Here is a 105,370-nt window from a genome sequence, read left to right as displayed (position 1 = left end):
AAAATCGTCCTCTCACTCCCAGCATGGGCGACACCTGGGCAGGGTGGCTGTTCGAAAAGGCTTCACATGGAGGGTGAGGAGGGTATGGTTTGAAATTCCCTGACTTTTTTCAGAATCGTGTCAGAGTAAACTGGCACCTAAGCTTTGGGTAGCAGAGCTGCCCTTCAGTTATGCTGCCCGAGTGGCAGGGCGTCCTCAGCTGCCGATGGAGGCTTTCCTTCTCCGCCCCTGAAAACACACAGAGAGCCCAGCTTTAATGGGCCATCGCTCCTTTTGGGAATGTGCGTCCCTTCGGGGAAAGAAACAGAATAATTCTCTTTCGAGTCTAGCAGTGTCAGCATTCAGTGAAAAAAAGGTAGTTTCCCAGAAATTACAGTGACACAGACTAGAATACTATGTTAATCTACTGTCTATACGAGTGCATCATAGTCCCTCACACGTTTATATGTTTTATAAATAGAACTTTGGTGAAATTCCTCGAGGAAGTGTAAGGCACGGCACTTCGCGGCCAGGTGTCAGGGACGCCCCAGCAGCGAGCTCCCTGCCCCGGAGTCCACGGCCGCGCCGTCCAGGATCCCTTCACGTTGCACAGATGCAGTTAGCTTTGGAGGGAGGGCTGCGTCCCGACGTCTGTGGACCACATCATGGGACACGATGAAGCCTGTGCCGCGGCTGCCAGTCGAGCTGCAGCAGCGAGTGGAGGAGACCGGGGCACAGCTCTTAGAAGGTGGTCGTTTCACACCAGGAAGCAGGTGTTGGCCCAGGCCCAGGTCCTGAATGGCTTTGAGAGATGGAGTTTGGACATGGGACCTGCCCGCAAGGAAGGAAGACAACTTTACCTTCAGGGCAGCCTCATTGCGGACGCCTTATTTATATGATTAGTGACGCTGTTTTAAGTGTTATCCCTTTATTGTATTTTATTTATAAAAATGCCTTTATATATGGAGATATATAAATATAAATATAACTATATATATAATTGCCTGTATGTTTAGGAGTTCTGAGTCCTCCCTGACCATGAGCTGTTCTGAACTGCCGTGCCCCGCGCAGTCCCCAAAGCTGGTTCTGCCTGGTGTCACTTCTCCAGGAAGCCCAGGGACACGGCCCACAGCGGGAGGTGGCATCCCCATCTGTGGGCACCGGGCACCGGGCTGGAGCTCATTACCGCTGTCTCGCCACCCTCACAGCAAACCCACAAAGTAGGTGTTGAAGCCCACAGGCCTCGCAGCGCCTGCCCGCACGTGAGCCCGGTGAGGTGGAGCCGTAACCCGAACCCCTTCCACTTTTCCACGCCGCGTTCCAAAGCACTGTGGTTCCCTCATCAATGGAACCCGTCCAATCCACGTGCTCCCGTCCGCCTGCCGCCGCTCTCACAGCCAGGGAAGCTGCCTCTGCCCACGTGGGGCGTGGGGCCCAGCTCCCAGAGTCCACTCTCTCCCTCTGGTCCCCCCACCCCCCACCTCCCCTGTCCCCCACCAGAATCTGATCTTCGCTTGGCTTAGTGACACTAGTGGTTCAGGCTTCTTCCTGTTCCTTCGCCTTAGAATTCTCTGTGATTCTTCGTTTTAGCATTAAACTTCCCCATTTCTGTTACATCATTTCACTCTCTCCTTTCCCCCCCTTTTCTCGATCAGGCACTGGTAGTCTGGTGACAGGTGACAGGCTGGTGGTGTACGGGGTGTAAGTTAAATTGCAAGGTTTTGTACCTTGTGACGTGGTCTTTTCAAACATTTCTCCCCGCCTATTGTTTCTGTTGAACGAGTCTGGAGGCCGGAGCGTCCGGGACAGCGAGCGGATCGGGTCTGTGCCGGGCCACCTTCCAGCTGCGGAGCAGCTAAGAGGTTCCCGTTATGGTGGGACCCCCCTGCGTTGCTGTCTGCTAGAGCATTGACTTGGAGGTGCCTGTGTTTGTATCCTGTTGGAAAGTATGTTCTGTTTCCCTGAAAAGCTGTAACAGCCTGTCTGAGATTGTACATATTTTGAAGGATGTAGCTTGGACAGGTTCTATTGGTGGACATGATTTTATATTAAAAGAGAATGCTGCTTCCATAGAGACCGTGGTGCAGGGGCCTCAGCTGCTCCCTGTGTGTATAAAGCTGTTGTAGCTGTGATTGCGGGCGTGGGGGGGGTGGGGTGGGGAGCTCTTACTCTGAAATTCTTTGCAATCTCCACCCTGCCCTCCCTGGAACCACCACCCACCCCCTGCACACGTCCAAGAGCCCAGTGAATTCATCCCTTCTGTTCTGAAGGAACAGGATCTAGGACAAATGGGAGGGGAGGGAAGCTGGGAAAATACCTGAGCCTCGCAGCTGTGTGGAGGCAGGCAGGCCCCCTTAGGGGATGCAGTGTTCCTTCCCAAGGCAGGGCAGAGAGTGGGAGGGGAGCATGAGGAAGGGAGGCAGGGCAGAGAGTGGGAGGGGAGCATGAGAAGGGGAAGGTAGGGTAGAGGGTGGGAGAGGGGCATGAAGAGGGGGAGGCAGGTCAGAGAGTGGGAGAGGGGCATGAAGAGGGGGCGTGGATGGTCCCTCCTCATGGTACTGTGAGCTCTGGGCTAGAAGCAGGTGGTTCCTGCCCTACAAAATCAGGGTCTGTGCTGCTGACCCAAAAGCCAACAGGGTCCTTTGCATGGAGTGGGGCCCTGTCCTATCTATTCCCTGTGGCGAGCCGGCACGGCCATGGCATACTCAGCCCCACATCGGGCGCCTTATGTGCCGAGTCAGCTCAGCCAGGTTCGGTGAGCCCGAGTGGGGGCGGTGAAGGATTGAGAAAAGACAGACAAGAGAATGAGCCGGGTCTGGGTGGGACGCTGTCCTCTCTGATGGAGAGAGACAGTGCCACGGACTACAAGCTGTGTCTTTATTTTATAGCCAAATTCCACGAGGCAAAGTAAGGGCGTGGTCAAGATGTTTACAACATTCTCCTGGGTTTTGATCCTACTCAACTGCATGCACCTGAACTCTATCAAGCCCACATCACTCAGACACCTGGGGCCACGTGTTCGGACCACAGGCTCAAGCTTACAACTCTAGCTGTTGGCTATCATTGTGCTGGGAGGGCTCTGCCCTCCAAGCTGGGACTTGCATGTGGCCATGAGAGGACTGTGCCCTCTCATCAGTCCAAGGCTTGAACCTGTCCAAACACTGTAGCCGCTCTCCCCAATCCCCCACATTTAAATAAGGCTTCCCTAAACCGGAGCCCTGTCCTGAGGGCTCGGAGGGGACCCAACACCCCTTTTCTAATAAAGCCTGAATCTGTGAGAACCTCTGAGGCAGCTTCAGTTCCTGTCCCATCCCCACTCCTCTGGGCGCCACTTGCCTTCCTCCTGGCAGCTGGCTAGGCCCTGGCTGCTCCTCCACATCCCCTGCAGGGCCAGCCCCAAACAAGCATCGGTTTGTGTTTCTCAGTGTTTCAGACACACACACACTTGGAGCCAGTGAGTCACGCTGGCGGCTGGCAGAGAGGGACTTTGGAACAGCCTGGGTCCCCTCTCAGCCAGCGCCCCCGCCTGGGGCAGGAGTGGCCTCTGCTCCCCTTATGGGCACAGACCCGGGGGCCTGGCACCTGCGTCCTGTCCCTCTTCACCACCTGCAGGCCTGGGGCCACTCCTCCCCCACAGGGAGGAGACGGAGCCCTGGCCCTGGCCCTGCTCTGCCACCAGCGCTGACGGCTGGTCCTGTAACCGGGTGTGTCCTCGGGAGGGATTTGAGGCGTGGAGAGTAAAGAGCCAGAAGACCGTGTCGCTGCAGGTGAATGAAGGGGACTCGTGCCTCCACATCCTGCACCCCATCTCCCAGCCTCCTCCCGGCGGGAGAACTGGGGCCCACCTGAGCCTGGGGCGGCCTTTCCCTCTGGGAGTTGCAGTGGAACAACCCCCGCTGGTGAGAGTGTCAGCAGGTTTATTAGGGATTGCTCGGCGCCCGGCCTGCTCGGGGCACCAGGCTGTGCCTCCAGCACCGCGTCTCGCTGCCCACAGGCACCTGCTGGCCCATGTCCTGTCTGTCTCACCGCGGGGCCAGGGCTTCCCTTCTCGCTGAGTCCTTGGCGGCCATGGGCTGGCCTCGCACCGGGTGTAAGGCTGGGCGTGAAGCGGGGAGGGGGCATTGGTGTCACCTTGCTTTTAGGACCAAGTGTGACAGTGGGGACCCCCTCCCTGTCCCCCGCTTCCTCCTGGGCCTCAAGGTGTTGCGGTCACTGTGATGGTGACGTTCACTGGCGCATCCATGGACTCCTGTGCCGGATCCGAAGCTGGGGTGGCAGGTGGCGTTTCAGTGCCTGCGGAGCAGAATGAACAGACAGAGAGGTGCCTGGGGGGGGGGTGGTGGAGGGTGGGGGGGGAGGAGTCCGAGGTGGTCCTTAGAGGACAAGAGACATCGTGCATCACACATGAGACCCGGGACCGGCCCCCTTTAACATGAGTCGCCTTTGGGATAAGATGCCGCGTACCTGCCTGCGCCTCGGGGCCCTCCGCCGAGCCCCTGTGTGGGTGGCTCTGCTCCCTGAGGGCGAAGTGGGACAGCGAGGTTAGTGACAGCCACACCGTCCCAGCCTCGCTTCCTCCCGAGCCCCGAATGGGGTCCGCACTCACGTGGGAATGAGCAGCTGCCCGAGGCCTGCAGACAAGGGGGAGGGGCGCCTTCATGAGCAGCAGCCCAGGTCGCAGGAGAGCCCTCCTCCCCAGAGGCTCCCGCAGAGACCAGGAGCCCAAGGGGGTGCCTGAGGCCGGGGTTGGCCCCAGGAGCATCTCACATTGTCCTACCCCAGGGATGGGGGGGACGGTCCTGCATCTCCCTGGGGTCATGGAGACCTGGCTGCCTTCTGGGGTCAAGCAACCACACCCTTCAGTTTCCCACTCACAGGGGAAGGCCTCCGGGTGCCGGGCCACGTACTGGAACACCAGCAGAGAGGCCACCGTCGCCACCACCATGCCTGTGCCCGCGGCGCCCAGCACAGCTGGGTAGGCGCTGAAGGGCGGGTCCGCTGGGAGGGAGAGCAGTGGATGCACAGGGTAGGTTAGAGCCACGGCTGAACCTGGCAGCAGTGGCTCAGAGGGTGCCAGCTCCCCCTGCACCCCCGGTGGGTGATCAGGGGCGAGGCTGGCCCCAGAGCGCCTGTGTGCCCCGTGCTCTTGAGTTGGATCCCCAGCCAACTCCCTGTGCTTGGCACCGGGGGCAGCGGGCCAGTTATCTCGGCAGCTGCCGTGTCATGAGGAGTCCCCAGGACGGGGAGAGCATGGGAGGCCGGGGGCCCACCGTGTGCCCCCGGGATGAGACTGAGGCACAGAGGCGGTCCTCCCTCCATCTCCCCTTCCCTGCTTCTGATTCGAGCTGAACTATGGCTCCTACCCCTCGGCTGACACCTCGGGTCTCCCCGGGAGGGAAGGCGGGGGAGAGGACAGAGATGGGGCGGGAGGGATCCAGCAGGAGGGAGCAGAGGGATGGAGTCGGGGGGGCCCTGTGAGGAGGAAGATGGGCAGGGCTCAGCTTTGGGGGGCAAGGCGAGCCTCGCAAGGCGCTAGCCCAGCACCTGGTATCTTCCCCTCAGAGGGATGTCCCGCCGTGCGGTGGTTCAGAGCCAGGATGCGGAAGGCGTAGAGCACCCCGGGGTCCAAGCCCCCCAGCCGTCGGGCTCTGCTCTCCGGCTCGATGTCGCCGGCCGCTGTCTCCCAGGCCGCAGCTCCCGGGCCCGGAGCGCCCGCCCTGCGCTGCACCAGGAAGCCGGTCAGGTTGCCGGGGCCCGCGACCGCCCACTGCAGCTGCACGTCTCTGCGGTGCCTCCCGTAGGTCAGGCGGCTGATGGTGACGTTGGGGGGAGCTGGGTACCCTGGGGGCGAGGGTGGGACACATGCAGGCATGTGCACCACCACGCGTGTGCATGTGTGAGTGCGTGTGTGTGTCCATGTGCGCCCAGGTGCGCATATGCTTCTGCGCCCCATCTGCTCCAGTTGCATCGGGAGCTGGCAAAGGTGCAGACGTGCTCAGTTCTGGCGTGGGGCCAGTGCTGCCCTGGCTTCCCTTTCTAGGCCCAATTCCTCGCCTATGAACTGAGGAAAAGGAGATGATTCTGCCCGTCTGGGGCTGTTGGCCTGTGTCCTAGAGTGCGTGTGCCTCGCGGCCAGTAGCCCTGGAGGGTCGTGTTTGTGAGGGGCTGTCTGCCTGCGGGAGCTAACGGCCCACATGCTAAAAGGAATTCCAGTGCCTCCCACCTGCAGGGCCACATGGGGCTGGAGGCTTCCCACCTCCCTGGACACACAAATGCCCCACCAACACACACACACACACGCACACACACACACGCACACACACACACACACACGTGCACACACACGCACACACTCACACACACACATGCACACACACACACACACGCACACACACACACGCACACACACACACACGTGCACACACACGCACACACTCACACACACACATGCACACACACGCACACACACGCACACACACACGTGCACACACACACGCACACACACACGTGCACACATGCACACACACGCACACACACACGCACACATGCGCACACACACACACACACACGCACACACACACACACTTGCACACATGCGCACACACTCACGGAGGACCTCCAGCAGGATGCTGCCACTGCTGTTGCCCACGGCGTTGCGAGCCACACACTGGTAGGTGCCCCCGTGGCGAGCTGGGTCTGCACCGCGGATGCTAAGGTGGAGCTGGGAGCCCTCGGGGTGCAGCATGAATCCGGAATCGCCCGGTTCCAAGAGCTGCCGCTGGGGTCCCAGCCAGAGGAGGTGGGCAGGTGGTGTGCCCCCCAGGAGGACACACCGCAGCCAGGCTTCTTGCCCCTCCAGCACCGACACCCGGGCCGTAGCCACTGCCAGCTGTGGGACTTCTGCAGGGACAGAGAGCAAGGCTGGAGCTGTCCCCTGAGCCAGGGGTGTGGAAGGCCCAGGGGAAGGTGCTGGCCAGCGGTGGGGGAGGGGAGAGAGAGGAGAGGGGTGGGGGCAGTCCTGGGCCGGTCCGTCTCCTCTGAAATTCTATGCAGATTCCTATCGCCACCTGCTCCAAAGTTAGGTGATGATAGATAGCGGTGTTCCTCCTGCCAACCCCAGGCTCTGCGCCTGCCTCCCTCACCTGGGCATCCACCTCCTCCCTCTCCACACCTGGCGCAGGGCTTCCTTCCCCCAGGGGCCCCCCAGGGGCTGCCACCTCCCGCCCTGCCCAGGCAGGGCTCATAGCAGGTGCTTGGTTTTTAGGGGAGGATTCCTACGACCCAGAGGTCAGGTGTCAGGGAGCCCAGTCCCGAGACTGAGTAACAAGGGAGGGAAATATTCGGGTTGAGGAATTTCTCAGAGCCCCTGAGGCAGGCTGCTCACCGAGCCTTGGGGACTAAGATGTAACTCATTTTGTGAGAATGATTATAGATAACGGCTCCTCTGCTTGCTTTTCTCGCATTTTTTACTCTAATGTATAGCTTCTTTAAACAGTAAATGGGACTGGCAGGGACAGGAGACAGAGAAAGGAAGCTGAGTGAGAGGGAGTGAGAGAGGTAAAGACCTCTGGCACCTGAAACATGAATTCAAGTCGGGAATACAATCGGGCACCTCTCATGCAAATTGATGCAAATGAGGCAGACAGTCAGAGCCCCTCATTGGCTAGATGGGAGCTGCCCAGCCACACGTGACTGCTGCTGTAAATACATACACCAGATTTTGAAGACAGTCCAAAAAACAATGTAAAATACCTCCTTAGTAATTTGCACATTGAAAGAATCTTATATTGGATATATTGAGTTGAATAAAATGTTCCACCTATTTCTTTTTGCTTCTTTTAATGTGGCTACTAGAAAATTCAAAATTCTATATATGGCCCTGGCTGGTGTTGCTAAGTGGTTAGAGCGTCGGCGCATGCACCAAAGGGTTGCAGGTTTGATTCCTGGTCAAGGGCACACACCTGGGTTGCAGGTTTGCTCCCCTCCCCCAGTTGGGGCAGGTGTAAGAGGCAACCAACTGATGTGTCTCTCTCACATCAATGGTTCTCTCTCCCTCTCTCTCTCTCTCTCTCTCTCTCTCTCTCTCTCTCTCTTTTTCCCTCTCCCTCCCTCCCTCCTTTCCTTCCACTCTTTCTAAAAATCAGTGGAAAAAAATATCCTCAGGTGAGGATTAACAACAAAAATAAATAAATAAAAGTATATATATGGCTCACATTATATTTTTTTGGTCAACACACACATAGACTAAACCCCCTGATTTTATGGATCAAAAATACTTGAGTCCCTGGGAGGTGAGTTGACCAGTCTCTGGACTCACTTTGCGCCCCAGCACAGCTGCCCCCAGCCCCTTGGCCCCATTCCGAAGGGCTGCTCCTCCCACCCCGTCCCAGCACCCAGTCCCTAGCCTCCACTCACCCAGCTGGAGCCGGCAGTGGGGACCGGGGACCCTGAGCGGGTGAGTGCCCTGGCAGGTGAACGCCCTGCCAGCCAGGTCGCCCCGGGCCGGCAGGAGGTGGACCGCCAGCGAGGCGCTGCTGCTGCCCAGCGGCTGCTGCTGCCCATCCAGCCAGCTCAGCAGGGCGGGGGGCTCGCCGCCAGCCCACTCGCAGCTCAGCATGATGAACTGCTCCCCCGATGTGGCCATGGTCCAGCACGCAGGGTTCTGGCGGGGTTCCCCTGAGGAGGGAATACAGCTCAGCATAACCCTCCAGGGGGAAGGAGACCCAACAGGCCCCGCCCGTCCCTCCCTCCTTCATTATTGGTTCACTCGCCCATTCCTCCCTTTCCTCAGTCAACTCATCTATTTTTTCATTTATTATTTGTTGAAGGCTGACCATGTGCCAGAGAAATAGTGGCAACAAACGCTAGCAAAGAGTTACAATACAGCCTGATGAATGCTGGGGTGCAGGTGGAAAGACAGCTATCTGTGGCCTCAGGGAGAAGGACTTGGTAAACAAGATGACGTTGAACTTGGTCTTTGGTAGATGGACAGGAGTTTCCAAGTTGGAGAGAAAGTTCCAGGCACAGTTCAAGAACAGCATGCAGTAGAGCCGTAGAGTTGTATGTGGGGTTTGGGGGGGGCAGTCGGGGGGGGGGAGGCAGGAGGTGGGGGGTGAGAGCCTGCTGACCCTGGAGGCTGGGAGACAGTTAGGAGGGGGGGGGAGGGTCACAGGCTCCCAAGCCTGAGATGAGGAGGACGGGCCTCAGTGCAGGGGGAGACCAGCCGGGGTGGAGAGAAGTTGGGAGGTGGGGTCTGGGCTGAGTACTGCCACCTCCCTGTTGTGTGGAAAGTCTCAGAGTTTGTGGTCAGAGTCCCACCCAGACCCAGGGCCCCTCCATCCTCCCCCCTGACCCTCCTCTCTCCTCTGCCTGGGGTGTCAGAGCCCGGCTATCTCCGTGTCCACTCACACAGCGCGGTCCTGCAGGGGGCGGGCAGCGCCAGGGCGGGGTGCTGGCCGGTGCAGGTGAAGACGCTGCCGTTGGGCAGCTGGGTGGCTGCGTAGCTCCAGGTGACATTGCTGAGGGCGGCAGGGCCCGTTCCCTGGGGCCCTTCCCACTGCAGCTGGGCAGCTGGAAGCCCCCCAGGCCAGGCGCAGACCAAAGTCACAGCCCCGGGGGCGGGGAAAGCTGCACAGGAGGGCTGCCCCTCGGGGGGATCTGGGGGACAAGTGGGCTCCGATGGGGCTGGACCAGGCCACACTGCCCATGCGCCAGCTCCCCTGGGGCCAGAGGCGTCCTGGTAGGTGATGGACGTGGGGAGAAGTGGGTGAGCAGGGAAGACCGACCCCTCTGAGGGGCTGGTGAGCAAAAGGCTGAGCTCTCAGGTCAAGGGGCATGGCTTGGGGGCTGGGCGGGAGGTCAGAATCCCTGGGGAAGCCCCAGCAGGAAGTGTTCCCATGCCCCACTGCCATCCTCACCTGGGCACCGAGTCTCACTGTCCTCACTCTGCCCCTCTCTGTGCCGCAGCTCAGTCCGGGGACAGTGGGGACAACCCCTCAGAAGGGCTGTCTGCACAGGGCGGGGGGCTGTCCCTCTCCCTGCCCTCCCCAAGGTTTGTTAGCCTCTCCCCCTGCTCTGCACCTCCAGTTGGTCCCCCAGACCTGCCTCCCCCCAACATCTGCCCCACTCCCCAAGGCCGTCTGCAGTTTGCAGAAGCACAGGGTGTCGGGGGTGGGGGGTGGGGTTGGCACACACTCACAGTAGATGCTGAGCTGGATGGCAGTCTGCGTGCGGGTGTCCAGGCGGCTGTTGTGGGCCAGGCAGGTGTACAGGCCAGTGTGGGAGCGGCTGGCGCTGGCGATGGTGTAGGTCGGCCCGGTGTGGACCTGCGTGTGGTCCCGGAGCCACACATAGTGACTAGGGGGGTTGGACGCAGCCAGGCAGCTCAGAGTCACTTCTTCCTTCTCGCTGGCCCAGAAACCCTCCTCGGTGAAGCCCGGCGGCTCCATGGTGACCACAGGCTTGTCCGGACCATCTGGGGGGCAGGGGAGGCCGTCACACCTGTCCAGTCTGCATTCCTGCATCCGCTCATGTGACCACCGCCACACCTACTCGCCATCCAGCCACCACATCTTACGCACCAATGGCATCAACCACTCTGCCAGGCCCCTGAGGAGCCAGAGTCCAGGGGCCACAGGCACAGCGCAGTGTGGGAGACGGGGGTCTGTGGAGTGAGCCCCAGGCTGGGGCTGGGCTGGGCTGGGCTGGACTGAGGTAGGGGACAGGCCCGAGTTGGGTGGGCACGTTGCCTGGCGTTGAGGAACTGGCCCAGCTGGTCCCTCGAGACGAGCGGGAAGGGAACAGGGTGGGCAGTGCCCGGGCATGATCCCAGCAGCCGGCTCTCTCCAGTTCTTTGGGGTCTCCGCCTTCCCCTCTCCCCTGTGTCCTTTCTCCCTGACTCCTGGCAAGGACGGAATTATCTTCCCGCTTCTATTCTGCCTCTGCATCGTTCCCAGGAACTGTTCGGCTGTCTCCTCCACAGTCCTCACCCTACAGTTCCCGCAAGCCCGTGGTCGGCAAACCGCGGCTCGAGAGCCACATGCGGCTCTTTGGCCCCTTCGGTGTGGCTCTTCCACAAAATACCACGTGCGGGCCCGCACGGCACGTACAGTGCGATTGAAACTCCGTGGCCCGTGCGCAGAAGTCGGTATTTTGTGGAAGAGCCACACTCAAGGGGCCAAAGAGCCGCATGTGGCTCGCGAGCCGCGGTCTGCCCAGCCGCAGTTTGCCGACCACTGCCACAAGCCACCTCAAACAAGACCGACGAGACCCCGTCAGTCCCTGCTCCTTAAAGCCTCCGGGCCAGCACTGGCCAGCAGCCATGTGAGCCACAGATGCTTAAATCCCCAGTAGCCAGATCTTCGAAAGGAAAAGCACCTGAACTCAGCCACGCAGAAAACATCAGTGGGTGTTAATAACTTTAAATTTTTTTATTTAACCAAATACATGCAGAATATTCTCGTGTTAGTGTATAATCAATATAAAAATTACTGACGAGCTATTTTATATTCTTTCTTTAGCGACACCATCCTGTGTGCACCTGACACTCCAAGCTCATCTGTTTGGTTCGGCCACGTGTGCGTGCTCAGGGCCACGCGTGGCCGCCACGCTGGGCAGCGCTGCTCTGGACCGTCTGGTCCTCATCTTTCCCACTTCCCATCCCTTTCAGAAGCTCATTCCTGTTCCGTGTTCTCCTCGTTCCTGAACCAACTCTCCTGGTCTTGCCTCCACTTTGCATAGTTGGCTACTTCCTCCTCGCTGGCTGCGTTGGAGTTCTTGGTTCTGCAATTAACCCCTCCTTTGCTCTCAGAAGTCCCTGTAGGGACCCACCGGTGCCCTCTTTACCCACAATGCCCCCTGCTTCCTCGGGTTCCGGTGGTCCCTAAGAGTCCTTCCGGCTTAACCCAAAGGCAGGCTTTCGGGGCCACCCCTGAACGGTGGGTAAACTTGTGACTGCGAATCTAGGCGCATTTTCCTGGGAAGAGGGGCCCGTGACCTTGACAAGGTTACAACCCCGTGTCCTGGAGCCATATTTGGCACCAGTGGGTGCAGCACCCCGAGGCTGGGGCACTCCCGGGGGCCCGGAGTGTGTCAGGAGGCCGAGTGAAGTGGGTAGCTGGGTGCTGGCCCTGCCCACCTGCCCCCACACCCATCGGACTCACAGATGACGTCCAGGAAGGCCCCGTCGCTGCTCAGCTGGTTGACGGCGTTGTGGGCGCTGCACACGTACCAGCCCAGGTGTGTCCGGTTGACTGGGTCCAGCAGGAGCACTCGCTCCCTAACCCCCAGCGGGGCCTCCCCGTGGCCTCTGGGTGCCTGATGCTTCCAGGCAAAGGTCACGGGCTCCGTGCCCTCTCGCACTGTGCACGTGGCCACCACCGATGTCCCCTCCACGGGGGACGGCTCGCTCAGCCGAACCTGAGGCTTCGACACAGGCACTGCCAGGAAAGAAGAGGCCCTGTGTTGGTCATCGCAGACCCAGGCCGTGCCCGCTGTGCCCGGTGGCCCAGCCCTCGCTGGCTGGGGGCCGGCCGGCCCACAGTCTCCCGAACACCCCAGGCTTCCTCCTCCCCGGGCGTGGCCTTGCAGCGCCTGGGCCCCGCAGCACCCAGCGGGCAGCGCATGCAAAGGGGCGCACGCCGTGTGCACAGCACCCAAGCCCAGGCCCCTGCCGTGCCCTCACCCAGCACGGCCAGGCTGAAGTGGGAGTAGGCGGTGTGCAGCCGGCCTCCGGTGGCGTGCAGGGCCTGGCACAGGAAGTGGCCGCGGGCAGCCTCCCGCAGCTCCCCCAGCACCAGGCTGCTGTTCCGCAGGCTCACGGTCCCCAGAGCCGAGGCCCCGGCCTCCACCTTGAACTCGGCTCCACTGGTGACAGCCACCGGCCGGGGGATCCGCGAGCCCAGGGGCGTGAAGCTCCAGAAGACCACCACGGGGGCGGGCGGGGAGCCACAGGCCAGCTCCACAGAGCCGCCCCGCACTCCCTGGACGGACGCCACCTCCTCGTCGGGCTGCCCTGGGGACAGTGACACGCGGGACACTTGAGCTGCCGAGCTCTCCTGCCCCCTCCTTGCCCAGAGCCTGCTCTGCAGCCGGGACAGACGGGGCAGGTTGGATCCGACCGCACAAGCCCTTGGGGAGTTGGGGCAGAGACGGTTTCCGGGGGAGCCTGCAGCCTCCGGCCCGGCTGTGCCGTAGGAGCAGAAGGCTGGGGACCGGCCAGGTGACGACTCGAGAGTCAGGGGAGCTGTGTGGCCACTGGCCATCCGGGCTCCGGGGACCTCAGGGAAGGGCGCCAAGGGGTTTCAGACCCAGCGGCAAAGGGAAGGCACTGCCTGCCTGCCATCGGCCCATCCAGCATCCACTCACGTGTCAGCTGTTTACACCATCAAGTGCCTGCCTCGTGCCAGGCACCAGGGTGGCAGTGACAAATGAGCCACCCCACGGGGACTCCCATGGAGTCCATCAGAGAGTCAGACATCAGCTCATTGTCACGGGGCGAGGCTGCCCAGGCCTGGCACGGACCCCCGCATCCGCCCGGGGAACCGGGGTGTCTGCCCCTGCTGCCAGGCGGCTCCAACGTGCTGACAGCCCCAGCGCGCGGGACTGACATAAGGGCCGCAGGGAAACCGAGCCACAGGAGCAAATCACGCCAGCTTGCCTTTGCTGAGTGCGAGGCTCTGTCCTGCACGCTCCCCTCGGGACCCGCTGCCCCTAATTGTTACAATAATTACATCCCGAGACTCTGAAACACGAAATCACGTGTCCAAAGCCACACGGGAGGCGGTGGGGCTGCAGCAGAGCGCCGTCGGACACCCAGGCTGAGACTCTCCGTGGCTGTCGGCTCCTCCAGAGAGAGGAGAAGACAGGCCTGGAGTCGGAGGGGGGGATCGAAGGCAGAATTCTGAGGTTCAGTTAACCAAGAAGGATGAGAACCCAGAAACGGATTCTCTCCCGTCCCACCAGCTGTCTGTGCCCTGACGACCACCAGGCTTGGAAGAAAGAATGAAACCAGGTCACTCGCATGCTCACAGCTGGGCAGTGGTCCTCGGGATGCCCCCCCTGCCCCCCGCGCTTCTAGGGTGATGCAGAGCCCTGTTTGGGCCCCGCCTCCCCCACCCGACAGGCAGAAGCCGCTCAGAGCACGCTGGCTGATGGCTAGCAGGTCAATGACACGCATGGACTTGATGGCTACGTGAGTGCGAAAGAAGGATCCCGAGGAAGAAAGGGGAGGAAATGCCCGGCCGGCGTGGCTCAGTGGTTGAGCATCGACCTATGAACCAGGAGGTCAATGGTTCGATTCCCAGTCAGGGCACTTGCCTGGGCTTTGGCTCGATTCCCCAGTGTGGGGTGTGCAGGAGGCAGGCAATCAATGATTCTCTCTCATCATTGACATTTCTCTCTCCCTCTCCCTTCCTCTCTGAAATCAATAAACATATTTTTTTAAAAAAATACAAAAGAAAGAAAGGGGAGGAAATAATGGGACGTGAGTGGGAATGGGATCCTGTGGGGGTGGTTTGAGTATCGCTCACCTGAGGCCCCGAGACACAGCAGGCAGAGGGGTGGCAGCAGCAGGAAGCTGGGTGGTCTGCGCAGGGCCCGCCGGCTGCCCACGGCCCCCATCGCCTGCGTGGCCGCCCGTCTGGCGCGGAGCCTGCCCGACTCGCGGGCTCCGTCTCCCCAGGCAAAGCCCGCCGGAAAGATGGGGTCCTGGCTCGGGTTGCCAACCTCAGCCCTTGGCACCTTCACCCCTGCTCTCCTGTTACCTCCCTGCCCCGATTACGGGTGAATTATTTACCAGGTGATTCACTCCATCCATAATGCAGGAGGTACGCCCGCCCCCCCCCCCCCCCCCGTGCAGCACTCCTGACCGGGGATCTGAGGTTCAGACTCCCCCTTCTGTGGCCTTTGCGCCCTCCGCTCGCCTCACGTCTTGTTAGGAGCACGTGGACCCTGGCGGGAGCTCTGGAGTCCGGTTTGGGGTTGACCGGTGAACTGTGGAACTTTGGGGTAGTTTTGAGCCTCTTCCAGCTTTCGTTTTTTTCACAGAGAAATGGAGGGAAAACTTTCTAGTAAAGATGATTGTGAATATTAAATGAAAATCTTATATTAGCATAAGGGGGCTTCTTGGGTGTTAGTAAGTCCTATTTCTTGGCTTGAGCAGGGGTTACTGTTCATCAAGCTGTACGTTCATTTGTATATACTGTTACATATGCTTGATAACACACACACACACACACACACACACACACTCCACACCACACCACGCCTGAGCAGCACCAGTGTGTAGTTGGTGCACCATCAGGCCTGCTCTATCTGGATTTGACCTACGAAGTCTGGACCCTGAAGCTGGCATCTTCCTAACCTGGGCCCTGAATCCCAGCTCTCCCCTCCTCCTCCTCCTCCTCCTCCTCCTCCTCCTCCTCCTCCTCCTCCTCCTCCTCCTCCTCCTCTTCCTCCTCTTCGTCCTCCTCTTTCTCTTCTTTCCCCTCCTCCTCCTCCTCTTGATATCCTGCTGCCCTAGCACTCTTTGCGTGACAACTTGAGATGAGGTCAGAGTTTTCCATCCTCTGGCGGCAGGTAGGGAGGTAGGGAGGTAGGGAGGTAGGGAGGTAGGGAGGTAGGGAGGTAGGGCGGTAGGGAGGTAGGGCGGTAGGGTGGTAGGGAGGTAGGGAGGTAGGGAGGTAGGCAGGTAGGGAGGTAGGGAGGTAGGGAGGTAGGGAGGTAGGCAGGTAGGGAGGTAGGGAGGTAGGGAGGTAGGGCGGTAGGCAGGTAGGGAGGTAGGGAGGTAGGGAGGTAGGGCGGTAGGCAGGTAGGGAGGTAGGGCGGTAGGCAGGTAGGGAGGTAGGGAGGTAGGGAGGTAGGGCGGTAGGCAGGTAGGGAGGTAGGGAGGTAGGGAGGTAGGGAGGTAGGGAGGTAGGGAGGTAGGGAGGTAGGGCGGTAGGCAGGTAGGGAGGTAGGGAGGTAGGGAGGTAGGGAGGTAGGGAGGTAGGGAGGTAGGGAGGTAGGAGGGTGAGAATCCTAGGCCCCACTGAGGCTGGGGATCCGGTGTCAGGTGTCAGGTTCATGGGGCTGAGCAGGGTCAGGACACGTCAGAGCTCAGTGCCAGGCAGGCCCCTCCCGCGCCCGGGGGTGCTCGCGAGGGCACTCCGGCCTCTCACTTGCCCTAAGACTGTGGACAGACCTCTGTGCCACTCTCACTCAACCCACGGCCAAGGTCCCTCCACGCCACCCTTGTTGGGGTCTTGAGCCCCTGTTCGGCGTTAAGCAGAAGGGCAGGTGGTCCCTGGGAGTCAGGCTCCCGTGACGTGGGGCTGACACATGTCTGACTGGCCCTGTTGTCCAGGCCGTGTGGCCCCCTTGTTTGATGCCCCACCCTAAACTGGGACGATCTTCCGATGTTCCCCTGGGAGCAAGGAATGGGGTTTGACTGCCGTCTGCCTCAGGGTGGGTAGCAGCTCTGTCTCCAGCCAGAGGCTCGGGCTGGTGAATTGGCGGAAGGTTGACCTTTTCGTTCCCTCCAGGCCTTCCACTGATTGGACGCGGCCCACCCACACGGGGTGGGGGCCATCTGCTTGACCCGGTCCCCCGATTCAAACGTTACTCTCATCCGGAAGCACCTTCAAAGACACACCTGGGATCAGGTTTGACCAAATCTCCGGGCCCCGCGGCCTCGTGAAGTGACACGTAACCTAACCATCATAGAGGCGAGTGAGTGGGTCCCCGATCCTGCAGCCGGCTCTGCCAGGCTGGACTGCGGCCCCGTCCGAAAGGAGAGGAAGCCGGACAGGAACGGGAGAGCAGGCCCACGGCCAGGAGAGCCCAGGGGAGCGCCCTTCATGTGTGAGAGGCAAGAGAGGGCAGGGGTCAGGACGCAGCTGCCCTGGTTATTGCTGTGTCACCCAGCCTGTTGCCTACCCCCTCTGAGCTTCAGTTTCTTCACTTATACGGCATTTTTCTTAGGATGAGTGAGTGAGGTTATGCATCTCTGGCACCTGCCTATCAAAATCACTTATACCCCTGACCTGCGGAATGTAAACCACGAGTTCAGCAATCATTTCCTTGAGCACCTACTAACTGCAAAGCACGGCGCTGTATGCGGTTGGGCGCCCCCCTTCCTCCCCTCCCCTCTTCCCCAAGGAGCATCGTCAGCCAAGACGGGCAACCCAGTACTGCCCTTTGCTCTGGGCATGCTCCGCGCTTCTCATCCGCCGCCCTGCCCAGGCCCTGTGAGCGCCTGCATCCACAGCCTGCCTGGGTCCCACGGGCTCCCATCAGCACCCGCACTCATTGCTTTGCGAGAACCTGGGAAGAGGGAGAGGAGATGGTGAGGAATCAGGAGCCGTGGGGGGACTCCCAGCGGAACTCAGGAAAGTGAGGTTATAAGATGGACTTGGGGGCCCAGTTTCTGGAATAGTTGGAGCTGACATTTGGAGAACCAGGCTGAGGGCTCTGAGTGGGTCCGAGGAACCTCCCTTGCGGCCCAGGAAGGCCCCCCTGCAACCTGGAGAGATGGCCCTTCACCTTCCCCATGGACCTACGTGGCGGGCGCTGCACCAGCCACACCAGCCGGACAAGCAGCGTCCCTTCTCTATGCCTCACCGCCCTTGTCTTTAATGACGACCTCGTCACACTCTTGGACGGGTAGGATGCAACCACACACATCCAGCGCCTCGTAAGCACCTGGCGCGTGGCACACGTTGGATGAATGTGCACTCCTGACCGCTCTCTGTTTAGGGTGGACTGGGACCTGCTTCCCTAACACGCCCACCCTGGGGTTGCGTGCTTCTCCAGGAGCTTTAGGAAACCATTCGCACCTCCCTTGCGAACGAAGCTCGTCCCATACGTCCCACAGCATAGCCAGCGCCCTCTCTACACCTAATGGTGACTGACCACTTCCTGCCGGCCTGGGCTCCGAGGGCCAGGTGTTCCCAATACTCCTCGGACGGCCCTGCCTCAGCTCAGCTTCTCTGCACGGTCCCCCGGTGACTTGACTACCCGGGCCCCAGGCGCCCCTCCACCCACCCCGTCACTCTCTAGCTGTCCCCGTCCGCCTGAGGCTGTGCTCACTGGGCTGGCCAGCGCCTGTGGACTGCTCAGTACCTTCTCTCTGACAAGAAAGCTCAGAGCCCAGCTGGTGTGGCTCGGCGGTTGAGCATCACCCCATGAACCAACAGGTCACCAGTTTGAGTCCCGGTCAGGACACATGCCTGGGTTGTGGGCTTGATTCCCAGTAGGGGGCATGCAGGAGGCAGCTGATCAATGATGTTTCTCTCATCCATGTTTCTATCTCTCTATCCCTCTCCCTTCCTCTCTCTCTAAAATAAAATTTTAATAAAAAAAGAAGGCTCAGAACCTTTCTCAGTTGCATGTTATGTTAACCAGCTAGTTACATTTCTTTCCTGGCCCCTGGGTGTGGTCACCCTGCCTCCCAGAGGCCGTGAGGAGGCTGGGCCGGAGGCCCAGGCGGCGGTGAGGCTGCCACGGCACCCAGACACCTGGGCACCTTGTGCTTGGCATGGGCAGCAGCATGTCTGACTGCGTGGAGCTTGGGGCCATGTGACTCTGGTCCTGGCCTCTTCCTGCCTGCACTCCCATCCGCGCCCCCGAGCCGACCCCCGGGACCCTCCCTCCTCCCTCCCTGCTGTGGGGGTCACCCAGCTCTCCTGCCAGCTGTGACCATTCGAGTCCTGATTCTGGAGCCCGGGCTCTGGAGAAGCAGAACGTGGAAGGGGGGATGGCTGGGCCGGAGCGGAGGAAGCGACGCTCCTGGAAGTAAATGGCTTTTCCATGTGTGTCCACGCTGCCTGTTGGAGGCCAGCCATAGGCCCTCGGGACCCGGTGGGAGACGAGCCGAGGGCTGGAGAGGAAATGGGAAGGCTCGCAGTCCAGGCGACAGGGCTCCTGCTGGCTGAGAGGAGGAGGGAGGAGGCCGGAGGGCCAGAGGGCCCGCAGGGGTCACTGCTCAGTCACTGCTCCTTGGAGGAAGTGAGGAAATGAACAAGGTCCTAGAAGGAGAGTGAGGGAAGGGAGAACGAAGATCAGGAGGGGAAGGAAGGGGAGGGGAGGCCGGGGAGGAGGAGGCCAAGGTACTATGTGGAGGCTGGAGCCCCCTGGGGACCCCGGGGCAGGAGGCCGGCTTCTGCACCAGCTCTGCCCGGTAACTGCCCTCCTTCCATCTGCTTGAACGTCCTGGGAGCCCTTTCACAACCAGTCCTTCCCGGGCCTCCATGGGCAAGACACTCCACTGGGCCTCCAGTCTCCTGGTCAGTTCCACATGTGATTGCAATGCCTGCGCGGCCGCTCTCAGAGCTGGAGGGTGGGAGAGTGGGAGAGGACAGTGAGAAGTGCACCACTGGCCAGCGGCTGTGGCTCAGTGGTTGAGTGTTGACCCAGGAACCAAGAGGTCACGGTTCGATTCCCAGTCAGGACACATGCCCGCGTTCTGAAAGAGAGGGAAGGGGCTGGAGGGGGGAGGCGGTGGGAGAGAAACATCCATGTGAGAGAGACACATCCCCTAGGTGCCTCCCACACTTGCCCTGACCAGGACTGGGGATTAAACCTGCAAACCAGGTACATGCCCCTGACTGGGAATCAACCTGTGACCCTTCGGTCCACGGGCCGACGCTCCGACCACTGAGCCAAACCAGCCAGGGCACTGTCATGATTTTTAGGAAGCAGCTGGTGCTGGGGCCGCAGCACAGGTTTGGGGCGAGGAATGCAGCCTCCAGGAGAGGAATGCTCGAGGAGGCCCCTCCCTGCTCCAGCTGGCACTGCGGCCTCCACTGTGTGCGGAGGGTCAGCTCTAGGACTGTTTTCTGTGGGTGAGGGTCTGGAGGAGCACTCGGCCTTGGCTGGACCCAATGGGTGTCTGTGCACCGGGCTGAAGGAGCCAGACCGGGCACCTGAGGTCGGAGGAGGAATCCGGGGCCCAAGGAAACCTCTGGCCTTCCTCTCCATCTTCCCGCCTGGTCAGCTTCCCTCTCCCCGACCCTCTCCCAATGCTTTGCTCCCCCCACCCCCAGCCTGGCTCGATTCTCCAAGTTCCCTGGCTGGGGAGCAGGAAGGAGTAGGGAGTTTCTGGAATGTCTCCGCAGAGCTCCAGGGGGAGGCCTGGCAACTGGAAATTGTCAGCAGTCTCCTTGGCGACTAGCAGCCAAATAGTTCTGGGAACGGAGGCTGGAGGGGAGCTCTGTGCAGGGCGGCCAAGAGGAGCAGCCCTGGGCCCCCAGTTCCTTATCACCTGGGTCAGTCTGGGCCCATCAGGAGACAGAAACCACTCCCGTGATTTGGAAAGAAAGAATTTAATCTAAAGAATCGACAACTAGGTACAAAGTTGTTAATTAGGTGACGGAAGGGGAGCTGCAGCTGCAGGGAGGGGGCGGACAGAGCAAGAGGGTGGACTGACTCAGCCTCGTACAGGACATTCCCAGGAGGGACCCGGAGCCTGGAACCCAGGCCTCGGAGGAGAAGCTCTGAGCAAGAAGGCGGGCAGCTCCTGCATTGAGCGGAATTGAGTGGCTTGTTCCCAGGGTCCCTGCCAGCTAGTGCTGGGGTCTCTGGGGCGGGGTGTGGGGTGGGTGGTGATGATGAAGCTGCTGCAATTGTTGGAAAGAGTGCAAACTGGATTTGGACGGGCCCGCTGCTGTGGGGTGATGCTCACTTGCAGGGAACACAAGGGACAAAGGACGAAAGTAGGAAAGAGCGTGTCCCCCTCCCTCCTGCCGCAGCCTCCCTCTAGGGCCCCCTATCGGGAGAATCTAATAGAAAGCAGATGGCAACGCAGAAATGGGGGCCACTCCATCACAAAGCCGCGCAGAGAGGACAGGCCTGGAGCTGAAAAGCAAGAACCTTCAAGGGTTAGTCACTATCTTCCAGCCCAGCTCTAGTGGAAAGAGCAGTGGCAGGCGCAGAGTAGGTGCTCATCTAATATCGTCGTCTGGCCTCGGCCTTGGTTGGTTCCTGCAAGGGCATATGGGCAGGCCTTCTGGAACTTTCTCTGGCTTTTCTTGAAGAGTGACTGACGTTCCCAAGCTCTGAGAGCAGGAAGGCTTTCGTATCTCAGTCGTAATGAAAACAGCAGTGAAGAAATATGTAGGTAAGCCCTGGCCGGTGTGGGTCAGTGGTTGAGCATTGACCTGTGAACCAAGAGGTCACCGGTTCAATTCCTGGTCAGGGCACATTCTTCGGTTTCGGGTTCCATCCCAAATAGGGGGCATGCAGGAGGCAGCGGATCAATGTTTCTCTCTCATTGATGTTTCTCTCCCTCCCTCTCTCTCTCTCTCTTTCTCTCTCTCAAATCAATAAAAAACATTTAAAAAAGAGAAATATGTAGGTAAGAGTGGCCTTAGGAAAACTATACATCACTGTGATTGAGTCATATATTAAGGCTAAAGGACTAGATAAAGAGATCTATGGGACAGAATTGGAACCAAGCCCGGGAATACATCCCAGGACATCGGATTGTAGTATAGCATACAATAAAAGCGGTATTGCAAGCCACCGGGGAATAGGATAGTTTATTTAACAACCTGTATAGGCACGGCTGGCTATCTGTCTGCAAAACGAAGGTGAAGCTCTCCACCTCACAAGTGATGAAAACTAAATTTCAAATAGATGAAAGATTGAAATGCCTTTACATTTAAATATTTAAAACAATTTAAATATTGTTTTCATATTTAAACAACTTCCTAAGGAAATATTTAAAGCCATTTTAAACAATATGTAAAACAATTTAAATATTTAAAATAATTTAATTTAAAAAAAATTAGGAGAACATTTATACAACCTAGGTTTGAGGAGAGTTTTCTAAACAAAACAGAAAATCCAGAAGCTCTGGAGGAAAGATAGACAGAACATGTTTAAATTTCAAAAGGGTGAAAGATGACATACACAGTCAAAAGACAAATTGTAGATTGGAGAAAACGATCCGACGCATAGCACTGATAAAGAGTTAATAGCCCAGCCAGTGTGGCTCAATGGTGGAGCATCAGCCCATGAACCAGGAGGTCACGATTCGATTTCCAGTCGGGGCACATGCCCGGATTGTGGGCTCAATCCCCAGTAAGGGGAGCGCAGGAGCAGCCAATCAATGATGTTTCTCTCTCATCGATGTTTCTCTCTCTATCCCTCGCCCTTCCTCTCTCTAAAATCAATTAAAATTATTTTTTTTTTTAAAAAAAAGAGTTAACATCTATCATCCATGAAGAGCTGCTCCACACAATAAGCAAAATTACTTCGTAGAAAAGGGACAAAACCTCTGAACAGGTGACTCATGGGAGACAAAATCCAAATGGCCAATATATTGACAGAAAGATGCTCAACCTCACTAATGGTCAAGGAAATGCAGGTGTTTAAAAGTGCGACACCACTTTTCATCGGTCAGAGTAGCAGAACTGACAGGGCGTAATGACAACTAGGGCTGGGGAAGATGCGGGAGGAAGAGCACCTTTTAACCTCGCTGCTGCATCTATGAATTACCACAGGCTTCTGACAAAGGGATCTGGTAACAGGAAAACTAACAACACACATCGCAGGGACCCTGCTATGTCATTCGCAGCAATTTATCCTACAGGGGGGAAAAGCAGCAAACTTCGGTATGAAAAAATATGCAAAAAAAAAAAAAAAGTTTTGTGGTGGCAAAAATACCAGTAATGGTTGCTCGATACACATATATCCACATACTATAATGCTATACCAGTATAAGAAAGGATCCATTTCAAAAAGACAAAGGCTATATTGGTTCCACTTAGGATACCTCTGAAATAGTCAAACCCATAGAAACAGAAAGAATACTGGTTGCCTGGGGCCGGGGCAGAGGGAAGGTGGGAGCTGTTGAAATGGGTACAGCCTTGTGGCTTTGCGAGATGAAGAATGCTCTGGGAATACAGCTAACACCCCTGACCTGCACTCTTTAAAATGGGTAAGATGGTAAATTTTACTTCATGTATCTTTCACCACAATATAAAAAAAATAGAATAAATTAGGGGGGTTGTCACAATGTTAAGTGAGAAAGCAACTCGCAGAGAAATCTTCGTGAAACGGTGACAACGCATGTGAATGGTGCCTGTTGGTGACCCCAACCCCCTGCGCTGTGACCTGAGTCCGCTCCTCCAGAGCACCCCACCCCCCAAACCCCCACCCTCACCCCCCAACCCCCAAGCCCGGCGTTTCAGGCAGGAGCCAGCCCTGAGCTGAGCTCTTTGGTTTGTCAGCCTTCAGGTGGCAAAGCCCCTCAGATCCTGCGCTGGTGCCCCCATCGCAACCACCTCCACCAAACACCACATCCCCGCGGGCTCTGCGCTGGCAGCCAAGGCCCACAGCTGCTTCCAATCTCTGCACAGACCTGATGGAAATGAGGAGCCGGTGGGCCGTTCCCCAGGCCCAGCTCCTCCTGAGGAGTCCACGCAGCCTGGGCTGTCAGCAGGGCCTGCGTGAGCAGCCATCACAGCAGAGCTTGCTCTGGGCTGGGAAGCGAGAGGGACAGGGGCCTGGGGGCCGAGGGGCCCCGGGGAAGTCCCTGGCCGGCCCTGGGGCAGATGGGGCTGTTCTCGGGCTGCTGCCGGGAGAAGGGCAGGGCAGGGCCGAGTGAATTCTTCAAGGGCCGCTGGTCTGCCTTCTTCTCGGGCCATATCTTCTCTCTCCCGTCTCCACGCCTCTCCCAAAAGACCCGTCCTCCAGTGGGGTGTCTACCCTCCCCCCCAGCTCCAAACTCGGCCGCAGTTTCTCTTTCCTGTCACCTCTCAGCTGTACCAGGAACCCCTCTGGACACCAGAAAAAAAGGCATCTCTCCACAACGCCACTCTTCCTGGAGCTACAGAATCACCAAAACTCAAACACGGAAAATAACTTAAGTGCCTCTCAACCTGGCCTCTCCCTCAGCAGCACCCTGACCAAGGGGCACGCGGTCGGGCGCCTGCAACAGGATGCATGGGTGACCGTCTGTCTTCCTAACGTTTATGCTTTAGTCAGTGCATGTTGAAAAAATATAACCAGCACATCAAACTGGTTCTATTTTTAGTTAAATTGCGTTCAGGATACATGACCATACATGCGTGGTACCAAGGCTCTGGGAGGAAGAAGACAGTCCCAGGTGGGAGAGTGGGGGGGCGGGGGGGGCGGGGCAAGGCCTACCTTGCCAGCTCCCCTCTGCCCCGGGAAGGCACGCAGCCCTTCCCTCTGGGGCAGCTGTCACTTTCCAATCACGCTGCTCAGGTCAGAACCACGCCTCCGGGTGAATCCTGAGACCGAGCCCGTCTGAGCAGCCCGGCCCAGAAAAACCCACGCAGGACAGAATGCATGTTCCTTTTTCCAGAGCAATAGGCCCTGTCTGAATGGGCCTGGTCTTTTTTTTTTCCTTTTTTTTTAAATGTTTTTATCGATTTTTAGAGAGAGAGGAAAGGAGAGGGATAGAGAGACAGAAAATGGACGAGAAGGAGTATCATGTGTCCGGGCATGTGTCCTGACCGGGAATCTAACCGTGACCTCTTGGTTCATAGGTCGATGCGTCAACCACTGAGCCACGCTGGCCGGGCAATGGGCCTAGTCTTAATGTAGTGGGCAGCAGGAAAGACAAAGTCTACCTAACAAGAAAGGAAAACACACACCCTATGAACCTGAGAACCTGTCCATCCGGGAGAGCCCATCCCAGGAGGTCAGGCCGACCTTGGCAGGGGGAGCGGGGGAGGGGGGAGCGGGGGCCTTCAGTAAAGCCCTGGAGCCAGGCTTCCAGACCCCATCGCGCCATTCATCCCGCGGCCGCCCCCTGCCCTCCTGTTCCGATGACCTCAGACAGACATAAAACCCGCTGAGCTCAGCACAAGCGACGGAGACATGAGCGCGGCCTCGGGGTCCCCGGGGACCCCAGCTGGTACCAGGCCGCCCTCGGCTCCATTTGACAGGATAAAGTGAACTCATTTATTCGGTTGTTTTAAGTGAGCTCACGCCAGGCAGTGCCAGAGAACAGAGACATAAATCTTTCCCGGCACAGAGTCGTGCCAAACACCTTGGATAGGCCTCGCTGCCTGCCCAGGACAGTTTTCCTGCCTCGGCCCAGGCCCGGGAGGAGGGGGAGGGTGTCAGCAGATTCTGGGAATGACAAACGTGTCAACGCTGCGGCCTCATAAGAATTCTTCGAGTAAGAAAGGCAAACTTTTTACCCCAGAGCTTGCCTTAGCGCTCGCGCTCGGTGGGCGCGAGGGCGTCCCGGCCACTTGGCCTGGCTGGGGGTGACCCTGGGCGAGGAATGAGGGTTCTCTCGCTTCTCTGAAGGTGGCATCGGCACCAGGGGTGGGGCCGCTGGTCGCATCTCACCCCCTGGGTCGTGGGTACAGCCTCAGATGTTTCTAGACCAGACCAAACCCAAGCGGCTGCCGGACACTCTCCGGCCAGAGAGGATCCCTGCCTGAGGCCGCAGAGCCAGGCGGAGAAGGGACAGGGCGGTGGCATCGCGGCCGAGGGGCGGCAGGATGGGGAGCAGTGTGTGGGTGTCCCTTCACGGAGACATTTCCTTAAGCGTTTATTGTTTGCAAACTCTGTAAAGCAGCAAATATGGGGAAGAAAGTCGCCCACCGCCTTACTGTCTCTCTACTGTGTCAGATGGTTTTGTGCCTCCAAGTTTCTTGTCTCTACACATCTGTGTTGTTGTTAATCCTCACCCGAGGATAGTTTTCCATTGATTTTTTTAGAGAGCGTGGAAGGGAAGGGGGAGAGACACCGAGAGAAACATTGAAGTGAGAGAGACACATCGGCTGGTTGACCTCCTGCACATACCCCGATGGGGGCCAGGGATCGAGGCACATGCCCTTGACCGGATTCAAGCCGAGGACCCTTCAGTCCTCAGGCCAACGCTCTATCCACTGAGCCAAACGGGTCAGGGCTATCCACATACGTTTAAAGCATAATTGCGACCAGTACTCTTGTGGCCCCTGTGCCCCCACCTCCCCTTTTCTTCAATGAAGAATTCTCACCGAGTGTGGCCTGCAGGCGATGAGCCTGTGCCGCCCAGGCCAGTTCCCCCGAAGCTGCGGTTTAACTGGTTCCCCCGCGTTGTGTGCACACTGCAGGCTGAGGTAGGTGCTCTGAGCCTCATCGGCAAGACATGGCTCTTCCAGAAGCGGGTGCACAATCCCTTCCTTCCCTCTCCCCACGGCAGGGACACCTCTGTGGTGCTGGGCAGGGGCTGGGTGCTGGGCCCGGCCGAGAGCAGGACCAGGAAGGGTCTCTGCTCCCACCTCAGGGTCCGTTACAGGTGAGGCAGGAACACACGTCCGTGGCTCCACCAGACGAAGCAGAGATGAGAGGGGTCTGAGGGCTGGGAGGGACCTTGGGAGACGAGGCCATGGCAGGTGGGTTGACCTTGTCCTGGCACAGCCCGGGCTAGTGACACTGGAGGGGGGCTGGCACCCGGTCTCTGGGCCCCTCCCGGACACACCACTGCCCTCACTCTGGGAGATGAGGCAGCACGTGGGCCACAGGGCCCACCCCGGTACCGGGCTGAGACGGCCTCACCATGGAACCTCCCTTCCGCCCGCGGCCTCCAGGCCCCGCGTGCCGACCCCTGTGCCTTTGCTCCCAGGCTGCCTCCTGACTTTTCTGAGTCAGGAAAGAGCCTACCAGGTGATTAAATATTTAAAGCAATCACTTCCCCACAAACTAACGTCTGGACTGAATACATGGTTCCTGCCAAGTGGATGCAGTCAAATGAAAATCCAGAGGGTTTGGGAAGTTGATAACATGGACCTGCAATCAATCTTTGGGAAATAAAAATGGCAATGATATTTTTTAAAAAATAAAGAATTAACGTAACCAAGAGGAGGAAGAAGTCCTTAATACGCATCACATAACAAGAATACAGTGGGGCCTTGACTTACGAGTTTAATTCGTTCTGAGACCGAGCTCGTTAAGGCGCTCGTTAACTCAAATCACTCTATCAACTCAATGCAAAAAATTGGCCGAGAGACAGCTGGTATCTCAAAAACTCGTTAGTTGGGACACTCGTAAGTCAAGGCCCCACTGTACTTAGAACTGTGGTACTGGCACAAGGATAAGCTGGAATTAAGTAGACACAGAACCCTAGTATATGGGCCTAGGTGTGCGGATGTAGTACGATAAAGGCGGTATCAGGAGGCAACAAAATAAAGTGCTGGAGGGTAGGAGCGAGGCGTGTGACCTAAGAGGACCCGACCCTTCAGCTGGTCGCTCTGGAACACTGACATGTGGCCACCCACTGGGGCCAGGTGCCCTCGGGGTCAGCAGGCACCGGCTGTCTGGACAGCAGCAGGCGGGAGCGACGGAGGCCCTGGATCTCAGAGGGCAGAGTGCCGCCCGGGGAGCGGTCCCTGCTCTGGACTGGCACCTCAGCCTCTGTACCAGCAGCTGTGCTATCTCCACTCGGGTCCTCTTTTGGGTCCGGGCCCTCCTTGGATCAAAGGGAAGGAGACTTGCCTGGCCAGTGTGGTTCAGTGGTTGAGCGTCCACCTATGAACCAGGAAGTCACAGTTTGATTCCCTGTCAGTGCACATGCCCAGGTTTTGGGCTTGATCCCCAGTGTGGGGCATGCAGGAGATAGCTGATCCATGATTCCTTCTCATCATTGATGTTTCTCTCTCTCTCTCTCTCCCTCCCTTCATCTCTGAAATCACTAAAAAAAAAATTATTTTAAAAAAAGGAATTGAGCAAAACCAAGACTGGCCACAATGGGCCTCTCTCCCCAGTGTCTAGAGAGGTGCTGCTCCCTTCACCCCTCCTCCCCCCAATCCTCTGTGGAGCCCGTGTGCAGATCGCTCGCAGCTTTCCTGGGGCCGAGCTGTGCTGAGGGGGGCGGTCCTCACATTCTCACGACCAGAAGCAATGACGCCTCTTGAGAAGGGCTGTCAGACATCCTACCAGGCCAGGGCCGATGCCTGGCCTTCCCCATGATTCACGGCTGCTGCAGAGCCAGCGCCCCACATGGCGCAGGGGCTCCCTCCCAGCTCCCCCTGGGAATCACAGCCTGCTCCACGTCACCGTGAATGTCAATGCGCTCACAGTGCTGAACGGGCCAACACAAACCCGATGGGTCTGGCTTAGGGCTCGGTGCCAAGGAACACACAGCTGATGAAGCCACACACAGATGCGCTGAGGTCATCGGCTCTTCCGCGTCTCCATGGGCTCCTTCCTGGGACGGCCTCGATGGGGTGAGAAGACCTGGGCCAGGCCATCGAGGCTGTAGGATGAGCCCTTGCAGTTCCCAGCCAGGAGCTGCCCCCTGCAAAGCGGTCTTCGGGTTGTTGACACATCAAGTGGACAGTTGGTGTGGAGACAGCTGTGGCACCCAGGACACGGGGCTCTGGGGCTCCTGGGCCGGGAGACAAAGGGATGTGAGGAGGGGGCAAAGGGCACGGCGGAGGAATGCCCACTGTTTGCAGACCCCGTGGGAACGGCCGCCCAGTGGAAATGACCGAAGATGCTGTGAGGGGGACAGTTTTATTTAGGACACTCACTCCCCGTCCCCCCAACGCTGAGCTGAGCTGAGCGTGATGGAAAAGTCCAACTTCGTTCTCATAGGCTAAGGCTGCAAAGCAGCCCAACACGCTTCCCAAGTTCATTCATCCTGCACCACGTAACTGGGGTTCAATTCTAGGACGGACAGCCTCGGGGGAGAACGGTGGTGGACGAAGAGATGCCGGAGGAATAGTCACTCAAGAACAACATTCATGCCCGGCTGCGGTGGCTCAGGGGTTGAGTGTCGACCTATGAACCAGGAGGTCACGGTTCGATTCCCGGTCAGGGCACATGCCCGGGTTGCGGGCTTGATCCCCAGTGTGGGGTGTGCAGGAGGCAGCCGATTCTCTCTCATCATTGATGTTTCTATCTCTCTCCCTCTTCCTTCCTCTGAAATCAATAAAGATATTAACAAAAAATGTTTATCAAACATCTATTATGTGTCTGGGAACTAGAGACACCGTAGAAAAACAAAACAAAGACCCGTGTCTTCATGGGACTTACATTCTGATGGGAGGAGTCAGGACAATAAACAAAACAGTAAAATCAGCCCTGACTGGTTTGGCTCAGTGGATAGAGCGTCGACCTGCGGACTGAGGGGTCCCGAGTTCAATTCCGGTCAAGGGCATGTACCTGGGTTGCGGGCACATCCCCAGTAGGAGGTGTGCAGGAGGCAGCTGATTGATGTTTCTCTCTCATCGATGTTTCTTATTCTCTATCCCTCTCCCTTCCTCTCTGTAAAAAATCAATAAAATATATTTAAAAAAAAACAAACAAAAACAGTAAAATCAATAAAAATATCTATTTCTTAAAAGAACAGCATTCCCTGAGTGCCTGTTGTGTGCCCGGCACTGGGCCGGGGGTGCGTACTGAGTGGACAAGGCCGACCACGGCCGAGAGAAGCAGTGCCAGGAGAACCCAGGTGGACATTCAGAGGGGCGGCCCCGCTGGTTGCAGACTCCATCACGGGCCTTCTTTGCCTCCGTGTCTCCTCCTCTCTTACCTGCTGCTCCGCCTGCGCTTGGGGCTCCGTCACAGGCGTCACAGTCGTGCGTGTCTGGGCTCTGCCCTCTGAGCGTGTTGGGGTGGGGGAGGATTCTGTGCTTCTCCCGAGCTCTCCAGGCAACCCTGGCTGCGAGCCGGATCTGGAGCACCGCCTTGGGGGACCCGCGCGGTGAGAAGGCACGATGAGTGCAGTCCCCTTGGTGGAAGGAGATGCAGTGCCCTCTGGAAGCTGCCCGGAGGGTGGCAGGCGTCCCTCCTCTGCGCTCCACTGCGGCCTGCACACCGACCCTGGTAGCCCTGGCTCATCCCGTCGCTGCTGCCGGACTCCGAGTTCTGAGATGAGGATAGCATTGCATCTCCCTTTCCCTGGCGTTTGGGAGCAGGCGGGCACACAATCAACAGTGCTGCGGAGGGACTTCCGTGTATTCCCGCGTCCTGCTCGTGGGGATAAAACCTAGGCAGGGAGACGTGCATGTGGAATACATCGAGAGAGAGATCTGGGAGCACCCCCCGCGTCGGGGTGAGGCTGCCGGGGGCGGCCTGGGACAGAGCGGCCCGGCTCCGGCTGCAAACCCGCTCCGGCTTGCTGGGGGCGCACCCATGTCCCCGTTCTCTCAAGCATCCGGGTTGGCTTTTGAGGAGCAAATGTGAGAAATAAAACGCATCGCGATGGGGCTTGCAGGGAAATGTCCGGGATTCTCAGACACACCCTGTAATACAGTCCTTAAAAGCAAAACCTCGGGCTCCCTGAAACCTTACTTTTTAAATAAGGCTCCTCCCCCTCTCCCCCCAACCCCACCCCACCTGCCTGCTTGTAAGCCATGCCTCTGAGGGGCCACAGTCCAGGGACCATTAAGTAACCGAGGGTGGATGAAACCTTCTCTACCCTGGAAGGCATTCAGGAGCAAAAATAGGAAAACCTTTTGAATGGTGTATGTCAGCTAAGACATTAGAAAAGCAGAATGTTCTCGCTTCCACGTTGCTTTACTTTGTAAAGGTTTCAGCGTGTGTGTGTGTGTGTGTGTGTGTGTGTGTGTGTGGCGCCCAGCGTGCTTGCCCAGGGGACTGACCACGTGCGGCTTGTCATGCGCTACCAGCTCCAATCCCCAGCACAGTCAAACAGAGCTCTGCTGCCTCCTTGTGGTGTCGTGAGAGGCTCACAAGAGGGATGATCTGTCTGCTCATGCTCTAAACCAGCGGTCCTCAACCTGGGGGTCGAACGACCCTTTCACAGGGGTCGCCAAAATACATCCTGCATATCAGATATTTACATGACGATCCCTAACAGTAGCAACATGACAGTGATGAAGTAGCAACGAAAACAATTTTATGGTTGGGGGGGTCACCACAACATGAGGAACTGTATGAAAGGGTCGCGGCGTTAGGAAGGTTGAGAACCACTGCATCGAAATCCAGAAACACCCCAGGGGCCCACACAAGGGCGGTTGCCTTAGGAAAAGATGAGAGCAGGAGACACTGCTGCCTTTTTATTTAAATAATAAAAAAAAAATCTCCAGACGTGGTTTCAAAAAGACTTCGGGTCTTTAAAAGGAAGGCTGCCCGTTTATTTTGCCAAAGGTAACAATTTCACTTTGAAAAAAGCCTCAACATAAAAAAGCTGCCTTTAAGCCCCTGTCACAAACGACCAGGGTCCCCCTTCAGCAGTCGATCTTTTCGATTTCGTCCATGTCTTCCGGGTTGAGCTGCTTAATGCTGCTGTCTGAAAGAACGAGGGGGCACCCCAGCCTGACCCCGGGCCGCACGCCATGGCCCCCCATCCCGCTCCGGGCCCACTGCAGCACTGAGGAGGGACGGCACCTCGACTCTGAAGACGGGGACCCCCGGGAAGGTGCGCTCCTGCGACACCCTGTGTGGAGAGCCTGGGGGCAGGAGCGCTCTCTAGCTCCGGAGAGCAGGGGGTGGCATCTAAACAGCCACCGGGACCCCCTGAAGCAGCATCCTAGGCACCAGGCAACAGAGCGCCAGGTCGGGGGGGGGGGGGGGCAGAAAAAGGCCGCGCCCATGCGAGGGGCGGGAAGGGGTCTGCTGAGCCCCAGGGGTCAGTGGGTGGCCGCAGGGAGAGGGAGGGACTAAGGCTCCTCCGCTGAGTCACTTCCCCAGACGAGGTCTGCAGGAGCTCACACAGCAACGGTGGATCTGAATGGTTCTCCCCGCCCCCACCCTAACACAGGGTGCTGAGTCAGCGTCCCTGAAGGGTCCACCATGTGCTGCGGCCAGTCTGCGAACCCCTTATTGTGTGTGTGTGTGTGTGTGTGTGTGTGTGTGTGTGTGTGTGATTCCCACCTGGGAATGTTTTCTTCCATTGATCTTTAGAGAAAGAGTAGGAGGGAGGGTGGAGGGGAGAGAGTAAAGTCAGTGTGAGAGACACACATCGACTGGTTGCCTCCCACATGCACCCCAACCAGGGCCAGGGATCGAACCTGCAATCGAGTACACGCCCCTGACTGGAACTCTAGCCCGAAACCCGTTGGTCCCTGGGCTGGTGCTCTGACCACTGAGTTGACCGGCCAGGGCCGTCTGCAAACCCTTTACACTTAATATTCCAAACTGCACACGTGTGCCTCTGTGCGTGTCCCCGGGGGGTGCCCACTGCTTCTCACCGAGGGTCAGGGGCGCTGTCCTAAACGGTGAGAGGTTCCTCTTCCCCTGCTCCCCAGCGTCCCCATGGGCTTCGGGGCCTGGGGGGGGTCACTGACAAGGGGCCATCTCAGGGACATCACCCCTGGAGTTTCCTCAGAGGGCACCCTGCCAGCCCAGAGCTGGCCTAGTTGAGACGGGTCCGGGGGAAGGGCCCCCGACCTCAGAACGCAGGGCTGTCCTAGCTGGTAGGTAGGGCGAGAAAAAGGGAAAATGTAAAAGAGGAAGCGGGGACAGACTATGCTCTCCAAGGCGTTGCTACCTGGTTTAGGTTGGTTCTTTCCAGGACATGAAAATCCGCTCCAGATCCCAGAATGAGCAATAGCGTCTAAAGACCTGAGCTCACACAGATTTAAAACGTTCTACTTAACGACCATGTGCGGAGCGACTGTCTCACAGCGGGAGCTCTGTGCATCGGAAGCCTCTTGTCCCCTCCCATCCCCTCCTTGGGACTGGGGTCCACGCCCCGCGTCGTCACGGCCGACCTGCGCCGGCCCCCAGCCCCCACCCCCCTTCCTCGAGGGATGCTACTCACTGAAGTGGTCCTGGATCTTCATGAGCAGCGGCAGCTTATCGACCTCGATCATGTTGAAGGCGAGGCCCTTTTTCCCAAAGCGTCCGGTCCGCCCGATGCGGTGGAGGTAGGTCTCATACTCGGGCTCCTCCAACTGGTTCACAGGGAGGTCAAAGTTCACCACAATCGTGACCTGCTTCACATCGATCCCTGGAAGACGAAAGACAGTGGGCACCACAGAACAGGACATTTCCAGCAATACCAGCGTTTCTGTTAAGACGACGCTGGCCTAGAGAGTCCAGGGTCCAGGCAGGGACCTCAGCCTTCCTCAGGCTACTCTTCCAAAGCGCCAAGCTCAGCCCTCGGGGCAGGTCCTCCGCTCTGTTTGCTGAACTAAGAATGAATGAGGGAGCAGGGTTTGAGGAGGGGGGTCTAGGCAAGGATACAGGAGGGAAGGAGGAAGTCGGAAGTCCCTGCTCTTGAAAACACATAGAGATGAACGTCGTTAGTCACTAGGAACACAAGTTAGAAGCACGAGATACCACACAACGTCTCCTGGAAAGGCTAAAATGGAAAAGACGACACCAAGTGCTGACAGGAATGCAGAGCAACTGGAACGCTCCTACGCTGCTGGCGCAAATGAATAATGGTGCAGCCACTCGGGAACAAAACCTTGGCACGTCCTGTAAAGCAGCGGTTCTCAACCTGTGGGTCGCGACCCCTTTGGCGGTCGAACGTCCCTTTCACAGGGGTCGCCTAAGGCCATCCTACATATCAGATATTTACATTACGATTCATTAACAGTAGCAACATTACAGTTATGAAGTAGCAACGAAAATAATTTTATGGTTGGGTCACAACATGAGGAACTGTATTTAAAGGGCCAGAAGGTTGAGAACCACTGCTGTAAAGCTAAACATACACTTCCCACATGACCCAGAAATCCTCGTCCTAGGTGTTTTGTCCAAGGGACATGGAAACATACGTCTATACAAGACCTACACATGCATGTTTATTACAGCTTTATTCAAAGTAGCCCCAAACCGGAAACCATCCAAATAGCCATCGGCGGATGAATGGGTGCACTAACTATGGTACATCCATTCGGTGGAAGACCACTTAGCAAGAACACGGCACGAACCACGGATCCTTGTAACGGCTCTGATAAACTCAAAAGCATTATGACAAGTGGAAGAAGTGGGCCACAAGGGCTGCCGAGTGTAGGATTTAATTTGTATGGTATCTGGAAGAGACAAGAGGGAGACAGAAATCTGACCTGTAGTTGCCAGGGGCCAGTAGTGGCGGAGACTGACAAGCAGCTCAGTTTTGAGGGGCAGACGGCCAATGTTCCGTATTTTGACTACAGCGATGGGTACAGGACTCTCTATGTTTGTCAAAACTCATATATTGTAAACTGTACATTGTATTCTATGTATTGGGCCATATACGTAAGAGTGAATTTTATCAGATATAAATTATACCTCTACAAACTTGGCTTTAAATACACACACACACACACACACACACGTACCTCGGGCACAGACATTGGTGGTTATAAGAACTTTCTCTTTCCCATCCCGAAACCTCTGGATGATGGAAGCCCGCTGATCCACGGTCAGCTCTCCGCTCAACAAAGACACCTGGTGGCCATCCTGCATCATCTCCACAGTCAACCACTTGGCGTTTCGACGAGTCTACATGAGAAAGCAGAGCCCGGCACAGCCCCCCGAGTTAAAGCAGACGGGCTGTGTTCACCATGCCCATGGGTGCGGGCTGGAGCCGGGAAGGGCTGGCCTGGAGGAACGAGCGTGTGGCTCAGAATTCTGCGCTTCTAAGGGTGTCATCCTCTCAGCCTCTCAGCTGTGGCTCCTCAGCCACGAAACGGATGTGAGACATGCCCCGCACATGCTGGAGCAATGACAACATGAGATGACGTAGTAATGACTACATCAGACTCGCCAAGTGCTCCATGCATGCCGGGCATGTTTCTAAAATCTTTACCCGTGGCCTAGCCGGCGTGGCTCAGTGGTTGAGTGTTAACCTATGAACCAGGAGGTCATGGTTCGATTCCCGGTCAGGGCACATGCCCGGGTTGCGGGCTCGATCCCCAGTAGGGGGCGTGCAGGAGGCAGCCGATGAAGGAGTCTCATCCTTGGTGTTTCTCTCTCTCTCCCTCCCTCTCCTTTCCTCTCTGAAATCAATAAAAATCTATTTGAAAATAAAATAAAAAATTTACACACAATAATCTGACAAAGTAGTTGTCTAATTTCATTTTTAAAAATTAAAAAAAAAATACAAAACCTTGAAGACATGAGGACCCTGCCCCAGGTTCATGGTTGGCCCGTGGCAGAGCTGAGGTTTCCTTTATCCTACAAACGTGTGGGCCAGGGCCCGGCGGGCACTCTAGGGCAGGGCTAGGGGAGCAAGACAGATGGGCCCTGCTGTCGTGGGGCTCAGTGTCCACGTGGGAGTGAGGAAGTAAAACGAACACACGCACGCTGGGGATGTCAGGGAGCAAAAGGTAAAAATGAAGACAGAAGGAGCATGATGTGAGCAGTGAGGAGCTGAGTGGCTGCTTCGCTCACAGCACGCTAGGGAGGGAGGAGAACATTCTTAATCTGGTAAAGGGTGTCTGGGAAAACCCCACCATCAACATCAACCCACATGGGGGAGGGGCAGAAGCCACCCCTCTAACACAAGGATGCCCTCGCTGTAACATACAGAAGTCCCACCCCATTACTTATTCTTCCTAAGCTCCACCCACAAAATACAAATCATTTCTACTCAGAGCTGCTCTGGACATTGATCTACACCATGTACAGGAAGCGCCGAGCACGGAGCCTGGCTACACCGCACTCTGGGCGCCGCCGTCCCCGCTCGGCCTGCAGGGAGGAGGCTGGGCCCCGGAAGGCGTCTCGGCAGGCACCTGGCAGAAGATGATGGCCTGGCCGATGGTGATGCCGCCGTAGATGTTGCACAGCGCCTGGTACTTGTCCTTCCGGCCCTCGCACAGCACGTAGTACTGCCGGATGTTGTTCAGGGTCAGCTCCTCTTTCCGCAACTTGATAACATTGGGGTCGGGAATGATTCGCCCCGCAAACTGCCACACGGAGTCCTCAAAGGTGGCCGAGAAGAGGAGCATCTGGCACTCGGAGGACAAAGCCCTGTGAGAGGGACGGGAAGGAGGCTGTGACCTGCCACCCGTGCTACTCACCCGGGGAGGCAGCTTTGAGCGCTTCGTGCCCGCTGCCACCAGCGCCACCCCCCGCCCCCGACACACCTGCTCAGGGGGTCAGCATACAGGTGTGCCCACAGCCAGCGGCACCTCCACGCACAGAGCAATGCGTCCTGCTCCCTCTTGCTACCCAGAATTTGGAAAACCACGTAGACTGAGCGTGAAGCTCAAGAGCTAAAAATTTTTTAAATATATTTTTATTGATATATATATATATTTTTTTTAGAGAGAGAGGAAGGGAGAGGGAGACAGAGATAGAAACACCGATGAAAGGGGAAACATCGATCAGCTGCCTCCTGCACGCCTCCCCAGCCGGGGATGGTGCCCGCAACCTGGGCATGTGCCTTGACCGGGAAGCAAACCAGTGACCTCTTGGTGCAGGTCAACGCTCTACCACTGAGCCACACCGGCTGGGCTCGAGAGCAAAATTTGCATGTGCTTCCTGAGTTTTTCACACCGATGTTGTCTTTAGGGGAAGCAGAATCACGGAGCCCGGAGTGAGAGTCCCGGCACCGCTATGGGGCTCGTCTCACACAGACTTCCACGAGACGGAGGGAACAGAGGCTGGTCATCCATGCAGGGCCTCCAGCTCTCAGCAGCGAAAGAGCAGCGGCCACGACCCACTGCGTTTGCAGCAGAAAGAGCGCAGACGTTACAGGCAAAGTCGGAACGAGACTACTAGGCTCCCGATCGCAGTTATGTCTTCTCTATGCCCTTACCTGCCCACCGCAACCTTCCAGTAGGTTGAAATCTATCAGATTTCAACAAATTCTCTTTAGGACTTTGCTCCCAGTTAAAAAAAAAAAAATACTGGCAAATTCTGGAGCAAAGCCTGTCTATGGATTGATCTATAACGTAAGCCCTGGGCGCACAAGGAGAGCAGTCGGGAAGGAAGGTGGGAAATGACAGCAGCCGGAAGGCCCTGAGGAGGCGGGGTCTTTGTTCGAAGGTGACGGAGGTGGGGAACCGAGCAGTAAGCCAAGCAGGAGCAGCAGGCAGAGGCAGTTTCTCCTCCGGACACAGGACGCAGGGAGGGAGGGTGGAGGTGAGGATTACCTCTGGATCCGAATGCTCTGATCTGAGAACCCTTGTGTGGCGATCATCACGTCTGCTTCGTCCAGGACAAACACACGGATCTTGCTCAAGTCAATTAATTTCCGCTTGAAGTACCAGTCCAGGACAGTCCCGGGAGTGCCGATGATAATCTGCTGGGTGATGTCCACGCTCCTGGGAACTGGGAGAGGAGGGTTTGCAGGGTTCCTTCAGAGGCACAGCCCACGGCGCAGGGCAAAGCCACACAGGACTCTGACCCCACGTGCATTGCCTGAGCCCTAAGCGCAGTGATGGCGAACCTTTTGAGCTCGGCGTGTCAGCATTTTGAAAAACCCTAACTTAACTCTGGTGCCGTGCCACATAGAGACATTTTTTGATCTTTGCAACCAGAGTAAAACAAAGATTTATATTTTTGATATTTATTTTATATATTTCAATGCCATTTAACAAAGAAAAATCAACCAAAAGAATGAGTTCGCGTGTCGCCTCTGACACGCGTGTCCTAAGTTCGCCATCACTGGCCTAAGGGCTGTCCAAGCGCGAGCCCTGAGATCACTGTGCTTTTGAAATGCCCAGAGTTTTTAAGTACGTTCCCGGGTTTTATGGCAATGATAATACCCTGCATATCTGATTCATTTCAAAAGCCAACCGCAGCAAGCCCACCCACCCTGCAGAAATACTGGCACAGCTGTGAAAACCCCACGCACCCTCCCCGCATGGAAAACCACCACCCTGTCTATCAGCAGGTCACGTGTCATAAATGATGACGTATTATGCAGCTGGTCAAAAGCATGAAGTAGGGCGACATGGACTGATATGGAAAGATGCCCAAAACATGGAAGTGTGTGACTGTTATGAAAAAAATATCCCGGTTTTTGTAATCACTCTAAAAAAAAAAAAAATCACAAAATAAAGGTCAATTGCCCGGCCGGCATGGCTCAGTGGTTGAGCATCAATCTATGAACCAGGAGGTCACGGTTTGATTCCCGGTCAGGGCATATGCCCTGGTTGCAGGCTCCATCCCCAGGAGGGGGTGTGCAGGAAGCAGCCGGTCAATGATTCTCATCACTGATGTTTCTCTCTCTCTCTCTCTCTCTCTCTCTCCGTCTCTCAAATCAATAAAAATATATTAAGAAAACCACCACAAAGGACAGTTAACAGAACCGTAGTTCCCTTTGGAAGCAAGTTTTTGGGGAACAAGGAAGAACAACTTACACTTTTACCGCCTAATCTGTGTCTTAAAGGTATTTTTCCTGCTTACCCACACGCAATACTCTAACGAAAAAGTTAAACAGTAAGAGCTGCCCTGCGCCAAACAAGTGAGCGTCAGAGAAGAGACTATGCAAACGCGTCCTCCTGCAGGAGGTGGGGACGGCGCACACGGGGGCCCTCGGGCGCCAGGCGTGTGCACAGCGCTTTGTCCATATCCCTGCGCTCCACTCTGACACCAGCCCGGTGGGCAGGTGCCTCTCAGGCCCCACTTTAGAGATACGGAAGCAGAGACGTTATAGAACATGTTGGTTAGCGGTGGACTCGGGGCTGACACCACCGGCCAAGGCCGGCTGCAAGGCACGTACTTGGGTTCCCTCGAATGGCGTACATCACTTGAACATCCACACAGAATTTTCCCATCTGTTCAACCACACGGCCAGTCTGCAGAGCCAATTCGTACGTAGGAGCCAGGCAGAGGCACTGTGAGGGAGAGCGAAGGGGGTCCCTGTAGGCCGTCACGCAAATTTCACGCACAATTGAAATGTGTACCGAGAGGGCCACAGAAGTGAAACTGGAGGTTTGTGTCGGATACAAATATTTTGAATCGAATCCAGTTTAGCGACTCATAGATGTGAGGTGAATGCTGAGTGTGGGAGGGGAGAAGGAGCGGAAGGATGGAAAGACAGCTGCCTTTAAGGTCCCTCTCCCTGAAGGGTCATGAAGACACACGGGTTACGGGGTCACACTTTTTTGGTGGGGGGAGAATAGAATGAAAGGAGGCTGGCTATCAAAAAAGAGGGTGACACAACAAATCACAGCTTGCGTGGGGTCCTCATCGCCTCCTGCCAGCTGTGAAAATTCTGCCACTTTCCAGAATGTTCCCTGCTGGATTTGACTACATTCCTGGCAGAATACTCACCTCCTACCAAGCACGGTGCTAAAAATGCAACTATTCATTTAATCTGCATGATGATCCTGTGAGGTGAGTCTTTATCCATTCATTCACTCATTCATTCATCCATTCATTCACTCATTCATTCACTCATTCATTCACTCATTCGTTCATCCATTCACTCACTCATTCGGTGTTTAATGAGTGGTTTCTCTGAGCCAGGCGCTGTGCATGGTGTTGGGATTCAGGGTGAACAGAACAACTACGATCCAGGCCTTTCTAGATGTTACCGTCACAGACGAGACAGACTCGGAGAGATGTGCTACCTCATCTAAGACATTCAGCTGGTAAGGAGAGGGGCTGGGATTGGAACCAAACTACAAAGCCTGTGCTCTCAATCGCTGTCCCAATACTCTGTAATGTTATGAAAGAATGTCTACTCTCAATTATCATCTCATTGCAGCAATATCGTCTGTTACTGAAGTCTCGTTGACAATGAAAGCAATCCCGTCTTTCTCGCAGCCTCTCCTTACCTGTGGGAAGGGTTCCGAGGCGTCGACCCTGCTCAGCATGGCCAAGACAAAGGCAGCTGTCTTTCCTGTTCCAGACTGGCTCTGAGCTATGAGGTTCTGGGGTCTGTAGGAAAGAGGAGAACCAGTGGGCACAGACTGACTATCAGAGACTAACAATGACCCGGCGGGAACACGGCACCCGGAAACTCACGGGTGTGCCAGCATCATAGGGAGCGCCATCTCCTGGATTTTGGATGGTCGATTGAACCCCATTGCATAGATCCCTTTTAGCAACTCTTCCTTTCTGCCAAAAAAAAAAAAAAAATCTAACACTTAACAGTCCAGGATCGGTGAGTAGCCTCAGAAATGCAAACTTGAGAGGTGCCCTTCAAAGCAAGCCCCCTGGTAACTGAGCTTCCAACAAAAGATTTAGGAATATATCATTTATACCTCAACCCCCAAACATATACAATCTTGCCTGCACAGGTGGACCCCCAAAATAGGGAGCTCTGCCATACGCCTAAGATGAGGACAGTCACCGGACCTAACATTGGACTTCCGTTGAAACAAGTGAAAGAGAAAAAACTGGTCTGACAGAAGTATGTCAATCTGCCTGAAAGAGTTTTCTTTCCCACATAAGCAGGAAACTACATGACATTTATTATTTAATTCTTCTTAATGAATGACAGGTTTTGATGCTTTAACCGCTATTTTCAGAGAAGACAAATTTATTCAGGTGATTCTTAAAAAAATATATATATCTATTTATTTATTTATTTCAGAGAGGAAGGGAGAGGAAGATAGAAACATCGATGATGAGAGAGAATCATTGATTGGCTGCCTCCTGCACGTCCCCCAGGGGGGATCTAGCCCGCAACCTGGGCATGTGCCCTGGTGGGGAATCGAACGGTAACCTCCTGGCCCATAGGTCAATGCTCAACCACTGAGCCATGCTGGCCAGCTATTTAGGTGGTTCTTTTGTCAATTCTGGCTCAGAGCAGAAGACACTATCACCTCGTCCTTCTGAGCCAGTATTTTTAAGTGCTTTTTCCCTGGAGTTTCATGACAGATGTTAGAGAGAGGAAAAGCGGAGTGGGCTGGGACACTTCCATCTTCCATAGCACACACGGTTTGATGTGCTTAACTGGCAGGTTAGTCGGTAGATTACTTTTTTCCTTTTGGGTGCCCTGATTGGGAATCGAACCGGCAACCTTTTGGGGCACGGGACGATGCTCAGCCAACTGAGTCACATCAGCCAGGGCTGGCAGCCAGCTTTTAATCATAGGTAGGCTTCTCCTCTCGTTTAGAATATGTCTGGACACTGGGATTTTGGAGTTTTCCTCTTTACGTAAGTCCGTATCGGTAAACTACATTTCCTTAATGCCAACCGACAAATCCCTAAGAAATGCAAACCCATTTGGGAAAGATATTCATTTTAATGCCATTTGAAACTAAATATAATTAGAAAGAGAAAAGCTGATAATTCATCTAAAGGGGTGGGGGAGGGTATCTGGGTCATCAGTGTTCCCCTATCTGTATTCTGCTATGGAGAAGCAGTAATACGGCTTAGCTGTCTCCCTTAGCACAGCAAGATGAAAATGTTTTACCATCAGAAATGTTCTCATCCAGCCAGTGTTGCTCAGTGGTTGAATGCAGACCCATGAAGCAGATGATCAGGGTTCGATTCCCGGCCAGGGCACATGCCCAGGTTGCGGGCTTGATCCCCAGTAGCGGGTGTGCAGGAGGCAGCCAGTCAATGGTTCTCTCTCATCATTGATGTTTCTACCTCTCCCTCTCCCTTCCTCTCTGAAGTCAATAAAAATATATTTTTAAAAAACAAACGTTCTCCATTTGTTGAACAATGCAGGTAATTCCAGTGTTCCCCTCTGAGCTATACTTCAGTTGCACGCAAAATGTATGCGTCTCATTTTAATATTTGATTAAACACAAAGGAGATCCTGGCGGTTTTATGAGTAGCAGGTGAATTTGTTCTGTGCTCTGCTTCCCAGCATCTCCCCACCCAGAGTGAAAGTACTCACAGGCGTAGCTCTTCAAATGTCTTCACTGAGTAGAGTGGAGAGCTGGGATCCTTTTGTAAGACTTCGACTCGATGACTGGATTCTACTAAGGACTGTCGGATTAACTTGTTTAAGAGTGAACTGGAAGCCAAATCCACTACGAAAGCAAGAATAAAAAAGGGGGTACTGCAGGGGGGACTCAGGCTTCCTAAATGACAGCTAATAATTGCTCCCTCCATTCCGTGTATATCAAGCAACTGCTCCTACTCTTTCTTCTAAAACAAACAAACAAAAAAATGACACAGCGCTGAGAATTCTTTTTTTTTTTTTTTTCACGAGGACCGTTTCTTATGCTCGGCTGCTATACCAACCTCTAACTTCAAGCAAGTCTACAGCCCTCAACACCAGACCTAATTTTTCCTTGCCAGCTGGAAAGTCTTAGCGGCTAACTGCGCGTGGTCGGCAAACTGTGGCTCGCGAGCCACATGCGGCTCTTTGGCCCCTTGAGTGTGGCTCTTCCTAAGCCTTAGGAGTACCCTAATTAAGTTAATAACAATGTACCTACCTACAGTGGGGCCTTGACTTACGAGTTGAATTCGTTCCGAGACCGAGCTCGTTAACTCAAATTACTCTATCAACTCAATGCAAAAAATCGGCGGAGAGACAGCTAGTATCTCAAAAAACTCGTTAGTCGGGACACTCGTAAGTCAAGGCCCCACTGTATATAGTTTAAGTTTAAAAAATGTGGCTCTCAAAAGAAATTTCAATCATTGTACTGTTGATATTTGGCTCTGTTGACTAATGAGTTTGCCGACCACTAAGACTTAGCCCATTCCTACATTTTCCATCGCAGCTTCCTCTAGAAATAGACCCCGCTCCTAATCTAGTATTTCTCCTTTTATTCACTCCTTATAAAGACAGAGAAGTAACGACAGTCCTCCAATACACTGTTCACATTATGACAGCCATGAGTGGCTGAAGCAGAATGACAGTGGATACAGGCAGATGAATGTATCTCCTACCTACATCTACTTCATCTTCTTCTGTGTTATTCATAGAATCATCTGAAAAGGATGGAAGAGAAACAACAGGTGTAAAGGTTAAGTGCTGAGCAGAAATGTAAAGTCTCTTATCCCAGCTTTTCTTGCCGACTCCACAGCGTGCGCCGGCTGCAAGGGTTGTCGAGGGGAGGAGTTGGTAAAACGACTGGAGCACCTAGAGCCCTGGCTGGTTTGGCTCAGTGGATAGAGCGTCAGCCTATGGACTGAAGGGTCCCAGTTTCGATTCCGGTCAAGGGTACATGCCCGGGGTTGCAGGCTGGATCCCCAGTAGGGGGCATGCAGGAGGCAGCCGATCAATGATTCTCTCTCATCATTGATGTTTCTCTCTCTCCCTTCCACTCTGAAATCAGTAAAAAAATAATTACATAAAAAGAAAGACTGGAGGGCTGGAATGCCAAATTAAGGGAGCCAAATGTATATCAGTTGCCAGGGACACGAGGAACGCATCTGTCTTTCACTGAGAACAGTCTGCTTTACCCTACAGCACTTACCTAGGTTTGGGACTGTAGTATTCTTAACTCCCCGAAGGTTCTTCCGGGGGTGGATGAGGTTTGAAAACTAGCGAAAGACACGGATTTCAACCGCTATTAGCAAGCAGGAGTTCAAGAAGCCCCATGCTACCCCTAACAGGAGCTGGCAGGGCCGCAGGAAAGACCACCCAATACTGCTTCCTGTGCAATGGTGGGTGCAGATTCCTTTCAGGAACAGTTCTGCATGAGTTGCCCTAAAACTGGGGGAGACTGTCTGCGGCCCCTCCACTCTAAATGGGACAGTCCCTTGGGGGATCGCACCCGACCCAGGGATGGTGGCAGGAAGGCGCGTTGGTGGATGGATGGGAGGAAGCTGGCGAGGCTTAAGGATCCAAGCGGGAGAGGAGAAAATTCGGGGTCGGGTTGGGACTACCACCTGCTTGCCCTCCCGGGGCTGCCAGGTGTCTTCATTTTGCCCTTTCAATCCAAAGGTCTTGTCTCTCTCTGGGTCTCCTTTTCCGGGGTCTTCTTCCAAGTCCTTGCCACTGCACCTCTCCCCTCCACCACTGGACACTTCACGGCTTCCCCAAGTCCCGCCGCCCCCCGCCCCCCGCCCCGCAGATCTCCCCTGGGGGTGCAGCCCCGGCCCCCGCCCCTCTGCCCTCCGGGTCAGTGGCGGTTACGTGGCTGTTCAGGTGCTCGCTCTCTGCCGCCCCCTGTTCGCCTCCCCAAAGTGACGACGCCATGGCTGCGATCGCCGCTCCGACCCCAGCACGTGCGTCCAGCGCGGGAGGCAGGGCGGACCGCGCCCAGCGGCCAATGGGCTTCCTCCGGGGCCGGCTCACGTGCCGCGACCACCGCCGGCGCAGGCGCCTGGGCTCCCGGGAGCAGCGGGGGGGCGGTGTCCCGGGAGGAGCGGGGTTGTTGGGGGGTCCGGGGAGGTCGCGGGAGGAGGAGCCGCGGGAGAACAGTGCCAGCCCGGCTGCCGATTGGCCAGCCCCGCACCGCGCCGGGTGCTGAAGCCGGGGGGGGGGGGGGGGGGGGGGGGGGGGGCACGGACGCCGTCCCCCGCTGCTGAGCTCGGATAAGGTCACCGCGGCTTGAGGCTCTGAGCAGCAACAATCTTCGTACTGATGGGGGGGGGTCCTACGTCCCTCACCCCACCACTCACTCCCCAGGTCATTTCCTAGGTGGTCAGGCTGGACCCCCGCCCCGCATCAAGCTCCCAACCACCCCCCCTTGAGCCCCCCCCCTCCCCTCCCCAATTTCCGCTTCTAGGTGACAAAAAGTCGGAAAGGCTGCGAACTGCTGGGAAAATGGATAGTCAAAAAGGGTACGTTTCATCTGACAACTGAAGTCCAGCGCGGTGGATGCAGAGGGGAAGGAAAGCCCTTCAGGTCCTAACTTCCGCCTCTGCTCCTAGATGCCTGTGATGCCTGCACAGACCGGCTTATGTTCATTGTAATTCTAATTCTGATGTGAGCCCTAGCTAAAGCGATCCTGGGAAACCTCGTGGTACAGCCACCACCTCCCCCCGGCACCGCATAATCTGGGATATAACCCTTCTACTGACTGCTGGACTTTGACAAAAGAGCCAGATTTTTTTTTCGATTTTTTTTTTTTCTAACTGGAATCTTGAGATTTGGACCAGTCTCTGGAAAAACCTACAAAACTCTAGTTATACTCTCTCCGTGGTGCTGAAGCCAGATTCCCAGCTGTTAAATCCTGTTCAGCTCTTACCCTGGGTTCTAGTAGTAAACTTTTTTTTTGTCTGTTTTTATTTTCTTGTTTTGTCTCGCAGTGGTAACTTTCTACGAATTTAAATAGGTATATAATTGAGCCAGAGCCAGGTTCTTTTAGTTTTCGTATAAAGGTGGCAGACCTTTGAATAGTTACTGATCTATTATTTTAGCGCACTACCATTTGTCTCTTTGTTCTTGTACTATGCCAGGCCTGAGGTGGAGAAACGGTGGTCAGACTGGGAAACACTAGGCTGGTTTCCACGTCAAGCTTGCACCCCAGCTCTTAGAACTACATTTCCCACAAAGCTGGACTACAACTCCCATGAGCCCCCGAGCGCGCCCGGGAAACGCAAATTGACAGCTTCCTGTTTCGCGAAAAGCCTCTTGGCCCAAGATCGGAATGTAAACGTGGGGTGTTGCGGGGGTGGGTTTTTTTCTGGGTCCTTCAGAAGAGGAACGGACGAATGGACAGGTAGTTGGACGTTTCTCTCTTCCCCGCTCCCTTTTCATAACTCGATCTTTCCAGGAAAGTGCCGGTTTACGGCAGTGGGACCTGTGTGTGTGTTTAGTGCTTCTTGGAGCTCCTCGCGGAAACTCGCCACAGGAGCTGTTACTTGAATTCGATTCTTGGAGGGCCCTTGGACTGTGGAGTGAGGTCTCTGCTGCCTCGGTGAGAGTTGTTTGCTCATAAAACTGCTGGTACTGGGCGGGATCCCGGTAGGTTGTGGGGTGGGAGGAAGGCATGGCGACATTTTTCGGGTCGTTTGGGGGATTGCTCTCCGATATTAGTGATCAGAGATTCCGGTTTCCTGATCCTGTGGGTATTACCCCTCCTTCCCTCATTAGTTTAGAGTTAAATTTATCATGGGACTGCCCTTTCTACTACTCCACTAGTTACTAATATTTTCGAGATTAAAATCTTTTTAACTTTAAAAAGTTCAACACGACTGCTTTAGCGCTTACTGGCAATGCGTGGCGCACGCACGAATACCTATGTGTGGTCATTTGGCAGCCCCCTTCCCGGTGTTAGGTGTCCGCTTGGGAACTGCACTTCACCCAGAGAAGGGTATGATGTCCTGGCCAAAGCGCTGTACTCACTCAGGAGACTGGGCTCTCCTCCTTCTCTAGCCACAAATCTCATTACTCTGCCCTTACACCCTTTGGACTGGTTCTCTGGTTAAATAAAGGGTTGAACTAGATAATCACTTCGAAAACTTTCTGATTTGGGCTTTGATATAAAGGTAAGTCATTTGAGCATTTTGCTGCAATTTGCATATAAAAATACGTGGTTTTTAACTCTTAGAAATATATAAAGAAAATAAAAACTACCTTTAATCTCACTACCCAGTGTTAGGTTTTGATCTTTCCTTGTGCTGTGTGTCTGTTGGGGATGGGTGTGTGTGTGTGGGGGGGGGGGGGGGGGCGGGCGGGAAACAGGAGGGAGAGTGTAAGACTGAGATTCTACTGCATAATTTGCAACCTATGCACTTAATTTGCGTTTCCCATTAGCTTCCCATGATTCTCAATGACTAATGTTCTACTCAATAACCTCACCATTGTGGCTAGCAGTTTTTACTTATTTGCAGTACATGTACTGATTATTTTGCTGATAAATGCCTAGAGGTGGAACTGAGTGAATGAATGGTGTAGCTTAAACATTATGGAGAACATGTATTTTAGCAGATAGGTCAAGGTTATTCATTTTTGTCACATAGCTGTTTTACTTGGAACGAGCAAACTATTCCTGCTATCACTACTCTTGTCTTCTTCTTATGTTAAAATGGACAATCTTCAGTTTGTAGATGTTCCTCATTGGATTAGAGTAAGAACAAGAAGATCCAATTTAAGCGAGCAGAATTAGTGTTTTGGTTTGTACCCAAATAGGTCAGATTCACTTTTTTTGTCTGCATCTAGTTCCAGATGTTAGCAGTTTGAAGTTCTGTTGCAGAGTGGGAATAGCCTTCAAGTGACAGGCATATTTCTAAGACAACCTCAGTGGCAACTTATAAAAGTTTGGGCAAAACATTTCAATAATTTTGAAACAAAGCTTGCGCTAGAATCCTGTATGTCAAATAGTGCGGCTGTTGAGCACCTATTAAGAAGATATTTAACACAGTTCTCTGGATTTACTAATAGAGGATAGCTGTGCTGTTCCTTTCTTCTTCCCTTTAGGTTTGTGTGTGAAGGGCAGGTTTTGTTCCTTCCCTCTGGCTCGCATTGTTTAGGCGATGAGAGTATGATAGGGAGTACAACTGGAAGCAAACTCGTAACTCAGGTTTGAGATCGTCTTACGTTGGCAAGTATTTAAGTAAAAATGAGGTCAAGTCCACAAATTTCCAAAATTCTTTAATGGATAAGCTTAATGCCCAGCAACTTTAAAAACACGCTATTAAAAACAGCAACTCACGGTGGTCAAAGGTAAAGAGAATACAGAGCAGAAACAGTGTTAGCTGACTTTGCTTACTAATCTGGCAGTAGAGAGACCAAGTGTTTTCTTCCTCTGGTGTGACTTCTCTTGCATTGCTGGGCTTGAGAGTGGTAATTTGGCAGTTAAGTGGCACCGGACACCAGTGTGATATATTTCTAGGAAAAACCAATGATGGGTGAAGTCCTTACTCTATAATGTACCATGGTCTTTCTAGTTGTTTCTATTTAAATAAAAGATATAAAATGCCATGTCATCCCAAACAATCCTGTGAGAGGTTTTAAAAAAAAAAAAAAAGACTTAAGACGGAGAAAGAGGGAAGGGAAGCTTCCTGGGCATGACACCATTTGCAAGGTCACAACGAATACCCCAACAAAGGGCAGATCTTTTCTTTTCAGTTGGTACTAGATAATTGTTCGGAACATATATGTGCTGAGGCTTGGACTGGGGTTCTGCTCGACAAAGCATCTGCTCTCGGACACCCCAGCGTAACTCCTTCCTGTGATCTTCACCAGGTAACCGCATTGAGTCCCAGTCCCGTTTGTACTCAAAATAGCGGGCTACCCGGTCTATCTTGCCCCGGTTTCGGCTTAACTGGTCCAGCCTTGGGAGAATAAAGGACTTTGGTCGGCTGGCAACCATCAGGTCTTGTTCATAAGCTGGAGGGCCCATTCCTTCTCTTTGTAGATAGCCATTGAGCTGATCTTGGTATTCATGTGGTAGATGAAGTTTTTCTGAAGTATCAACAGGGGACTCACTGTCTTTCGGGAACTGAAGGTTAATCAGCCTTTGTCTTAAAGCCCAGAGATCCATATCAATTTCTGTACCAGACTCTGATTCACTGATAATGGACTCATCTGTCACTAATACTTCCCCATCGGGCCTCCTACGCAGCACCTTTCTCTTCATCACTGGCTTGCGGAGCCTCTGGGAGGCCTCTGAGACTGTTTCTGAGGTGACGTTACTTTTCGCATGTGGGTACTGCAGTTGCATGGGAAGAGCATGTTGCTTTCCTGGGGTTATTGAAGCTTTGCTGTAGGGATCGTATTGGGTTCCTGACGCTTTGCTGTAGGGATCGTATTGGGTTCCTGGAGCTTTGCTGTAAGGATCATATTGGTTAGGCCAGGCTTCCCTCCTGACATCTCCCTCACCCTGCCCTGCACAGATCTGGGTGAAAGCTGTAGCAGCCGCTAACATTTGTTCTTCTGGATCCATATTGGCCCAGTTTTGTCCACTAGGTCCCATGAGTTCCTCCATTGCTTCCCTCACATTGGAGGGCTTTCTGCAAGAGAAAACACTGATCAGTTTTCTAATAATAAATTTCTATCTCACAAACTGTTCACTCCCTTTTTGTCAGTGAAATGAAAAATAGCTAAGGCAATCATAACTGTAATAGTTAAATAATAAATTACAGATTAGTACAAGATAGTATGGGAACAGTTTGCAGGAGCATTAACTGAGTTCTGGAGAATCCTGCTTTATTTTTTAAACATCCAAATATTGGTCTCTTGTGTGTTTTTTTAATACATTTTTATTGATTTCAGAGAGGAAGGGAAAGAGAGAGAGAAACATCAATGATGAGAAATGTTCGGTCGACTGCCTCCTACAGGCCCCCTACTGGGGATCAGATCAAGCCCACAACCCCAGTTTGTGCCTGACCGGGAATCAAACCCTAACCTCCTGGTTCATAGGATGGCACTCAACCACTGAGCCACACCAGCTGGGGCTGGAGAATCCTGCTTTCATTTCCACCCTCTTCTTATTCACTCCTACTTTCTACTGCCTGCTAGCCCTTGCCACCTTTAGTAGCTCACAGGACAGGACAGGCGAGTTTTAGGATAAGAAAAGCTTAAGATTACATGATAATGCGCATTGGGCTTAATGACCATTATGTAACTTGTACTGAGAAGGACACTTATGTATCCAACACTGTTCTGTGTGCTTTATACTAGTATTCATTCATGCAATCCTCATAACTGGGGAGGTACTCTGATTATCTTTTCACAGAGTCAGAGAGATGAGATACCTTAGCCCAAGATTACACAGCTAGTACGTTGCATAGAATTCCAATGTATGGATGTACTGTAATTTTTCAGCTAGTCCATGGTTTATTGTAGGCTTACAGTCTTTTGTTGTTAAAAAAATGAATGTTACAATGTGTATCTTACAAATTTTTACATACTTGTGCAAGCATAAATGCCCTTTCCCACTCTTAAGATTTTTAACAAAGTTATTTCATGTTTTCTTCTAGCACTTTTACAGTTATATGTTTTAAATGTAAACTTTTAATCTATCATAGATATAGAAACTCAAAGGACAAAAAACAAAATGAGCTACCCAGACTTAAATTACATAGTCAGCCTTAGTACAGATGTGTAGATGATCTTCTATTGCCTAAAATAGCCATCAGTCATAGATTATCTAATACCATTTTTAAGGATGTAGTACAGTTGTCCTCAGATAATTTTTTTTCAGAACATGCATTAAATTTGACTTTAAAAAAGGATCACGATGCTTAATTACCTTCTTTCCGCCATCAAAATGGTTTAAAGTGGGAAAATCTTGACTCCAGGTTCTACTTCCAATATAAATACAATCATTGACAAATTTCTTCAATCAGGCTAGCTTCTACTGTACCACCTTTAAGACAGAAATTCGTATTAGATGACAGGACATGTAAGCTACTAGTTTTATCTGATACTGGGAAGCGATAGACACTCACAGTAGACATATATTCCATATCAAAAGATCTCTCTTTTTAAAAACTTTTAAAGAGAGGAAGGGCGAGAAAGAGAACATTGTTCGGTTACCTTCCACACGTGCCATGACCAGAGATCGAACCCACAACCTGAATATGTGCCCTGGCCAGGAATCAAACCTGCCACATTTTTGGTGTACAGAATGATATTCCAACCAACTGAGCCACACCACCAGATCCATATCAACAGATTGTGATGGGAAAGATTCAACACATGTAATGAGAAGTCAAAAGGAAATGTTTTAGGGGGAAAATATCAGTAACAACAGTCCCTAATCATCTCAGCTACAGAATAGAGATATGAAATTTACAGTCATTTTCCCTAAATTCTGACGATTGAAACCTTAACAATGCTAGCCAAACATTTATAATACTACTTTCCTTTTCCCCTTTAAATTGGCTACAAAGATGAAAAAGAATATCATCTGTGGATGGTCAACCCTAATAATTAAGGTAATCTTGTATCCCTGGGCAAAGCAAAAGTCTACTTAAGGCATTAAATTAACTCTTAGATTCTATTTGAACATAATTGAAAGCTACTGACATGATCAAAGGAACCAACACTAAAACTGTATCCTTTTTACTCTTTTTTCAGGTAGTGCGGACCCTTATGATTCATTTATTCCTGGAGTTGTCTTATCATGGCTGAAAATGACACAGACAGAACCCAGACTGACAAACTCCTAAAAAGAGTACAAGAACTAGAGCAGGAGATAGAAAGACTTAAAAAAGAACAGGCCAACACAAAGATCTCAAATGCTAGAGAAAATTCTTCAGGAGCTAGAAAAGCTAAGCGTGCATTTGACTTCAGTGCTCATGGTCAAAGGCATGTAGCCCTAAAGATAGCCTATCTGGGCTGGGGATACCAGGGCTTTGCCAGTCAGGAAAACACAAACAACACTATTGAGGAGAAACTGTTTGAGGCTCTAACGAAGACTCGGCTAGTAGAAAGCAGACAGACATCCAAGTATCACCGGTGTGGGCGAACAGACAAAGGAGTTAGTGCCTTTGGACAGGTAAGGACCGCTGAACTGTTTCTCAAAGCAAGCAACACCAATATTTTCTAGGTGAACACACTGAGGACTCATTATTTGTATCTCTAACAGATTATCTTTCTCTAATCCCACAGGTGATTTCTCTTGACCTTCGTTCTCACTTTCCGAAGGGCAGGGATTCAGAGGATTTTAATTTGAAAGATGAAGTCAACGATGATGCCAGAGAGATCCGTTATACTCACATTCTCAATCGGGTGCTCCCTCCAGACATCCGGGTATTGGCCTGGGCCCCTGTAGAGCCCAGCTTCAGTGCTAGGTTCAGTTGTCTTGAGCGGACTTACCGCTACTTTTTCCCTCGTGCTGATTTAGACATTGTAACCATGAACTGTGCAGCTCAGAAGTATGTCGGCACACATGATTTTAGGAACTTATGTAAAATGGATGTAGCCAATGGAGTGATTAATTTTCAGAGGACTATTCTGTCTGCTCAAGTACAGCTAGTGGGCCAGAGTCTGGCCGAGGACAGATGGCAAGAACCTTTTCAGTTATGTCAGTTTGAAGTGACTGGCCAGGCGTTCCTCTATCATCAAGTCCGCTGTATGATGGCTATCCTTTTTCTGATTGGCCAAGGAATGGAGAAGCCAGAGATTATCGATGAGCTGCTAAACATAGAGAAAAATCCCCAGAAACCTCAATACAGGTAAATTTAAGTATAAATATATATTAAAAAACAGCCATTGCTTTTAGATTATTTTGAAATATATTCTAATGTATCTTTCTATTCCCACAATTGTCTGAATAACTAAGTCACTGAGTCTTTCTTCATGAAGTTTTTAGTCTAACTTGTAAAATGTTATGAACATGTAAGAGGGAGTGGTATCTTTGAATTTTCTCCTGTTACACTCCTATCCCAGGAATAAGAAATAGGTGTTTGGAGCAGGCCTCTTAAATAAAAGCACATTCATTTCTATATCCTCCCACCCCCACTGAATTTATGTTAAGAAGTATTGTTAGGTTCTGCTAAAGTTAAACAGTAAGCATTCAAACTATTCCTATTTAAATCTTGCTTGTTTTGTATTATGGAGTAATCATACTACTACTTTGGAATTTTTCCTAATTTTCAGTTTCTGAAATGGTAGGAAAAGTAGGAAAAACAGCTAACTTTCCTTTTGAGAACAGGCTGAGGTCAGACAAACCAATAACTCATTCCTAAGCAGTGAAATGTTAAGTTTCTTCATACTATGCAGAATTGACTAGTTTGGAAAAATACCACCAGCTGTTTTAAATTTTATAGCCGTGTGGTGGAGCCAAGTGAACTCGTAGGTGACTTGTTACCATTGAAATGCACCCCAGTACAGACCAAGCAGTTGCCCCATGGTTTGTTGTTTGTTTGTTTTTTTAGTTATAATGTTGTGAAAGGTTAAGGATAGTGCTGTATTTTCTTAACTATTAGATACTGAATATTGACAAAGTTTTCCCCCTCCTTGTAACCCAACTAACCTTGTTTTTCAAGAACTGTTGGGTGGCTGCTATGTATTCTCATGCTGTTTTGTCTCCTCTCTAGTATGGCTGTAGAATTTCCTCTAGTCTTGTATGACTGTAAGTTTGAAAATATCAAGTGGCTCTATGACCAGGAGGTTCAGGAGTTCAATATAACCTACCTACAACAACAGTGGGCTAATCAAGCTGTTAAGACTCACGTGTTGTACAGTATGCTGCAAGGACTCGAGTCTGTTGCTGTGCCCTGTGAGACAGGTATGATAGGGAAATCCATGGGTAAAATTATCAGTACCAAAATTATACATGGTTATGGGGAGGTAGATTTATATAAAGTTTGGAGGTGATTCTATTGTGGTAAAGTATTCATGTAATGACTGACTGTACATATTACAGGAGCAGAGACGGATGAAGTAATAGAATGGAGAAAGGTTAAGCCCTCTGTCATAAAGCAGACCAGTGCCTTTGTAGAAGGAGTGAAAATGCGCACATATAAGCCCCTCATGGATCGTCCTAAATGCCAAGGACTGGAATCCCGGATCCAGCACTGCGTACGCAGGGGACGCATTGAATACCCACGTTTATTCAATGAGACAGAAACAAAAGCCAAAAGGGAGTGTAATGGCACACTAGAAGAAGAAAATACTATTTCAGAGAAACCAACAAAGAGAGTCTGTGTTGATACAGAAATTAAAAGCATCCTTTAACCACTAGGAGGCAACAACTAGCTAATGGTAGGTGGGTAAAAAGGAAATACAATATTTACTGCAATAAGTCCTAGAATTCTGATGATCAGCTCTTAAAAGAACAAAACCAAAAAGACCATCCGCTCTATTTAAGGATGTTCAAGCTTCAACTGGAAATCAAACATTCATTCCTGTCCAAAAGGATTAAGAGATGGAAAAAGCAAAAAGCAAATGGAAAATAAAGATGTATTTACATATACCTGGAAACCTGTGCCTCATGTTCAAATTTATTAAACCTGATCCTGCAAGTGTCCATCCTTTTTAAAAGCAAATGAGATATTCACTACCCATCGGAATTAGCATGAAGAGCATGCCCGGGTGTCTTGTTTACTAGGACAAATTAAAAAAAAAAAATTTAGTCAAATATTTGATAAATTGGTGCAGAGTGCACTGCCAGGCACAATACTACCTGACAGTGACCTAACTGAATGAGGCACCGCATCTCTTACAAAGCTTATCAGTTTAATGCTGTCTGAGCCACAAATGGTCTTTGCTGTATGTATTTTTTTTTAATATTTTACACATATAAAACATTGTTAGCCCACAGGCCATAAAGAAAACAGGCCATGCAGTTTACCAGCCTCTGGCCTAGAGATTTAAGGAAAGCTCTGATAGAGATCTCCAAGCTGAATCGTGTAGAACAGATGGGAGCAGAGTTAAGATGACAACATTTGCATAGTTTAGAAAGGTAAGCAAGGGTCCTATCCACAGAGCCTTGTAGGCCTTCCTAAAAATGCTTAGATTTTTATCTTGAGGAACCAATGGGGTGGGGAGGAATTAAAAAGCCAGAATTGTGTAGCACAAATATTGCTCTGTGTATACTGTGGACTGGAAGAGGGCAAGACAGTAGGACCAATTAGGAGGCTGTTGGAGTAATCAAGGAAATTGATGGCCTAGATTAGATTTGTAGTAAGGGGTACAGAGAGAAGAACATTAGTTTGAGATTAAGAAAAGAGAAGCACAAGGACTTTGGGTGAATGACTGTGAGGTTCACAAGTAGTGAGGCTGCCAGAACTCCCAGCGTTCAGATGTAAAGCACAGCTAAGACACGCTGGGACATGAAAATGAGGCAGGGTTTTGCTTGTTCTCTAAGTTGATAATTAACCCTCAAAATATTTCTTATAAACAATATTTATTCCAAAGTGTTTCTCCCCCTCCCCCCTTCTACTCTCTCTAAAAATCAATGGAAAAAATATTCTCTGGTGAGGATTAACAACAACAAAAATAAGGAGCTGAGCTGGGCTGGTGTGGCTCAGTGGTTGAGCATCGATCCATGAACCAGGTAGTTACGGGTTCGATTCCGGTCAGGGCACATGCCTGGGTTGCGAACTTGATCCCCAAGAGGCAGCTGATTGATGATGTTTCTCTTTCATTGATGTTTCTATCTCTCTCTCTTCCTCCTCCTTGCTCAGTGGTTAGACCAGCGATGGCAAATCGGTGACACGTGAACTCATTTTTTTTTGGTTGATTTTTCTTTGTTAAATGGCATTTAAATATATAAAATATCAAAAATATAAGTCTTTGTTTTACTATGGTTGCAAATATCAAAAAATTTCTATATGTGACACGGCACCACAGTTAAGTTAGGGTTTTTCAAAATGCTGACACGCCGAGCTCAAAAGGTTCGCCAACACTGGGTTAGACCATCAGCCCACAAACCAGAGTCATGGGGCACATACCTGGGTTGTGGGTTTTTTCCTGCCCCCCCCCCCAATGTCTCTTTCACATCAGTGTTTCTCTCTCTCTCTCTCTCTCTCTCTCTCTCTCTCTCTCTCTCTCTCCCCTCTTCCTTCCTCCCTCTCTCTGAAAAGCAATGGGAAAAAATATCCTCAGAGAATTAACAAAATGATAATAAACATCAAGTAAATGAACTCAGACCGTCTGCCTCAGTATAACAAGTTTCATCATTGCAGAGTGTATTACTTATTCACAATTATGATTATACTATATGAGATCCAACGTTTTATTTACCAACCAACAAACAGCATGTTCCTACCTATGTTGAAAGCTCCAGGTATAAAAATATGCTCTATATCAGGGGTAGGCAAACTTTTTGACTCGAGAGCCACAATGGGTTCTTAAACTGGACCGGAGGGCCGGAACAAAAGCATGGATGGCGTGTTTGTGTGAACTAATATAAATTCAAAGTAAACATCATCACATAAAGGGGTACGGTCTTTTTTTTTATTTTAGTTTTATTCTTTTCAAATGGGCCGGATCTGGCCCGCGGGCCATAGTTTGCCCACGGCTGCTCTATATCCTCAAGCTGGTAGCTAAAACATAACTAACATATGGGACAATTAGAAACAACACTCACATAAATAGTAAACATGCTATGTAAGTGCACAAACTTAGCAGTGAGGAGGCAACAGACATATTAGACTTCGCTGAAAGAGTCCCGGGTTTAGAATTTAAATAGTATAAGAAAATGAAGTATGTCAACTTGTATTGTTGATGGGATTGCAAATTGTTATAGTTACTATGGAAAACTGGATGTTCTTGAAAAAGTTAAAAATAGAACTACTTCATAACCCAGTATTTCCACTTCTGGGAATATATCCAAAGAAATCCAAAACACTAATTGGAAGAGATATATGCGGAGTTTCTCACAATAGCCAAAATTCGGAAGCCACGCAAGTACCCATCAATAATAGATTTTAAAAAAAACTATATACAATGGAATATTACTCGGCCATAAAAAAAGAATGAAATCTTACCACTTGCAAGTGAAATAAGTTAAACAGAGAGATAAATACCATATGATGTCACTTTTATGTAGAATCTAAAGAACACAACATAACAGAAAACAGATTCATAGATGCAGAGAACAAACTAAGGGTTGCCAGATGGGAAGGGGGTGGGAGAACGGGGTGAAAAAGGTGAAGGGGCTAAGAAGCTACAAAACAGTTGTGGGGATGATAGGGAATATGGTCCATAACATTGTAATAACTATGGGTGGTACCAGGAGGGCACTAGAATTATCAGGGGGATCACGTTGTAAATTATAATTGCCTAACCGATATGCTGTACACCTGAAACAAATGTAAAATAATACTGAACATCAATTGCAATTGGAAAGAAAGAACCCTGGCCCATGGCTCAGTTGGTTAGAGTGTTGTCCCAGTACGCCAAGGGTGCAGGTTTGATCTCCTGTCAGGGCACAAACAAGAATCAACCAAAGAATGCATAAGTAAGTGGAGCAACAACTCAATGCTTCCCTCTCCCCACCCCCTTATGCTCTCTCTAAAAATCAATGGGAAAAAATATCCTCAGGTGAAGATTAACAAAAAACAAAAAGAAAAATTAAAATAAATTACTCCTTATTTTTAAAAATCCACTCTAAAGGAATTATACACGGGACAGAAGGCAGTAAATAAAACGTCCTGTTCGGGAGAGTCAGAAGCAAAGAGCAGAGGATCGAGGCCTTAGGTCTTAAGTGAGTCACTTCCAGCAGGTGATGCTTGTCACATCCAGAATCAGCTTTCAGTGACATGATTTTAGGTGGTTCCCACAGGGAAAAACTCAGGACAATCATCATAGGCGCAAGAGAGAAATCCCAAACTGTAACTTTGCAGAATTACTTCAGTTATATGAGGAAATGTTTGCATAACTTCAAAGTCTCTGACCCACGGTAGGGAAATAAACGTTAGAAGTCAAGCAGGGCTTAGATTTTACTTTCTTCACTACAAAATGGAAGGAATTATTTCAATAGGTTTTGAACTTTAAATGAGATTTTATATGTCAATAAATACATAAACAAAATGGAGCTTTGTGAGAAGTACACCATTTCAATGTTTATGCAATACAAACCTACCTACTAAAAAGATAAGCAGAGAATAAAGCAGGGACAGAAATGGAATAGGAATCTGGGTGAGGGGGAGTTCCAACACTAAAGCCAAAGAGACTGTTGGGGTTTTTCTGTTGGTTTTTTAAACAATATATTTTATTGATTTTTTTTTACAGAGAGGAAGGGAGAGGGATAGAGAGTCAGAAACATTGATGAGAGAGAAACATCGATCAGCTGCCTCCTGCACACCCCCTCCTGGGGATGTGCCCAAAACCAAGATACATGCCCTTGACTGGAATCGAACCTGGGACCCTTCAGTTGGAAGGCCAACGCTCTATCCACTGAGCCAAACCGGTCAGGGCCAAAGAGATAGTTTTGTGTGCTATACTATACAGCAGTGATTTCCAACCTTTTTCACCTCCTGGCACACATTAACTACTAAAATTCTGCGGCACACCAAAAAATATATTTTTTGCTGATCTGACAAAAATAGGTATAATTTTTATTCATTCGCACTGGACTGCTATTGTGTTGGCTGTTTTCATTTTTTTATTTTTTACAATCTAAGAGAAAAGAGGTCAGTGCCCCTGAGGAAACAAGTATTGCATGTTTTGAAAATTCTTGTGGCACACCATGTGCTGTGGCACAGCAGTTGAAAATCACTGCTAACTAACATGTGACTAACATGTTATCTTATTTGCATTTTAATTATACCACACTCCCATTCCTTTTGAACATATGAGGGTAGGTATTTGCAAATAATAAAATCAAACTTTAGTAAGGCCCACAGGTAACTGACAGTTCTTTATATCAAAGAGAAACTCTTTGTAATATAAAGACCTGATAATCTTTTTTCTTATAAGGAAACTTATATAGAGGCCAGACACCCTATATTTTGAAAAATCACAGACTATATATTTTCTTCTTCATCTTAAATTGTCCTCTCGTGCCTTTAAGGGCAGCCCTATACTCAGGACAGCCCTCCTAAACTGAGAGGAGGTTGCTGTGTGTCCTGCCAGACTCCCCTGTTACAGCTGAGCACAGGCGAGCAGAGGAAGCACAGGCCAGGACAAGAATTACAGACAGTATTAACCAGAACACCCCAAGGTATCGTCTCTTCAAAAATCTTTAGCAATTTGGTGTCCCAGGTTTAGCTAATGTCAAGAGAAAGGATTCCAAGGGTGGATGGGGTACATTGGGTCAGTATTCTAACTATTACAGGGAGGCTACTGCAGAGTTAAATCAAATTCCTCTACTTTTCGGGAAGGTAAGCATGCAGCTTTATGTACCACAAAATTAGAACAAAACAAAACAAAAAAATACCCTAAGAAAGAACTGTAATTGAGAGACAACAAACTGGGGAAAATATTTGTACCAGGTTCAAAATTGCTCATTTAAATTCCTCTAGAAAGCTAATAAATAAAAAGGTATATACACCAGCAAAATAAGATAAATGATTTACCAAAAAAATAATAACCACAGGAAAAGATGTTTAATCTATATATATAAAAGCCAAGCGGCCAGAAGACAACGACTGGAACAACCAGTCGCTATAACCCGCACTGTGGCAGCCAACCAGCCCAATCTGGGCCCTGATCGGCCCCTCTCCGCCACTGGCCCAGCCCCAGATGGGCCCCCCCGACCCCAATCAGGGGCAGGGCGGGTGGCCAACCTACCATGCTCCCCCTCTCCACCCAGTCCAGCTGGATGGGCCCCTAGTCTCATTAATAATGCAATTAAAAGACATCCTTCTAGAAAATTTTTCAGTGCCCAGTGCTGGTCAGTGTAGATAGAAAAAAGCAACCTCGCCCTCTGTATGTGTTTGGGTGGGGTGGGGAGGGGTATATCAATGTTTCTAGAGGGCAAATGTGACATTATGAATCCAAATTTAAATTGCACCATAATTTCTAAGCCATCATCCACTTCCGGGAATTATTCTAAGGCCACACACGGGATAAGGATGCAAACAAGTATACGTAGGAATAATCATGCTATCCTATGACGATGAAGAGGCTGAAAAAGCACATGTCCATCATTTCAGGACTGGTTATTTAGTATTTGGTTACATAATTCACGCCAAGAGTTACCACGCATGCATCAAAGGGGATAATGCATGTCTACATTTGACGGACACGTGTTCCTAAAACATTACTAAGGCGCAATCTGCTTTTTAAGTGAATATGCTTTACTATATTCAAAATATGCAGTTACATAAAAATACTTGTATAAGGATGGCCACGTAAAGATATATCCATAATGAATACATCTGCAATAAACCCAAAGGTGAGGGTTTTTGTTTTGTTTTTGGCTGATGGAATTTCGAGTATCTTCTTCTACTCTTCTTTATACGAACCTAATATTGCTTGATTTACTTATGAAAACAATGAGATTGTGAAGTTTGTATCATCGGGAGCGGAGGGAAGGTTTATTTTCATGCTAGGGTAGGGCTGTAGGGTTGGATTTCAGATCCTAATACATCTGGGCAAGAGCTTCTCGCAGGGCGACACCTATTGGTTCAAAAAAGGGGTGACGAGGGGGTGAGCAGCCTTTTACACTCAAGTTTACAGAGACCGAGTCGCCACCACCTGGCCCACGCTGGGTGTCGTTTGTTTGTGACGCTTCGGGGGAGGCCGGCTCCCTCGCTGCGCCCGGCCCCCGACCCCTGGCCGTCCACCTCGCTGAACCCCGGCCACCGTGACATCGGGGGGCTCCGGCTGCCGAGGGTCCACTGCGTCGCCGCAACGAGCATCTGAGAAAACTGCGAACTCGGGCAGACGGTACGTCCGGGCTCCGGACTGCGCGCCAGGGCATCGGTACCCGGGCCGGGAAGTCAACTCCGCGTACTCAGCCCCGACCTCTCCCCAGCAGCCGGGCAGCCCTCCGGGCCCCACTCCACCTCTCCCATCCCGTCCCGCTTACCCGCCCCGCTGAGGTCCGCTCGCCACCCGGGTCCTCAGCTCCGCAGGTGTCAGTTGGCGTCCCGCAGCCTGCGCAGGCGCATTTCCTGTTCACGCACGGCGCACGCCCCAACCGCCGGACGCCGAGGTTTAAATCACTAGAACCAACCGGCGCTCCCGGCCCCGCCCTCCAGCGCTCCTATTGGGCCTAAGGGTGAACGCCTTTCACTTCTACATTCTGATTGGTTGATGGTTTTTTGTCCCTCCCCTCGGGCGGGAAGAAGTTCGGGATTCGGCGCGTGATGGGGACGCGTCCGAGTCCCGCGGCGTTTGAGCGCGAGCGCTGAACCGTTGCTTCGTTGCCAGGCCGACGGGACGCGGAGGGAGGAAGCTCAAGCCCTCGCCTGCGGCGGTCTTAGCGCCCCGTCCACCGCACGGAATCAGTTTTCCCCCGTCCCGGCTCTGCGGGGTCGGCGGCGGCAGGTGGGTTCTTGACGCGGAGTCGTGACCCCGATCCCGCCTCCGCGCTCAGCCGGTCCACCGAGTCTGCCACGCGGGCTCTGTGTGAAGGCTCGGACGCGCGTGGAGGCCTTTCCGCGGCCCTGTTTCCTCTTACTCTCCCTTCGTCTCAGGGCACATCCCATATATGGGAATAATTTTTATAACATTATTTTAAATAGTAGCAAAGTGTTCCAATATGTAAAGATCTTAGTTTTTGTTGTTGTTGTTTATCCTCACCAGAGGATATTTTTTCCCATTGCTTTTGAGAGGGAGAGAGAGAGAGAGAATATATCACTGGTTGCCTCCTGCACACATCCCGACCCAGAGTGGGGAGCGAACTCACACCCCAGATGCAGGCCCTGGACCGGGAATCGAACCCGCGCGCCTTCAGGGCATACGCCGGCGCTCTAACCACTGAGCACACCGCTCTGGGCAGGATCTTAGTTTATTAGTTTCCTGTTTCTGGACATTTGGTAATTTTCTATTTTGCTACTACAAACAAGCTAAGTTAATGTTATTAGTTCATTCTCTGGAACCATTCACCATTACTTTTCTACTATACATTCCCTGAAGTATGATTCCTGGTATAATGAGTTTGCTCCTTTTAAGGATTTTGATATTTGTGGCCAGATTGCTTTCAAGAATGATTGTATGAAACTTACCAGCAGTGTGGGACAGGGTCCAAGTCCCTTCTCTATAAGCATCAGATGCCGCGTCAAGTCAGTCATACTTCTGCGCTATCCCATAGGACATCTCCTGGAATATTTTGCAGGTACATCCAATGCCTTTTCTCTCTGCTTTCCTAACTCATACATTGATGCCCAACTTTGAAATCTCACAGTTATTCTCCAATTATCTCTTACATCTCATTAAAAAAAAAAGATATCAGTCATTTAGAATGTCTTCTGCTCTTTCCATCTCACGGTCACGTGTACACTTCTTTTTCCTCAGCTGTCTTCCAGCCCTTCAGCACCCTGATCCTTAAGTTTTTCCTTTCTACTGCTCCCGGAGGTTGTTGTTTTTTTTTCCTAAAACAACCTGTTCATTCACTCCCCTGATTAAAAGTCTTCGGTGGTTTTCAATGACTAAAAAATAAAAGTGCAGTTTTCTGTGTCAACAAGCATCTTTGGCAATGATAGACCACAGAGAGGAACGTTTAACATGCATACTCGATTGAAATGGAATTTTAATATTTTCTTTAAAAAAGTTAATAACTGACATCTTCAAACCACACCTTTACCATGTTAGCTTGTGGCTAACAAGGAAATAAGGGAAAACAATTTTATTTGAAAATAAGAGATTTCATTTCTTATGAAACCTGAATGATCACTATTTTTTCATTACTATCTGGTGTTCGTTTTGGTACTTTGTAATCCTAGACATTCAAAAATTAAAAGGTTGCAAATATTTTCCCTCCCCGCCTTAATAAAGCAAGACCATGTTCCAGATGGTATCACTCAAATGGTCTTTCCAGACAATTTGATTCTCCATATTTATTTAGATTAAAATGTTGGTGATGTTTATTAATTGATGTTTCCAATACGTCTTTTCCTCCTCCTCTCTAACTTAAATTACAGATATTGAAAATACAACCCTGGCTGGTGTGGCTTGATTGGTTGGTTCAGTTCCCAGTCTGGGCACATGCCTTGGTTGTGGGCTCCATTCCCAGTTGGGGGCATGCAGGAGGCAGCCAATCTATGTTTTGCTCTCATATCGATGTTTCTCGATCTCCCTTTCCTTTCTCCACTCTCTTTTAATATCAATAAAAAATCTTTTTTTAAAAAAACACAATAATCCATTTCAGTAATTTTACTAAACTCACTGAAGATCTCAGATAAATTGGTAATGTCAACAATTATTACCTTTAACATTTTCTCCTATAAAAAATAAATAAAAGACAAGTCATATTTCCAGTATTATAAGCAGAAAAATGTTATAAACTCTTAAAGCCCATTTGATAATTTTTTGTTATAATCATTTTTCACCCCATTTCACCTTCCCATCGCAAGAAAATAGCAGATAGAAAGTTAGGAGGGCTTCTATTTCCAGATGTTTGGAAACATTATCAGCAATAAAATCAGGAAAGATATGTTATTCTTGGAACAGTATTCCTCAATTTCACTAGTATAACAATTCAGGAGGGCATCTGAAGAGAAGCTGAGACATCCATGGCTTTTAAAATATATATATACTTTTATTGATTTCAGAGAGGAAGGGAGAGGGAACAGAGAAATAGAAACAGCGATGAGAGAGAATCATTGATCGGTGACTCCTGCACAACCCCTACTGGGGATTGAGCCCAAAACCTAGGCATGTGCCCTGACCGGGAATTGAACCGTGACCTCCTGGTTCAACTCAACCACTGAGCCACACTAGCCAGGCTCCATTACTTTTTATTGCTCCTATAGTACACTTGCAGTGTGTACTTATTGATATGCTTGAAGGCCCTGGGGTTCTCACAGTGCCAGATCACAAAGGTTTTCGTTTGTAGCCTGCAACATTGCCCCCAAGCAAGAATGTTATCCTGTCCTTAAAAGCCTTGAAACCTGGCGTTGACTTGGCCTCCATGTGGATGAAAGTCCTTTCAGGCAATTCATTTCTAGAATAGGGAGGTTTCATCCATACTAAATATTTTCGCTGGCAAGTAATTTCCTTCTATAATCAAACTTACCCAGAGTTTCCAAAAATTGCTCAGCTGCCTTTACATCGCAACTGCAGACTCCTCACTCACATTATGTGATGAGTAATGATTCTTTGATCATTTAAACCACCAAGAGCTGGTAGCAAATTCAATGTTGTAGTTGGGTCCAGCCTTTTCTTTCAACATCACAAACTTTTCGCTTTGGCTCTGATCAGTCACGGTGCGGAGAGGGATAGGCCTCTGTGTCAGATCTTCAAACAGGCCCTTAACAGTTTCTCCATGTCTGAAATGGGCCCGGTTTTGCATCTCAAATGGCCTCTGTGATCTAGGGCAGGATGTGTTTGTCTGTAATAATAGGTCTTTTCCTTCGGCTGCGAGGTAAGCAGAGGGGACAGTCATTAACCTCACCCTGGCTGCACCTTGGTTTCAGTGGGGAAGAGGCATAGTATTAATTAGACGGAAAGGTCAAGAAACTACAGGCGGGAAGACAACACAGAGGTTGCAAGTAGCACCACCAGGTAAGACCCAGGAGGGATGCCTGGTGCACCGGCACCATTTCAAATGCCGGAATCACAGCACTTCAGAGCTGAGTCCCTCTGTAAACAGTGCTGTGACTTCGATGCGCTCTCTCATTCACTCACTGTGGAAAGACTTGAAGAATTGACTTTTTGTTTTTCCCAAGATAGGAAGATATGAGAGAACTCCAGGCCTTCGGGAAAGCAAAGTACAGTGTAAGGTGGCAGGGTGGGGTGGGGGTTGGCGGTGGGGTGGTAGAAGTGACTCGGCCTTCAGGCTTGGTCTAGAAATAGCATCTTTTCTAATAATTCTGAACCAGCCCTTTATGCCTTCTCCCAGAAAACTACTTGGGCCTAGGAGTTGGGCAGCTAGAGAGTCACTCAGATTTCCAGGAAATCCCGAAGACAGGGGACCTTTACATTGTGGTGACATTTTCATGCAATCTTGTTTCTTCTACACAAAGTAAAGACACTGGGTTATGTTGCCTCTGTGCCCAGCTCCTCCTGTATTTTACGCGTTTGGTAAAATGGAGATGGAGGAAGAGCTACAGCAGCGGTTCTCAACCTGTGGGTTGCAACCCCTTTGGGGGTCGAATGACCCTTTCACAGGAGTCACCTACGACCATCGGAAAACACATATATAATTACATATTGTTTTTGTGATTAATCACTATGCTTTCATTATGTTCAATTTGTAACAATGAAAATACATCCTGCCTATCAGATATTTACATTATGATTCATAACAGTAGCAAAATTACAGTTATGAAGTAGCAACGAAAATAATGTTATGGTTGGGGGTCACCACAGCATGAGGAACTGTATGAAAGGGTCGCGGCATTAGGAAGGTTGAGAACCACTGCCCTAACAGTTCAGTCGAGGTGCTTTTGGGGTTATATACTAGTACAATCCCTTGACTATTGCCTCCGTCTGTGGTTGCTCTGGTTAACGCTCTCTCAGTGAATCAGAGCTCACGTAACTTGCTTGCTGCTCACTCATCTGGGAAACCAGCCTGTTCTGAACCTGAGCCTCCATCTTCAAAAGTCACTGGAAGACACTGTTCTTGCCCTTCCTGCCCCTCCCACACACGCCGACTCCAGGCCCTGCCAGCCGTTAACCATTATCAGGGCACTCCTACGTCCACCCCCACCGCCAAGTTCTTCCTCATCCCAGGCCCACTGCCCTCCCTGGCCCCGTGCGTGACCTTCTCAGAGAGTGGCTCCTGATGGCTGACGTTTCCAGCATTTATTCTCGCTTTCATGGAAAACAAGAGAAAGCGTTTCCTGTCCTCAGCTCAGCCCCACCGCACAGCTTTTTAATTGGGTAGCCCTGGTGAGCACCCAGCAAGCTCAGTCTTGGCTGGGGAAAGAGACACAGTGGATCCCACAGTGTCATGTTCGCTGGTGCCAGCCTGCATTCTTCCCGCTGCACTGTCAGAGCAAATTTGTGTAAACTTGAGGCCAGTGTTAAAACCTCATGGGCGTTGTTTGTGGGTTTTCTTGGGTGGGCGAGGGCAGGCAGAGGCCGCAGCTAGGGAGCAGTGTAACCTCCAGGGCCTCTTCTCCAGCATGACTAGCCCGTGTCCCAGCAGCCTGCAGAAGGAAGGGCATGTGAAGAGCATCCACTTGACTGCAGTCACGGATGCTGGTTGAGAACTGCTGCCTGGGGGTGCCTTGCAGGAGCCTCTCACCCTGTCTGTACTCATCACTCCTAAGTGCGGCGGGTTAGTATTAGAGCTCCGGGCTGTAAGGAAGAGCCGGTGATGGCACAGGGCGTGAGGAAATGGCTCCCGAGCCCTGTCCCCCTTAGGCTGAGACTCCGTCTGGGAAAAGCCTCGGGAGATGGCGTCCCGAAGGAAAGCTTTGGAGGAATCCTTGTGAAGAAGTTAGTTGTGGTCAGTCCCGGCCTTCCCACCATGGATCCCCTTTCTCCCATGTGAAACGAGTTAAGCTCCTATAGCCGGCAGGTGGTAGGAGGCGAACTAATGAAAAGTGGCGACTCAGAATCCACGTCCGACCCCAAATGCTCATCCCGTACTTCTCCCCTCTGTGGACATGGTCTCCCTGACCTGATGACTGAGACCCGATTAGAATCTCCCTACCTCCTTTCAGTGTGGTGACATTTTGATTCGGTCTGGCTTCTCATACACAAAGTCAAGACGTTGGGCTACGATGCTTCCGTGCCCAACTCCTGCATCTTAACACATTTGGTAAAATGGTGCCTTCAGGGCCGTCCGAGGCTAGAAGGTTTGGAGTGCAGTTCAAGGAGGGTGAACAGGGCTACGTCAGGAGGCTGAAGTGGGCTGGGCATGGAGGAGAGGGTGGGTCAGGGTTTCTGGGGTGAGACTCAGGCACCCAGGGGCAGTGTTCTGGGTGTGATCCAGGCTGCTGGAGGGAGCTTGGGTCTAGGTGTCAGAACTTGTTGGCTAGCCCCGTTTCTCCTGCAGGCGTGGGTGTGAGGCCAATTAGATGCCGTGGAGAAGAAACATGACCGTCCTCACACCACACACTTCCTTTCTCCTGGGGGATGGGGCTCTCAGAGAGCCCAGTCCTAGAGGGACCCTCCGTCTTCTCAGTGACCCAGCTGGACCAGATGGTTCCCTTCTCAGGCCCCCTCCCCGCTGCGCAGGGCCAGGGGCTGCGCTCATGGTTTGCAGAAGTGGTTGAAGAGAATACCTTTGAATGCAGGGAACTTTCATTGGGAACATTTTTGTTTTCATTTTACTGTTCCCTGTATCTCATGCCCTTACACTGTCCGCCTTCAGGGAAAACAGAAACCCAACTTTCAACTGACTACAAAGGAGCCTCATTTGGCCTCAAATCCATTGCCCTCCTTCTGTAGCAAGAAGGGATGGGTTACAGGTTTGTGCCTCTGGGCGGGACGGGATGTACTACGGCCCCCAGCTAGGAAAGAGCAGCAGGGCCTTGGGATGGAGCCAGGGCTGGAGGGGAGAAGATGCAGACTCTGGCCCCAGGAGAGGCCTCAGGGGAGGAGGCCTGGGAACCTACTTCTGGGGGCTCAGGTACAGAGGTGGGAGGAAAGAGCAGGTGGCCTGCACATGTTCCTGTACCGTGGGAGACAGAGATGGCCCCAGGTGCCCGAGGCCTGTCTGTGGCCCACACAAAGACCCTGGGGTAACAGGTGTTGGAAAACTAAGAAGCCAGCTGAGGCTTCTGGCTGAATCTGGAAGGTAGGTTCAGGTAGCGACCATTTTAAAGGGGTGACTTGGGGACCAGCTCCTGAACCTCCTCTCAATTCTGGGCTTCACATTCTAAGAGGGATAAGGAGGGACAGTGATAAGGGCGAAAATTCCACAGTAAAAAATCAGAATAGCACATATACAGGGATGGGCAAAAGTAGGCTTCCAGTGGTGAGTACGCAAAACAGAGTTTATTCTTGGATTATTATTAATCACTGTATTACTTTCCATATGAACATCTGTAAACCTACTTTTGCCCCAGCCTGTATGATGTCAACTGTGGTAGCGTTTGTTAACATGAACGTCTGACATGTGTATGGAAATAATCCTGTACAGAGATAGGGAAAAATGTTCACATTGTTTCCCTCAGATTTGAGGGCATAAAGGGGATTTTATTTCTTAATAAATTTGATTTATTTCCAAAATTTCTGTTACTTTCATTCAGAGAATAAAGTTGGTCAAAGCTACCAGGGCAAACACAGGAGAGAGGCCTGGCTTGTATGGAGATTGAGTTCCAGGCCCAGATTTTCATGATCAGTTGCCCCGGTCACGGTCACGGTGCAGCAGCATCTGCCCAGACCCAAGGGTCCTTTGCCTGGAGGCATAAGCTGATGCTCTGAGCGCAAACCCTCTGGGACTGATATCCAAGGTTGCTGCCTACGTCTCACACATTCCAAAAGGAAGCCTCCCAGAGGTGGTCCCCCTGGGAATTCCCTCCAGGTAGTGGCATGTCAGCCAGGCTGTGAGGCCCCCTGGTTTCCATGGGAGCTTTGTTCATGAATGTGGCCCCTGCCAGGCAGAGGGAGGTTTTTTCTTTCAATGGAGATGACCTTTGGCTTTTCCTTCCTCTCATCCTATTATCAGCTGACGATTCAGGGTGGAGCTGCTCTAGAGTTCCAGCCCTGGGAACCCTTCTCCAGATTGTGAGTGAGACGTAGGGCAAAGTTTGGTGGCCACTGAATCAGACAGATGTAAGCCTTGTTCCCTGGGGGGAAATACTTTCACTCTAAGCACCCCTGGCCTTCAACTGTAAGACAAGTTCAGTTATTTCTACTTATGAGGTTGTTCAGAGAATTCAAAGACAACAAGGGACATAACATGCCCAAAGACGTTTGATGCCAAGTGCCAGAAGCCGGTCCATCCTTGCTGCTTGACACAGTCGCTGCAGGGAAGAATCATTCTTCACCGACTCCGTCCACACCTTTGGGAACCCCTGGACCTGCTGGGGCAGGACCCCAACAGTCAACTAGGGTCTTAATGTTTGCCATGGCCCGTATGTGAGTTTTTGAAGTCCCAACAACCATATCAGATAGACCTCTGAGAGTCCTTGTGTGTACCTAGAGTAACTTGTTTGCCGTCACAGCAGGTAGGTAGCCCCCGGTGTACAGTGAAGATTACGTGAGGAATCGCACGTGTGTGTGGCATGTCTCTGAATGAACCCACTCAGATAACTGGCTCTAAACTCACTCTCTCCCCAAGACAGGGAACTCTGCCATCACCGCCCCCTGTCTTCCCCCACAGTGACGACTAACCTCCAGGCGGAGGCCAGGAATGTCATCCTGCAAACTTAGAATTAGGGGCTGTCAGTATAGAGGCACCATTCCCTTGTGTGTCTCAGGTTGACCATACTAACCAAGCCACTCATTTTTTTCACCCAATACTTTTGATTATCCCATCTGTGCAAGGCAGTACTCTAGTGCTGACGAGAGAGCAGTGAACACGACATGTGAAACTCTTGGCATTCGTATAGCTTTCCTTCTTATGGAGGGAGAGAGACACAATAAACATCAATAAGGAAAAGCTATAGAATGAAAACTGGGTTAAGTACTCTGGAGAAAAAGCAAGCATGGAAAGTGTACATATATATGAGGAAAGCTTCCCTGGTGAGTCAACACTCACTCGATGAAAGGTGGATGGCACAAATGTATTGCACCACCCGGAGGAAGTAAGGTAAAGGCGGGGGACTGATGAGCAGCTCATTTCCAGCCCCGCCTCCTTTCCCTCTGTACCCCCTTTCTAGTGACGAATCTAAATACTTACTTCTCTTTCTTCCCATAACGCTCAGTGAAAGTCTCTCCCGCTGTAATTATTTATGGTCTTTGTCTCCCTTGGAAAAAAGTAATGAACAGACCTGAAGTTGAGATCATCCCTTCCCACCACCCGATTTTCCTGGGCTGTCTCATCCATCCTCAGAGATGGTGCTACGCTGGGAGGTCAGACCATAACTTGGGCTCTGATGCGGTGACCTCCTTTGTGAGGGGTGTGTGGTACTGCTGGAGGCTATGGTACCCGAAAGGGACTGAGCAACCCACCGATGCACGGCGACCCCAGCTTTGTTATATCTGAAAGGATGTCACATAGATGTGAAGTGAGACATGGTCCAACAGACAGACATACCACTGGAGTGAAGAGATACACGGGAGAGAGATTCTACACTAGCGTTAATTACTGTCTTACGATGGATCTAATAAAATGAAATGCGGTGTCTGGGTGGGGGAATGCAAACACAGACAGTGTGTACCCTCTCCTGGGAACATTAGAGAGGATTCAGGTGGTTTGATCTGAAATTTATGATTCTGTGACTCTAGTGGGATGCCTAAGGGCAGGTGATGGAAATAAATAAAGCTGCAACCTCCCACTGGGACCTTCTCAGGAATGGGTTCCAGGATTTTCCAAGTGCTTCTGCTGGGTATATTCATAGTGCTCTTCATGGATGAGGGTGAGTCCTGGTGAGGGAGGCAATGAGGGGTGGGAGAGAATGCATGGGAAAGAAGGAAGGGGTTTCTAAACTTGACTCTTGGGGATGCTATAGAATGGTTCATGGAGAACTTTTCTTCTTCTCTTCACAGGAGACAGAGTCCTGACCACCAAATGTATGGTTTGCCATCCTTGGATAAATAATGTTGCAGCAAGAGGGGACCTACTTGAGTTCTTGACACATTGTCTCTCTGCCCTCCCTGACTCCTCTAGTGACTAATCTAAATACTTACTTCTCTTTCTTCCCATAACGCTCAATGAAAGTCTCTCCCGCTCACTCACTGCTCTTGGGTCTTCTTTCTGCCCCACCTTGGGTAGGGGTGATATCCTTGACTCCATGAAGAGTCATAACTGTTCCCTACTCAACAGAGTAAGGACCCTTGGCAGATGTTGGGAAGGCTTTCAACTTATTTTTTGTGAGGTTTGCACACCTCAATAAAAATGTTTATAGGTCGGAGAGATTCTGAAGTGGAAACACTTTCCCTGGAACTCTGCTTTAAAGCTTTACTATCTTTCTTTAGGGGTTCGATTTTGCAATGACTGTAAATTTTTTGACGGCCAGAAATGCATCCAAGAAATGAAAAATTGCTGGAAGATTAATATAATGTTTCAAAACAGGAGTTGTCGCACAGATCACTTTTACTTTTATGATCGCCTTACAGGTAAGTGAGGGTTGGAGAGGGACACAAAATATTACCAGTGGTGCCCCACAATTCTTGGAGTCAAGGTATGGATGGAGACTGGGAGAGAATGGGGAGAGTGGGATTCTCCATACACAGACTTGGGGTGAAGACTGTGTGGGAGGCAGATGTCTTTGGCTGATTCTGTTTAAAGAGACATAGATGAGATGCAGACAGAGCCCTGGATTCATTCCAGGCTACCTGCAGAAAACTGACAAAGTTCTGGAGAGAAGTCATTGCTAGGAAGATGGCGAGAGGAAGCACGGTGATCATGTTGGCTTTTCTTCTCTTTAGGGAGATACCTGTATCGTTACACATCACTATCATGTGAAACTTGTGAAGAGGGAATGTTCCAGGTATTCCATGATCTCCTGAGAGAAACATACTGCTGTATAGATGATGACAGGTGCAATGACCCTAATGATATACCAGACGTTACAAGGGAATATGTGTCCTATGACACAGACAGAATTGTTAAAAAATAAAATAAGTTTTAAACCACATCTCTGAGTAAACTTTGCCCTTCCCCTATCCGATGGCAACATTATCTTCCATTTTCTCAAACCCCAGACCCCCACTCTTTCCTCTTAAGCCAGTAGATCTACCTATGGAACCACTATCTTTCCTGTGTCAGTGCTTCCAGTAACAGGAACCCCATCTCTGCTTTCTGGTTGGATTCCACTGTCTTCACCACCTGGTAGCTCCTGGCAATCTTTACTTGCCCTTCAGTTCTAAAGCAGGGGTCCTCAAACTACGGCCCGCGGGCCACATGCAAATACAAATACTGTATTTGTTCCCGTTTTTTTTTTTTTTTTTTTTACTTCAAAATAAGATGTGTGCAGTGTGCATAGGAATTTGTTCATAGCATTTTTTTTTAAACGATAGTCTGGCCCTCCAACTGTCTGAGGGACAGTGAACTGGCCCCCTGTTTAAAAAATTTGAGGACCCCTGCTCTAAAGTCAGAGTTCGAACATTTCTGGCAAAGGAAACAAAGCATTTTTCTGGTAGAGCTTCTGAAGGCAGGTCGGGGAAAAGCGACTGGATAGAAATTGGGACAAGAAATCACAGGAGGTTTTAGAATATCTGGGAGGACAGTAAAAGAGGTATTTGGTGAGGACTGGGAAGGGTTTGTATTAAGCAGGGGCTTGGAAAAGTCAATGTGAAATTAGAAAATTCTGTCTTCTGTGAAAGCAATAGTCCGTGTACCAAATATGAGAGGCTTCGTTGTCTGCCACTATTTGGGGAAACTATGCCAATCACACCTACTTGTGTTCACATACACTTGGATTGCCATGTTTCTGGTCATCTTATCTTGCTCTCATGGCCAAAGCCAAGTATATCAGGATGGGCACTTGGCAGAGGATCGGCCAATTACTCTGCCTCTGGGCTTGTGGGGCATACTCTAGCACTTATAAAAATCAATTTAAAAATCTTTAACAAAATATCAGCCAATAGCAGATTAAAGGATGATATATAATTGATCAGTAATCTTTGTTGAGTAAAAAACCATTGCAAAACTCAGTGGCTTAAAATAATAAGCAATGAACCCTAGCTGGTTTGGCTCAATGGATAGAGTGTCAGCCTGCGGACTGAAGGGTCCCAGGTTCGCTTCTGGCCAAGGGCGCGTGCCCGGGTTGTGGGCCCGATCCCTAGTTGGGGGTGTGCAGGAGGCAGCCAATCAATGATTCTCTCTCATCATTGATGTTTCTCTCTCTCCCTCTCCCTTCCTTTCTGAAATCAATAAAAATATATTTTAAAAAAATAAAAATAAGCAATTATTTTCTGTGTCTGGAGAATTCAAATGTTTTATGTAGAGAGTGACTATAGGGTTAAGCCTCCGACTGAACTGTTGACAAAGCCACAAACAAGTCCCAGCTTAGAGGGCACAGCCCTCTTAGCATAATTAAGCTTGACCTTATAACACTCCCTAGATCCTATGTGGGTAGTTAATGGACTGTAGGGGGTGCAGCAAGTGCTGCCAAAACAAGTGAAGCTCACAAGAACATTGTAACTATGGTGACCACTACCTTGTTTACCTCCGAATATAAAATAAAGCATCAGCTTGCAGTCTGGATCTCTCTCTCTCTCTCTCTCTCTCTCTCTCTCTCTCTCTCTCTCTCTCGCTCTCTCTCGCTGTAGCCTCAGCCAGGCACAGGAGATCCACCTAGTAGACCCAGCTTATTCTCTTTGTCTTTTCTTTAATCCTTCGCCGCCCCTCCTCAGGCTCACCGAACCCTTGGCTGTGCTGGTCTGGCACAATTTTACAAGTGCTCACCTGGGCAGTTCTGCTAAACTCAGCCAGAGCAGACTCATTCATACATCTAGTGGATAGCTAGAGTTTGGTTGGTGTAAGCTGGCCTTGAGTAGAATGACTCAGCTCTGCTCTGCAAGCTTATCTTCTCCTTGGACCAATGGACTAGCCTAGATATATCTTACTCATGGCAATGGCAGAATCAAAGAGAGCAAGATCCAAGCTCATTGTACACCAAACTCTGCTTACATTAAGTTTGCTAACACCACAGTGGTCAAAGCAAATTATATGGCCAATGCTAGAGGTAGCAGACTGGACAGGTCACCCCACCTATAATGGCAATACATTGAAAAATTATAGGTCAAAGGATGTAGACAAAAGGAAAGGTGAAGAATTGGGGCCAGATGATGCAATGTACCATACATCATTGCCAAGTGAGTCCTTTTTTAGAGATATAAGATTGGTTCAGTGTAAAAAATATAAATTATAATAACTTAGAAAAGTCAGATGATTATTTCCATAGAAAACAAGGAGTCATTTGACAAGATTTAACATCCAGTCATATAAAAAACAAAAGTGGAATTGATAAATGTGTATTTAACATAATAAAATGATCTATAGTTTAGTCTCAAAAGCCAGTATTTACTTAATGGGGAAATACTAGGTTTCATGCTAAAATAAGGGATAAGACAATGATGTTCAGTATCTCTACAGCTAATTAATATATTAGAAGACTAACATGTCCATACTACCCAAAGCAATCTATAGATTCAATGCAATTCCTATCAAGATACCCATAGCGTATTTTACAGAACTAGGACAAATATTCCAAAAAAAAAGGATATGGAACCACAAAAGACCCTGAGTAGGCACAGAAGTCTTGAGAAAGAAAAACAAAGTTGGAGGAATCCTGATACCTGATATCAAGTTATACTACAAGGCCATATTAATAAAAACAGCATGGTACTGGCATGAAAACAGAAATGTAGATCAATGGAACAAAACAGAATGCCCAGAAGTAAACCCATGCTTTTATAAAGGGTCAATTAATATTTGACAAAGGAGGCAAGAAGATACAATGGGGTAAAAACGGTATATTCATTAAGTGGTATTGGGGAAATTGGACAGATACATAAAAAAAAAAAGAAGAAAAAACTAGACCACCTTTTTATACCATGTACAAGAATAAACTCAAAATGAATTAAAGACTTAAATATAAGACTTGAAAGCATAAAAATCCTAGAAGAAAACATTGGCAGTAAACTCTCGAACATTTCTCCTAACAAGGATATATTTACTTCACCAAGAGAAACAAAAGAAAAAAATAAACTACATCAAACTAAAAAGTTTTTGCACAGCAAAGGAAACCATCCACACAATGAGAAGACAACCCACCGTATAGGATAACATATTTCCCAATGACACCTTCTATGAGATATTAATATATAAAAGTTATAAAGAACTCAACACCAAAATACCAAAAAAAATAATAATAATAATTTAAAAAATGGGCAGAACCCGGCTGGCGTGGCTCAGTGGTTGAGCGTCAACTTATGAACCAGGAGATCACAGTTCGATTCCCGGACAGGGCACATGCCGGGGGTTGCAGGCTTGATCCCCAGTGTGGGGCCTGCAGGAAGCAGCTGATAAATGATTCTCTCTCATCATTGGTGTTTCTATCTCTCTCTCTCCCTAGATCCTATGTGGGTAGTTAACGGACTGTGGGAGGTGCAGCAAGTGCTGCCAAAACAAGTGAAGCTCACAAGAACATTGTAACTATGGTGACCACTACCTTGTTTATGTCTGACTATAAAATAGACACTTCTCCAAAGAGGATATACAGATGGTCAATAGACATATGAAAAGATGCTCAATGTCACTAATCATCGGAGAAATGACAATTGAAACCGCAAAGAGATATCACCTCACACCCATCAGAATGGCTATCATCAATAAATCAACAAACAACAATCTTTAGCGAGGATGTGGAGAAAAGCCCAGATTTGGACGCAGCCCAAGTGGATAAGTGGATAAAACAGGTGTGGTACAGCCCTGGCCAGTGTGGCTCAGTTGTTTGAAGCATCCTCCTCTACACTGAAAGGTTGTGGGTTCGATTCCTAGTCAGGGAACATACCTAGGTTGTGGGTTTGATCCCCAGTCGGGACATGTATGAGAGGCAACCAGTCAATGTTTCTCTTTCACATTAATGTTTTTCTCTCTCCCTCCCTCTCTCTCTAAAATCAATAAACATATCTTCGGGAGAGATTAAAATAAATAGCTGTGGTACAGTTACACAGTAGAAGACTACTCAGCTATAAAAAAAAGAAGGAAATCTTACCCTTTATGACAGCATGGATGGACCTGGATAATATTATACTAAGTGAAATAAGCCAAGTACCATATGATTTCACTTATATGTGGAATCTAATGAACAAAATAAACAAACAAAATAGAAACAAACTCATAGATACAGAGAACAAACTGACAGCTGTCAGAGGGTAGAGAGGTTGGAAGACTAAGGTAAAAACAGTGAAAGGATTAAGCAAAAAAAACACAAAAATTCATAGGCACAGACAACAGTATGATGATTATCAGAGAAAAGGAGGGGGGTTAGAAGAGGGTAAAGGTTGATAAATGATGATGAATGAAGACTTGACTTTGGGTGGTAAGCACACAATCCTATATAATAAAAGGGTAATATGCAAATAGACCAAACAGCGGAACAACCAGTCGCTATGATGCACACTGACCACCAGGGGGAAGACGTTCAATGCAGGAGCTGTGTCCTGGTCATCAGTGGGCTCCCACAGGAGGAATGCCTCTCAGCCACAAGCTGGGCTGATGGCTGGCAAGCGCAGAAGCGGTAACAGCAGAGGCTCTGCTCGCTAAAGCTGTCAGTCGGACATCCCCTGAGGGCTCCCTGCCTGCTAAAGGGCTCAGGCCAGGCTGAGGGGACTCCCCCCACCCCTGACCGCCCCCAAGTGTACAAATGTCGTGCACTGGGCCTCTAGTATAACATATAGATCATGTATTATAGAATTGTACTCTTGAAACCTATATAATTTTATTAACCAACGTCACCCCAATAAAGTCAATAAATTTTTTTTAAAAGATTAGCCAATGCAGTTAGACAAAATAAAGCAATTAAAGGACTTAACACTTGAAAGGGAGAGTCAAAACTATGTTATTTTGCAAATTAAAGGGTATGTACCTGATGAAACCAAATGAATCAATAGAAAAACTAATATTAGTAATAAGAGGATTTATTAAAGTAATGAGACATAAAATTAATATTCAGTTACCAATTGCCTTTGCAGATACAATAACCACTTAGTATGTAAAATGGAATGTCTCATAGATAGCAGAAAAAAATCCATAAAAGCTGGAGACACTGGGAAGAATGGCATGAATTAACGAGAGCTGGGCTACTTCTAGGATGGACCAAGCAGGAAACATGGATAGGCAAAGTATGAAGAGGGAGAAACATCAATAACATTCTATAGCGAGGCCTCAGGATGGCAAATATCTTAGTGATTCATGTTACAATAATCAGACTTGCAGCAGTGATGAACGTAAGTCAGATTGTTGTGATAAAACATCAAGTCTCTGCAGAATTTCTGACACACCATATATGATAACTGGAGCTCATATTCTGCAATAAAGAAGGAACATAGAAAATGAGCCAGTGATCTAAGCTCTCAGAAGACAAGTCAAGCCTGGCACTAGCCCAGTCTGTGAAAACGTAATTGGGCATCAGGGTCTGGTTAGGGATGGCTTCCCAGCACACACTTCCCCAGAGGCCCTGGGCAGGTGGTGTAGAAGTCGCTGGCCCTTGATGGGGTTGTTGCTTGAGCTCCCTGACGACTCTCAGCTCTTTGTAAAGCGGCTTCTTCCCTCTTTCCCTAAAAGATTAGCAACTAGTGCTTTAGTGTCTTCAGAGTTGGAGTGAGTTTGGTCAGTTTTATTGGGAATATAGAATCGCCATCTTCTTCCTCCTGTCTCATTGTCCCAAACCATCATCTCTGTGTGCACTGGGACCCCAGCTAGGTGCGTCTGCACTTTGGTTCTTCTCTTAGCTTGGCCTTAGTCTGAGATATACAGCTGCTGAAGTATTCTCCTAAGAATGTTCTAAGAATCTCACAGCACCCCCCCACCCCGGGCCTCCAACTTACTGTTGTAGATATTTAAGAGCATGCATGTTTCACTCTTCTGAGCAAGACAAACACCAAAGCCTCTTCTACAACGATCTGATTCCACGTGAAGGTGGCACGTTATGCACTTCAGCGGTGTCACTACTGGAGAGTACAGAGCTGGTGTGAGGCCAAGGGGAGGCATGGACTTAGAAGGAGCTAGATATCTATAGGTCTGGGGGAGCAGGCAGGGGTTGCACAGGCTAGGGGAGGTGGATGAAGAGCGGGTGGTACCAGGTATTAAACCGAGCTCTCAACTCCACATCTCCGAGCAAATGCTGTTAGGAGAATAAAAGGATTCTGGCCCCAACGTAAGCAATCTAACCTGGGTAACTGAGCAAAGATGAGCCTTCCTGGCATTGCCTTTTCCAGCTTAAAAATGGTTTTTCCCTGGCCAGTTTTCCTCAGTGGTTAGAGCATTGACCCGAGGACCAAAGATGCCTCAGGTTCCAGCCGCAGTCAAAGGCACGCTTAATCCCCAACCATGGTGGGGGTGCGAGTGGGAGGCAACCAATCGATGTGTCTCTCTCATGTTGATGTTTCTCTCTCTACCCTCTCCCACTTCCTTTCCACTCTCTCTAAAAACCAACGGAAAAAATATCCTCATTCGTCCAGTGAGGATTAAAAAAAAAAAAAAAACAAAAGGTTTGATTCCTGCTGGCCTGGCCTGTTTCACAGCACTGCCGATAGACCGGAGCGCGCTCATGCGGCTGAGCACTTTAAGACAGTTCACCCCAGCTAGTGCTCCTGTGCTGGGATTTCTGACATCCGCTGCTTAGGTATGGTTAGGTGAGATACTCTGTTACTTTGAAATTCAAACTGAATCTTTGGGAAGGTTTCATGAATTTTAGCGTAGTCAGTGACACTTTACGGCAGTGGTCCTCAACCTTCCTAATGCCGCGACCCTTTCATACAGTTCCTCATGTTGTGGTGACCCCCAGCCATAAAATTGTTTTCGTTGCGACTTCATAACTGTAATGTTGCTACTGTTATGAATCGTCATGTAAATATCTGATATGCAGGATGTATTTTCATTGTTGCAAATTGAACAGAATTAAAGCATAGTGGTTAATCACAAAACAATATGTAATTATATGTGTTTTCTGATAGTCTGAGGCGACCCCTGTGAAAGGGTCGTTCGACCCCCAAAGGGGTCGCGACCCACAGGTTGAGAACCTCTGCTTTAGGGGATACTTTGTGGGGTGAGCTAACCAAATACAGGTTAATTTTTAAAACACCTCTCCCTGGGACACCTCCATGAGAAAAGAAAGTAGTATTTATGGAGCATCTCATTTGGGCCATGTTCTCTCAACTTGTATCTGATTTAATTCTCACAAAAGCCTGGTGAGTGCGTATTCCCCCCATTTCTCAGATGAGCAATCAAAAGTACAAAGAATTTAAGACGGTGACTGAACCATATTTTTTCATCTCGCTGATACCAGAGCACCCAGCATTTGCTCTCCTAATAAGGGATGCCCTTGTAAATGGCAAGGATGTCCCAAGGAAACTCTTGTTAGGATTTTGGATTATGGGGAACAGGAGGGAAAGAGAGAGGAAGCCGTGTGAAGGGGCAGCCGTTGAGTTTTGAGCCCCTGATGGGGAATGGCAGAACGTTGAAAAGCTCAGAAAGTTATGCCCAGCCGGCATGGCTCAGGAGTTGAGCGTCGACCTATGAACCAGGAGGTCACGGTTTGATTCCTGATCAGGGCACATGCCCAGGGTTGCAGACTCAATCCCCAGCGGGGGATGTACAGGAGGCAGCTGATCCATGAATGATTCCCTCTCATTATTGATGTTTCTAGCTCTCTCTCTCTCTCTGCCTCTCTCTCTCTCTGAAATCAGTTAAAACTCTATTTTTAAAAAAGAAATGCTCAGAAACTTGGAAGCAAAGGGAGTTTTGAAGGCTAAGCTCCTCTCCTTCATAAATAAACTCAAGGCTCAGCCCTGCGTGGATATCTGTTACAGAGGTGGGGTGACTTCCTAAGTCCCATCTCTGGAGCCCACTCCTCAGGTGTGTGACTCACCCGCAATGCAGCAGAAGAGGGAGAAGACCAACAAGAAGTGTTTGTCCATCCTGACGCAGGAGGAAAGAAGCCAGGGGCTGCCAGGCCAGGTCCCCAGGCTATGGCGAGGAAACTTCCTTCATCTCAGGGCAGGGATCATTCATGCAGAAGGGAACCAATCACACAAGGTTTCCATGGGGAGCTCAACTTCATTTTTCTCCACCCCACAGCAAAGAATAATGATCATTGATAAGTGCTGGGGTTTCCACTAAAACAACTTTGTTTTTTCATATAACCATCATAGTCATTATTATTAGCATTATAGTTACAATGTTATAATTTTTGTCCTGATTTCCCACAGGAGGAAAATGAACCAAGGTTAGTATCTGACCCAAGGCCACATATCTAGTGACTGATAGTGCCAGTCCTCAAAGCAAGACTTTCTAGTTTAGAGACCATATCTGGTCTCTCGATTCCCTGCCTCTTGGAGATTTATTCATACATTCAACAAACATTTTCTGAGCGCTTTATGTGCCAGACACACTTCCATGTATGCGAGCAGAGGCATGAATAACTCAGACGAGCTCACCTAGCTCCTTACCTTGCGGGTGAAAAAGAGGAACATCAGATGAAAAGATGTATCATCTATGACCAAATTGGGTCTTCAACCTAGAACTTGTGATTCTCAGCCCAGAATTCCTTCACCTTCCCAGAAATCCATGCTCCCTGGCCAGGGACTGTGAAATTTGTAGGGCTGTCAAATCCCCCCTAGAATGATACAACTTGAACTTAAGCAAATGTATATTGTGAATCTGGCCAGTTTTGTCCATGATGTAGGTATCTATCTTTATGAAAGTTAACTCAGTTGCCCTAACCGGTTTGGCTCAGTGGATAGAGCATCAGCCTGCAGACGGAAAGGTCCCAGGTTCGATTCCGGTCAAGGGCATGTACCTGGGTTGCGGGCACATCCCCAGTAAGGAGTGTGCAGGAGGCAGCTGATGGATGTTTCTCTCTCATGGATGTTTCTAACTCTCTATCCCTCTCCCTTCCTCTCTGAAAAAAAAAACAAACAATAAAATATATTTAAAAAAAGAAAGAAAGTTAACTCAGTCAAGGCTAACCAGGGGTCAAGCCGTGGAAAACGATGGCCAGCCCTGACATTCTAAAGCTAAGCCTGTCAGTCAGCAAGCTGAGGGGACTTTGGCGAGAGATCCCAAGAATCTTCCATACTGAACTAATTCAATGGCATGCTCTTTGGTTGTAGGAACAATATGTTCAATAAAACGTATCGAGTCTGACATTTTGAGACATCAGGCATAGATTACATGAAATAAGGTCTGAGCTCAAATGCCCCCAAATTTACAATCATCCTTGCTTGGGACGAGAGCCAGATAGGCTTTAGATATGAGGGAATTGGGTCTGGAAAAAAATATTGCTTCTAGAATGGAGAGAAAGATTGTGAAGTCTTTTCTCCACTCTGTCATATTTCTGGTGAGGACTTTCCAAAGGATTAGCAAGAAGGCAAACCAGTGAGCCTTTGGTGCTTGGGTCTATAAGGTTATCAGGGCATTTCTTTTGTTACTTGTTTTCTCTGCTTTGTCTGTTTAAAGACAATGACCCTAGAACAGTGGTTCTCAACCCTCCTAATGCTGCGACCCTTTAATACAGTTCCTCATGTTGTGGTGACCCCAATTTCATTGTTACAAATTGAACATAATTAAAGCATAGTGGTTAATCACAAAAACAATATGTAATTATATATGTGTTTTCCGATGGTCTTAGGCGACCCCTGTGAAAGGGTCGCTTGACCCCCAAAGGGGTTGCGACCCACAGGTTGAGAACCGCTGCTCTAGAACCATAGCCAAGGAAGTGTTTACACAGTTTCTATTCTTCTTCCTTCAAGGCTCCCTATGGCAGATGCTTTCTGAAAGGCTCATTGAGTTTTGAATCTCTTTTCTGCTGGATTATTTCCAGGGGGGATTATGGAATTTTGCAACTCCACCCAGGCACCGGGATCCTTTGACCCGCTCTGCATTCTCCCACAGTAACTCATCCATCAAAGTTCCTCTTAAAAACAATGTTGTTCTCCAGTTAGCATGGAGTAGGGGAGAATAGGTATTAGAACCTGTTAGGAGAGGCAATGTGGTATAATAGAAATAGCATTTTCCTCGGAGTCTGGAGACCTGTGGCTGACGGCAATGCAACTTCTGGTGTCTCTACCAAGCCACTTATCTATGAAGTGGGATTTCGAGCGTTTTTAGGATCATTTACAACTTTACCATTCTATGGCTCTATGGCGTACATCATGAGGATGGGTACCAATGCTGTTATTTTGACCTAGCACCCTGCTTCGCACACGGTGGTGAGCTGAACATATGGTGACTGAGTGCGGAAGTGAACGGGTGAAGGTGTCCATCTCACCTGATTCCAGTCTCCATAACTGATAGAGTCAGTGGGGCACAGCCCCAGATGAATGCATTCCCAAGGGAAGAAGCTGCCACTCAGCATAGATGCCGTTCGCCCTGCTCTGGGGAGATGAAAGCAGAACATCGTGTCCTTGTGTTTATGGTCCCTCTTGGCATCAGGATGGGGGCTGAGATCTTGGTGATACCACAGATGAGCAACCTCCTAATCTGAGTTTCTAAAAAGAAAGCTCGGTTTGAAAAGGTTGGCACATTTCTTTTTTTCTTCTTTTTTAATATGCTTTTATTGATTTCAGAGAGGAAGGGAGTGGGAGAGAGAGATAGAAACATCAATGATGAGAGAGAATCATTGATCAGCTGCCTCCTGCTTGGGGATCCCCTACTGGGGATCGAGCCCACAACCTAGGCATGTGCCCTGACCGGGAATTGAACCTTGACTTCCTGGTACATAGGTCGACGTTCAACCACTGAGCCACACCAGCTGGGTGGTCTTGTCTCTTCAGCTTCCTTTAAACTGGAATATTTCTACAGCCTGTCCTTGTCTTTCGTGATGTGAGATATATATATATATAAAACAGTCCTCCCTCTTTTAAAATGCAGCATTCATCATTCATTTGGGGGGTGTTTGATAATTCCTCACGATTAGATTTAGATGGTCCATTCTGGACTGAAGTACTGCATGGGTGCTATTGTGTTCTTCTTTGTATCATATTTAGAGGCACACAATGTCTATCTGTTCTTCACTGAGGATGTAAAAATACATTACATTTTATTTTTAAATTTTTATCATAGCTTTATTGAGTTATAATTGGCCTCCAAAAACTGCACTAATTTAGACTGTATGGTATAATAATATTTGGCATGTTCATAATTGTGACACCATACCAAAACCAAGATGGCCAAAAGGCCCAGGACAGTCCAGCTGGTTTTCATGATTGCCTCTGTAAACTTCCTAAGCAGCACAACGCTTCACTTTGAAGTGTCAAAATGCATGCCGCCTACTCTCTCAGGACTCTAGCTGGAAGGTAGAAAGAGCTTCATTTTTACATCCTTATTTTAGTTCCCCCCAAATCAATCTGATAACCTGGTTGCTACGTGAAAAATGGGCTGGAAGGATGCATGAGAGGATGTGCAAAAATCATTATTCATTTGTTCCACAAATACAGTATTTATGGGGTGTCTCCTCTGTGGGGAGCTTCCGGATGCTGGGAGTGCCGTGGTAAATAAAACCAAGCCCTGGCTTTGTTCTGGTAGAGGAATCAAGCAAGTCACCAAATAGATACGTACAGTCAGGTAGTGAGAAATTCCATCCTACGCGATCAGGACACAGTAAACCCAGCAGCAAGACCAGTGCATGGTCCCCCCCTTTTTTTTTTACCACATGCCATCACCTCCAACAACATGCACCTTTGTTTTTTGTGTTTTTTTGTTTTGTTTTGTTTTAAATATTTTATTGAATTTTTACAGAGAGGAAGGGAGAGGGATAGAGAGGTAGAAACATCAATCAGCTGCCTCTTGCACACCCCCTACTGGGGATGTGACTGCAACCCAGGTACATGCCCTTGACCGGAATCGAACCTGGGACCCTTTAGTCCACAGGCCGACGCTCTATCCACTGAGCCAAACCGGTTAGGGCAACATGCACCTTTGTGCCCTGGTTTCCTGCTTACCCATATCACTGCAACCCATCACAGTGTGTCAGGTCTTTTGCCAGCTCCGTACTTGGACATATGCTGTTCTTTTGGGTGCCTGTCCCTACTCACTTCTTAAAAAAAAAAAAAAAGTTTTGATTGATTTTAGTGAGAGAGAGAGAGAGAGAGAGAGAGAAACATCAATGTGAGAGAGAAACATCCATCGGCTGCCTCCTGTATGCCCCCTACAGGGGATTGAGCCCACAGGCCAGGCATGTGCCCTGTCTGGAATTGATCTGGAGACCTTTTGGTTCATGGGACCACACCCAACCCACTGAGCCACATCAGCCAGGGCCCTCCTCACCTATTTTAGCTAGCACATTGATAGCCCGAAAAGTCCTGTCCAACCACTTCTTTTTCAGGGAAACCTTCCCTGGTTAGACAGTCAAATTGGAGTGTCCCGCATCTCAGCCCTCATAAACAGCCTTGCTTGATGTACCTGTGGTCCCTAAAACAAGGCTCTAATGTCTGTGAGACCACTAACATGTGTCTTAGTTCGCTGATCTTCTCTCCCTGTGATATTATCATTTGGTCTGTATTTTGTAGTTATTTAATTACAAAATCAATCGCCTGAAAGTAAACCAGACAAATTTCACCTTGGCTTACCTTTTCCCTTCCCTACACCACAGAAGGGGCACCCCAATGCTCCCCCACATTCAGACTACACCTGGAATCCTGAGCTTATGTGGTGAGACAAAAAAAGTTCTGCGATTATTCTCAAGAGAGCAACTAAGTTAGTGAAAATAGCTAAAAGGAACTAAGATGTCCAAATCCCGTCTTGATATATTTGAAAGGTTAGAATGTGTAAGAGAATTTGACTTTATTGCATAGCTCAATGTATACTAGAGGCCTGATGCACGAAATTCGTCACAGCTTTGTCCGGAAAATCGTTCAGCTATCCAGTCTAATTAGCATATTATGCTTTTATTATTATAGATGTTGGCTCATTGTTGAAGAGAATTTTAAACTAGATGCCTTAGGGGTAGTGAGACTCCAGTGGGTGGTTTTGTTCTGGGAACATCGAGGTACTGTCTGTCCCGGAATTTTTATGATTCTATAATTTAGAAGAAGTGCCCAAGGACAGATCACTGGAGGAGATTAACCAGCACGTTCCTCAGGAAAGTGCACACGACCCAAGCCCAAGGATGTTCGCTCTGTTTTTGCTGGGCCTGGTCTCTCTGATCTGCACCAATAATGGTAAGTCCTGGAGACAGAGGGGGCAGCTGGTTGTTGCTTAGGAGATGGGCAGACACTGGGGGAGGAGAAATTTCCAGAATTGGCTTCGGGACTTGGGCAGATTTATGTGAAATTATTTCAAGGAATACTTTTCTTCTTTTCACAGGTGCTCTCCAGAGGTATCTCGTAGGTACGACCGTGCCTAGTCTGAAGTCCTTGGTAAACGGGTCTTTTGTGACGTGTTTAGAAGCAAACCTCCCCTCCATCTGCAGAGAGGGCTAGAAAACATTCTTATTATAGAGTCCTAGGATTTTTCTCTTCTCCCAGACCAATTTAGTCCATTCCAGACCAATTTAGTCTATTCCTTTCCGTAAGGAGACTAAAATCCACTTTGTTACTCCCTTTTCCTCCTTACTGGACAAAAGCCATCTAGATTTTGACTTGACAAGGGGCTAAATCTTTGGGGTGGGTGCATAGATAAATGTTATAGGGACTCTGACCTTTTGAAATCATACGCAGCATTTGATGTATGTTGTCTGTACATGTTAGCTTCCACGGAGATTATTGAAGGATTCGATGGCCTGAGGAAGAGTAGGAGCCATGAGGCAACAGTACATTCCTGTAGAGAAGCCCCCCAGCGTGGAGAACCCTCTGCTGAGTACATTCTGTTTAAACACCTCTTTCTGTGTCTGGCAGAGCCTTCTGTACTATGTTATAAATGTAAGAAATTTCATCTTGGGTTATGCTATGACACCATGGACTCCTGCAACCTGAAGTTCCAGCAGTCCTGTGCCATCGAGAACGTTTACATCCTCACAAAAAAAGGTAGTGTGGGGTTCAGTGTGACTGAGAAAGATCCACCTCCCCACCTTGGACACTTGCTGTTCTTTTGCCCTCACTCAGAGGGTGTGAGAGAATGGGCTGGGGAAGGAAGGGGTGGTCCTCTAGAGGGGATGACAAATGCCCCTGGGGCACCTAGACACGTCCATTATTGGTTTTCCTGAAGACAGCAGTGAGTGAAGAAGCAGCTGATGTGCCTTATTGGTTAGGGAATGAAATCCATGACCTGGGTCAGCAGTTAGTAGACTCAGCTTTGTGGCTCATCTGGGCTCAGGGAAAAATTAGTGAGGCTCTGACGAGAGGTGGTTCCTAGGAACACGGTGGGAGGAAACGTAGTCATTACAGTGGCATTCCCTCTCTTTCACCTCCTCAGGGCAGAGTATATACTACTATTCAATACTGTCATGCATGACCAACTGTGAGGACGTCAACTTCTTGGGTTTTGAGAAGAGGACAGAGCTCATCTGTTGCAACCACAGTAACTACTGCAACCTCCCCGAGGGATCCTAGCTCGGCATCTCTCCTGGGTTTGGGGGTCATTGTCCAACTCCCCATTCCCTTTATTTCCTCCCCACAGACCTTACTTTTCTCTCCTCTTCTGACAATGGCGGAGAGTGAGAAAGCCAGCTGATAGTGGAAGGAGTAGTGGTCATAAGAAGAACTAGAGGAGGGTAGCTGAGTCTCATTCATTAGGAAGTGTCTGATGGGGATAAAAGAGGACTAACCCTAGCTTCCCAAGACGCTGGCAACGTGAGCCACATCTTTCTCTGGTAGAGAGCTCTTTGGTGGTGGGGGTGAGGTGGTGGGGGGTGGAAGGTGGGGGGGCGGGGAGCAGGAATCAAGCCAGAACACCTGGGCAGGCATAGGGATAAAGCATCAAGGAACATTTTTAAGGGCATTTCAGTTTGTGGACACTAAGATTTGAGAGACAATTTGGTGTGAGTGCATTTATGATGGCCCTACCTAGCCAGGGAATCAGGTAGCCATGTAGGGACTGAATTGAGAATAGAGACCTTGCCCTCGCCGGTTTGGCTCAGTGGATAGAGTGCCTGTGGACTGGAAGGGTCCCAGGTTTGATTCCAGTCAAGGGCACATGCCCAGGTAGTGGGCTCGATCCCCAGTAGGGGGGGCGGGCACGTACAGGAGGCAGCCAATCAATGATTCTCTCTCATCATTGATGTTTCTATCTCTCTCTCTCTCCCTCTCCCTTCCTCTCCGAAATCAATAAAAATACATATTTTTTAATTTAAAAAAGGAGAGGGCTTTTTCTTACCCATGAAGAAGACAGAGCCATGTGTTTGCAACCTGAAATGTGTTTATTTAGGAAAGGGTTCTGAGGGGGCCGTGGCAACAATGTCACCGGGAGGTGGAACCACAGAAGGGCCAGCTAGTTTAGATGAGTTCATTACAAAAGTCAAAGCTCCTGCAGCACCGGAACTCCACCAGGTAGATGCTCCATCTGATGTTGTTCACGTTCGCACAGTTCTTCAGGCAGCCCATGAAGGTCAACCAGGGAGTGCCGTCACCTGCAGAGGGGAGGAGAAACATCAGGACAGTGGCGCCTACCCAGAAACTTCTGTCCAGACCACCCTGGCAGAGGAAAGCGGCCTCGGGTCGTAGTGTGTGGCTGCGCTATTCAAACGGGGAGAACTGGAAGGTGCTGCTGGTTGGAGGCTTCCCAGACGCAAGGCCATGGTAGAGGAGTTGGGGGAAAGGGTTGGGGGTGGAGAAACAATGCCAGCAGCAATCCTGGGGCTGCCAAAGCGGACGCTGCTGTCGAGAATTGGCACTGGTTTAAGTAAGAGCTATAAATGCCAAGGGATCACTTAGCAGGAAGGGTAGGCGATCGGTGAAGTCATGATGCTTCGTCGTACCCATTGAGGGCTATTTGAGCCAGTCGCTACTGCTGCTCGCAGCTCCTCCGTCTCCACAGCTGAAAGCCACCCAGGAGGACTTGCAGGCAGAGACAGACAAAGACACGGAGCTGCCCTCCCCTCCCCAGGCCCAGCTGCTCTCCAGCCAGCTGCCTCTCCCCTGCTCTCTTCGGGCTTCTGGAAATACTGGCTCTCTAGCTACAGACCCAGCCCTTCCTTCATGGTCACCCTCATCTAGTGTCATTCTGCCATATGATGGGGGTGGAGGTACCAGCCACTCAGAGCTGAGATCGCCAGGAGTGAAAGGAGTCCGCCTCTTTCCTCTGGCTGACCCCTCCCTGTCTGCTTCCTTCACCCCTCTTTCCTTCCGCCTACCCCAGCCGTGGGCAAACTACGGCCCCACCGTGGGCCGGATCCAGCCCGTTTGAAATGAATAAAACTAAAAAAAAAAAAAAAGACCGTACCCTTTTATGTAATGATGTTTACTTTGAATTTATATTCGTTCACACAAACACTCCATCCATGCTTTTGTTCCTGCCCTCCGGTCCAGTTTAAGAACCCATTGTGGCCCTCCAGTCAAAAAGCTTGCCCACCCCTGCCCTACCCACAACTTACTTTTAGCAATCCTCCCAACTGTGCAAGCCTCCTCCGGCGTGGCATGACAGATCCCCCTGCCTCTGGAGCATCTCTCCCCTGGAAACCTGATGTGGCACATTTTGCACTGGACAGTGTCTGTAATTTGGACCAGAGAGGAGAGAAGTGGAAGGGAGAGCAGCTCTCGCAGGCCCTGGGAGGACCCACCTCCCCTTTCAGGCTGGGATTCTGCAGAGGTTAAGGCCAAGACAGAGTGTGGGGTCTATGGTCTCAAGAGCCTTAGTCTGACAAATATGGGAGGGGAAAGACACAAAAAGAGGAGCAAAGCGAAGGCTGAGACCACCAGCTCAGGTCCTCCTCATACTCACCAAAAAGTTTGCTTTTATCAATATAGAGGTGCTGCTCGTAGAGTGCCTGCGCTGGCAAAGAGAAATGGAATGTGATGCAAACCTGCCCTTTTCATCCTTGCCGTGCCCGGGGTCCATCCTCCCTCTAACCTGGAGCCACCTTAGGCCATGTCTGTCCCTCCGGATCCTGACCACCTATCTCACGACCCCTTCGCGCTCCTTCCCCACTTGAATGCTCTTCACCTGTACGGGGCCTCTCAGACTCCCCTCCCCGTTCTTCTAGGACGCAGCGCAGACCAGGGGGAGACAGGGAAATACACTTCCTTTTTTTCTTTTTTTTTAAACCTCACTCTCTTCTTTTTAACCCACCCTATATGGCTTTTACCCACGTGTTGTCTGGAAGCTGACAATAGGAAAGTCAACAGAGCTCATCTGTTGCAACCATAGTAACTATTGCAACCTCCCTGAGGGATCCTAGCTCTGCATCTCTCCTGGGTTTGGGGTCATTCTTCAACTCCCCATTGAAGAATGGCTAAAGCATCTGATAGCCATTACGTAGTTACACTTTGGATTTGGCCCGCTAGTGCCTGGAACGTCTCCCTTTCCACTTTCCCTCGTTCGTGCCCTTTATTAACTCGCCCTAAGCCTTGTCAGCTGCTGTTCATGTTAGGAGGTCAAACCTAAAACCAGCTCCCACCCCAGCCCCCTCCTGCGGGAATAGGTTGCTGGGTGTTCAAAGTCTGGGTCTATCTCTGGTTCCTTTCCATCCCCAAGGCCTGCCCTGCCCCTCTCATCTCCTCCCTCCTCTAACCTTCCCCCTCCCCCACTATTGATCCATTTCTACTCACCTGCTTCTTCTCTGTTCATAAATGACCCAGATAGTACTGTTGGGGGAAGAGAGATACATTCTCTGCAGACCTTGTTTTAACAAGTCCCACCTCCCAGCTTCTGTGAAAATTCTCTCAATTCCTTATAATCCATCAATTTTTTCCTGGGGGGAGTGGGGGAGGCACGGACAGAAGCTATGGCTTTGGTGAGATCCCAGGGACATGATGCCCTGAGGTGGAAGGCATGGCATTGGAATGGCAGTTTCTGGTGCCCCAGGGCTCCCCTAAGAGGACCTCTGTGGTGGGAACCCTGACCTATTCCAGGACCCTCCACACGTCTCTCCAACCGTCACCCCTGGGGCTCACCTCTGAAGCAGCAGAGCAGCACAGGGAGTCCCCACAGGAGGGGCCTGTCCATTGTGGAGGGAGAGAGGAGTAGCTTAGGGCAGGAGCTGAGGTGCCTATTTATACACCTGCCAGGTGGGGCTTCCCCAGGAAGGGCTAGGGGCGGGGACACTGTGGAAGTCCTTCAGAGACTCTCCTGCTTCTCGGGACCAGTCATTTCCCTTTCGGCACATTTCGGGAGAGGGACTGGCTAGACACATCCTGGCCCTGATTTATTTCAGTCCTGCCCCTCAGGATGTCCCATGTCATGTTCTACGACCTTTTCTTTATTCCACACGGTGGAGAGTACAGGGTGGATCAGGGCTGGGCAGGTAGGACTCAGACATCCTCACCAAGGTGCTCATTAAAGCAAGGAGAGCATGAGTGCAGATAACTGGAAGGCAGAACGGCCGATGCCTCTAGGGCAGTGGTTCTCAACCTTCTGGCCCTTTAAATACAGTTCCTCATGTGGTGACCCCCAACCATAAAATTATTTTCGTTGCTACTTTATCACTGTCATGTTGCTACTGTTATGAATCATCATGTAAATATCTGATATGCAGGATGGTCTTAGGCGACCCCTGTGAAAGGGTCGTTCGACCGCCAAAGGGATCGCGACCCACAGGTTGAGAACCGCTGCTCTAGGGACTGGGGAAGAGAAGGGGAAGGTTAGGCTCAGAGGCCCTGACAGAGGATTCTCCCGAGGGGAGTGGTCCCCCACTGTCAGTCATCTCGGAATGAAGCAAACCCTAGGATAGGAGAGGAGAGTCGAGGAGGAAACTGCTTCCCAGTCTGGGAGTTGAGACTTAGATTTTTTGTATGTTAATCCTCACCCAAGGGGATTTTTCCCATTAATTTTTAGAAAGACCGGAAAGGATGGCGGAAGAAGAAGCAGGATAGAGACAGAGATGTGAGAGAGACACATCCATTATTGGTTGCCTCCTGCTCCTGCCCCAGCCACGGTCGGCGGTCAAACCCGAAACCCAGGTACATGCCCTTGACCAGGAATCAAACCCGTGACTCTTCAGTGTATGGGCAAATGCTCTAACCACTGACCCACACCAACCAGGGTGAGACGTAGACTTTTGTTAGCAGAGAGAAGTTTGGGATTACTTCTCCTGGAGGGAGGTCAGCTGGCCCTTCCCCCTGGCTGTCAGGCCGGGTATTAGTGGGTTTTCCCTGAACTCGAGAGGGACTATGCGTCCAGGTAGGTAGGTGGTTGAATGTAAAGGTCCCATGGAGGGACTGAGCCAGTGGATTCCAAGAACAGCCATAGCCAGGATCTTAGTCTATGTTTTCTGTTAGCTTCCCTCAGTTATTCCCATGCCTTCAACAAACCATAATGGAAATCTCAGCTTAGTCCCTGATGTTATTTGCAAGGAATTGAGGGTAGGGTCTGTGTCCATGCTTCGGGCAAAGCCATATAGGGGGAGAAACAACACCTGGAAGGAAGCAGATTGCACTAGGACAGTGGTTGGCAAACTCATTAGTCAACAGAGCCAAATATCAACAGTATAACAACTGAAATTTCTTTTGAGAGCCAAATTTTTTAAACTTAAGCTATATAGGTAGGTACATTCAACTTTAAATTCATGGTTTTCGTCTTCCGTTTTTCTTTGCTTCTTCTTTGTAGTCATCTCAAACAGGGCACCTAAAAAAATGTTTCATTTTATAATAATAAAGCCACCAACACAAAAGAATTACAGTTCTTAAATTGATGACAATAATACCTGTAGGATTTGCAGCTGGTTGGAAAAATACAGGTAACTTTATGCTTCGAGTAGGTACTTTTGTCACCCGTGCGCGATTTGCGGACTTGACTAGCACTAACCACTGCACCATAAGACAGCTGACTGACTGGCTCACTCATCTCGTGCATGAATCGCACGCGCCTCTCCCACTGTGTATCCCGCGGCCCGCCTGCACCTCGTCTCCCGTCGCCCGAACCCCCACTTCTTCTAACGCCACTTCTTCAAAATAGACTCACCCAGGCCGAAAAATGACTTCTGCGCATGGGCCACGAAGTTTCAATCGCACTGTACGTGTGCGCCCACACGTGGTATTTTGTGGAAGAGCCACACTCAAGGGGCCAAAGAGCCGCATGTGGCTCGCGAGCCGCGCTTTGCCGACCACTGCCCTAGGGCACAATGTAGGTCTACAGCAAAGGGGCTGTGGTCTCAGCCAGATGTGGGCTGATGAGGCAGGGGACAAGAGTGATGCATCGAGGAGATTTTCGCCATGACATACTGGAAGTTACCACTGCATACCAAAGAGCACACCAGCTCTTCCATCAAGGGAAGGAGGAAGAGAGGTAAACCCATGAACTAGAACCCGGGTGAAGCTGTGAAATAGCACCATCAAGTATCTGTGCATCACACACACACACACACACACACACAGATGGCATGACTGATTTTTGTCTTGTGCACAGTCATTAGCTCGTCTTATCGCCCTGACATTTAATATCTTCTCTGCTTCTCTATATTCCTCTCTTCCACAATTTGAGATCTTCCCTCTTTCCTCCCATCCTTATTTCTTTCGCCAATGGCAGCCACCAGAAAGGAGGGCAGGCTCTCCTTCTGCACCTGCCAGGACCGTCTCCTCACTAATTACACTCCTCTGATGCGATTTTGCCACTTCTCCTAAAGAACAGACTTCTCTCTCCTGCTTTCCTGACCCACCTGGATTCTTTGCTTAATGCACCCATTCCACTGACTTACTTGTCTCCTAAAATCTCCTCACATACTCCCAGCCTTAATATCTCAAAATACCTGATTTTCCTTTTTTTAAAAAATATATTTTTATTATTGATTCCAGAGTGGAAGGGAAAGGGAGAGAGAGGTAGAAACATCAATAGTGAGAGAGAATCATTGATCAGCCGCCTCCTGCGCGCCCCATACTGGGGATCGAGACCGCAACCCGGGCATGTGCCCCGACCGGGAATTGAACCTGGTTCATAGGTTGATGCTCAACCACTGAGCCACGCGGGCCGATACTCCTGACTTTCTTACTGGGCCCACTCTGTTCCTTCTCTCAGTGCCTCTAATCCTTTTTCTTATCCTCTTAGCTCACCCCATAATAATTATTTTTATGTCAGAAATTTCAGACCCATGACTTAAAAGTGTTCAGGATTGCTTTAGACCTTACCTAAGTCTGCACGGCCCCTTTATCTGGATGCCCCTCTCCCCATCACAGTGTTCCACAGGTACAATTAGACCGGAAGTGAGGCCAGGGTTTATTTAAACTCGGAGTGACCAGGGAGGTCTTCAGTGGCGTCCATATGTGTGAGATTAGAAGCTGTTAGATCAGGGCTAGGATTTTTGCTTTGCATTTCCGATGTTAGGCAAAATACTAAAAATGACATTTCTTGAATGGAGATTTGCTTTTTAGTTATTACCTTTTTAAAAAAATATATTTTATTGATTTTTTTACAGAGAGGAAGGGAGAAGGATAGAGAGTTAGAAACATTGATGAGAGTGACACATCAATCAGCTGCCTCTTGCACACCCCCAATCAAGGTACATGCCCTTGACTGAGATCGAACCTGGGACCCTTGAGTCCGCAGACCGACGCTCTATCCACTGAGCCAAACCAATTAGGGCTCTAGTTATTACTTTTAAAGGAGACAGATTGACTCTCCACAGGGAATTTAGCCAAATATCCTGACATTTATTGCTAATCCAGATGGTTCCACATAAGGACCTTTCTGAAGAGGTTAATGGGGCTGGTGTGAGTACAGGATCGGGGGACAGAGCTCTCAGCCGTGGCAGATCCCACGCGTGATGAGACGAGTCAACGGGATGAAGAAGCACAGTCATTGGCCCCATGGGCACCGCTAGCCTCAGGCCCCTGGCTTGTCCCAGTACCCACAGGACATAGGCCAGTGATCCAGCAGAAAGAACAGTCTCTTCTCCATCAGGGTTTGAAAGAGCAGAGCAGAGCAGCCTCTTTCCCTCGGGCGAGGGAGGAGCAGAGCTCTGGGCGACTGGGGCCCGTTGAAAGCAGAGAAGTTCTACCTTCGAGAAGGCTGTGAAAACAGAAGCTTTTCAGACAACACGCGCAGAGCCAATAAAGAACAGAAGAGAAGTGTCTCTGGGAGCCTGTGTGTGTCCTTGTCTACCCTGAGACTCGCCACCCCTGAGGGTTTTCTGGGAATCTCAGGCTTGTTCAAAACACCCCCAGTTCCCTAGACAGCGCCTCCCTGAGGTTCTGAGGTCTGGAGAGGGTAGCATGGCCATTGCAGTGACTAGGGAGGGAGGTCTAGGATTCAAGGGAGAATGAGCAGCCAATAGCTTAGCCCCTGGTCCTGTTACAGCTTACATCACAAATAAAATGTGCTGTGCGTTCAATATGCCGCCGGCACAGCCAGCTATCTCCAGCAGAACTCCTCCCACCGGCGACCTCAATTTTCTGGAAGAGTTTTTTTGAGACTTAGTGTTATTCCTTTCTTTACTTTTTTTTTTAATTTAAATTTATTTCAGAGAAGAAGAGAGTAGGAGAGAAATAAAAAATCAATGATGATAGCAACCCATTGACCAGCTGCCTCCTGCATGTCTCACACTGGGGATTGAGCCCACAACCCGGGCATGTGCCCTGACCAGGAATTGGACCAGTGACCTTTTGGTGTAGAGGAGGATGTCCAACCACTGAGTCATACTGGCCAGGCCAGTGTTATGCCTTTCTGAACTGTTCGATAGAGTTCACCAGTAAAGCCATCTGAGTTTTCCTTGTGAGGTTTTCAACTACAAAGTTAATAACTTGAAAAGTGTATTTCTTTCATCTTCAGTGTCCTTCGGTGGTTGGAGTCCTTAATATTAATAAGCACCAGGTGAGTGTGCTTATGTGCTGACAGAAGATCATGTGTTTGCCAGACTGGTGGGTGCCAGAAGGGAGAGGGGTTGGGGGCTGGGTGAAGGGATTGAGAAATACAGACTGGTAGTTACAGAATAGTCATGGGGATGTAAGTTCAGTGTCGGGAATATAGTCAATAATATTGTAATGACTATGTATGGTGCCAGGTGGGTATTGGAAATATGGGGGGGGGTGAACATTTTATAAAGTATATGATTGTCTAACCACTATACTGTAGACCTAAAACTCATACAAAATAATATTGAATTGAAAAAAATGAACATCTCAAAAGAAAAAGATAATGTATTTGCAGTGTTTCTAGCAGAGCAGGGGCTTAGAAAAATATAGTCATTATTATTGTTACCTTCTGAAGAGAAAAAGAACAGTCTCTGACTAAGACAAAAAAAAAGTCTCCAGGTTAATTTCACTCAAAAATCTATACTACAGAATTCGGGACTCCCCTTCTCCTCTCCAACGTGAATTCATGGTACATGAAGGCCTTGCTCAGAGACTCTTCGCAAACTGCCAGCACTCCCACTGTGGCACAAAGCCCGCTGTACTGCGAGTTTATGACATGTTTTTACATATGTTATCATTATAAAAATAATCTTATATGTATCATCATTATAAACGTAATCCTACATATATCATCATTATAAACGCAATCTTACATAATTATAAAAATAATCTTACCTCTGTCATAATTATAAAAATAATCTTACATGTATCATCATTATAAACGTAATCCTACATATATCATCATTATAAAAGCAATCTTACATAGGCCATAATTATAAAAATAATCTTACCTCTGTCATAATTATAAAAATAATCTTAGATATATCATCATTATAAAAGCAACATTACATAGGCCATAATTATAAAAATAATCTTACATCTGTCATAATTATAAAAGTAATCATCTCTCTGTATTCAGAGAGACTGTCCCTGACCAGTTCACTGAAGCAGATTCCCCGTGTTATTTCCTGTGTGTGTATAGCTGTGGGATTTTTATATTGGTGGAAACTAACATACATACCAAGAAAGAGCACAGAACACGAATGCACATCTGAAATTGTGTTAACGTGTACATGTAACTATGACCGGGTCAGGAATTGAGTGTCGCCGGGGCCACAGAAAACTTCCCCACGGCAGGTGCTCCTTCCTAACGACGGTCTCCTCACCTAGTTGCCTCATCTGGTGGGAACATGATCCTTCCTCTTACGAAATGTATAGTTTTATAGCCTTATCACACCATATTTTTGCTTGGTTTTGAATATCAATATAAATGGAGTCAAACAGTCCGCATTTTATAAATTATCCATGTTTTCGTATGAAGCTTGCTTTTTTTCTCTATAGCATTCCATTAGATGACTATTAGAGCTGAGAACTATCCAGCATCAGTGAAAAACATCATCTCAGAGATTCAAGGAAACCTAAAAAGCCAGGCCAGCGTGGCTCAGTGGTTAAGTGTTGACGTATGAACCAGGAGGTTACTGTTCGACTCCTGAGCAGGGCACATGCCCGGGTTGCGGGCTTGATCCCCAGTGTGGGGCGTGCAGGAGGCAGCTGATCAATGATTCTCTTTCACCATTGATGTTTCTATCCCTCTCTCCCCCTCTTTCTTCCTCTCCCTGAAATCAATAAAAATATATTTTAAAAGAGAGAGAGAGAGGAGGAAGAGGAGGCCCAAGAGAAATGCACCACTGGTCATGACCTACAGTGTTGGGTCTCTGTTCTCAAGGAGGTAGCAGCACTAACGCTATGGGTGCAGTTCCGAGAAACCTGGGGTCAGCCCATAGGGTTAGGGCCGTGGTCGGCAAACTGTGGCTCTTTGGCCCCTTGAGTGTGGCTCTTCCTAAGCCTTAGGAGTCCCCTAATTAAGTTAATAACAATGTACCTGCCTATATAGTTTAAGTTTAAAACATTTGGCTCTCAAAAGAAATTTCAATCGTTGTACTGTTGATACTTGGCTGTGTTGACTGATGAGTTTGCCGACCACTGGGTTAGGGGAACAGAACATCTTCTTCTTGGGGCCTTGAGCTGAGCTCGTTTCTGATCATTAAGGTCCGGGTGGGCAGCAGATGAAGGGTGAAGGGCTTAGTCAGGTGAGAAAGGAACAAGGAGCACTAATTAGAACAAGGCAGCGTGGAGCTCCAGGTGCCATTCAGAGGTGGGCGGGGGACACGTGAAAGGGTGTCCGTGCGTTTAGCAGATATGAACATACTCAGGGGGAAAAAAAGCACAGCTCTTATCATTTCAAAGACTTAACATGAGCCAAAGTGTTGAAAAGGCCAGGTTAGAAAGAAGACATAGCCTCCTCTCCATGTCTTAGAAATTTTCTGAAGATGTATGCTCACCCATAGACTAAGAAAGTGAGGTTCTTGTAATACCTCCACACCCCCCTCATCCCCAAAAAATTTCTCCCCCAAGTCGGCCAGGTATGTCCAAAGGCGCTGGGATGAGGACCCCCTGCTTGGGTTCGCTGGAGTGCCAGGTCTCTATAACTTCAAAGGTGAGGAAATGGCCAACATTTCAAATCTACAAGACCCTGTTACCAACTGTGGTCACCACGCTGTACATTCGAGTCACAGACTGTATCCATCTTATAGCTGAGCGTCTGTGCCCTTACACCAACCTCTTCCTATTCCCTTCACCCCCGTCTCTGGCAAACACTTTTCTATTCTCTGTTTCTATGAGTTTTACTCTTGCTGCTGCTGCTGCTGCTCCTGCTGCTGTTTTTATTTGTCTTTCTCTGTCTGCCTTATTTTATTTAGTGCAATGTGAGATGGCGGGTGTGTTAACTAACTAGATTGGGGGCGGGGGAGAGGTCGTGTCATAATCCGCTTTTAAAGATACTCGTTTTGTAGTTGTACAAATGTCACAATGTATATCGAATCGCCATGGTGTACATTTTAAATAGCTAGTGGCCCAAGTGGAAATCTCCTATATAATAAAAGCCTAACGTGCTAAGTGTCCGACCATTTGTTTGACCATTCTATCAGTCGCTATGACATGCACTGATCACCAGGGGGCAGACGCTCTGACCAGTAGGTTAGCTTGCTGCTGGGGACTAGCCGATCGGGACTAGGCCAGACAGGCCAACACGCCCTGGAGCCCTCCTATGGTCCCTCCCCAGCCCTGATCATGCACCAGTTGGGTCCCTAGGCCTGATCTGCACCCTCTCACAATCCAGGACCCACTCAGGGGATGTCAGAGAGCCGGTTTCGGCCCGATCCCCACAGGCCAGGACGAGGGACCCCACCAATGCACGAATATGTGTACCGGGCCTCTAGTATACTTTATAAAATGTTCCCCCCAATATTTCCAATACCCACCTAACACCATACATAGTCATAACAATATTATTGACTATATTCCTTATGCTGAACTTTACATCCTCATAACTATTCTGTAACTACCAATCTGTACTTCTCAATCTCTTCACCTAGACCCCCAACCCCCTGCCCCTCTGGCACCCACCAGTCTGGCAAACACATGATCTTCCGTCCTCGCATTAGCACAGTCACATGGTGCTTATTATTATTACGGACTCCAACTACCGAAGGACACTCAAGAAGAAAGAAATACGCTTTTCAAGATATTAACCTTCTCACAAGGAAAGTTCAGATGCTTTACTGGTGAACACTATTGAACAGTTCAGAAAGGAATAACACTGCCCTGGCCAGTATGGTTTATCTTGTACTCTGAAAGGTTGCCAGTTCAATTCCCAGTCAGGGCACATGCCTGGGTTGCAGGTTCGACCCATGGTAGAGGTTGTGTAGGAGGCAGCCAATGGATGTTTCACTCTCACATCAATGTTTCTCTCTCTCTCCCCCTTCCTTTCTCCCTCTCTCTCTCTCTCAAAAAAAAACACACAAAAAAACACACCAACCAAACAAACAAACAAAAAATGAATAACACAAATTCTCAAAAAAGTCTTCCAGAACATTGAGGAGGAGCTAGTGTGTCCTAACTCATTTTATGGACCCAGCATTACCTTAATACCAAAACCAAATAAAGGCATTCTAAGAAAAGATTCCAATATGTGACATAGCTTTCGACTTCTAGAACTTGGCATGCACCTTTCTCTCTTTAAAGAACACCATTGATCTTGATTCTGCTTAGCCAAGTCCTATTATTCAATACATTGTACTCCCTCCATAAGTTGTTCTCTTATTCTAGTCAATGGTGTTTGACTCCACTTCTGAATAGCTTTTGGTCTGATTACAACTGGACTGCAAAACTCTCTGGAAGGAATGGGGTTCCATAGCAGTGAACCTCCAAACAGGCTTCTTGGACAAAGGCAACTGTTTTAAATTCATCCTCAAAGGGGCGGAAATATATGAAAAGAGTGCGAGGAAACAAACTGGGGGACCAGCAAAGGTAGCTACAGCAGCCAGGCTAAAGCGATTGACGCTTAGACTTGGGTTGTGTCCTAGTCATGGTCCAAATACAACTTAGTCAAGAGACATGGGAAAGAAAAACAAGTGGACTTAGTGAGCTGTCAGAAGGGGCAGAGAGGGGCATAAAGAGAGAGAAAAAAACATGTTGGGGGGTTTGTAACCTTTGAGTTGCCCCCCCCCCCCCTTTGAATAGGTGCCATGGTTTCCTTAACGTATAATCTGGTTGTTTGCCTGGGGAAAAATGCAATTGTTGCAAAATAGAATGTAAATGATCTCCTTTATTTTCCTGCCTCCGATTTCTCCCAGCTGTGGACTAATCCTATATAATAAAAGCCTAATATGCAAATCGACTGAACAGCAGAACGACAGGTTGTTATGATGCACACTGACCACCAGAGGGCAGATGCTTAATGCAGGAGCTGTCCCCTGGTGATCAATGCGCTCCCACAGGGGGAGTGCCGCTCAGCCAGAAGCTGGGCTCATGGCTGGCGAGTGCAGCAGTGGTGGCAGGAGCCCCTCCTGTCTCCATGGCAGCACTTAAGAGCAGTGAGCTGAGCCATAAGGAGCAGTGAGCAGGCAGGCAGTGAGGAGCGAGGGGTCCCAGACTGTGAGAGGGATGTCTGACTGCTGGGGAGCGGGCCTAAGCCAGCAGGCAGACTTCCCCTGAGGACTCCCGGACTGCGAGAGGGTGCAGGCCAGGCTGAGGGACCCCTGCCCCACCAGTGCACGAATTTTGTGCACCGGGCCTCTAGTAGTATATATTCCTCTGAGATTTCCTATCCTGTAATTGGCTCGCCACTTGGGACAATCTGATATGGTGACGTCTTGGGTCCTTGTGCGAGACATGTTTTATTGAATGATAACTGAATTTGTGGTCTCCAACTCCATTCTTATCAGACATGCTGAGAATCTGAGGTGAGCTCCTTTCTTACCTTCACTTGAATGGTTCTCCCCTTGACCAGCCCAGTGTTAGTCAATGTGGCTGAATCAAGGAATCCAGCACCATCCATGGGTGTGCCACGCATTTGTGTGCCTGTGGGGTAGAGCCTGGTACCGGGGCTCAGTGGGCTAGTTGGTAACCTCACACAGAGTTCGTCTGGAACACCCAAAGGTTGCCAAAGGTTGGACAAGGCAGAGAATGTGTGGAATCTGAAGGTGGCTCCCAGCTCTGCTTCCCTTAGATCCCCTGCTTTTTCTGGGATGATCTTGTGACTCATCCCAGAGTCTTCCTTTGATCACCGCTTTCATATGCAAATGTCTTGGTCCTGACCCTGTGTGGGCTCTGGAACAGAGAGAGGAAGCGGAGCACCCACTCTCTTAGAGGCGGGGCCTCCCAATGCAAGTGAATGAAAGGCACCTTTTAGAGCTCAGGATGCACCTGGAAGAGCCGGAGGCTGGGAGGAAATGCAGCTTCGTCTCCACCCCACAGCCTGTCTAGGACACCATCCCTGAGCCCTCCCTGGAGCTTGGTTTCTTGCCGCATCATCCTTTTCCCAGCGTCTATGGGCTGGCTCCCGTTCCTCCTGCTCCCAGGAGCCCTCCTGGTCTTGTGCTGCTCTTCCGCAGGCGGTAAGTCCCGTAGCAGGGAGTCAACGTGGGCAGGGGGAGGGGGGCAGGGAGTCATGTCCTAGAAAGTCCTGAGGAGGAGGAGCAGAAGCTGCAGGGACAGCGTTTGCTGGGCCCAGGCCCCTGAGCCCTTGGCTGCTGCAAATTCCCTTCCCCACCATGGAAACCCTCCCGTGGTGGGGCCCTGCTGTGCCTGCTATTCAGTAGCTTCACCGAACTGTAACTCCCGGGATGATGTGAGGGGAAGAGCTGAGAAGGAACCACTGAGGTCTGTACATGGGCACGTTAGAGAGCAATACACCATTTCTCTCAACTGAGCCCCAGGCCTTCATAAGTAACTTGGAATAGGGATCCCCCTCTTCCCTTTTCCCCAAGGGATCCTGGGTCTTCTCTCTCAGACAAGCTTACCTGGCTCTACCAGCAATAAAATGCCTAGTTCGCCCTAACTGGTTTGGCTCAGTGGATGGAGCGTCAGCCTGTGGACTGAAAGGTCCCAGGTTCGATTCCGGTCAAGGGCATGTACCTTGATTGCAGGCACATCTCCAGTGGGAGGTGTGCAGGAGGCAGCTGATCGGTGTTTCTCTCTCATCAATGTTTCTGGCTCTCTATCCCTCTCCCTTCCTTTCTGTGGAAAATCAATAAAAAAAAATATATAAAAAATAATAAATAAATAAATAAATAAATAAATAAAATGCCTAGTTCAGGGTCCCCGCTAGAAGCCACAGATGCAGGATGAGCCTGAAAAGAAAGAAGGGAGAGAGCTTTCTGGTAACCCTGCATGACATAGAACCAGGTTTCCTGAGGTAAATGTGGGCTGTGCAGGGAGGGTTCCCCGAGAGGACAAGAAGCCTGGAAAGCCCTTTCCCCCGCAGTGGGGCCCTTTTCTCTTTCCCTAACTGTTTGGCGTTCCTTGGCCTCACCCCATGGTTCTCACATAATGTCCAGATCCTACAAGGAGAATTCCAGTTTGCACCTCCTGCGATGAATTTGTCGGCAAGACCTGCAGAAAGAATTTAGGTTCCTGTAAATCCAGATACCCTGACTTTGCTTGCCAGACCAGAGAAGTGTACACTCAACATTACACCGGAGGTGAGGTGAGGGCTGGAGGGAAGGGAGGGATGGGAGGTTGAACGTTATGCCTTGGCCTGGCGAACCAACAAACAAAAAGAGCCTTAGGTCTGGAGTTCGAATTCTTTAGTCCCACCAGCTCTAGCGTGAACCCAGCGGATGGTCTAGGGCACGTGGTTTTCCTTCTCTGAGTTCAAATTGCTCATCTGTACAATGATTAAGTTGTGTGTGTGTTTTTAATATGTTTTTACTAGCAGTTTGGTGCATAAATTTGTGCATGGGTAGGGTCCCTCGGCCTGACCAGTGATGATCGGGGCTGTCTCACCCAGTCTGGGGGGGAGGGACCGCAGGAGGTTGGCCATGATTGGAGACAGCCGGCAGGAAGTGGGGAGGGACCGTGGGAGGTTGGCTGTGGGAGCGCATTGACCACCAGGGAGCAGCTCCTGCATTGAGCATCTGCCCCCTTGTGGTCAGTAACTCATCATAGCGACTGGTTGACCAGTCATTCGTTCGATCAGTCATAACGGTTGCTTAGGCATATATAGAGAGAGGAAGGGAGAGGGGTGGGTAGAAAGAAACATCAATGAGAGAGAAACATCATTGATTGGCTGCCTCCTGCACTCCCCTTAGTGGGGATTGAGCCCATAACCTGGGCATGTGCCCTGACCGAGAATCGAACTGGTGACCTCTTGGTTCCTGGGTCAATGCTCAACCGCTGAGCCACACCAGCTGGCCAATGATTGAGTTTTAGTGGATGACCTCCAAATCCCATCCATCTCTGACATCCAGGGACTGAATCCCTAATCAAGTCTAGCTGTTATAGCTCTTTGCTGCAAATGCATGTGGGTGTTGGGGGTGGGAGTAGGGTATCCTGGAAGAAGGCCACCCCTTTGGTGGATGGGTCTTCAATTCTTAGACTCTTCCTAAGGGGATGGGAGTGGAGGGGCGCTACTCACTCAGCCACATTCCCTGGCACACCCCGAGTCTAACCTGGGCCTCTCTGCTATTTTCCCACCCTCTTCAGAATATGTCTACCAGTACTCCACCCTGGGCTGCCCCAAAAGATGTGTGGAATATATACGCATCACCAACAAGAGGAAAGACGTATCCCTCTGCTGCAATGAAAGCTACTGCAACAGCTTGTCAGTCAAGGATGAGGTTCCATTCTACCCCCTCATATCAGAGAATTTACAACTCAGCTGACTGGCAGGGACCTCCTCCCAACTACGCCCTGCCCATCCTTTCTGAACAAACCTCAACATCCAGAAAAGCCTTTGCTCTCAACCGCAGCCCCACCCCCACCACACCCCCCACCCCCCCGCCCCCCACTGTCTTGAGAGCCAAGAGGCCCAAGAGAAATGAACTGTGGCTGAGGAAGGACTGTGGTACAACTTTGAAATACCGTCTGGGCCAAGCGAGGCCCACCAGGCCTGGTAGTCTGTTTTTGCTGTTCTGGCCAAACCCCAAGTCTAAGTGGGGTGAGGAAGTGAGGGAAGCTGCCCTGGGACATCTGGGGGCCCTGAATGGATTACAAGAACAACCCTCATGAATAACAAGACCAGATGCAGGGCAGCCCGCGGACTGTTTCTGTAACCTGCCCGATAAGAAGGAAGGGATGCAGGGCAGAGAAGAGTCGGGCAAAGGTTCCCAAGTCACTTCATTTCATTTCATCTCTCAAATGTATAGGATCCATCTTTCAGGCGAATGGAAATGAAATAAAAAAGCTGGGGTAGCCGAAACCGGTTTGGCTCAGTGGATAGAGCGTCGGCCTGCGGACTGAAAAGTCCCAGGTTCGATTCCGGTCAAGGGCATGTACTTTGGTTGCGGGCACATCCCTAGTGGGGGATGTGCAGGAGGCAGCTGATCGATGTTTCTTTCTCATCGATGTTTCTAACTCTCTATCTCTCTCCCTTCCTCTCTGTAAAACATCAATAAAATATATTAAAAAAAAAAAAAAAGCTGGGGTAGCAATACTTACATCGGACAAAATAGACCTCAAAGTGAAGGCCATAACGAGAGATAAAGAAGGCCACTTCATAATACTAAAGGGATCGATACAACACGAGGATATAACCCTGATAAACATATATGCACCCAACGCAGGAGCACCCAAATACATAAAAAAAAAAAAAAAAAAAAAAAAACTCCTGGAAGATATCAAGGAAGAGATCAAGGAAGAGATCGACAACCATACAATCATAGTAGGGGACTTTAATACACCACTGACATCCCTGGATAAATCCTCTAGACAAAAAAATCAGCAAAGAAACAGCAATCCTAAATGACTCACTAGATCAGATAGACTTAATTGACATCTTCAGAACATTTCACCCCAAAGCCACAGAATATACGTCCTTCTCAAGTGCACATGGGACATTTTCAAAAATAGACCATATATCGGGTCAAATGTATAGGATCCGAAATCCCACCAGGCCCCCGACCTTCTAGGTCTGGGGCGTCTCAGAAACAAGAAGGGCCTGACCAGCAGGACAGGGTTTGCCCTGGGGGACCCTCCGCCTTCTCAGGGCTGGTTGGGTGATGAGGGCGGGGAAGGAAGTTTTCTGGCCACTGCAGGACTTAAGCCAGCGGTTCTCAACCTGTGGGTCGCGACCCCTTTGGGGGTCGAACGACCCTTTCACAGGGGCCGCCTAAGACCATCGGAAAACACATATATAATGACATATTGTTTTTATGATTAATCACTGTGCTTTAATTATGTTCAATTTGTAGCAATGAATTTGGGGGTCACCACAACATGAGGAACTGTATGAAAGGGTCGCGGCATGAGGAAGGTTGAGAACCACTGACTTAAGTGTTAAGAAGCCCGTATTCTGAAGGAGATTGCCGACTGCCTGAGTCTGAATCCTGCCGCTCCGTCTTCCCAGGAGATGGCATGAAACGACTCAGCATAAGAAAACGGAAGCGGGAAAGTGGGACCCAGGCCCTGCCCACCCAGAGAGACCTGGGCTCTGGGTAGCATGTAACTTTGGGGACATTTTCTAAGCTTCCTGAGCCTTCATTTCCTCCTCCGCAAACTGGGCTGAGAAGATCTTCCTCGCGTGGCTGCGGTGAAGACCAAATGATAAAACGTACCACTTTCCGTAGGGACCGGCACATATTAACTGTCCAATAGGAAGTAACTCTATTATTATTCACAGTCGTATTACGATTTAAATCCTAAATCAAAGAGAATTCAGTGTTGCAGTAACGGAAAACCAAGACAATGCCAGTTATTGTTTGGGTTGTGGTAAGCTATCGATGACAAAATGTCCCAGTTTAACCATTTTCAGTGTACAATTCAGTGATGTACATTCACATTGCGGTTTGGCCCTCACCTCTATACATTTCCAGAACATTTTCATCCTCTCCAACAGAAACTGTCCCTATGAAACAACAACTCCCCAGGTAAGGGGTTAATATAAAAAAATATGGCTCTGACCGGTTTGGCTCATTGGATAGTGTCGGCCTGTGGACTGAAGGGTCCCAGGGTTGATTCCAGTCAAGGGCATGTACCTTGGTTGCAGGCACATCCCCAGTGGGGGGTGTGCAGGAAGCAGCTGATCAATGTTTCTCTCTCATCGATGTTTCTAACTCTCTATCCCTCTCCCTTCCTCTCTGTAAAAAATCAATAAAATGTATTTTTAAAAAATATGTAAAGAACTCATACAACTCAGCAACAAAAAAAGACCAACTCCATTAAAAAATGGCCACGCTGCCCCCATGATATTTTTCCAAAGAATACAGAGATGCCAATAGGCACAGATTTTCCATTGGTCATTAGTGCAGTGTGGAGGGGTTAATAAAAGGCAGGAGTAATTTGGGTTTTTGTTTTGCTCTTATTTTTATTTTTATTAAGAAGGGTAACCTTGGCCGATTTTGCTCAGTGGTTAGAATGTCGGCCCCTGGACCAAAGGGTCTCAGGTTCAATTCCTGGTCTAAGGCATGTACCTCGGTTGCAGGTTCGATCCCCAGCCCTGATGTGGAGGAGGCAACCAGTCGATGTGTCTCTCTCACATCCATTTTTCTCTCTCTCTCCCCCTGCTCCCTATCTTCCACTCTCTCTCTCTCTCAAAGATCCATGGAAGACATACCCTCGGGTGAGGATTTTAAAAAAGAAGGGTAAAAGTGTGTTTCTTTCATTTCCTCTTTGGTTTTCCAAATCTTGAATCAGGGTAAATCATAAATAAATTTTACTAATTTAGCCATTTCTAAGTGTACTGTTTCTTAGTGGGAAGTATAATTCCCATGGTTGTGGAACAGATCTCCAGCAATGTTTCATCTTGCAAAACTAAAACTCTACGCCCATGAAATAACAACTGCCCACCCCCTCCTCTCTCAAGCGCCTGGCAACTGCCATTCTCCATCCTGTTTCTGTGAGTTTGACGCTGGAGGACCCTCACTGAAGTGGAATCATACGGTATTTGCATCTGGAGGCTGTCTCGTTTTACTCAGCTTAATTATGTTCTCAAGTTTCACCTATGATGTACCATGTGTCGTTTTTATTTTATTTATTTTTTGATATATTTTTATTTTATTTTTTAAATATATTTTTATTCATTTCAGAGAGAAAGGGAGAAAGAGACAGAAACATCAATGATGAGAGGGAACCATTGATCAGCGGCCTTCTGCACGCCCCCCACTGGGGATCGAG

At 49.9% G+C, this 105,370-nt stretch overlaps 7 protein-coding genes across 8 annotated transcripts; 3 read left to right on the top strand and 4 right to left on the bottom strand.

Annotated features, from left to right (window-relative positions):
• Positions 1-4,174: 4,174 nt before the first annotated feature.
• VSIG10L2 (V-set and immunoglobulin domain containing 10 like 2) lies at positions 4,175-14,598 on the bottom strand (the record flags this gene model as incomplete). Its single annotated transcript, XM_081113734.1, has 13 exons — positions 4,175-4,272; positions 4,444-4,496; positions 4,586-4,610; positions 4,855-4,977; positions 5,524-5,820; positions 6,589-6,879; positions 8,395-8,655; positions 9,388-9,636; positions 10,178-10,453; positions 12,141-12,416; positions 12,662-12,991; positions 14,095-14,166; positions 14,508-14,598. The coding sequence occupies 13 exons, from the start codon at positions 14,596-14,598 to the stop codon at positions 4,175-4,177; spliced, it is 2,442 nt and encodes an 813-aa protein (XP_080969860.1).
• Positions 14,599-30,937: 16,339 nt separating this feature from the next.
• Positions 30,938-43,850, bottom strand: DDX25 (DEAD-box helicase 25). Its single transcript, XM_081114107.1, has 12 exons — positions 43,772-43,850; positions 43,110-43,176; positions 42,580-42,621; positions 41,579-41,714; positions 39,751-39,843; positions 39,561-39,663; positions 38,501-38,615; positions 36,927-37,104; positions 35,562-35,799; positions 34,167-34,329; positions 32,657-32,845; positions 30,938-31,183 (listed from the first exon to the last, which is right to left on the bottom strand). The coding sequence occupies exons 1-12, from the start codon at positions 43,832-43,834 to the stop codon at positions 31,122-31,124; spliced, it is 1,449 nt and encodes a 482-aa protein (XP_080970233.1). The 5' UTR covers positions 43,835-43,850; the 3' UTR covers positions 30,938-31,121.
• A 1,359-nt stretch (positions 43,851-45,209) lies between these two features.
• Positions 45,210-53,593, top strand: PUS3 (pseudouridine synthase 3). Of its 2 annotated transcripts, none has more exons than XM_081114089.1 (5): positions 45,210-45,302; positions 50,609-51,029; positions 51,143-51,708; positions 52,573-52,763; positions 52,902-53,593. In XM_081114089.1, the coding sequence occupies exons 2-5, from the start codon at positions 50,655-50,657 to the stop codon at positions 53,210-53,212; spliced, it is 1,443 nt and encodes a 480-aa protein (XP_080970215.1). In that variant the 5' UTR covers positions 45,210-45,302; positions 50,609-50,654; the 3' UTR covers positions 53,213-53,593. The 2 variants fall into 2 exon arrangements, with proteins under 2 accessions (XP_080970215.1, XP_080970214.1); XM_081114088.1 differs by having other exon boundaries at positions 45,217-45,500.
• On the bottom strand, positions 47,543-60,059 carry HYLS1 (HYLS1 centriolar and ciliogenesis associated). Its single transcript, XM_081114090.1, has 3 exons — positions 59,958-60,059; positions 49,779-49,895; positions 47,543-48,537 (listed from the first exon to the last, which is right to left on the bottom strand). The coding sequence occupies exons 2-3, from the start codon at positions 49,790-49,792 to the stop codon at positions 47,556-47,558; spliced, it is 996 nt and encodes a 331-aa protein (XP_080970216.1). The 5' UTR covers positions 49,793-49,895; positions 59,958-60,059; the 3' UTR covers positions 47,543-47,555.
• A 9,387-nt stretch (positions 60,060-69,446) lies between these two features.
• LOC308535021 (prostate and testis expressed protein 13-like) lies at positions 69,447-70,827 on the top strand (the record flags this gene model as incomplete). The annotated part of the gene is made up of 3 exons (XM_081113733.1): positions 69,447-69,510; positions 70,523-70,634; positions 70,821-70,827. The coding sequence occupies 3 exons, from the start codon at positions 69,447-69,449 to the stop codon at positions 70,825-70,827; spliced, it is 183 nt and encodes a 60-aa protein (XP_080969859.1).
• Positions 70,828-78,698: 7,871 nt separating this feature from the next.
• PATE2 (prostate and testis expressed 2) lies at positions 78,699-85,312 on the top strand (the record flags this gene model as incomplete). The annotated part of the gene is made up of 3 exons (XM_081113732.1): positions 78,699-78,777; positions 84,659-84,792; positions 85,181-85,312. 3 exons carry the CDS (start codon positions 78,699-78,701, stop codon positions 85,310-85,312), a joined length of 345 nt encoding a protein of 114 aa, XP_080969858.1.
• Positions 85,313-86,194: 882 nt separating this feature from the next.
• On the bottom strand, positions 86,195-88,862 carry LOC308535066 (prostate and testis expressed protein 1-like; the record flags this gene model as incomplete). The annotated part of the gene is made up of 5 exons (XM_081113764.1): positions 86,195-86,328; positions 87,292-87,408; positions 87,639-87,689; positions 88,466-88,501; positions 88,811-88,862. The coding sequence occupies 5 exons, from the start codon at positions 88,860-88,862 to the stop codon at positions 86,195-86,197; spliced, it is 390 nt and encodes a 129-aa protein (XP_080969890.1).
• Positions 88,863-105,370: the final 16,508 nt, after the last annotated feature.

The sequence above is a fragment of the Myotis nattereri genome (assembly GCF_964212035.1).
Source record: "Myotis nattereri genome assembly, chromosome: 19".
NCBI classification, from domain to species: Eukaryota; Metazoa; Chordata; class Mammalia; order Chiroptera; family Vespertilionidae; genus Myotis; species Myotis nattereri.
The sequence above is the reverse complement of the archived record's forward strand: the minus strand, read 5'-3'. Positions and strand labels throughout refer to the sequence as shown.

Excerpts from the sequence above, each read along its gene's own strand:
- DDX25 (XM_081114107.1), bottom strand. The coding sequence starts at position 43,834 with ATGGCGTCGTCACTTTGGGGAGGCGAACAGGGGGCGGCAGAGAGCGAG. Across the intron at positions 35,800-36,926 it reads CAGAGCATTCGGATCCAGAG|GGCTTTGTCCTCCGAGTGCC; the intron begins GTAATCCTCACC and ends TCCCTCTCACAG. Across the intron at positions 32,846-34,166 it reads CACCAATGTCTGTGCCCGAG|GGATCGATGTGAAGCAGGTC; the intron begins GTACGTGTGTGT and ends TTCGTCTTCCAG.
- PUS3 (XM_081114089.1), top strand. The coding sequence starts at position 50,655 with ATGGCTGAAAATGACACAGACAGAACCCAGACTGACAAACTCCTAAAA. Across the intron at positions 51,030-51,142 it reads GAGTTAGTGCCTTTGGACAG|GTGATTTCTCTTGACCTTCG; the intron begins GTAAGGACCGCT and ends CTAATCCCACAG. Across the intron at positions 52,764-52,901 it reads TGCTGTGCCCTGTGAGACAG|GAGCAGAGACGGATGAAGTA; the intron begins GTATGATAGGGA and ends TACATATTACAG.